Source organism: Nicotiana tabacum, chromosome 16 (genome assembly GCF_000715075.1).
Source record: "Nicotiana tabacum cultivar K326 chromosome 16, ASM71507v2, whole genome shotgun sequence".
Lineage (NCBI taxonomy): Eukaryota > Viridiplantae > Streptophyta > Magnoliopsida > Solanales > Solanaceae > Nicotiana > Nicotiana tabacum.
Genome location: NC_134095.1, coordinates 165,025,667 through 165,169,845, shown reverse-complemented (window position 1 = coordinate 165,169,845; position 144,179 = coordinate 165,025,667). Strand labels below are relative to the sequence as shown.

General features: G+C 39.4%; 1 protein-coding gene across 1 annotated transcript; it reads right to left on the bottom strand.

Moving 5' to 3' along the window:
• Positions 1–30,775: 30,775 nt before the first annotated feature.
• Positions 30,776–138,641, bottom strand: LOC107775719 (glutamine synthetase cytosolic isozyme 1-2-like). Its single transcript, XM_075232429.1, has 9 exons — positions 138,552–138,641; positions 129,791–129,903; positions 125,632–125,704; positions 125,471–125,524; positions 125,139–125,176; positions 124,908–125,044; positions 111,306–111,318; positions 85,187–85,195; positions 30,776–30,947 (listed from the first exon to the last, which is right to left on the bottom strand). The coding sequence occupies exons 1-9, from the start codon at positions 138,639–138,641 to the stop codon at positions 30,776–30,778; spliced, it is 699 nt and encodes a 232-aa protein (XP_075088530.1).
• Between the last annotated feature and the right edge of the window lie 5,538 nt (positions 138,642–144,179).

Here is a 144,179-nt window from a genome sequence, read left to right as displayed (position 1 = left end):
AGCTCCTCGTCCTTAATGCAAAGTTGCTCCTCGATTTCGCTCTTGCTGCGGATGGTCTGCATCAATTCCTATTCCCCTTTCTCCAACTCCTCACCAAGAGCCCGATTACGGGGATCTGTCCTCAGCCGCTCATGTTTCCCGCGACATCTGTCACGGTAGCGACGATATTTCTCCAGTATCTTCAAGAAATCCCTTTCCCGGATGTTGGCCCTATGAATGCTTTCCACTTCCACCATGTATGTTTGGAAAGCAGAAAGACGGGGTTAAACTCGTACTTTCGAAAAAGGAGAAAGCATAAAGCAACGTACCCTTAAGCCCATGACGGCCACCTCATACCTCAACTCACCATCAGGGACATCCCGAAGGGACTCGTTCTCTGCTTCAGAGCATAACAGGCTGAATTGCGGTACCATATCTTCCCTTTCCGCCAAGAGATTAACGCTGAAAAGGATCTGAAGGATATGGGCCGAGCCCCCCGCACTAACCACCGAATGAGTGAGACCCTCCTCGAACATCCTAACATCGTCGAGGTCTAGGTCTGACTCAAACTAATAGTCATCAACCACCATGCCTTTTCCCCTTTCTGCTGCTGAAGAGGAAGCACGACCCGCTGTAGAAGATGAGGGCACGCCCGAAGTCACAATAGTGGCCCTAGAGGTTTGGTTCTCTACCACAACAAGGTGTTGATCATCAATAATGGCAGGGACTTCTGATTGAGCCAAAACAGTGGCAGAGGTTTCTGATTGCTGATCGCGGGCACCAACAAATTCAACGGTTTGCTCCGCTCCTATAGGGGGAGCCATAGTAACATCCCCTCCGGAGCCCATTAGGGGAGAGTTGTCCAGATGAATTACTGTTGGGGGAGCCACCTCAAACTCTACTCTCTGTCTCTTCGATGACCCCTTTTCTTCTCCAGTAGACGGTGACTCATCCGTTGGGCGAACGACATTGTTCGGGACCTCGTACTGGGAAGCGGCCCTCACTGGAGTAATCAAGGCCGCAGATTCAACCGAAGCAGCCCTCGACGAAGGTCGTGTAGTGGATACTACGATAGGGCAAGCATATGCAGCAGGATGACGAAAAGCTAGCTAAGGGGCCCTTGATCTCCACACCCTCCCTGGCAACGACGAATGATGCATAAGAGGATAAACAAAAAAGGAGCACGGTAGATAAAGGCGTCATCTCACTTGTAAGGGGCCTGCATCCAAACCTCTCATGATAGGTCGACCCTGTGCGAACTCCCACTATATGGGGAAGAATGGACTCCACCCATTCATGAATCCCTTCGACAGGCGGCGGGGGAAATCTCTCGGCTGCAAAAACGAGACAATTTAGTACTCACAAAAAACGGTCGAATATTTTACTAACTAAAGATGCAAACTTAAGTGCGAAGTTCCATCTCTCGGGGAATCCCATTGGGTCCGCCACAATATGTTCGGTCCGCACATAAAAGTAGTTCTTGTAGAAATGATGGTTGGTCCTGTCATCAATCTTCACCACCAGGCTCCTCGACCCCCGAGGACGCATGTGAATCATCGAACCGCGAATTAGTTGAGGAGCAAAAATGTTGAGCATATGGTCCAAAGTGACCTCACAACCGACGAGTTCCGCATACTTGAGCAACATGAGGAATAACTTGTACAAATAAGGCGAGAGCTGGGGGGCCCACTTTGTAGAAACGGCAAAAATTCACCACCAACATGGGAAGAGGAAGTGTGTACGCTACAATGAAGGGGTAGGCGTAGAACACGCAGTACCCGGGATGGTCGAAGTAAACTATGTCGTCCCCCTCCACCGGTCGTATATCGATGTAATCGGGGATTCCCCACTGTTCTTTCAATTCTACAATCCCCCTTTCCCTTATGACGGAGGGGACACGTTCCGGCTCCGCTCCTCCGCTAAAACTAAGTCAGACGCCTCTCTCCCGGGGCGAGGCAAGATCTCAACCACTAAGGGAACCTCCTCATCCTCCACCACATCCGCCCCTCCGGTGACCTGAACAGAACTCTCCAGTACCACATTAGCGGTAGGAAGATTGTCGCGAGGAGAATCACCAGCCATTTTTAGCATAAAACGCGCCAAAAGAAGTAATAAGAATAAGAGATGAAAGATTTCAGTGAGTAAGAAGGTAAGTAGAAATTCGAGGTATCAGAAAAAGATATATCTGAAGAACTCTCTCAAGCAAAAGATGAAGTGAATCAATCAAATGACAAGTTTTCTTTATTTATAAGAGACATACATTTCCCGAGCATGAAACCCAAAAGTCGCCATTCGAATCTGATAGGGCACGAAATGTTTTAGTCTCCCAAAAATGTGTGTCATAATGGTGGCAACCACGAACCAACGCTTCAGTGCCAACCAACGTTTCGATTCCGAAACTGCCGCAACGGTCCACGAGGATCGAAAAGGCACCACCACTCCGTCGAAAACCCACAGAATGTGACTAAGGAATGAAAAGTTGTAGGCCAGATTTCTCTCGACTTCGTAACGAACATGATCCGTCTACCGAGTCCGACATAGGACAACCCCGACAGACGGAGGGACTAACTGTATTGGTCAAAATCTGACCACCACGACCAGGTTGGCCGATACCCCGCCTTAGCAACTGGGTAGTGAAAGTCAATAGAACCCACTTCATTTCTCCTTTGAGACATCCGACGAATCGAGAAGAGTAATGTCTAAAATCACGACCAGGATACATTAGTGACCACAAAGTGTCAAGTCAAGCAAAGGGTAAAGGGACTTCGACTATATATAGCCAAAAAAGGCTCTCAATTTGGGGGGGGGGGGGGTTCTCCATTCTCTCAACAAAAAGGAAGACAAAAAGCTCCCTTCTGGTATTCTAGAAAACGAGGAAATGACTTCGAAGAATATTTGTAAATCTACTTTCTCATCGATTGAGGAGAAAAACAATGCTGAATCTAAATAAGATCAATCATGCCTTTTTCGTCTTATATGTGATCATTATTGTTAACTTTTCAATCCGGAATTAATTATGTTTGACTAAGATTTACCCTTTCATCTTTGATTGATTTGTTCAAAAAGATTTTAATATCTTTTGAGTCAAATATGAGAGAAAATACTTTAAATGAAAAAAAAAGTTGAAATGAAAATGTTAGAAAATAGAAGAAATTGAGCAACATCTGCTACGTATAAGTTATGTGTTGGGAGAGAAAATCAGGTAACAAGAGTTTACTCATAACTTTATAATCCACAAAACTATATTACATATTACTGAAATGTTAAGGGAAAAAAAAGGCTAACAGTTAAAAAAAAAGAAGGTAAAATATAGATGAGATTAGGTGGAGCACGTCCAAGAATCGACGTGTAATTCTAGAACTTCTTTTGGGTGTAGTTTTCTATAACTTTACGAGTCACAACTTTTGTTGACTTTGGGTATACATTATTTTCTAATTAACTTGAATTAAATACTATTTTTATTGTGATTACTCGCGTAACAGTTCAAAACATCACAATCATTTAGATATGGACGAATTTATTTAGTCCAAATGAGATACGCGCTTAACCCCAAAAAACATCGGTAATTCTTTTTGTCCTAAATGAATTGTTTTCGTATTTTTTTACCACTGTTATGTCACGTCCTTAGTTGTTAACTAAGTACACGTGCGACACTTGACAACTCGCTCACGATCTTGCACAACTTGCTCACGTTCTTGTTATGTCAAGTCAGACTTACTACACTCAAGATCGCTAAGAGAATGAAAGAAAGAACACAAGAGAATTGTTAATCAGTGAAGTATTGGGGCTTACCAAATATGCCACCTTCATGCCCGCCTCACCAGGTTGCACAACCAAGGAAGCCGCCAAGTTATTCTTTAAGAACGTGGTGAAGTATTGGGGCTTACCAAGGCATATAATCAGTGATCGAGACCCTCGCTTATTCACCTTCATGCCAAATCGATCTTGAGTGTAGTAAGGCTGACTTGACATAGCAAGAACGTGAGCAAGTTGTGCAAGATCGTGAGCGAGTTGTCAAGTATCGCACGTGTACTTAGTTAACAACTAAGGACGTGACAACGTGGTATCAGAGCGAAGGTTTCAACTAAGGGAATGGCGAACGACGGAGAAATTAACGCTGCCAACACCCAAGCCAACGTCATCCAGGATATTGTTGGCAAGAGTGGCCGTAGCAAAAAGAGGAATGCCACCAACAAGAGCCAGGAGGTGCCACCTGAGGTTGTGTCAAACGAAGTGCTTACATCCCAAGAACCATCTGCCACTGAGGCGAGCGAGGATGAAGTGGAGGTCCTTCCAGAGGACGTCACGCTCGGTAAAGAGTGGGTGATGAAGATGAATGCGGGGATGGACGCCGTGGAGATCTTTGGCTAACGCTTGGGGAAGGTGGAAGGCACCCTTAACGTTCTTGAGGGGTACACTGTTGAAGAGATTGAGAGTATCCGAAATGACTTGGAGGGACGTACACAGACTGAGATGGAACAAAGGCAAACCATCATTGCCTTAGAGTGCAGACTCATGGAGGCTTTGAGTACTATCGATGCTATGAAGGCAAAGATAGAGTCACTCGAGGAGCATGTCAATGCTGGCGTGACCGAGGTAGCCAGCAATGTTGTGGTGACGAGGGAGGCCAAGATCGAGGCTCCCAAATCCCCGGTGTTCAAAGATGTTCGTGATGCACAAGAAGTGGAAAACTTCCTTTGGCACTTGGAGAACTACTTCAGGCACGGCAAAGTGTGGGACGACGAGGCCAAGATCAACACTGCGGTATTGTACCTCTCAGAGACTGCCATGCTATGGTGGAGAAGGAAGATAGCCGACGTAGATAAAGGTCTATGTACTATTATCACATGTGATAAGTTCAAAGCGGAGTTCAAGCGATATTTCTTTCCAAACAATGTCTTGTACGAGGCAAGGCACAAGCTTAGGGAATTGAAGCAAACAGGGAGAATACGTAACTATGGCAAGGAGTTCACTACCCTTATGCTTCAAATCCCCAACCTGACCAATGATGACTTGTTGTTCCACTTCATGGACGGGTTGCAAAATTGGGCTAAGTAGGAGTTGCAACACCGACAAGTCATTGATATAGACCAAGCCATAGTGGAGGCCGAATCATTAATGGATTTCAGGCATGACAAGCACGACAAAGGCAATGTCAAGGAGTCAATGGTTAACAATGACAAAGGTGGGGGAGACCGTGGCAAAGTCAAGGAGATACAACAACAATACTCCAAGACTCAAGATTTCAAAAAGTCGAGTGGTCGTCAGGGCTACGCCGAGAAGAAGACACACGTCGAGAAGAAAGGATGCTATATATGCGGAGGGCCACATGGCTTCAGGAATTGTCCTGACCTCCAGAGCCTTAGTGCCATGGTACGCGAGCGAAAGGAGCAGCCACAAGGAGAGAGTCCAGGAACCGCAAAGTTGGGTATGATCGGATTATGTGGTGCTATCACGAAGCAAGCTATCCAACCTACCGAGAATGGCAGTCAGTACATGGATCTCACCATCAACAACAAGCCCGCTCGTGCAATGGTGGATACTGGAGCAACTCATAATTTCGTGATTGAGGCTGCCGCAAAGAGACTAGAATTGAAGCTTCCTCCAACCAACTCTCGTGTCAAGACCGTGAATGCCGAGATACAGAATGCTCGTGGGGTAGCTAATAGAGTTGGTGTCAAATTGGGAACTTGGAAAGATATGACAAACTTTACCGTAATCGCTATGGATATTTTTGACATCATATTGGGGCAAGAGTTCTTTAGACATTGTCATACTTTAATCGACCCCTGCCTTCAACGTCTCTTGGTTATGGAGCGAGAAGGAGCTTACATGGTACCTACAATGACTATGCCACACGGACAGATCCAAGCACAACTCTCAGCTATGCAGGTTGTCAAGGGGATCAAGAAGGGGGAGCCGACGTTCGTGGAAACCATTGCAAGTCTAGAGGAAGACAAAAATTTTCAAGAGACAGTGCCGCCTTTCATAAAGAAGTTGCTTAAGGAAAACAAAGATGTCATGCCCGAGGAGTTGCCTAAGCACTTGCCGCCCAGGCAAGAGGTGTATCACAAGATTGAGTTGGATCGAGGGGCTAAGTCACCCGCATTTGCCCCATATCGGATGTCACCTCCCGAGCTAGAAGAGCTCAGGAAACAATTGAAAGAGCTGCTAGATGCTGGCCACATTCGCCCATCAAAGGCACCTTTTGGCGCATCAGTATTGTTCCATAAGAAGAAGGATGTATCATTGCGTTTGTTCATAGACTACCGAGCACTTAATAAGGTCACCGTAAAGAATAAGTAGCCAATCCCACTCATTGCTGACTTGTTTGATAGACTTAGGCAAGCCAAGTACTTTACCAAGGTGGATCTTCGAAAGGGCTATTACCAGCTTCACATTGCGGAAGGGGATGAGCCAAAGACAAAATGTGTGACGAGATATGGAGCCTTTAAGTGGTTGGTGATGACCTTTGGCTTAACCAATGCACCGACCACATTTTGCACCCTTATGAACAAGATTTTTCATCCCTACCTTGATCAGTTCATGGTAGTCTACCTAGATGACATAGTCATCTACAACAACACCTTGGAGGAACGCATGGAGAACTTAAGGAAGGTTTTCCAAGTCTTGTAGGAGAACGAGCTATACATCAAAAGTGAAAAGTGCGAGTTTGCACAATCAAAGGTGCACTTCATGGGCCATGTCATTAGCAATGGCGAGCTACGCATGGACGAGGCTAAGGTACGTGCTATCCAGGAGTGGGAGGCACCCATAATGGTAACTGAGTTGAGATCCTTCCTTGGCCTTGTTAACTACTATCATCGGTTCATCGGTGGATACTCAGCAAAGGCCGCACCATTGACTGAGTTTCTAAAGAAGAACAATCCATGGGTTTGGACGGAGCATTGTCAAAAGGCGTTTGAAGGCCTTAAGGTAGCTGTAATAGAGGAGCCAGTCTTGGCATTACCTGACTTTGCCAAGACTATTGAGGTGCACACAGATGCATCAGACTTTTCCATTGGTGTGTCCTGATGCAGGATAAACATCCCATAGCATTTGAGAGCCACAAGTTAAATGAGACGGAGTGGAGTTACACGGTACAAGAGAAGGAAATGACTGCCATTGTGCATTGCCTTCGTACATGGAGACATTATCTGCTCGGGTCGAGGTTCGTGGTCAAGACTGATAATGTGGCTACTAGCTACTTTCAGACACAGAAGAAACTCACACCAAAGCAGGCTAGGTGGTAGGATTTCTTGGCCGAGTTTGATTATGCGCTGGAGTATAAGCCGGGCAAAGGTAACGTTGTAGCCAATGCCTTGAGCCAGAAAGCTGAGCTTGCTGCAATCACTTCAACGAGATGGGATATTCGAGAGGCTATAAAAGAAGGCATGCAACATGGTCCAGCATCCAAACAACTTATCGAGTTAGCCACCCAGGGCAAGACAAGACGTTTTTGGGTAGAAGAAGGCATATTGCTTACCACGGGTCGGCGGGTCTACGTGCCTAAGTTTGGAGACATTAGATGGTGGATCATAAGGAAGAGTCATGATACAATGTGGGTTGGTCATCCAGGACAACATCGCACCAGGGCCTTGGTTGAGTCAGTCTACTATTGGCCAGGCATGCGAGATGATATATAATGTTATGTGCAGACTTGTCTTGTATGTCAATAGGACAAGGTTGAGAAACAACAACCTGGAAAACTTTTGGAGACACTACCAGTTGCAGAGCGCCCATGGGAGAGCGCAACTATGGACTTTATCACTTGTCTACCAAGGTCCTACGGTTATGGTACTATTATGGTGGTCGTGGATAGATTTTCCAAATATGCCACCTTCATGCCCGCCTCACCAGGTTGCACAGCCAAGGAAGCCGCCAAGCTATTCTTTAAGAACGTGGTGAAGTATTGGGGCTTACCAAGGCATATAATCAGTGATCGAGACCCACGCTTTACTGGAAACCTTTGGAGAGAGTTGTTTGACATACTTGGTACGGAGCTGCACTTTTCTACTAGTTTCTACCCACAGATGAATGGACAAACGGAATGAGTCAATGCCTTATTAGAATGCTACTTGAGGCATTATGTAAGTGCGCATCAGAAAGATTGGGCAAGGCTCATAGACATCGCCCAATTCTCTTATAACTTGCAACATAGTGAGTCCACGGGACAGATACCATTTGAGCTAGCCACAAGCTAACAACCACAAACTCCACATTCCTTACCAGCCGCATTCGAGGGAAAGAGTTTGAGGGCTTATCATATGGCCAAAGGATGGGAGGAGCAGTTCGACACTGCTAAGTCCTACTTGGATAAGGCAACTAAGAAGATGAAGAAGTTTGCGGACCATAAGCGGCCTCCCACATACTATAGAGTTGGGGACATAGTCATGGTGAAGTTTATCACAAGACAGTTCAAGGCACTACGGGGCATGCATCAGAATCTGATTCGCAAGTATGAGGGGCCATTTAAGATCGTCGCCAAGGTAGGCAAGATCTCATAAAGCTTGACATGCTATTGTATCTTAAGATCTACCCTGTCTTCTATACCAGCATGCTTAAGCCATATCATGAAGATAAGGATGATCCGAGTAGGGGCCAATCGAGTCGGGCGCCAATAACTATCACCACCTCGCATGATCGAGATATTGAGGCTATCATAGATTACCAGTCCAGGCGAAAACAAGGGAAAAAAGACACCACTATGTTCCTCGTCCATTGGACAGGGCAATCACTGGAGGAGGCCCCGTGGGAACGATATGAAGACTTGTGGCAATTCAAAGATAAGATCCGAGAGTTTATGCAGCAGCATTGCACCGCGGTCATTGCAATATTGGGTGGGGGAGAGTATGATGACCCGCCATGTCATCATGACACATAGGCGGGATTTGGCATATGAGAATCTGATTCGCAAGTATGAGGGGCCATTTAAGATCGTCGCCAAGGTAGGCAAGATCTCATACAAGCTTGACATGCTATCATATATTAAGATCTACCCTGTCTTCTATGCCAGCATGCTTAAGCCATATCATGAAGATAAGGATGATCCGAGTAGGGGCCAATCGAGTCGGGTGCCAATAACTATCACCACCTCGCATGATCGAGAGATTGAGGCTATCATAGATTACCAGGCCAGGCGAAAACAAGGGAAAAAAGACACCACTATGTTCCTCGTCCATTGGACAAGGCAATCACTGGAGGAGTCCACGTGGGAACGATATGAAGACTTATGGCAATTCAAAGATAAGATCCAAGAGTTTATGCAGCAGCATTGCACCGCGGTCATTGCAATATTGGGTGGGGAAGCTTACATGAGAAGAAGGCTAGCATTTGTGAGAAGATTCTAGAGAGGTATGGACATTTCCTTAGGAAGAACCTAGATCCTTATGGATTTGCTAGGAAAGTCCTTGGAATCTTCTAGGCTTATAGAGAATTCTAGAAAAAGTCCTTATCTTGTAAATATCAAGGACTTGTGTAATAGTTAATATTTACACACTAGCCCCTAGGAGACTAGTATATAAAGGGGGTCATTCATTTGTAATTCATCAAGCAAACAATTCAAGTTCTCCCTAATACAAAGCTTCCTTTAACAATTCTCTTTTGTTCTTTCTTCCATTCTCTTAGCGATCTTGAGTGTAGTAAGGCTGACTTAACATAGCAAGAACGTGAGTAAGTTATGCAAGATCGTGAGCGAGTTGTCAAGTGTTGCACGTGTACTCAGTTAACAACTAAGGATGTGACAATTAACTTTCTTTCTTCTTCTCATTTTTCTTACTGCTACGTGTAGACTAAATTACGTCAAGAAAATAAAATCAAGGCTGAAAAATATTGCAACAATCGTAGTATTTGATTTCAAATAATATGAATGTACAATCTCTATGAATCCTCTGATTCTTCTTTTCAATAGTAAATAAATTCAAGTGCCTTTGAGCTTGATCTTGAATCTATGTTTGTTGTTGCCAAGAATGATGATCTTGAATCAACTAGCACAAACATTGATTAGAACTCGTATTTCTTGAACCTTGATTTGTTCTTCGTTTTGAGCTTGAACTTGATTTGTTCTTCGTTCTTGAGCTTGAACTTGATTTGTTCTTCGTTCTTGAGCTTGAACTTAATTTCTTGAACTTGAACTTGATTGCTTGTGTTAACAACCATGACAATGGCGGTTACAGCTCAGCTACAGTTGAGCAATTATGGTCGTGAAGAAGAGAGGAGAAAAGAGAATGAAGCCACCGACTCTGTGAAACTAAGAAAATGAAATCTTATATTCACTTCAATGAGAATACAGAGATTATATACACAGCTACAATATTAACAACCTTCTTAACTAACATTTAACCACCTAAAAAACTTCTTACTAACTCTACTCATTTAACTTAACTCTAGTATAGTCAGCTTGCTTAACCATAGTCAACAACTTGAAACTTATGGAGGAGTTTACAACATTTGATCCACGAGCTCTCTCTTGCTTCATGTTATAATTTCTGGTGTCTTTTTCTAGGTTATGAAGACCCCTATTTATAGTGTTGGGAGGGAAGAGTTATGATAAGAATAAACTTTTTCTGACCAATCAAATTGAAGTGTTACAAGGCCACATTTGATTGGGCAAAACATGTCACTTGCACACCTGACGCGATTTCATTAGCCTTTTAATGTGATTTGGCATGCCTTGTCATTTTGACACATGACACAATCTTATTGGCTCTTCTGCTTGACTTGACATTCCATGTCATTTGACACGTGGCACCAAACGGGGCCTCTAGGAAGATGGCATCTTGGGCTTAACGAAGTGGGCTCATCATCTGTAGCCCAACTAAATGGGCTAGCCCAATGGATTAAGACTTTTTTAATTTAATCAATATATATTTGGATTTATATAATTAATCTAATTATATTAGTCCACAATATTTAGTTGGATTAGCATATTTAACATGTAGTCCAAATTATTTTATTGAATTTAAATCTAATAAATTTTGTAAGCCTACACTACGAAGAAAAGTAGTAGAATTTTGTACCGACCTAATTTTGTGCTGCTTTTTCCTCTCTTTTTATTTATTTATGCACTTACAATAGTTGACGACTTTTTGTCACGAAGAAGAAAATATCAAGCATAAATTGGACCAAATCCAAAGCTTTTTGTCACGACCCAAAATCTAACCATAATCATGATGGCGCCTATCGTGTTACAAGGCAAGCATATTTCCCACAATATTACTACTAATTAATTTTTAAGGATTTAATAAAACAATACCAATATTTAAATTTCTCATAAACTAAATCAATTCTAAATATAATTAATATTAAAATACGGAAGCTAGCCCCAAACATCGGGGTGCCACTAAGTCATGAGCGTCTAAAACTATAAACTAAGATATATAAACTGTCTAACTGTACAAAAGAAGAAATGACAAGAGTAGTAACAAGGTCCTGCGGACGCTGGCAGCTACCTTGCAATCTCCACAGATAGACGGCCTGAAATCAAGGACCGCCGCGCTCTAACTCACCTGGATCTGCACATAAAGTGCAGGGTGTAGTATGAGTACAACCGACTAGTAGTAACAGAAATAACTAAGGAACTGAGCAGTAGTGACGAGCTAACCAAAACAGTCCAATTATTTATTTTTAACAATTTTAAAAATAACAGGAATAAACAGGTAAATTCCATATCTTAGTAAATGCCACAAAGAAAATTAACAAATAAATGTAGCAACCACAAAAGTAAATGCAACCTCACAACAATGTCACTCTATCACTGAGCACTCGCACTGAGCACTCAACACTCAAAACACTCAACACTATGCGATCACTGGGGGTGTGTACAGACTCCGGAGGGGCTACCAAAGCCCAAGAGCTAAGCACGGACAACTCACGTGCTACACGAATAACTCACGCGCTATGGTATCAATATCTGGACCCACATGGTCAACTCACGTACTACGCGGAACAACTCACGCGCTATGGTATTAATATCCTCACAACCAGGCCCTCGGCCTTACTCAATCATGTACCTCACTAGCCTTACCATCATTAACAAATAAGGGAACACAACCCACATCAAGTATCATAGCATATTAGCAAATAATAGAGACTTAGGTAAACATATACAATAATTTCTATGACTGAGTACAAATAATGTGAGCATGAATAAAACCTAAACATGATATCTAACATGAAGGCAAACAAGTTCAACAACAAGTAAACACATAACTACATGTAATAGCCATTAGGCCTCACAGCCTCATGGGACGGACCAAGTCTCAATCTCTTGCGGTTCACACCCACACACCCGTCACCTAGCGTGGGTATCATCACCAAACAATCACATGATATCAATTTCTCCGGGATTATACCCTCAAAGCTAGAGTTAAAACTGTTACTTACCTCAACAGCGTAAAATCCTATTCCCGGATGTCCTCGTCCCTCGACTCGGTCTCCAAAAGCTCCGAATCTAACAATAATCAAAATAATATTATCAACATGGCTAGAGAATCAAATTCCACAATAAAAAAAATTCGAAACCGGCCAAAATCCGGCCCCCGGGTCCACGTCTCGAAACCAATCAAAAATGGAAGAATAATAAATCTTGTCCTCTCTCGGGTCTAACCATATAAAATTTACCAAAATCGGACTCCGTTTGGTCCCTCAAATCCCTACCTAAAACTCTCCAAAACTCAACCCTAACTCCCTCAATTTTACTTTGAAATCATCAATCAAATCCCAAAAAACAAAGATGGATTTATGAAATATATCCAAAATTGAGTAGAGAACACTTACCCCAGTCCCTATGGTGAAAATCTCCCAAATCCGAGCTCCCCAACTCAAAATATGACCGAATGAACAAACCCTTATTTTATATATTTTTCTCCCAGCTATTCTGCCTTGTTTCTCGTACCAAATGATCCCGAAACTCATATTTTATGCCTCAAATGGATTACTTGTGAAATTCTAGTCAAGTTAGGCTTTTGAATCACTCAATTTGACCTTATAATGAATGAGATATGTTGAATTCAATATTTGCAAATAATGCAGATCTTTAAATACGTCATCAGTGACAATTTCGTAATTAATCTGAAAAATCTAGCAACCTAATTCTTAGTAAAATGACCATAAAATCCTCATACGATGTCCAAATTCGACGATTCTTTTTTGCTACGTGTCCGTAATTATGATACAGATCTAATGTTTCAATTAAGAAAAAATCGGAGCTCATTTGTACAATATGATATCATTTATGCTTGAAGAAATGTCGTCGAAACATAAGAAAAATGAGCGCAATACAACTCAAACCTATCAGAAACTCACCCGAGGCCCTCGGGACTTCAACCAATAATTCCAATAAGTCATATATCACTACCCGAACTTAGTCGAACCTTCGGAACATCCAAAACAATACCAAAAAACCAAATAAACCTCGAATTCAAGCCTAAGAACTTCTAAACTTAACTTTCGCCAATTCAAGCATAATTCTACCACAGATCTTCAAATTATATTCCGGACACACTTCTAAGTCTAAAATCACCCAACAAAGCTAATCGAATCATAAAAATCCAAATCCGAATTCGTTTACTCATAAGTCAACTTCCGGTTGACTTTTCTAACTTAGCTTTCTAACTAAGAGACTAAGTGTTCATTTCACTCCAAAACTACTCCGAACCCAAACCTACCAACTCGATACAACTCTACACAACTGAACAATACATAAATAAGTATAGATGGGGGAAATGGGACTATAACTCTCAGAACCAACGATCAGGTCGTTACATTCTATTCCTCTTAAACAAATGTTCGTCCTCGAACGAGTCTAAAAACATACCTGGAATCTGAAATAGGTGAAACCTTCAGCAATACCTTCTCGTCACATTCAAATTATATGAACTCATCTCGCGGTCACATCATACTCATCATGTATCCATCTAGCCACCATTTCCACTAATAGGGACACTACCGGACATATAGGGCTCAATCTACAGTCAAGATCGGGCCTCAAGTCCTCCAGACTGGCGCAACATCAACTTACAAAAATCACATCTCGCACCACATCCAGGAAATCACAATCCGTCGATGCACAACTGATACCGAGCGCTCATGTGCGCATACGAATGCGTGGAAAGAATTTAAAGAGTTACACTTCAAGCTGAATCAATACCGCATGATAAGAATTCAAGAATGTGAAATTTTTCTAAAGGTTCTGCAGCCTCTCGAAGATAAGTACAGACGCCTCCGTACCGATCCGCAAGACTCTACTAAACCCGCTCATGACTCGTGAGACCTATGTAACCTAGGCTCTGATACCAACTTGTCACGACCCAAAATCTAACCATGGTCGTGATGACGCCTATCGTGTTACAAGTCAAGCCTATTTCCCACAATATTATTGCTAATTAATTATTAAGGATTTAATAAAACAATACCAATATTTAAATTTCTCATAAACTAAATCAATTCTAAATCTAATTAATATTAAAATATGGAAGCTAGCCCCAAACATCGGGGTGTCACTAAGTCATGAAAGTCTAAAACTATAAATTGAGATAAATAAATTATCTAACTGTCCAAAAGAAAGAATGACAAGAGGAGTAACAAGGTCCTGCGGACGCTGGCATCTACCTTGCAATCTCCACAGATAGATGGCCCGAAATCTACGATCACCGCGCTCTAACTAACCTGGATCTGCACATAAAGTACAGGGTATAGTATGAGTACAACCGACTCAGTAGTAACAGAAATAACTAAGGAACTGAGCAATAGTGACGAGCTAAGCAAAACAGTCCAATTATTTATTTTTCACAATTTTAAAAATAACAGGAATAAACAGGTAAATTCCATAACTCAGTAAATGCCACAAAGAAAATTAACAGATAAATGCAGCAACAACAAAAGTAGATGCAACCTCACAGCAATGTCACTCCATCACTCAGCACTCAACACTCAACACTCAATACACTCAACACACAACACTCAACACTCTGCGCTCACAGACTCCAGAGGGGCTCCCAAAGCCCAGTCGCTAAGCACGGACAACTCACGTTCCATCATATCAATACCTGGATCCGCACGGTCAACTCACATGCTACACGGATAACTCACGTGCTATGGTATCAATACCTAGACCCGCACGGTCAACTCAAGTGCTGTACGGACAACTTACGCGCTATGGTATTAATATACTCACAACCAGGCCCTCGTCCTTACAAAATCATGTACTTTACTAGCCTCACCATCATCAACAAATAAGGGAACACATCTCACATCAAGTATCACATCATATTAGCAAATAATAGAGACTTAGGTAAACATGTACATTAATTTCTATGACTGAGTACAAATAATGTGAGTATGAATAAAGCCTAAACATGATCTCTAACATGAAGGCAAACAAGTTCAACAATAAGTAAACACATAACTACAGATAATAGCCATTAGGCTTCACAACCTCACGGGACGGACCAAGTCTCAATCTCTCGCGATGCACACCCACCCGCCCGTCACCTAGCGTGGGTATCACCACCAAACAATCACATAATATCAATTTTTCCGGGTTTATATCCTCAAAGCCAGAGTTAAAACTGTTACTTACCTCAACAGTGTAAAATCCTACTTCGGGATGTCCTCGTCCCTCGATTCGGTCTCCAAAGGCTCCGAATTTAAACATAATCAGAATAATATTATCAACATGGCTAGAGAATCAAATTCCAGAATAAAAACTACAAAAATAGGCCAAAAATCCGAAACCGACCAAAACCCGGCCCTAGGGCCCACGTCTTGAAACCAGTAAAAAATGCCAGAATAATAAACCTCGGGACCTCAACCAATAATTCTAACAGGTCATATATCACTACCCCAACTTAGTCGAACCTTCGAAACACCCAAAACAATACCAAAATACCAAATCAACCTCGAATTTAAGCCTAAGAACTTCTAAACTTCCAATTTTCGCCAATTCAAGCATAATTCTACCACGGACCTATAAATTATATTCCGGACACACTCCTAAGTCTAAAATCACCCAAAGAAGCTAATCGAATTATAAAAATCCAAATCCGAATTTGTTTAGTCATAAGTCAACTTCCAGTTGACTTTTCTAACTTAGTTTTCTAACTAAGAGACTAAGTGTTCATTTTACTCCAAAATTACTCTGAACCCAAACCTACCAACTCGATACAACTCAACACAGCTGAACAACACATAAATAAGCATAGATAGGGGAAATGAGGCTATAACTCTCAAAACGAATGATCGGGTCGTTACATCCTCCCCTTCCTAAACAAACGTTCGTCCTCGAACAAGTCTAAAAACATACCTGGAGTCTCAAATAGGTGAAACCTTCAGCCATACCTTCTCGTCACATTCAAATTATATGAACTCATCTCGCGGTCACATCATGCTCATCATGTATCCATACATCTACCATTTCCTCTAGATTGGTATTTTTCCTAGTTTTTGATATATGCATCAATGTTTTTACACTTCTCTAATACAACCATAGGATATCTACCGCAAATTATTATTTTTAACCAAAGGTCTAAGGTTCGAGCCCTGGGTATAGAACCATCTTTGTTAGGAAGTGATTAACCCCTTATGTGAAAATTTGCAACACGAATTCATATATAATTAAACTTCAATGCAGATACCAAACACTAGGAGATATATATATATATATATATATATATATATATATATATTGTTGCGATTGTGCGGGAACAAAGTTCACATGAAAAGTGAAAAAGAGATATATTTCTTAAAGTGGATAGTAAGCTGTCTGCCCCATCAACTTAAAATTTATTATGTTATGTTGATAACGATATTAATAATCTTTAAGAAATATAATAATTAATCGATATGAACGAGTAAAGACTGGCTGAGAATTTTGGATTGAGATCAAGTTTAACTATTATAATTTTTTTTGTTTATTAATTATAATTTTTTGTGATTTTCTATGATTGTTTAATTCAGTTTAAATCTCCTTAATTTTAAAGTGTGATAAAAATCTCGTAAGCATTGCATGGAGAAAATATGAGATTTATCTTCTTGATTTTTGGGGACTTATAATTTTATCTAATTCTACGGGTGTGATTCCTTGATTAAAATGTTAATTCAGTTTGTTTCTTGATATAAGAGAAGTAATTTTCATACTTACAAATAAAAAACTTATTACGTTAATCACCTGAATAAACTCGAACGCGACCAATCTGAACTGAATATAATATACGTTTCTAATAAACTCTATAATCAATACAGAGTGTACATTAAAAAAAATGTAACACTCAGTCATCTTCAAATAATCCGCCTTTGAACGGCAATTTTCAATTCCCTTATAAGTCCTCTGGCCTGGTGAAAGATACTTATAAGGAAAACTTTATCCACTCAATTATTTTTGACGAGTTGAAATTTAACTATATATGAAAATTCAAAACATTTTATAGGCTAAAGTGGTATATTATGTGTTACTCATCTCAAGGCGGAATATTATGTTACTCATCTCAAATTCAAATAAAGTATCAGGGGAATTTATGACGAATCATCTAAATATAAATAATGTAAATTAACCGTCAACTACAACATTAAATTAATAACAACAAGCATTACTAATTTAATTGTCATTTGTTTGTTCTTGAAGTCAATTCTTGTTTATTTTCATTCATGATTACTATCCTATAGAAATTGGACCATAAATAAACTTTTGCTACCTACGATAATTTTCTACCTATGAAAAAAGAAAGTTTCTTAATTCGCTTTATAAAATTATTCATGTTACGAGCCAAATTAATGTTTTTTACTTTAATCTCCATTGCATCATTTAGCACATTATTTTTGTTATTTTTATTTCATTTATTTCTTTAATTACTTAATTTCTTCTTCCGCTTCTTTTTTTGCTTCTTCGCCTACTCCGCCACATAAAAGGGAGGAAATAAGAGGAATATTTCGTAAAATCTATTTTTATCATATAATTAAGCATTAAATTGACGCCACCACTATCTAATGTTCTAGTTTTGTTGTCTGTCTCAAAAGATATGCCAATGGACACAGACTGACAATTTATGATATGGAAAAGTTTTTTGTTTTTGTGTTTTGGTTCTCCATCCGATGTTAATCGTATTTGGTGCCCGACAAATTTGAATTTGCGCCTAAAAATTTCACTTTGGGAGAGGTAAGCATTCCTACCAAAATAGACCTCATACCTGACTCGAGACCTCTGATTAAAGATAGAAGAATACTTACCACCCCTCACAATTTTTAGCGATAGATTATAAAAGAGAATAACTTGATATATATATATATATATATATATATATATATATATATATATATATATATATATATATGATGAAAAATATGACTTGTGCCAAGTGTCTATCAGAAACAACCTCTCTACCTCTACAAGGTAAGATAAAGGTAAGGTTCGCGTATATATTACCCTCCACAGATCCCACACTATAAAAGTATACTGGGTATTTGTTGTATATGATGAAAAGTCTACTGCTAATTTAATAGTTGAAAAAACTGCGAGCTTTTTTCACTTTTAGCTCACGCCAAAAACTATTTACATTCAGTAGCCAAAAAAGTATATAAAATTTGTATATTTTTTTGTATATAACATATAGAATGATATATATACAAAAAAAATATTTTTTGAATATTTTTTTAGAGCGGCTATACAGTGCCATTATCCCAAAAACTGCCGTCCAGACTTAAATTGGATATGGGCTTAACTTGTGCTTATATAAGGTCCAAAGGAAAAAGTTGGGAGCAATTCAAAAAATAACCAGATTTACATGTGGTCATTCAAAAATAGCCACCATTTCGAAAGTAATCGAAATTTAGCCATTTTTCATGTAAAGATAAATCTAACGAAAATACTATTCAAAATCCGGAAAAATACTCTAGTATAATATACTGGAACTCCAGTATAATATACCAGTCCAGCATAATATACTGAAACTTTCTGCGTGTTGGAGTTCCAGTATAATATGCTGGAAGTTCATACACAGGTGCACCGATCTCCAGTATATTGTGCTGGAACTTTCCGTGTTGCAACAAATAATGGCTATTTTTCAGTGACTTTGTAAATGCTGGCTATTTTTGAATGACCAGTTCAAAAACTGGCTAGCCCGTGCTATTTTTACGAAAAAGTTTGGACTCAATCAAGTAAAGACTTTGAAAATCAAAGCTCCTTCGCGAGTCATGACTTTCCAAGTCAAAATTGACCCATAATATTGATCCAGTTTTAAAAGGCTTTTTTGCTGTGACCTGGTCCATAATTTGACCCATTCTCTTTTTGTAGAATTTCTAACATAATATACTTAAAATTTGTTCTTTCTTTTATCTTTTCTACAGCATTTGTCACATAAGAATTAGTATTACATCATTAAAAGGTAGAATAAACACCATCTTTGTTGCATAACTTGACTGTCTCAGATTATTAAATAAGGTTTTATAGAACAAACTTCTCAGTCGTTTTTTATTGTTTTTTATATTTTAAGTAATAAATCCAAGTACCCTTTTCAATTCAAAATTGAGCAAGAAAACAAGGTCTAATATATTTTTATAATAGAATCTTATTAAAACTGCTACTATTTGGCAAACTCTGCTCTGGACTTGGTTCTTTCATCAACAAGTTGACTTCTGCTTATGTAGGTTCGGAGGTGACACTTGATACATCAGGAGCTAGTGGCGAGAGATAAGTTAAGACAAAGGATATATCCCAAGAGGGATTATTCAGAATATATATATATATATGAGAATGGACCAACGAGTAATTAGTAGTTGATTCAGGAAGAGCCCAGTTATGGCTGGACAAGAGTTGTTTAAGGGAAGTCAATCATCACCCCATCGTCGAAAAATTACAGTGTATATAGATTATTTTGTTTATGTATATCGAATTTCCTTAACTTTTTCGTGTATTTACTTCTTTATATATTGAATCACCTTAGTTAAAATCTTGGCTCAGCCATTGCTTAACATACGGGACATTTTAGCATGCTGTCTTAAAGCATTTCATAACAAACTTATTATAATATTGTCCAAAGTGATTTTAGATTCAATATATATACTCTATCTATTCTATTTTGTGGGGCACTTTTTTTTACTATTACATTCTTAAAATGAATATCATCTTTCTATATATTTAAAATAATTTAACCTAGAACTTTTCCCGCCACAAATGTCTATGACGTGTTCAAAAGCACAAATACCAAAAGTATTTTTTGTAATTCTTAAATTTTGTATTCGGTCCAATATCGTCGCTATATTTCTAATGAAGTGATATATATATATATATATATATATATATATATATATATATATATAAAATCTGAACTCGAAGGCAGTGGATGCTCAACTGCAAGTATTGTTGATTGTCATCGATTAACCGATGCAATTACCCACTAGGCATCAATGAAACAAGAAATTTTTTCAAGGGTGATCAAACTTGAAAGAAGTAAAAAAAATCCGACAAAGGGTGTTCGATATATGTTATGTACCTTTAAAATATGATATTTTACCTATATACGTAGTGTAATTTTCTGATTGACCACCCTTTAATTTGCCAAAGTGTAGCTTCGCCCCTTCTAGGCACGAGGCTGTGCTGCCTCGGTCAGCGGGAAGGGAACGTCACCACCGCCGCCGCCGGCCGGTGCATGTTTCTCCGGCAGCCATGGATTGCCGAGAACTTTACCACACTCCACCACAATGTCTTGTCTTGAGCTGCACATCCTAATGCTATGTCTAAACCACCCTAATTTTGATGATTTTTTGATTATCCTTTTCTTATCACCACCCTTCAATTTCTCACTTGCACTAGTAATTTTTATATAATGATTTAGTTCCTTTGAGATTCTTTCAATCTCATATTTATCAAGAATCTCACTCTTGCTTGGACTTAAATGAATTGGAACAACAACATTTGGTGAAGACTGCATTTCTTGATAGAAAGCAAAAACTGGATTTTTGTTTTGGAAATGTGGGATTAAGTTCGACGCCTTGGCTTATATAAGGAAAATGGTTGCTTTTAGCATGATGGATTTTGTAAATTAAAAAGATGAGGAAAGATTTAATAAGCTTTAATATAATTGTTTTAGTGTACACTATTGTTATTACTTAATTATTACCCCATCCGTTTCAGTTTATGCGAACATATTTTCTCTTTGGTCTGTTTCAAAAAAATGTTCCCTTTGTAAATTTGTAAATAAATTAATTTAACTTCCAATTCTACCGGTAAGAAGTTTTTATAGCCATACAAATACTCTTGTATGTTTAACACCACAAGTAGTGGTAGAGCTACATACATCCAAGGGGTGACTGACACCCCTTCACCGAAAAATTATACTGTGTAAATACGTTAAAAAAATTATTTATATATATGTGTTAAACCTCCTTAATTTTGTGTATATTTACTCTTTTTTTTCTTTAATATTTTGACACCCCTTGGTAAAAATTCTAGTTCTGCCATTGGCCACAAGTTTCAAAAGAATTATAGCCACAAACATGTTATGGCTTATGTAGGTCTACAAATTTAAAAAATCTTCATTTCTGTTTTTAAATTCCGTGACCAATTATATAGATTCACATAAATTAAAAAGGAGGGAATATTATTATTGCGTAGATTCCATATCAGTATCGGTTAATTGATTAAGATAGAAGTGTAAGTGTTCTTTTTAATAATGTAAAAGACGCTCAAATACTTGGTACAGTATGTTGTCTTATTTGCCTATTTGTTTGTTGGATTCCTTTGAAGAATGTGGTATTTGTTACTAACAAATAATACTATCATATAAATAACCAAACAGAAGGGTGTTTTGGCGTAATTGGTAAAAGTTGCTATCATTTGATCAGTAGGTCACGGGTTCGAACAGTGAAAACAGTTTTTTGCAGAAATATAAGGTGAGACTGCGTACAATAGTTTTGCAGAAATGTAAGGTGAGACTGCGTACAATAGATCCTCGTGGTCCGGCTGTTCCTCGGATCCCGCACATTAATAACCAAACAATTTGGTGTGACTGTGGTCGGCGGCTTGTTGTTTAGTCTTTAACTTTTGTGCAGCGAACACTAGTAGTGGGTGTAATGAAGTCATTTACCATTATTAAACAAACAAAAAGATAATATAATAAAAGTCATTAGTCGTAACCCTACAATAAAATCGATAAAAATGACACCGAAAGAAAAGAATGAATAATTAGAGAATACATACTGTTCCGATCATTACTCAGTAATTATTAATCAATAGAACTATTATCTCTAACAATTCATAAAATTTTATTGTTTTGCGTTCTCCTTTTATTTCTGAAACTTAAAGGAATTGACGGAAGGGCACTACCAGAAATAGAGCCTGCGGCTTAATTTGACTCAACACGGGAAAACTTACCAGGTCCAAACATAGTAAGGATTGACAGACTGAGAGCTCTTTCTTGATTTTATGGGTGATGGTGCATGGCCGTTCTCAGTTGGTGGAGCGATTTGTCTGGTTAATTCCGTTAACGAACGAGACCTCAGTCTGCTAACTAGCTATGCGGAGGTATCCCTTCGCGGCCAGCTTCTTAGAGGGACTACGGTATTTTAGGCCGCGGAAGTTTGAGGCAATAACAGGTCTGTGATGCCCTTAGATGTTTTGGGCCGCACGCACGCTACACTGATGTATTCAATGAGTTTATAGCCTTGACCGACAGGCCCGTGTAATCTTTGAAATTTCATCGTGATGGGGATAGATCATTGCAATTGTTGGTCTTCAACGAGGAATTCCTAGTAAGCGCGAGTTATCAGATCGCGTTGACTACGTCCCTGCCCTTTGTACACACTGCCCGTTGCTCCTACCGATTGAATGATCCATTGAAATTTTCGGATAGCGGCGACGTAGGCGGTTCACTGCCCGCGACGTCACGAGAAGTCCATTGAACCTCATCATTTAGAGGAAGGAGAAGTCGTAACAAGGTTTCTGTAGGTGAACCTGCGGAAGGATCATTGTCGAAACCTGCAAAGCAGAACGACCCGCGAACTTGTTTAAAGTTTAAACACTAGGGAACGGCGTGGCCGGGGTGCTTCGGCCTTCATCCGCGCGGCTCCCTCCTATCCCCGACACGCACGCTCGCACTCGCGTGCATGCCGGGTGACGAACCTCGGCGCGAAAAGCGCGAATGAAAAAAAATATGTAATATAGCTATTCTATGGCAGGTTGTATGCTAAAATTGTTCTCTATCTTTCTATTATTCTATGGTAGGTGTTACATGGCCAATTTTTCACACTATTGACACTGCACGGCAGTAGCCCATCACACAGCCACTCAGCCTTACTTTTTCGCACACACACACAGCCTGACACTTAGATTTATTCAGACTTACCCAATCTTAACAACACACAGTATTACGGGTAAAATCACCCAACCTTTATTATTCTCGCAGAATACAAAAAGGACTCACGTTAGGAAAGGCACACAATATGCTACTTGCCTTCTTCCCAAAACGAAATACACATACAAAAAGGGCCTGCCTATGCCAGTTTTACAAAGGGGCAGTTGGGGCAGTTAAAACAATGTGCCATGCACATGACATTCCTACAAACAAGCATAACCAATCTGTTTGAATTCAAATTCAAACACTTCCCACGAAATTGGACTTGTCTTCAGTATTTGAGTCAGCTGCACATGTGCTTTGCACGTGTCTTTAACTTTCAAAGCACATGCCTTGCACACCTCTTCCGTCACATGCTTTTGCACACTTGTCTTCCAGCTTTTGCCCATACTTAGACTTCTGCCTTGCACTATTTTGGACCATGCCTCGCCCATAGTTCATAGCCATGCCTTGCCATAAACTTAATCGTCCCACCGATCCACGCATGCCTTTATCAAGTGCCATGCGCCTTCGTTGCCTTTGCCGATGCCCACGAACCAAGGCTGCCTTGCCAACACTCAAGGTGCCTTGCCTAGATGACTTGTCTAAGTCTATCACCAACTTAGACACACACCCAGCTTTGCACATTGCTTGCCAACATTTCCGCAAACCCATGTCAAGGGGCAATGTACAAGCCCTTGACACGAATTCTGCCCAGCAGTCGTCAAGTCTCATTATTAGGGGCTAACAAACCACCCCCACTTGTTGAACTTGACGCCCTCGTCGAGGTTGATTTCAAATAGTCCTCAATTTGATCTTGGAATTGCCATAATGAATTACCCTTCTCCCAAGTTGCATCAGCCTCGGGCTTGCCTTTCCATTGAATTAAAAATTCTGTCCGCCTATTCTTTTTGTGCATCCCAAGTACTCGGTGGTCTAGAATCTTTTCAATCTCATCCTCAATCTGATTGCGCACTTCAGGAGGAGCTTTCTTGATTTTATGCCTATCCGGATCTTCAGGATCTTCCACATAAGGCCTCAAATAACTCACATGGAAAGTTGGGTGTATTTTCATTCTTTCCGGCAGCTTCAAACGGTAAGCAACTTCACCCACCTTTTCAATAACTTCAAAGGGACCTTCATATCTTGAAACCAATGCTCTATGCCTTACCCTACTATCAATCTTCTTCCAGATTTGAGGAGTAAGCTTCAACAACACTTTGTCGCCCACTTTGAACTCCAATGGACGCCTGTTCTGATCAGCATATTTTTTCATGCGTTTCTGAGCCACTTTCAAACAGTCTGCTGCTTCATCCATCATAGTCTGCCTATCAAACCCATAATGGTATGCAGCTGGACATTTCCCACTAGTCTTCTGTTACACCATCTTCATTGGTAGCCTTGGCTGCTTTCCCAAAACGATCTCAAATGGACTCTTCTCTGTAGCTGAAGACTTGTGCAAATTGTAAGAGAATTGTGCACAGTCTAACAAATCAGTCCAATTCCATTGACTCGCAGTCACAAAATGCCTCAAGTATTCTTCTAGCAGGTGGTTGATTCTTTCGGTTTGGCCATCAATTTGGGGATGGTTCGCCGTTGAAAACTTCAAGTTTGTGCCCAGCAAATTGAACAAGTAAGTCCAGAATTTGCCTGTGAACCGTGAATCCCTATCACTAACAACATCCTCTGGCATCCCAAAATGCTTCACCACATTTTTGAAGAATAATTCTGCAGCGACTTTAGAGGGACATTCCGTTGGAGCAGCAATAAAAACAGCATATTTGGAGAATCTGTCAACTACTACCATAACCGAATCCAACCCATTGACTTTAGAGAATCCACTGATAAAATCCATTGAAACAGATTGCCATGTTTCTTCAGGAATCGGCAGAGGTTGCAACAAACCTGCCTCTTTCTTTCGTTCGGTTTTATCAAGTTGACATATAAGACAACTTTTCACATAAGCTTCTACATCTTGTTCCATCTTTGGCCAGAAATAATATCGCGACAACAGCGCCATCATCCTCTCAATGCCTGGATGACCAGCCCAAAGCGTATCATGCGTATCCTGTAGTAATTCATGACGCAGTCCATTACCAAGTGGTACAACGATTCTCCCCCCTTTGAAATGGAGAAGATCGTCCTCGATCCAGTACCTCCTCACAGTACCTTCTTTCACATGATTCATTATTTTTATGTACAATGGATCATTCACAGCAACTGACTTGATCTTATCAAGAAAATCAAACTCAAGTCGTGTAATGGAATAAACAGCAGCAAAGACTTCCTTTCGACTTAATGCATCCGCAACTTGGTTGTGCTTTCCTGGCTTATGCTCCCACACAAAATCATATTCTGCTAGAAATTCCTGCCAACGTGCTTGTTTTGGACTCAACTTTTTCTATGTTTTGAAAAAGGTATTAGCCACATTGTCCGTCCTCACGACAAATTTTGTTCCTAGCAAGTAAACACGCCAGATTTGCAAGCAATGAACAACAACAACCATCTCCTTTTCATGAGTCGAATATCTCTGCTCCGCTTCATTCAATTTTCTGCTTTCAAAGGCCACAGGATGACCTTCTTGAACCAACACGCCTCCGAAAGCCTTGTCGGATGCATCAATATGAACTTCAAAGGGTAACTCAAAATCAGCAAGCCGCAAGATAGGTTCTGAGGCAATGGCTTCTTTCAACACATCAAACGCAACATTGCATTTTTCTGACCAATCCCACCTAACATTCTTCTTCAACAAATCCGTCAAAGGAGCAGCTTTCTTTGAGTAACCAGCAATGAATTTCCTGTAATAGTTAGCCAACCCGAGGAAAGATCTCAATTCTTTCACAGAATTAGGTGCTTGCCACTCCACAATGACCTGCACCTTGTTCGGGTCCATTCGCACTTGATTTTTGCTGTCCAAGTGCCCAAGAAATTTGATCTCCTGTTTTGCAAATTCACATTTTTCCATCTTCACATAAAGTTTGTACTCCCTCAAACGAGACAATACCTTTATCAAGTGAAACATGTGTTCATCCAATGTCCGACTATAGATAACAATGTCGTCTAAATAGACTACGACAAAGTCATCTAAGTATTCATATAGCACATCATTCATCAGGTTGCAAAACGTAGCAGGGGCATTTGTCAATCCGAACGGCATAACAAGGAATTCATATGAGCCATACCTCGTAACACAAGTAGTTTTAGACTCATCACCTTCAGCTATCCGTACCTACCAATAACCAGACCGTAAATCAAGCTTTGTGAACCAACAAGCCTTGCTCAATCTGTCCATTAAGTCTTGCACCAATGGAACCGGATATTTGTTCTTCACAGTCACCTTGTTCAATGCCCAATAATCAACACACATCCTAAGCGTCCCATCCTGTTTCTTTTGAAATAAAACAGGTGCACCAAATGGAGCTTTTGATGGCTGAATCAGTCCCGCATCAGGTAACTCGTTCAATTGTTTCCGCAATTCAGCTAGCTCTTTTGGCGCCATACGATAAGGAGGTTGAGTAGGAGGCATCGAACCCGACATCAGCTCCATCTTGTGATCAATATTTCTCCGTGGTGGCAGATTTTTAGGCAACTCCGATGGCATCATATCAGCAAAGTCACTCAAAATTTGAGCAACGCAGTCCGACATTTCAACCTTCATATCTGGCTTCACCTCAACCATAGCAGCAAGGAAAGTATCATCTCCCCTTTTCAACCCTTTTTTGACCATCATGGCAGAAATTAATGAAGCCTTCCGTTGAGTTTCTTCTCTTCCATAAGGATGAACAACCTTCACAAAACCAGGAGACATTTCATTCATGATCATCACCCCGTCCAAGTGAGGCATTGGAATAAAGCAATGTTTTCGCATAAAGTCAATCCCGAGGATCATCTCAAATTCTTCGAGATGAATTACCATCAGATTAACTTTCCCTTTCCAGTTCCCAACAGACATAGGAACATCGTAAGCCATACCCACAATGGCTTGTGCTTTGGCATTCACAGTCTTCATGTAAGAGGGGCATTTAGTCACCTTCAATCTGTACTTATGCACCAAATTAGCTGAACCAAAGGTGTGAGTAGCGCCAGTATCTACAATAGCTATCACACTTTTGTAGCCAATTCTCATTTCGATGTGAATCAGCAAGGAATGAGGATTAGTCTCGTTGCTTGTGGCATTCACCAACGAGATAACATTCAACAATTGCAAAGGATTTACTAAGGCAGCAGCAACTTCTTGACCTTCTCCATCCCGATTATTTTCTTTAGCAAGCAATGCATTGACCCTTTCTCGATTCGGACAGTTTTTGGCAAGATGAGGTCCTTCGCACATTCAGCACCCATCGCTCTTTTTGTTTGCGATGCCTTTGTTTCTAGCAGGTCCTTCAATAGCCTTGCCCTTTTCCACAACTTCTTTTCGAACTTCCTTCCTCCATTCCCCTTTCTTCTCCACCCTTTTCTTAGGTTTCGAAGTAGAAGGAATTTCAGAAAGACTGCGGGTACTGCGATAATCCACCAAAGAATCTACTGCAACAATCGCACTTGGGAGATCTTTCACATTCTGTCTCCTAAGTTCATTCTGCGCCCATGCTTGCATTCCAGAAATAAAGTTGTGCAATTTATCATCCTCCGACATATTCTGAATATCCAACATTAAGGAAGTAAATTCCTAAATATAGTCACGAATTGATCCTGTTTGCCGCAAGCGTTTCAAGCGATCCCTAGCAAGCCAAGATGCGTTGCTAGGCAAGAACTGGTCTTTCATTTCCTTTCGGAGTTTTAACCATGTATCTATCTTGGGTCTGCCCGTACTTTCATCATCAGCCATGCGAGTTCTCCACCACAATTTAGCATCTCCCGTTAGGTACATGCTTGTAATTGTGACTTTCTCTCCGTCCGGAACTTTGGCAGCAATAAAGTATTGCTCCATATCCCACAGAAAGTTTTCCAATTCCTTAGCACTGCGCGCTCCACCAAACGCTTTTGGGTCAGGGATCTTAACTTTTGAACGTTCTTCATTGCCTTGGCCTGGAGCAGCCAACGCCCTTCAAAGAACAGTTATTTCAGTGTTCAAATTTTCGATCTCCTTCTTCAGATCTTCAACTTGAACATTCGTAGCCTCGTAGGTTTGCTGGATACCATCACGAAACTGGTCCATGCCATCCTTTAAACAGTAAATCTCAGTAATAAGATCTGCCAAGTCTAAAGGATCATCAGTAACACCGATCAGCGCCTGTAGCCTTTGCACTCGATCACGCAAATCAGACGTTGATCCACCAGCCATGGCCACAAATCACGACCAAAGCTCTGATACCAGTTGTTACAGGGCCAATTTTTCACACTATTGACACTGCACGGCAGTAGCCAATCACACAGCCACTCAGCCTTACTTTTTCACACACACACACAGCCTGACACTTAGATTTATTCAGACTTAGCCAATCTTAACAACACACAGTATTACGGGTAAAATCACCTAACCTTTATTATTCTCGCAGAATACAAAAAGGACTCGCGTTAGGAAAGGCTCACAATATGCTACTTGCCTTCTTCCCAAAACGAAATACACATACAAAAAGGGCCTGCCTATGCCAGTTTTACAAAGGGGTAGTTGGGGCAGTTAAAACAATGTGCCATGCACATGACATTTCTACAAACAAGCATAACCAATCTGTTTGAATTCAAATTCAAACTCTTCCTACGAAATTGGACTTGTCTTCAGTATTTGAGTCAGCTGCACATGTGCTTTGCACATGTCTTTAACTTTCAAAGCACATGCCTTGCACACCTCTTCCGTCACATGCTTTTGCACACTTGTCTTCCAGCTTTTGCCCATACTTAGACTTCTGCCTTGCACTATTTTGGACCATGCCTCGCCCATAGTTCATAGCCACGCCTTGCCATAAACTTAATCGTCCCATTGATCCACGCATGCCTTTGTCAAGTGCCATGCGCCTTCATTGCCTTTGCCGATGCCCTGGAACCAAGGCTGCCTTGCCAACACTCAAGGTGCCTTGCCTAGCTGACTTGTCTAAGTCCATCACCAATTTAGACACACACCCAGCTGTGCACATTGCTTGCCAACATTTCCACAAACCCATGTCAAGGGGCAATGTACAAGCCCTTGACACGAATTCTGCCCAGCAGTCGTCAAGTCTCATTATTAGGGGCTAACAGTAGGTCAGCTCCGTCTTCTGTTCTCTTTCTTATACTTGCCTTTCCGTGTTAGATTCAAAAATTTAAACTCAATCTTTCTATTCTCATTGCTAAACTCATTTCACTACTGCAATTATGGGTTTGGACTAAATATTTATTAAAACTTTAGTGATTTTTCTAAGTCTAACTTGGAGAAACCCGATTCACGGGCTTCAGGGGCCCAATACACAAAGCTAAGTTCAGAGGCCCTGGATCATCAAGCATGAAATATGTGCTTGCATATTCATCCATAGCTAGGACAAATTAAATATATAATTATTAGAATAAATTGTTGAAGACTCAAATGATGGATATGCATGCAAGCATGATAACGTATATGTTGTTCTATATCTCCATAATATTTAGGAACTTTTGCTTGCATGGTATTATTTGGTTTAATACTGGAAGTGATAACATTCGAGATTACGTAGGATTATACACCAAAGATCTTTTTGTGGTTCTCTCTCTTCAGCCCTATATCTTTTATCCTTAGGAGGTGTTCCTCTTCAGGTTTTTCGAAGATATTTATTCTGGAGTTAGGAACCAAATTTAATGACTTATTTAGGGAAAGCCGAAGTAAGATCATGCTATTCGAGACGTTGCAACATATGTTGGGAAGGCCTTTAATTTGTTATATGAATTAGCGGTATTTGATCCTTCTGATCCTGTTTTTGATCCAATGTGAAGGCATAATATGTTCGTTATGCGCAGATTTTGCCGGTGCCAAAAATAAAGAGCTAAGTTTTTCTCTTCTTTCAATCGTGCATGTTCGCCATTTAGCATTTCTTTTCTCAAAGTAGGAATAGGAGAAAGGAAGCACACTTGATCAGTTACCATGGCGTATGGTAAGATAGAAAATTCCCATTCATTGTAAAAAAAGAAGAAGAAAGAATTAGGGGTTATTATGACTAAAGCAAAAACTTATTTTGTTAAAAACAAGCAATACATTGTTTGCACAATTGGATTAAGGAATTTTCTCTATGACCTATTTTGGAGGATCATGTGAAGGAATCCTTATAAACAAGAACAGATGAAAACAGAAAATATGCATCTTTGAGCAGCAGACTAAGTTAAACCCTTCCATATTATTATTAATAATAAAATATGCAAATCACAGGCAATGAACTCAGCCTTGCTGAGTACAATACAAATTGGAAACCAGGAAAACAACAGAATATAACAAGATAACTAACTATACCCTAAGAACATGTAAGGAAAGGGTTGTTCCGAAATTCAATTCTTTCTCCAAATTTTCCACCCGAGAATTAATACTCATCAAATCCTCAAAAGACGACTACACACTCAGGCTTGAACAGGATTGTGGTCTCAGCAATCATGGAAGTAACGACGTATGGATCCATGTTTGAAGCAGGCCTCCTAACCTCGAAATATCCCTTCCCTTCCTTCTCCGTGTCTCTTCCCACACGAATAGATGCACCACGGTTTGCAACTCCCCTGAAAAATCCACACGCATCAACATAAACGAGATACACGACATTTAACTTATATACATTGATAATATAAGGAATTTTTACGCTATCAGTATATAAAAAACTACATTATTACGTACACATTTGAATGTGTTGATGTCTGCTGTTTCTGTTGGGGTATATATACTATTAACCATGAGTTTGGTTTAGATATAGTATTTATTATGAAACAACTGTTTATTCAGTTTTAATAAAATTTTATATAGATCATATGTTAGTCTGCGTGGTCATCCCTTGTGTCACAAGTAATTTCTGTGTTCTGAGGCCTTAAAAACCTCTCTTTGTCTCACCTCGATTTGCATGCGCAGTCTGGGCGCGTTTCCAGAAAGCTTTTATGTGAAAACTAAGTAAAATAAGGAAATTGGCTTTTAAAATTGAATAAAGTTGACTTTGGCCAATATTCTTGGTAAACGGACCTGGATCCATGATCCGATGGTCTCGTAGGGTCCGTAGTAAAATTTGGGACTTGGACGTATACTCGAAATCAAATTCTGAGGTCAAAAGCCCGAGAAATGAATTTTTAAAGAAAATTATTTTCTGGAAAAATATAAAGATTTTTAGAAGTGAATTGATGTATTTTCTTGATGGTATCGGGCCCATATCTTGGTTCCGGATCCCAGTATACGTTTGAAATAATTATTAAGTTGAATCTGTAAAATTTGGTAAAGATCGGAGTTGGTTTGGTATAATACGGACCTATAGTTGAGAAATTGTAATTTTGATGTTCTTGAGTGATTTCATGAATTTGAGGTTTAATTCATAGTTGTTGATGTTACTTTGATGGTTTGATCACACGAGCAAGTCTGTATGATGTTTTTGGACTTGCGTGCATGTTTGGTTTGGAGCCCCGAGGGCTCGGGTGAGTTTTGGATAGGCCATGGAGTGAAATTGGACTTAGGAGCAAGTGCTGGTATCTGGTATTTTTGCCCCAGCCTCTGATCTCGCAATTGCAAGATCTGGCTTCGCAATTGCGAAGTGGACAGGCTTGGTAAATGCGACCCCAGTGTCGCAAATGCGAACACTGGGTGGGAATTGCAAAGCCCTCCCAATCGCAAATGCGATGTTTCCTTTGCAATAAAGAAGGTGACAGGATTTTCCCATGGTCGCAAATGCAACAGATTCTTTGCGTTTGTGAAGACAACAGGTCCTGAAGGGGTTCTCAATTGCGAACCTTGGTCGCAATTGCGACATCTGCGACCAGTTAATTTGGACTTAGATGCATTTTCTTCATTTTTCAAACTCTCTCAAAACCTAAGCTCTCTTGGGCGATTTTCTAAAGAAAAGTGCTTCTCCAAATCAATTGTAAGACGTTTCTAACTCATTTTCTTTAATCTAACATCTTTTCACATGATTTCAATTAAAAATCAAAGGTTTTTATGGGGAAAATTGGGTGTTTTGGGTAGAACTTAGGATTTTCAAATTTTGGGGATTTGGACCTCGATTTGAGGTCCGATTTCGAAACGAATTATATACTTGAGTTCATGGGTGAATGAGTAATCAGGTTTTGGTTCAAACCTCGGGTTTTGACCATGTGGGACCGGGGTCGATTTTTGACTTTTTTGGAAAATCTTTAGAAAACCTATTTTCATGCATTAGAATTGATTCATTTAGCATTTATTGATATCGTTAAGTAAATTGTGGCTAGATACAAGCGAATTGGTGGTGAAAATAAGAGGTAAAGCGATAGTTGAGGCTTGAATTGTGTTCATGGCATTGAGGTAAATGGTTGGTCTAACCTTAGCTTGAGGGATTAGGAGTTGTGTCTTATTTGCTATGTATTAACTGTTGAATACGACGTATAGGCGTGGTGACAAGTATCTATATTTCGGTGTCTAGCATGTCCGTGAGTCTTATACTATGATTAATGTGACTCCGTTTCGTATTGTTCATGCTTTATATGATGAATTCTATTGTTGAACAAGGCTTGTGGAAGTATTATTGGTAATTGAACATTGTGGAGCGTTGGCTCAAGTTGAGAATTGAGTTGTGAAGTAATTGTGGAAAAGAGAAGAGGTTTATGATATTGTCTCCATGCCGGGATATTATTGCTTTTGAAATTATCTCCCTTGCCGGGATGTTATTATTCATGATATTGTTTCCCTTGTCGGGATATTATTGTTATGCTATTGTTCCCTTACCAGGATTTTATTGTGATATTGTTGATTCCCTTGCCCAAACTGCTTGTGATTGTTGCTTGGGTGAGTAAGAGTGTAAAGCACGAAGGGTGATGTCGTGTATGATTTTGAGAGTATTGATGCACGAAGGGTGATGCCGTACCGATATTGTGAGGTAAAAGCATGAAGGGTGATGCCGTGCCGCACGATGTACAATGTCGTTCCATGATATGAGTCACGAAGGATAATTCTGTGCCATGATTATGTGAGGTAAAAGCACAAAGGGTGATGTCGTGCCGATTATAACAGTTATTTTAAGCTCGAATTCATAAATCCTGAACCAGTGGTTCTGGGTTACAGTTTTCACCAATTCCCCAGCAGAGTCGTCAGAGCTGTCGCACCTCCTTTTTTCCGCGCCCGCGGGGGCGCGTGGGGAGTTTTCTCCAATTAAAGGACAGTCGAAACGGGATTTGTTTATTTGTTTCAGAGTCGCCACCTGGGAATTTTAAGGCGTCCCAAGTCACCGGTTTTAATCCCTGAATCGAGGAGAATATGACTCTGTTTGTTATTCTGCGAACCAGAAATCCTGAGTAAGGAATTCTGTTAATCCGGAAGAAGGTGTTAGGCATTTCCGAATTCCATGGTTCTAGCATGGTCGCTCAACTGTTTTTATTCTTGGCTTAATTAATTTGATTTTACTAAATACATTTTTTATTGCATGATTTTGTTACCGCTTTTATTTAGATTGTTTACAATTATATAAACGAATTACGCGTACGTATACTCGTATTATATACCTTTTATAATCATAAAGAATCATGTCACGCATACGTGTAATAAAAAGGTTGATAATATTTTTTATATTTTTATTATAAAAAAATCATACGTTCGAAGTTAGAAATAAAATTAAGAACATCGTCGCCCTTGTATGATTAAACAGTGAACTGCACATTTCGGGTTATATGAAATTATTTTAACATCCTTGGAGAAATCCCTTTTATTAAATATTCGCTCGAAGTTGCGCGAACGCATAATCCGAATTTGCTTTTAAAAATATAATCAGGTTACGCGAACGCATCCCTAATCGCGCAAAATATTCGTAATGGTATTATGGATTTTCCACAAATTGTTTATTATATCCATACATTTTTATGTGAAAATCATGAGAAATTCCCGTTTTTGAGATGCCCTTAAATTCTTTGAAAAGAATTCACAGTTTATTAAATGTTGACCGCTGATTATATTTTTCGCGTATGAATTACATTCCTCCAAACTATTCAAATTTAAAGATAAGAACAAACATATAATTAACACTATTTTTTAGTAAATACAACATATGTATACTAAAAATGTGAATAGCGTATGAAACTAAAAAATCAATTCTTGAAAGGAAATGATATTTTCGGAGAATTCTCATTATTCTTTTTGCAACGAATGCTATTTTTGCACTCTTAAAATTGTTACACGTCATAAATCTAATCTACTTCTACATCGCTTGTTCTTAATCTGATATGCATGATTATTTTAGTTAATTCTGCTTATGATTGAGTTTGGGATATACATAATCGAAACGATTTCTATTCTCAACCTATGCGAACTATTGGAAAACGCTAACTTTCGCATTGTAAAATTCCTAGGCCATTTGTTATTAAGAAAGAGAACAAATCTACCTGTTGACTTAATAAAATGATATTGCATACAACATTATTCGCCATATTTTGACATTGTGAACATAGCGGATTTTACTAATGCAACTTTCAACTATTGATTGTAAACATAACCATTGTTATGCCATAATATAGCAAAATGCAACCAACATCACCTAGCTTTAAACAACAACTAACTAACTAACAAAATAAACAAATAATGTATTTTTTCCTTGATATTTCCATATTATGCTGTACCTAACTAACAATACCATAAAGTTTAAATAATGGCCAACTTTCTGCCATGTTCCTTATTTTGACAGTTCAAATATAACTAAATTAATGAGATTTCGAAATGGATAACATTATTACAAAGCTTTTATACGAATTTCAAAATAAGACAATTAACTTATAGCCATCGTGTCGAACTCACTACTAGTTAACCAACATGAAGCAAAGCTGAAATTTAAACTAATGAACTTAGACGAATGGAAAACAGAATTATAATTTCCAAGCTTCATTTATTTGTCATGTTGAAGCTCTTCACAATATGAGTTTAAAAGATATGTACCTGGAAATGAAAGTAGAAGGAGTAAATTTCAGCAGTAATAGCAGCAACAAAACACCGGCAGAATATACCAATAACACAGCAAGTCTGAACAAGACCCGTTAACTCGAATGAACAGTGACAGAAATTTGAGGAAAATTTCAGATTTAAACCGAACAATATCCACAAACAAACAACGGATAGATTCTAGAAAGGTAACACTTCGGATTTCAGTTTCTTTCTTCTATCTGTTTCGGATTCCTATTTCTGATTTTTCTGTTCAGTTTTCCTCTCTTCATTTATGATCTCTTTTTTTTTTAAATCTGAGTTCTTTTCTTTTCTTCAAAATCTGAGTATTAAAATCAGTCTTAAAATCAGTCCTCTTTCTTAAAAATCTGCTTCCTGTATTTATACAGGTCTGCCCCCCTTCTCTTAAGTGCTGCCTGGACCCCTTCTTCTATTAAAACCAGAAAATCATATCCAAAATCTGCTTTTACCTACTTTAAATCCCATTAAGTGAACTTTTCCTGATTTCCAGCATTCCATTACCCTTTGTTTCCCATTATCCCATTAAATTAAAAGCCATTAACATTCCACTTTCAGCCCACTATTATTATTATTATTATATTACCCTCACTGTTTTATCCCAGAAATACCCCAGAAATCCTACTGTAATTACTGTTATTACTGCCTTTAAACTAAAATTCAGAATCTGATACAAAACAGATTTTAAAATCTGTCCAGGCTTAATTATCCTTCTGATTTAAACAGCTAGAACCAATCCTAATCAACTTCCTAACACAGTTGTATCTACCCAACCCCTGTAAACTTGAATTCAAACCCAACATCACAACAACATTATACTGAATTCAACATAACAAGTTAAACTGAATTTCAGCATTGAACTGAGATTAAACAAATACAGGAGCATTGTCAATATACTGACAATGCCCTGAAACCAACTGGTTCAGAAATCAACACACAAATTGACAAACTTTTTGACTTATTAAACGAGAGTTAACTAATTGGGAAGAACTAATTAACTGACTTTAATGATAATAATCAATCCAAAACAAATAAGCATGCTATTACAATTATCATTAACGGAAACTAGAATTTACAAAACAACTAATCAACGAACTTAATCGAGCCGATTATACACATTATAAACAATCACAACAAACAGAAACATTGCTATAATTCTGATCAAATAGACGGGTATGAGACAGAATCACGGAATCAACTAAACAAATATGAAAACTTACACCAGCTACTGAAACAGGCAACAATATATACATAGAATATAAAAAGAAATAGGAAAAAATACCTTTGAATTTTTAAAATCACACGGACACAAGGTCGACTCGGACTTGGACCTTTTGAGGCTGAACAGACTTTATTCGAAGTATTCTCAACTGAGAATACCTCGATTAAAGTCTCTTAGACCTCAATCCTTCACTTGAATTAGACAAATTCCATGACTGGAAATTTTTAGGGTTTCAGATTTTTTGATTTCAAATCCGAACATTTCTAGGTATATTCGAATCAAACCAATGGTATTCTAGGCACGAGGGAGATCAGGTGGGTAACTGGTGTGAGTTTGAGGTAGGTTGGGATAGGGTCAGGTTTCACTCGAATCTTCAAATGAAGATTCGAGCAGTTCCAGTAGGAGTCGAGCCATGCAACTAACAGATCCGTGGTGAGGGTATTTAGGGGAAGCTGTGGTGTTATTTTGGAGGCCATTGGAGAAGATAAGGTTTTCAGGCCAACCTTCGATTTAAGATTCGAAGGGTTGGGGCCTGATTCGAAGGAAACTAAGGCCAGATCCGTGAAGAGGAGGTTGTGAAGAGTCTGGGGTGTTAAGGTGGTGACCGGCGGCGTTGTTGCCGCCGGGTTTCAGGCGGTGGGGAATGAGGGCGGCTAGGGTTAGGGGTATATTTTTTGGAGACGATGATGAATAGTGGAGAGGGGGGGGGGTGTTTAGTTAGGGGGCCGAGGTATGGGTTTAGGATTTATATAGGGAAGGGGTGGATGAATATTGACCGTTAGATCAAGCAGAATGGATGGCTAGGATCTATTCACTTAACCAAACGATGTCGTTTGGTTTAGGTTGGGGAGACGGGTTAAACCGGGTACTGGATCGGGTAAGGATCACGGGTTAGGTTTGTAAGATCTCAGCCGTTGGATGGATTTGATCCAACGTCCCTTGATAAAACATGACCAAACGTCGTCGTTTGGTTTTGGTTGCATTGGACCGGACATGGGTATTTGGATTGGGCTGTGAGGGGATTAATTGGTTTGGGCCTGGATTTTAATCCAGGTCCGATTTTTTTATATTTTTTTTTCAACCTATTTTCCATTTCCTAAATTTATCCCTAATTATTAAAATCCTAATTAAAATTATAAAAACAAAATTACCCTTACAAAGATATTAATTACCTTTTTAACAATTATTAACACATAGACAAAACATTAATCACACATTGGAACATTTAAAATAGAACAAATGCATATTTTTTGTGATTTTATTTTTAAATCAATTATTAAGTGCATAATTAAATCCTAGATATGCATGAAACATGTATTTTTATTTTAATTTTATTTATTTATAAAAAAAACATTTACGGACAACACAAATAATTAACAAACACCACACAAATTCTAAAAATTGCACACTAACAGAGATTTGTTTTATTTATTTTTTGATTTATTTTGGAGTTGTTTTCGTGAGGCAAAAATCACGTGCTCACAGCTGCCCCTCTTTGCGCGGAAACTCGAAGAGTTTTCGTGCAAAGATAAAGTGAGCGGATACGAGCGATTTTTGCCCGTTCAAATACTCCGTGGGAAGCATTTTTTGAAAAATTTGACCGAACCTCTACTTCAAAGGTTTCCTACATATCCTTGGCTATAAAGGAATCAGGTCAATGTAGTTCGGGAAGTTTTGGGTAGCTAGGACTACCATGGGATTGTGATGCTACTGCTGTTTCGTGCTGCTTTTACTGCTTACTGACCTCCTTATTACACCTTGCTTCAAAGGTAATACAAAAAGCTAAACTAGACTATGGTACATGAATTATAAAATCTTATCTAGACCATGCCCTTGCGTTTCTTGTTGTCTTGATATCTTGGTGACTCTTGGGCATTTGGCTTATTCCGCATTCCCTTTCATTGTGTCCCGTATTTTCTTTCTCTGTTTGGGACTCTTGTTGTTTCCTGCTGGGGACTTTGTTGGACTCCTCTGCTTTATTAACTCTAAGTGTGCTCCTTTCTCATACGAGCGGGCTTTTGATTTCAATACTTCAATTATATTCCCTTGTTCTCCAGGTGGGCGCCTGATTTCTGCTGCTTCAGTTGTATTCCCTTATTCTCCAGGTGGGCGCCTGACTTCTGCTTCCTTTTTCATCCTTCCTTTGTCCTTGTTCTCCAGGTGGACGCCTGATTTCCTCCTTTCTTTGTTCTTGTTCTCCAGGTGGACGCCTGACTTCTTCTTTAATTTTTCATCCTCATTCTCCAGGTGGACGCCTGATTTCTTCTTAAATTCTTCATCCTCATTCTCCAGGTGGACGCCTGACTTCTTCTTAAATTTTTCATCCTCATTCTCCAGGTGGACGCCTGATTTCTTCAATTCTTCATCCTCATTCTCCAGGTGGACGCCTGATTTCTTCTTAAATTCTTCATCCTCATTCTCCAGGTGGACGCCTGATTTCTTCTTAAATTCTTCATCCTCATTCTCCAGGTGGACGCCTGACTTCTTCTTAAATTTTTCATCCTCATTCTCCAGGTGGACGCCTGATTTCTTCTTAAATTCTTCATCCTCATTCTCCAGGTGGACGCCTGATTTCTTCTTAAATTCTTCATCCTCATTCTCCAGGTGGACGCCTGACTTCTTCTTAAATTTTTCATCCTCATTCTCCAGGTGGACGCCTGATTTCATCAATTCTTCATCCTTATTTTCCAGGTGGACGCCTGACTTCTTCTTAAATTCTTTATCCTCATTCTCCAGGTGGACGCCTGACTTCTTCTTAAATTCTTCATCCTCATTCTCCCGGTGGACGCCTGACTTCTTCTTAAATTCTTTATCCTCATTCTCCAGGTGGACGCCTGACTTCTTCTTAAATTCTTTATCCTCATTCTCCAGGTGGACGCCTGACTTCTTCTTTAATTCTTCATCCTCATTCTCCAGGTGGACGCCTGACTTCTTCAATTCTTCATCCTCATTTTCCAGGTGGACGCCTGACTTCTTCTTAAATTCTTTATCCTCATTCTCCAGGTGGACGCCTGACTTCTTCTTAAATTCTTTATCCTCATTCTCCAGGTGGACGCCTGACTTCTTCTTTAATTCTTCATCCTCATTCTCCAGGTGGACGCCTGACTTCTTCTTAAATTCTTTATCCTCATTCTCCAGGTGGACGCCTGATTTCTTCTTTAATTCTTCATCCTCATTCTCCAGGTGGACGCCTGACTTCTTCTTAAATTCTTCATCCTCATTCTCCAGGTGGACGCCTGACTTCTTCTTAAATTCTTTATCCTCATTCTCCAGGTGGACGCCTGACTTCTTCTTTAATTCTTCATCCTCATTCTCCAGGTGGACGCCTAACTTCTTCTTAAATTCTTCATCCTCATTCTCCAGGTGGACGCCTGACTTCTTCCTTAATTCTTTCTCCGGGTGTTTCCTGACACAAATGTTGTTTTTGCCCCTATTTTAAATCAAAGAAAACTTTGTTAGTTTTAAAACAGGATGGTTAACTGGGGCATTCTTGCCGACGGTGGGGCTTCTCTTCGTCTTGTTTTGTTGCCTTGGAATGGTTGAAAAGACTGTTTGTCCTTGTAATTGACCCTTAACTATAGGATCCCCATCTGTATGTTTTCCTTCAAACCCTTTTAACCGTAATCATATGTTCTCCTGACATTGCTGATCCGTTTTTGATTTTTCTTACACCCATATCTTATTATTTTTTATTACCTCCTGCCCATCATGGCCGTATTTTTGTCCTATGCTACCTTGAATCTTGGTAGTATACCTTGACATTCTTTCTTATTTGTTTGGAACAAAACTCATCTCAAAAGCTTTAGAAGAGTAAGATTATTAGTGACGAAAACATGATGATTTCGACAATCTAAAAAGAAAAATCCAATGGATGATTGTTGGAGAAGGAATAAAGGACTTATCTGATTGGAGTCACTGGCGCCAATGATCATGGTATGCAATTTGGATTAATCAACCCAGTCTTTTAATCAATCTCCTTTTGATTGTCTCATTTTGTTTTCCCCAAAATTTTCATAACCCAACTTCATTTTTCATTTTACAGACATGTTTGACTTGCAATATCTCAAAGAGTTTTCACCGACAAACCTTCCTCATTTGTTCATTTCTTACTTCCTTTTTTCCTTATGGTGCCTGCGAAGGTTTTCACCTATAAGACTCTCTCATTTTTACTTTCTTTTCTTGTTTGTACCAGAGTGTTATGAACCATCTTCATTTGCTTGACCCAGCATTTTTCTAAGATTGATCGAAAGGTCTTTTTTGGTATGTGGTTGGAAATGGAAAGGTATCAAAAGTTAAACAGTTTTGATATGGGTTTAAAAATTACAACTCTTGTAATCTTTTCTTATTACCAATACAATTCCTGCTCCAGTTTCTTGATTGGGGTCTCTTGATGTTTCTTTTTGCGCACATTATGCATATCGTGCACCCTATGACCGAGCCATGAGGCACCTACGTATCCTTCTTTGAGGAATCAGGTCAAACGTAGTTCACTAAATGATAGTGATTTTCTTTCCCTTTTATTTATTTAATAGTGATGTTTTTTTTATATTTTATTTTCATTGATTCCAAGAGAGGGTAGGAAAGAAACAAATATGGCTCGAAGGGGAAGCAAATGGTATAGTGTTTGGATAGCAGAATAAATTGCCTTTGTCATTCCAATCTTCGAAATAATGCTAAATACAAACATTCAAAAAGTTATGCATAATATCTCTTTACCGCGTCAGAATTGATCGCCATGTCTATGCATTTGCCTTCAATATCTGTTAAGCATAGTGCACCATTCGATAATACTCTGGTCACAATGAATGGTCCTTGCCAATTCGGGGCAAATTTGCCTTTTGCCTCAACCTGATGAGGAAGAATACGTTTCAGCACATGTTGACCCACTTCAAACTTCCGTGGACGCACCTTTTTGTTGTATGCTCTTGCTATTCTTCTTTGATACAATTGACCATGACATACTGCGGCCAATCGTTTTTCATCAATCAAGTTTAACTGTTCCAGACGGGTTTTGACCCATTCATCATCATCAATCTTTGCTTCGGCGATGATCCGAAGGGAAGGAATCTCAACTTCTGCAGGAATTACTGCTTCAGTGTCATATACCAACAAATAAGGAGTTGCTCCTACTGAAGTGCGAACAGCAGTGCGATATCCCAATAACGCAAATGGTAGTTTTTCATGCCATTGTCTTGAACCTTCTACCATTTTCCGAAGTATCTTCTTTATGTTTTTGTTGGCTGCCTCGACTGCTCCATTCGCCTTGGGCCGATATGGGGTAGAGTTGCGATGTGTAATCTTAAACTGTTGACACACTTCTTTCATTAAGTTACTGTTAAGATTAGCACCGTTATCTGTGATGATCACCTTTGGGATTCCGAATCGACATATGATATTTGAGTGGACAAAATCGACCACAACTTTCTTGGTTACTGATTTGAATGTTTTGGCCTCAACCCATCTGGTAAAATAATCAATAGCTACCAGAATGAACCTGTGCCCATTGGATGCTGCCCGCTCAATTGGTCCAATCACATCCATGCCCCAGGCAACGAAGGGCCATGGTGCCGACATTGTGTGCAACTCGGATGGTGGAGAATGAATCAAATCTCCATGTATTTGGCATTGATGACACTTGCGCACAAAACTGATACAATCTCGCTCCATGGTAAGCCAATAATAACCAGCTCGAAGGATTTTCTTTGCCAACACATATCCGCTCATGTGGGGTCCACAAACTCCCGAATGTACTTCAGACATAACAGCCGTAGCTTGCCTGGCATCTATGCATCTTAATAATCCAAGATCTGGTGTTCTTTTATACAAAACTCCTCCGCTTAAGAAGAATCCATTTGTCAATCGCCTAATGGTCCTCTTTTGATCTCCTGTGGCTTGTGCGGGATATATCCCCATCCTGATATACTCCTTGATGTCGTGGAACCATGGTTCACCATCAAATTCTTCTTCAACCATATTGCAATAAGTGTGCTGATCGTGGACTTGAATATGTAGTGGATCCACATAAGCTTTGTCTGGATGGTGCAACATTGATGCCAAGGTAGCCAATGCATCGGCAACCTCATTATGGATTCTTGGAATATGCCGGAACTCCACTGATTGAAACCGCTGACAAAGATCATGTAGACATTGTCGGTATGGTATGAGCTTCAAATCTCGGGTTTCCCATTCTCCTTGAATTTGATGTACTAGAAGATCCGAATCTCCCATGACTAAGATTTCTTGGATACCCATGTCTGCGGCTAGCCTTAACCCCAAAATACAAGCTTCATATTCAGCCATATTATTGGTGCAATAAAATCGCAATTGAGCCGTAACAGGATAGTGATGCCCTATTTCAGAAATGATTACAGCTCCTATCCCGACTCCTTTCATGTTAGCGGCCCCATCAAAGAAAAGTTTCCAGCCAGGTATTTCAATTCGCTCGATCTCATCGATATGCATTATTTCTTCATCGGGAAAATAGGTTTTCAATGGCTCGTACTCCTCGTCGACCGGGTTTTCGGCTAAATGATCGGCCAATGCTTGGGCTTTCATTGCAGTCCGAGTCACATAGATGATGTCAAATTCTGTGAGCAATATCTGCCACTTTGCAAGTCTCCCTGTTGGCATCGGCTTTTGAAAAATATATTTCAATGGATCCAGACGCGAAATGAGGTAAGTAGTGTAGGATGACAAATAGTGTTTCAATTTCTGAGCTACCCAAGTTAGGGTGCAACACGTCCTTTCCAGATGAGTATACTTAACCTCATAAGGTAGTAGATGGCCTGTTCTTTTCTGCCGGTGAGGTCATGTTGCCCCAATACACAACCAAATGAATTTTCCAAAACCGTTAAGTAAAGAATTAGAGGTCTTCCTGGTTCTGGCGGGACCAACACGGGTGGGTTTGACAGGTATCCTTTTATCTTATCAAACGCCTCCTGACACTCATCAGTCCATTTGACCGCAACATCCTTTTTCAACAATTTGAAAATAGGCTCACAGGTTGTCGTAAGCTGAGCAATAAACCTGCTGATATAATTTAACCTTCCCAACAAACTCATTACTTCAGTTTTGTTCCTTGGAGGTGGCAATTCTTGGATGGCTTTGATTTTTGATGGGTCTAGCTCGATGCCTCGCCGACTGACTATGAATCCCAGCAACTTTCCAGATGGAACTCCAAATGCACATTTGGCAGGGTTAAGCTTGAGGTTGTACCTGCGAAGTCTTAAGAAGAATTTCCTCAAATCCCTAACGTGGTTGGCCTGATGCTTTGATTTTATGATCACATCGTCCACGTATACCTCAATCTCCTTGTGTATCATATCATGAAACACTGTGTTCATCGCTCTCATGTAGGTTGCTCCGGCGTTCTTCAAACCAAATGGCATTATCCGGTAGCAATAAGTTCCCCATAGTGTGATGAATGCTGTCTTTTTTGCATCTTCCTCATCCATCAGAATTTGATGATACCCGGCATAACAATCCACGAAAGATCCTATCTCATGCTTGGCGCAATTATCGATCAAAATATGGATATTGGGTAATGGGAAATTATCCTTTGGACTTGCTTTGTTGAGATTGCGGTAGTCGACGCATACTCTAATTTTGCCGTCTTTCTTTGGTACGGGAACGATATTAGCTAACCAAACAGGATATCGAGTGACTCGAATGACCTTTGCTTCCAACTGTTTGGTGATTTCTTCCTTAATTCTCATACTCATATCAGGTTTGAATTTTCTCAGCCTCTGCTTAACAGGAGGCACCATTGGATCGGTGGGCAATTTGAACCACTAAATCAGTGCTCAAACCTGGCATGTTGTCATATGACCATGCAAAAACATCTTTGAATTCTATGAGTGCTTTAATTAACTCCTCCCGTATTTCTGGTTCAAGGTGGACACTTATTTTAGTCTCTTGGATTTTATCCGTGTCCCCTATATTGATGTCTTCGGTATCACCCAAGTTAGGTTTAGTTTTTTCTTCAAAATGAATTAACTCTTTACTAATCTCTTCGAAAGCCTCATCCTCATCATATTTTGATTCATAATCACAATATATTTCTTGAATTATTATTTCGGAACCAGATTGATTTTTAAGACTGGGCTGAGGATTCCTCATGCATGCCATATCACTAGAGCCAGCGTAAAAAGAACTGTACAGGAAAGAAGAAAAAGAAAAGAAAACTATCAGGAATGATAATAAAAAGGAAACTGCTTTTTATTGGATGATGAAAGATAACAAGGTTTGCACACTTCAAACAAACTGTAAGATAGACATTGGGGTTACAACCCTGAAGTAACCCAAACAAACTGAAGGAAAATCAAAATAAACTACCAAGACCCCTTTCGAACGGGGAGAGGAGTGGTTTTCCAATTATTGAGCCTTGTCTCTGGCCTGACGAATTGCACTTCTGTGTTGCTAGAACTTTCACTGCTTTCCACCATATTCGCATCGTCGAACAATTTCTCGAATCTTTCAATTAATTCCTCCTCAGGCTTTATCAAGGATTTAGGAATTGTTGTTATCGGGCGATTTTTAGCACCGGTCTTGACAAAAGACTTTGATAGATGTGGGACTGGTTTTGGAAGAACCCATGCCTTTTGTTTCAGCTTTCTGGCCTTTCTCACGTCGGTGACAGTGGGTATGAATCCCAAACCAAATGTTCCCCAGTTCTCGGGGAGAGATACTGGTTGTATGATTCCTTGCAAAGATGAACCCAGACCTTTGCCGGGTATAAAACCATTTTTTAACATTTCATAGGCTACCATGACTGATGCAGAGGTTATCTTTGGATTCGGAATGTACTTCCCCTCTGGAATTTTCTCTACCGACACTGTATCGGACACTTGGTATACCCATGGTCCCTGGTCATTTTCTATTCCCTTGACCGGTACAATGGCACTGCTGTGAGCATTTAAACTTTCTTCACTATGCACAACTATTTCTTGATGATCCCATTCAAACTTGACCGCCTGGTGTAGTGTTGACGGGACTGCTTTAGCAGCATGGATCCATGGTCGACCCAACAACAGATTATAAGAAACAGTTATGTCCAGTACTTGAAACTCCATCGTGAATTCAACTGGCCCTATTGTTAGTTCCAACACTATGTCGCCAAATGAATCTCTGCTTCCACCGTCAAACCCCCGTACGCAAATGCTATTCTTCTGGATCCTCTCCTCTTTGATTTTCAATTTGCTTAAAGTGGAGAGAGGGCAGATGTTTGCACTTGACCCGTTGTCAACCAATACCCGGGTTACTACGGAGTTTTCACATTTCACGGTGAGGTAAAGAGCTCTGTTGTGCTCAGTCCCTTCCCCAGGCAATTCATCATCAGAAAATGTAATTCTGTTCGCCTCAAAGATTCTGTTGGCTATTCTTCCCAAATGATTTACAGAGATTTTATCGGGAACATGAGCCTCATTCAGGAGTTTCATCAAAGCCAGATGGTGCTCCTCTGAATGGATCAGTAATGACAATAACGAGATTTGAGCGGGCGTCTTCTTTAGTTGATCCACAACAGAATAGTCATGGAGCTTCATTTTTCTTAAAAACTCTTCCGCTTCTTCTTCCGTCACAGCTCTCTTTATTGGTGCTGGATTATTTTTAGTTTTTCTTAACTCTTCGGGAGTAAAACATCTTCCCGAGCGAGTCAAGCCTTGCACCTCACAGACTTCTTCCTTAACTTCTTTTCCCTTGTACATTACAGTCACCCATTCATAGTTCCATGGAATGGCCTTGTTGTTGATCACTGGTAGCTGGGTTACATGTTTGATAATAACTCGATCTATACGGGCTCCTTCCACGAATACAATGGGTTTGCTGGCAACCCCCGGAACTATCACTTTCGGCCTTTCTTGCTTTGTGGCTACTTTGCTCAAAGATCCCTTCTCGACTACCACAGATGGTTCATCACCATTTCTGTTCTGCTTAGGTACCAACTTCTCCTCTGTTAACTGCTTATCCGGCTTGGCTTCATGAGACCTGATCATCATGACAGTTTGTGACGGCTTCTTTGTCTCCCCATCTACCTGTACTATTTCTATCATATTGGCCTCCTGATGTGCTGGCATTGGATTTCTATTGATATTGGGAGCTTCGGGGGTTTGAACCTCGATTTTATTGGTATCAATCATCTCTTGTATTGCATTTTTTAAATGCCAACATTTTTCCGTATCATGGCCTGGTGTACCGGAACAATACTCGCAGCTAATGGTGTAGTCCAGATTCTTTGGAGGAGGATTGGGTAGCTTGGATTGTATTGGTCTTAGCATGTCCAGCTGTCTCAGCCTGTGGAACAGACTGGTGTAGGACTCTCCCAATGGGGTGTAGGTTTTCTTTTTCTGTTCCTTTTCTCCCCTGAATGCTGGCCTAGGCCTGAAACCTGGTCCGGGATAGGCTCGTGGGTAAGTACCTGGTATGACAGGAGCACGCCAGTTAGCGTGTGCCGGTGGATGATTGTATGCTTGTGTATGATTGATGGAAAAATGAGGTTCTGAAGGGTGATAGTAGTGTTGAGATGAATTGTGGTGGTGAGTTGATTGGTGAGGTCGATGTTGATTATAGTAAGGAGGTGAACCTCTCGATCCCAACCAAGTTCCTGAATCAACTACCGCTGCTTCTTCCCTTTTCTTCCTTCCGATTCCTCCTACCCCGCCTTGAATAGCTTGAGTAGTCGCTTTGATGGCCGAATAGCTCATGATTTTATTCGTCTTGAGGCCTTCTTCCACCATACCTCCCATCTTTACTACTTCGTTGAATGATTTTCCTACCGCTGAAACCAAATGGGCATAGTAAGTTGGTTCCAAGGCTTGAAGGAAGTAGTCTACCATTTCACTCTCTTTCATAGGAGGATCCACTCTGGCTGCCTGTTCTCTCCACCGGAAGCCATACTCTCTGAAACTTTCATTGTGTTTCTTCTCAAATTTTGTCAAAGATAGTCGATCTGGGATGATTTCCAGATTGTATTGGAAATGGTATGCAAATGCCTGTGCCAGGTCATCCCAGGTGTACCATCTCCCATGGTCCTGGCGTGTATACCACTCCAAAGCTGATCCGCTTAAACATTGACTGAAGTAAGCCATCAATAATTCGTCCTTTCCCCCAGCTCCTTGCATCTTGCTGCAGAAACCCCTTAAGTGGGATACTGGGTCGCCGTGCCCATTGTATAGGTCAAATTTGGGCAACTTGAAGCCAACTGGCAATTGCACATTTGGGAATAAGCATAAATTTTTGTAGGCCACACTGACCTGTCCTCCTAACCCTCGCATGTCTCGGAACTATTGTTCTAGGCTTTTGACCTTTCTGAACATCTCTTTTTGTTCAGTATTTTTAACTGGTTTGTCAATTTCGGTTGGGAGGTCAAAACGAGGAGTAGTTGGATGGATTTCGGAGGCCTTGAAGGTGGGCTCCGGGGGGTAGTATTGATTGTCCTGGGCCTGGAATATGGGCTCACTAGGAGATTTGTGGAATGTAGCCGGGGGAGGTGCTACGAAAACAGGAGTCACAGGTGGAGGAAAGTATGGAACTGGTTTCGGAGGTGGAGACTGCGGTGTCTGAGAGGTGGTGCCTCGGTAGTGTTGGTAGATGGGGAAATTTGGGGATAATTCAGGGGTAAGATTATCCTGAGTTTGGGCCATCGATGGAGCAGGGTTAGTTGGGTAAGATAGGGGTAACTGCCCTGTAGACCAAGCCTGGTACATTTCAGCCATTTGCTGTTTGAGTTTAAACATCTCTTCTTTCATTTTCCCGACATCCATCTCCTCTAGCTCAATACCTGTGTCAACATCTGGGATAGACATACTTTCGGGTATTGGTCCTTTTGATCTCGTGTGATAATGATAATATGCCAGTATACTCTTTAGAAACTAACTGCTTGAATTCTGGAAATGAACAAACTTGTTAGTTTTGAGAGTTTAACACATATATAATTACACGTTGAGATGCAATGCTCCTAGACAAATAACCCATTTCTATTATGCATTTGCTCAGCTGCTTGCGTCATCCCAGCTTTTCTTGGTCTTTTATTGTTGTTCACTCTTATTTTATTTTCTTATATACATTTTTATTGTATTATGGTCGAATCTTATAGAGATTGCCTACGTATCATGCCCCCGCATGAATCAGACCTTGCATAGTTCGGACGTAAGGCAAACACTTTTATTCATTATACAAAGATGGAACAGACATTACATTTGAAAACTTTATAAGAAAATGGTTTGAAACACACACACTTAAATCAAAATAAAAGATACAACTCTTAACATCTCACAACATGCCCCACTTTCCACTTTTGTTATCAATCATTGGATTATCTGCTCAATGTGGGGCTTGACCCGGATGACCTCCCAGCGTACGATACATCCTTTCCAATTCCATTGCTAGATGACGGGCAAAAATGGGTGCATGCTCTGTAAACCTTTCATAATCCATTCCTTGGCAGTTTGCATAACTTTGAGAGGTGTAGACCGTCAGGTCGTGGATTTGTGCCCTGAAATCTTGGAGACGTTGGTCTCGGTTCTGCAATTGCTGCTGGCGAGTGGTGGCTATATCTCTGACACGGTCTTCACGATCTAAAGCTGACTCTAACTGAGCTCGGAGTCTGGCCACATCGAGTCTTGCCTGTGCTCTTTCTCTGTCGATGTCTGTTGATGTTCTCTGTTGTATCTTCTCGCCTCTTCCAGTTGTGTACGAAGTTGGTCTTCTGAACGTATCCAATGGTCTTTTTCCTTTTTGAATTGTGCCCTGTCTTCTTCGGATTGCCTTACTTGACGTTCCTTATTAGATCTGGCTTCTTCGTTTAATTGTTGGATTCTTTCTTTTGCTTTGCTCAACGCCTTTTCGTTTTTAGCAATAATGGAATCATAATCTTGCATTCTTTCAAAAAGATTGGCAATGGTTTTTTGATCCTTCCAACTCCTCATTGGTGTTTCAGAAGCTTTTTTCATTTTTTGAAATCGAGCGTGAAGATTTTCATTCTCACAAGCTAGATTCTTCTTCTCGCCTTCGGCTTCTTGTGCTTGCAAATCTTTCTCCAGACTAAGGCTCCTCAGATTTTCCTTTAGGGCATGGATAGTTGCTTTGTACCCTTTTTTCTTTTCTCCCCAAATCAACCGCTCTTGGATTTTATCATTAAAGTTTTGAAAATGGGGTCTTTTTGTTGGCCTACTTAGCTCGGGTTCTGGTACATCATCCACGCGAGACCGTTTCTCAAACCACCTTGCATACCCAGGATTTATTTCACCCCTTGTAGTGTCTAGGACTTGAGTATCACTTTTCAAGTATCGACATCCATTCCACATCTGCTGAATTAGAGCCTCGGGAATAGTGGCTTTAGGGTGTAATTCGATTACTTGCATACTCAAATCTTCATCATCAGGAACTACTTGGTATCTCCCTAGTTGTCTTAGGACTCTTAGTGGCGCATATGGCTGGATGCTTCTCAATCCCAATAGTAGCAAATAACTATTTGAGGTTGACATGTGTATCACCTCCCTCATCGGGAGTGTCACACCTCCTTTTTGCGCGCCCTGCCCCGAAGGGTTAAATGCGCGGGTGGAGTTTTTCCAATTTAAGTGACAATATTCGAAATTGGATTATTTAGTTAATTCAGAGTCGCCACTTGGGAAAGGTTTGGCTTTTGGTGTCCCAAGTCACCGGTTTATCTTGAATCCCAAATCGAGAAAATTTTCGACTTTTCCAAATGAAGTCTGCGAACTAGAAATTCTAAGTAAGGAATTCTGTTGACCCGAGGGAAGGTGTTAGGCACCCTCGAATCCCGTGGTTCTAGCACGGTCGCTTAAATTGTTATAATGGCTAGATATCTAATTTAAATATATGTTATGACTTACGTGCTTTTATTAAGTTTAAACCGCTTTTATTATTATCATTTATTTTTATAGAATTGCAACGTCATGAAAATGCATCTCGAACTACGTCACAATCAATGCACCCGTGGTCGTCGACATATTCTGACTCCGTTGAGATTTGGATTTGGGTCACATCAATGCGCACCCAAATTTAAGAATATAATTTACTTAAACCGTGCCTAAAGAGTCTAACACGTTATTATATGGTGGAAAGCCATGAGATTCACTAAACGGCCTAGCCTGAATTCTAAATATTACGATTATTTATTGAGGGCCCCGCAATTTGCATTTTTATTTGGCGAGGCTCGTCTCTATTTTAGAAAGGATATCCTAAAGTGGCTACATTTCTAATGCATTTGTCCCTAAAACTAAAAGAAAAGGGACATGCTAATTTAACTATATGCTTTTGCCTAATCCGGATTCTTATCAATTTCTGATTAATTATTTACAAAGTGGAGGGATGTCATAACTTGTGAAACATACTTTAATTGGATAAAGAAATTACATTCGAGATTGACCCAATGTTATACTTGCGTCCAAATGTTTCTTGAATTGAATTTAACTAGACTTATTGAGGCTGAATTTAAGGGAATTAACTACTATGTCTCATTACTTGCGGGGATTCGAACGCGCTTCTATATGCTGCCTAGCGGGTTATGATAAAGGAAAACTAAAAATAAACAAGGAACATTTGTGTAAGGTGGAAATATTCTATTCTATGCATGTCATTAGTTAAACGGGAATCCAGTCAAAAAAATCTATACCAATTCTCCATGCCTTCTATATATTGTACCATTACATCTTGTGCTGGCAAACAACTATAAACTAAGATGCAAGAGGCTAAAACTTGATTAAGTATTATCTAACTAATCTTTCATTACTGAATCACACTAATCAATTTATACAACAGAAGTCAATATACCACAAGCATTACAAAACAGACATCTAAATTTTCTTCAAGAACTCCTTTCATTTCATGCTTTTGAACTGTTACAGTTAACACCAAAGTGGGATTTGAAATGTGTACCTGGAAACACTGAAAATGCAAAGGAGAAGAGGAAGAAGAAGGGGAAATCTGCAGCAGCAGGAAACAGAATTAACAGTAGCAGCAGGACATAGAATAGCAGCAGCAACAGGGACAGAATAGCAGCAGCAACAAACACACGAAATAATTGAAGTGGGATCAAGACCTCAACTGGGAATACTCAACTAGACCAAGTCTTCGAGTAAAACAACAACAATCAAGCAGACTCAGCTGGGATTTGGAAGAAATCAATGTTGCACAAACAGGTCAAGACTAGTGAAATCAAGACAGCAATCAAAAGATGTAATTTCTGATCCTGCCTGTCTGTGTTATCAAAGAGAATTCTTTTCCAGTTTTCTGTTTTCCTCACTTTAATTCTCAAAATGTTCTCTCCTCAAATCACTCTGTTCTTGTCAATGTCTGTTTCTATGTGTGTGTGTGTATATCTCTCAATGTGTATCACCCTCTCTTTCTTTCAAATTATTCCTCATCGTGTGCCTCTCTCTCTGTCTGTATGTATATATCTGTATGTATTTTCCAGCCCCTTCCCCAAAAATTCCTCACAGTCCTCCCGTCCCCCTTTATCTCTGTATGTCCCCCTTTTTATAAGCCTTCCATTACCCCTTTTACAGCCTGATAAGTTAAAAGAAAATCCTTCCCATGTGCCCATCTTCGTTTTAGTTCTACTTTAGCTATTTAAGTATTAAACCCCATCATTCCCTGGCAGTTCTACCCTTTAAAGGTTTAATATTTCTTAAACTAAAGCAAAGTATGGGCAGTAGAATATATCTGACAGCATATGCTGTCAAACCATTTTTAAATCAAAAGCTCTTTTATGGAGGAACCAGGCTGTGCACAATGCACATGCTGTGCACAAGTGCACATGCCATCAACTCAGATTTCAATTACAGACCAAGCCTTAGGTTTCTGAAATCATATTAACAACTATAAGTAACTGAACTTGGTTCTTAATTGATTCAGGCAATGTTCAACAGAAGCAAATCGATTTATTTTCGTTCAGACAGTTGAAACTAATTGACGACACATGTCGACTCGACTATATTAGTTATAACACATACAATCGTAGCCAAAAATCCGGCATTTAACAGTATCACACAAGGTTCGCATTATATTGACTGAGCAGAATTGTGCTTCGAGGAATCAGTTAATCAGTACAAATTTGGAATTCAACTAATTGCACAACAAATACATACATACACACTATCAGGACAAGTAGAAAAAGACACTCAATCAAACAACAAAGGTTCAGGCAAAGTGGACAGGACACAGTTAATAGGAACTCAAAACAAAACAGACTTCAACAATCATGAACAGCTTTTAAAACAAATCACACGGACTAAAACAAGTAAAGGAAAGAAAGCAAACTCACCTTAAAACTCGAAAAATCAAAAGTCTTGAACTCGGATTTGGACAGACCTTTCTTAAGGCTGAACGGGCTTTAATCGAAGTGTTTCTCAGGTGAGAAACACTTCGATTAAGGTCCATTAGACCTTAATCCTTTGGTTTGAACAAAACAACGGACCAGTGACGAGGAACCCTAAGGTTCGAAAACTAGATCCGGGATTCATGCTTCCCTGGTCAGATTCGGACCAAACCAAGTATGGTTTGGTCACGAGGGGGGTCTGGGGAGTGTCTGGTATGAATTTAAGGCAGATCGGTGTAGATTAGGTTCCGACTCGAATCTTCAAATGAAGATTCGAGAAGGTGGGATAGGATTCGAGGTGTGTGGTTGGTAGATTTGGGTTCAGGACGGCACAGGGGTTCTATGGTGTTAAGGGCGAGGTCACCGGCATCCGTGCCGCCCGTTTTCATGGTGAAGGATACAAGGGCGGCTCTAGGGTTTGATGAGGAAGATGGTGAAGACGGGAGCCGGGGTATCAGATGGGGGGGCAGGGTAAGGTTAAAGGGCTTATATATGGAATGGGTGGGTTGATCTCAGCCGTTGGATCAACTAAAATCAATGGCTTGGATCTAAGGGCTTAGGGGAAACGGTGTCGTTTCAACTAAAGGGGGTTTGGGTTGGTCCGAGTGGAACGGGTCGGGTTTTGTTCGTGGGTATGGGAAATGTGATCTTGGCCGTTGATCAATCTGAGATCAACGACCCAGATCAGGCTGGATTAAAACGGCGTCGTTTGGACACCCTGGGTATCAACTCGGACTGGACCGGGCAGGCCTGGTTTGGGCATTGTTTGTTCGGGCCAATTTTAACAAGTTGGCCCAAATCCGGAAAAAGGAAAGGCCTCTTTTTTTTTCTTTTTTTTATTATAAAAATACAAAACTAAGTAAAAATCAAATTAAAATAAACACTTAATACAATTATTTGCACACACATTAAAATAATTCAAAATAGGTAAAAATCAAACAAAACAAAATCACGGACAAAGATGCCTGTTTATGCTTTTCTATTTAACAACCATGTTATGGTTCAGATTATGCATGACACGTACATTTTTTGTATTTTGTTTTAATAAAGTAAAAATGGGCCAAAGTCATAAACAATTAACGAAGTGCCATGTAAAAATCCCAAAATTTGTACAACGGGATCAATTGTTGTTATTTTTTATTTCTTTTGGAGCGATGGTCTCGTGAAGCAAAAATCACGTGCTCACAGGGAGCCATCCCAAAGTCCACTTAATTTGATTTGCCGTTAAAGCCCTTAGATGAGATACCCATGCTTCTATTCCTTCTGGGGACTTATAATCTTTTGTTCTTTCCTCATAACTCTCGATGCAATTATCATTGCTTGGCCCATACTGTATGATCTTGGGTTGTTGTTGGAGATGTTCAATCACCCACATTTGCAACAAAATTTTGCATCCTTCGAAGACTTTTGCTCCTGATTTACATAAAGTCAACGCCCGATAAGTGTCTGAGAGAATGATTGGGACAAGGGTGTGATTTTCCTTGGTGGTGAGGGCCTGCACAACTTTCGCGGTGCGAATATCAATTGTTCGCTCTTTGTTTGGGAAGACCATGATTCCTAGAAAAGCCACTATGAAGGCGAAGCGACGGTGAATCTGCCAGGTGTCTTTGTTTTGCTTGTTAGTAAGTCCTTTCTCGTGAATTTCAAATCCATCTGGCTTTCTGAACCTTGAATACAAGAAGTTGAAAGAACAACATCCGTTGATGACATTGCTTTTCCTGATTTGATTACTGATGTTCAGAAGACCGAAGAATCGATGTACCGAGGGAGCCTTTGTAAATATCAGGCTTTGATTTCTTAGACTTCCGTCAAAACCAGCATATCCAGCTATCTCCTCTAATGTAGGAGTAAGCTCGAAATCAGAGAAATGAAAGACATTGTGAACAAGGTCCCAAAAAGTTACTAACGCCGCAATCAGATCATCACGGGGTTTAACTTTCATAATATCCGTGAGATTTCCCAAATGCTTGACGACCCATTTTTGACCACTTCGCCTAATTCATACCACCACATTTGAAGCTGAAATAGAAACTCGTCTGTATTCGTGGATGGGGGATTTTGTGTTGTGCTCATTTTGTATCTGAAATTTAAATTTAATAAAATCAAGACTCATTTTGAAAATATGCACAACAAAAAAAATCATTTTCAAATTTTTTATTTATTAAACACCTTTATTTTAAGATTTAAAACTATTTTTTTTTCTAAAAATAACCCATTTTATTCCTCGGTTCTCACAATGATTTCGATTAAGCTGGTCAACAAGCATATTCGAGGCAAATGAATGCACAGGTAGCAAGTAAAATGCATCAGAATGGTCTTTTATTTCGGGTTCACCTGTCCTAGACAGACCCAACCCTTGTGTTGAGTCTCCAAGGCCAAATGTACATGATGCAAATAGACGTTCCTACTAGGGATCCGGTACATGGCTGAGTTATTCTAGGTGAAAAACCTGAGGCATATTGTTCTAAACCTGGCTTACCCAAACGGACAGTTTGAGCCGAAGTGGGGGCAACGTACCGGGAGCACGAAAGTCTACCCGGCCTAGTTACTTGTCCCGACTTCGTCTTATTTGGTGTGACTTTAACAGAAAGGTGGGCCACGCGCACGTGTACACGATAAATTCAGAAGACTCAGAAAGAAGGGGGTTTCGTAGCAGTTGTATATATTCATAATTCAAATAATATTAAAGCGGTAAAAAGCAACATTTAGCACATTTGGCATATATCATGTAAAAAAATCAGATAATAAATAAAGCCAAATATAACAGTTATTTAAAGCTCGAATTCTTTAAACCCTGAACCAGTGGTTCTGGGTTACGGTTTTCAACTTTGGTCCCCAGCAGAGTCGCCAGAGCTGTCGCACCTCCTTTTTCCGCGCCCGCGAGGGTGCGTAGGGAGTTTTCTCCAATTAAAGGACAGTCGAAACGGGATTGGTTTATTTGTTCCAAACGGCGTCGTTTGGACACCCTGGGTATCAACTCGGACTGGACCGGGCAGGCCTGGTTTGGGCATTGTTTGTTTGGGCCAATTTTAACAAGTTGGCCCAAATCCGGAAAAAGGAAAGGCCTCTTTTTTTTTCTTTTTTTTTTATTATAAAAATACAAAACTAAGTAAAAATCAAATTAAAATAAACACTTAATACAATTATTTGCACACACATTAAAATAATTCAAAACAGGTAAAAATCAAACAAAACAAAATCACGGACGAAGATGCCTGTTTATGCTTTTCTATTTAACAACCATGTTATGGTTCAGATTATGCATGACACGTACATTTTTTGTATTTTGTTTTAATAAAGTAAAAATGGGCCAAAGTCATAAACAATTAACGAAGTGCCATGTAAAAATCCCAAAATTTGTACAACGGGATCAATTGTTGTTATTTTTTATTTCTTTTGGAGCGATGGTCTCGTGAAGCAAAAATCACGTGCTCACAGCTGCCCCTCTTTGTTCGGAAACACGAAGAGTTTTCGTGCAAAGATAAAGTGAGCGTGTATGAGCGATTTTTTTTTGCCTATGGACTACTCCGTGTGAAACACATTTTTTGAAAGATCTGACCGAATCTTGCTTCAAAGATTTCCTACATATCCTGGGCTAAACAGGAATCATGTCAATGTAGTTCGAGAAGTTTTGGTAGCTGGGACTACCATGGGATTGCAATGCTTGCTGCTACTACTGTTGCTGTTGTCACTGCTGTGTCACTGACCGCCTTATTACAACCAAACGAAAATTGGAAACTGAACTAACTACTTATATGCATGTCAACTGCTAGTTACAAGATTCCTATCTATGATTCTTTTACGACTTGATCTTGGGTCTTAGCTGATTCTGCTTGTAGACTCCGATCTGAATCTTGATGCTTGCGAGTTACGGCGACCTGTTTAATCTCTGGGATACTGAGTGAGACGCGATTGGCAGGGTTCAGGACCTTAACTAAATGTTGGAGTCAATTTGCCTTCCATTTACTCCGATATCTCGGGACATCTTCTCTCTTTTTCTTCTTTTTCTTTGTTGATTCCGAACCGGGACTCATCTCGTGGGTCATTTCGATCCTTGTGGCTCGAGGTTAGACCTGCGGGAGAAAACAAACAAACGAACGAAATTTTCTGCCCCAGTTTCACTAGGAAAATTTCGTTAATTATTCGCCAGGAAGTTCATAAAATTGATGAAGGAAGATAAAATGTTCAGTTCAGGGTTGGAGCCCTAATACCGACTAGCTGGGGAAAGGTTCAGCTTAGGGTTTAAAACCCTAAAGCCGAACAAAGGAAAAATTCAGTTTAGGGTTTCAAAACCCTAATGCTGATTGCATGGAAAAGCTCAGTTTAGGGTTTAAAACTCTAATGCTGGCTGAATGGAAAAGGTTCAGTTTAGGGTTTAAAACCCTAATGCTGACTAAAAGGAAAATTCAGTTTAGGGTTTAAAACCCTAATGCTGATTGCATGAAAAAGCTCAGTTTAGGGTTTAAAACCCTAATGCTGGCTGAATGGAAAAAGTTCAGTTTAGGGTTTAAAACCCTAATGCTGATTGCATGAAAAAGCTCAGTTTAGGGTTTTAAACCCTAATGCTGGCTGAATGGAAAAAGTTCAGTTTAGGGTTTAAAACCCTAATGCTGACTAAATGGAAAAAGTTCAGTTTAGGGTTTAAAACACTAATGCTGACTAAAGGAAAAATTCAGTTTAGGGTTTAAAATCCTAATGCTGATTGCATGAAAAAGCTCAGTTTAGGGTTTAAAACCCTAATGCTGGCTGAATGGAAAAAGTTTAGTTTATGGTTTAAAACCCTAATGCTGACTAAATGGAAAAAGTTCAGTTTAGGGTTTAAAACCCTAATGCTGACTAAAGGAAAAATTCAGTTTAGGGTTTAAAACCCTAATGCTGATTGCATGAAAAAGCTCAGTTTAGGGTTTAAAACCCTAATGCTGGCTGAATGAAAAAAGTTCAGTTTAGGGTTTAAAACCTTAATGCTGACTAAAGGAAAATTCAGTTTAGGGTTTAAAAGCCTAATGCTGATAGCATGGAAAAGCTCAGTTTAGGGTTTAAAACCCTAATGCTGGCTGAAAGGAAAAAGTTCAGTTTAGGGTTTAAAACCCCCAATGATGACTAAAAGGAAAATTCAGTTTAGGGTTTAAAACCCTAATGCTGATTGCATGAAAAAGCTCAGTTTAGGGTTTAAAACCCTAATGCTGGCTGAAAGGAAAAGATTCAGTTTAGGGTTTAAAACCCTAATGCTGATTGCATGAAAAAGCTCAGTTTAGGGTTTTAAACCCTAATGCTGGCTGAATGGAAAAAGTTCAGTTTAGGGTTTAAAACCCTAATGCTGACTAAATGGAAAAAGTTCAGTTTAGGGTTTAAAACACTAATGCTGACTAAAGGAAAAATTCAGTTTAGGGTTTAAAATCCTAATGCTGATTGCATGAAAAAGCTCAGTTTAGGGTTTAAAACCCTAATGCTGGCTGAATGGAAAAAGTTTAGTTTATGGTTTAAAACCCTAATGCTGACTAAATGGAAAAAGTTCAGTTTAGGGTTTAAAATCCTAATGCTGATTGCATGAAAAAGCTCAGTTTAGGGTTTAAAACCCTAATGCTGGCTGAATGGAAAAGGTTTAGTTTATGGTTTAAAACCCTAATGCTGACTAAATGGAAAAAGTTCAGTTTAGGGTTTAAAACCCTAATGCTGACTAAAGGAAAAATTCAGTTTAGGGTTTAAAACCCTAATGCTGATTGCATGAAAAAGCTCAGTTTAGGGTTTAAAACCCTAATGCTGGCTGAATGAAAAAAGTTCAGTTTAGGGTTTAAAACCTTAATGCTGACTAAAGGAAAATTCAGTTTAGGGTTTAAAAGCCTAATGCTGATAGCATGGAAAAGCTCAGTTTAGGGTTTAAAACCCTAATGCTGGCTGAAAGGAAAAAGTTCAGTTTAGGGTTTAAAACCCCCAATGCTGACTAAAAGGAAAATTCAGTTTAGGGTTTAAAACCCTAATGCTGATTGCATGAAAAAGCTCAGTTTAGGGTTTAAAACCCTAATGCTGGCTGAAAGTAAAAGATTCAGTTTAGGGTTTAAAACCCTAATGCTGATTGCATGAAAAAGCTTAGTTTAGGGTTTTAAACCCTAATGCTGGCTGAATGGAAAAAGTTCAGTTTAGGGTTTAAAACCCTAATGCTGACTAAATGGAAAAAGTTCAGTTTAGGGTTTAAAACACTAATGCTGACTAAAGGAAAAATTTAGTTTAGGGTTTAAAATCCTAATGCTGATTGCATGAAAAAGCTCAGTATAGGATTTAAAACCCTAATGCTGGCTGAATGGAAAAAGTTTAGTTTATGGTTTAAAACCCTAATGCTAACTAAATGGAAAAAGTTCAGTTTAGGGTTTAAAACCCTAATGCTGACTAAAGGAAAAATTCAGTTTAGGGTTTAAAACCCTAATGCTGATTGCATGAAAAAGCTCAGTTTAGGGTTTAAAACCCTAATGCTGGCTGAATGAAAAAAGTTCAGTTTAGGGTTTAAAACCTTAATGCTGACTAAAGGAAAATTCAGTTTAGGGTTTAAAAGCCTAATGCTGATAGCATGGAAAAGCTCAGTTTAGGGTTTAAAACCCTAATGCTGGCTGAAAGGAAAAAGTTCAGTTTAGGGTTTAAAACCCCCAATGCTGACTAAAAGGAAAATTTAGTTTAGGGTTTAAAACCCTAATGCTGATTGCATGAAAAAGCTCAGTTTAGGGTTTAAAACCCTAATGCTGGCTGAAAGGAAAAAGTTCAGTTTAGGGTTTAAAACCCTAATGCTGACTAAAGGAAAATTCAGTTTAGGGTTTAAAACCCTAATGCTGATAGCATGGAAAAGCTCAGTTTAGGGTTTAAAACCCTAATGCTGGCTGAAAGAAAAATTCAGTTTAGGGTTTAAAACCCTAACGCTGATTGCATGGAAAAGCTCAGTTTAGGGTTTAAAACCCTAATGCTGGCTGAATGGAAAAAGTTCAGTTTAGGGTTTAAAACCCCAATGCTGACTAAAAGGACAATTCAGTTTAGGGTTTAAAACCCTAATGCTGATTGCATGAAAAAGCTCAGTTTAGGGTTTAAAACCCTAATGCTGATTGCATGAAAAAGCTCAGTTTAGGGTTTAAAACCTTAATGCTGACTAAAGGAAAAATTCAGTTTAGGGTTTAAAACCCTAACGCTGATTAAAGGAAAAATTCAGTTTAGGGTTTAAAACCCTAATGCTGATGGCTGGGGACAAAATTCGAGAACAACCACTGACTTCTTTTTTTTTTGAATTTTCTTATTTTAGTAAAAGAACAAAAGGGAGTTTTGCGGGAACTTACCTTTTGAGTGAATTCCTTATTGCCAAAATGTTTCTTGTACCCGTGTACCTTCTTCTTTGGGCGACACCTGCTTCTGCCTGGTTGTCTTGGATTAAACCTATTTGAACTTTTCAGACAAAGAACAATTGTTAGTTCGGAAATGACGGTCGGTTTAGTGACCTTGATCGTTCCCGGTTGCTTTGTTGCGTCTTCATTTCTGTTGCGAAGTCCCGTCATTGATTTGATTCATATGTCGGAACTTTTTAGACTGCTCAGGCTTGCATTTCCAGATTCTGTGATGATTTGCCTTGTAAGGCTCCTTTCTTTCCTTTTTTTTTGTGTCCCGTTTTTGCTTGGAGGTTCTCAACGGGGATTTTATTGGAGGTAATCTGTGGGAATTTGTACAAAAGGAAGCTCTGCGGGGGGAATATTTACAAAGTGGATTCTTCGTGCGGATTTTGTACAATGCTGGTATTTGTTTCAAAACGAGTTTCCCAGGGTTCGTTGGGGTAAGCTTGTTGGAGAGTATTTACAAAGGGACTCGCTGGGGATGTGCTGAGGAGATTCCAACGGGGATTTTTTTTTTATTATATTGGGGAGACTCTGTGGGATATTGTACAAAGGGAGACTCTGTGGGGATTTGTACAGAGGGAGACTCTATGGGGATTTGTCCGAAGCGGACTCGCTGGGGAAGATTTCTCTCTTTCCTCTTTACCATCAAACGTCATGATTCATCAGGCTTGGGCAATCGTACCAACGAAATGAGGCGTTTTCCCTCATGAGACGGGATTCCGTGCAAACAAACCTGCCACCTGCCCTTTCCGGTGTATCCTGAACTTGGGGTTAAAACACAAAAGGGATTCGAAGAGAAATAAAGAAAGGAGAAAACGAATTTTAGAAAAGGAGTGCCCCCTTCGGGACGAGGAAGACTTATCTGAGGAAGATAATGCTGGCTTTAAATGACATGACACGCTCTTTGGACTGGACGCCTGACTTTCCCTGAGCCTGCGTTTCCCTCAACCAGAACGGATCTGTGATTCCAAACCTGGTGGAACTTTGCCGAAACCTCCTTGGTGTGGAGTCATTCTTTTTCGGCCAACAGCGCCCTTTGCGGGTTTTCGCTGGCTGACCTCTCTCATATCTCTTCCTGTCATCGCTTGATAGCACTCTTTGTGAGTTTTTACTAAACAAGGTCTCTCATTTTGGTTTCTCTTCTCCCGTCGCCTCGTGGTGCCCAAAGGTTTTCACCGCCGAGACTCTCTCATTTTATTTCTCTCAACTCAGAGTGTGCCAGTTTCCATTTGTGATGTTTATTGGTTTCCCACTATCTTTGGTAATTGATTTGAAGGCTTGTACTTGGTGAAGCGAGGTAGCTGATACTAACTTCTAAACTGCTCGACGTGCCCCGGTTTCAATTTCAGGGTGAATGGGATTTTATTCTTGGTGTGACTGAACCTCAAGGAGAGGCTGCCTACGTATCCTTTCGGAATCAAGTCAAACGTAGTTCAGGCCTCAATCAATTTTTTTTTAGAGAGGATTGGGTAGTGTTTGAGAGTAGTGGGGGATAAAACCTTCACCATTTTCAAATGTGTCAGGACCACTGGAGTATGATCTAGACATAGTATCTCTTGACTGCATCTGCATTTACTGCTGTGTCGGGGTCATTTCCTTCGATATCACCTAAATACAATGCTCCTCTCGGCAATATCTTCCTTACAATGTATGGGCCTTTCCAATTTGGGGCAAACTTTCCTTTTGCTTCTTCATGATGTGGCAGAATACGCCTCAGTACCAGCTGACCTACTTCGAAATTCCGGGGTCGGACTTTCTTGTTGTAAGCACGGCCCATCCTTCGTTGGTATAACTGTCCATGACAAACTGCGGCCATTCGCTTTTCATCAATCAACGTCAATTGCTCCAGTCGAGCCTTGACCCACTCGCTGTCTTCGATTTCTACTTCGACAATGATTCGAAGAGAAGGAATTTCTACCTCTGCCGGTATTACAGCCTCGGTCCCATAAACTAAAAGATAAGGAGTCGCTCCCACCGACGTGCGTACCGTAGTGCGGTACCCCAATAATGCAAAAGGTAACTGCTCATGCCACTGTCGGGAACTTTGGATCGTTTTCCTCAAAATCTTCTTGATGTTTTTATTTGCAGCTTCCACAGCACCATTGGCTTTCGGCCGATAAGGAGTAGAATTCCTATGCGTTATCTTGAACTGCTCGCATACATCTCCCATCAAATGACTGTTCAAGTTTGCCGCATTATCTGTAATGATAGTCGCAGGAATACCGAAACGACAGATAAGATTTGAATGTACAAAATCCACCACAGCTTTCTTAGTGACTGACTTGAGAGTGACAACTTCTACCCATTTTGTGAAGTAATCGATGGCAACCAGTATAAACCTGTGTCCATTCGAAGCCTTCGGTTCGATTGGTCCAATGACGTCCATGCCCCAGGCGACAAATGGCCAAGGTGCAGACATGGGGTGCAGCTCCGTGGGAGGGGCATGAATCAAATCACCGTGCACCTGACACTGATGACACTTCCGAACAAAGCTAAAGCAATCCTTTTCCATGGTCATCCAGTAATAACCTGCTCGAAGGATTTTCTTCGCTAAGACATACCCGTTCATGTGAGGTCCGCACACACCCGCGTGTACTTCGTGCATGATCTTTCTTGCCTCCTCGATATCGACACATCTTAGAAGATTGAGGTCCGGGGTCCTCTTATACAACAATTCACCACTCAGAAAGAAGCCACTTGCATGTCGCCTAATGGTCCTCTTTTGATCTCCAGTAGCATGCTCGGGGTATTCTTGCGTCTTCAGGAACCTCTTGATGTCATGGTACCAAGGCTGCATATTCGATCCCGCCTCGATTACACTGCAGTAACCGTGTCTTTCCTTGATTTGGATTTCCAAAGGATCGACGTGGACGTTGCCCGGGTAGGGTAGCATTGAAGCCAAAGTAGCAAGTGCATCTGCCAGTTCATTGTGACACCTCGGGATATACCTGAACTCTATTGATGTAAAGCGCTTGCTGAGGTCCTACACATGTTGTCGGTAAGGGATAAGTTTGACATCCCGAGTTTCCCATTCACCTTGAGCTTGTCGGATAATCAGGTCAGAATCTCCCATAATCAGTAAGTCTTCGACATCCTGATCGATTGCCATATGCATGCCCATAATGCAGGCTTCATACTCAGCTGTATTATTTGTGCAAAAGAAACGCAGTCTAGCTGTGGCGGGATAATGTTGACCAGAAGGCGAGATCAAAATTGCCACCAATCCCTACACCCTTGGCGTTCACGGCTCCATCAAAGAACATCTTCCAAACATGAGCTTCCTCCGAGACCACTTCTGCGGTGTTTACTTCTTCATCTGGAAAGTAGGTATCCAATGGCTGGTATTCCTCATCGACCGGATTTTCGGCCAAATGATCTGCTAACGCCTGGGCTTTCATTGCCGTGCGAGTGACATAGACTATGTCGAATTCCGTAAGCAAGATTTGCCATTTAGCCAGTCTCCCAGTAGGCATTGGTTTCTGAAATATATACTTCAAAGGATCCAACCTGCTTATGAGGAACGTAGTGTGGGTTTGGAGATAATGTCTCAGCTTTTGAGCAACCCATGTGAGAGCGCAACATGTCCTTTCCAATAGCGTGTATTTGGTCTCGTAGCCGGTGAATTTCTTGCTCAAGTAGTAGATTGCTTGCTCCTTCTTTCCGGTTACGTCGTGTTGCCCGAGGACGCAGCCAAAAGAGTTCTCCAAGACTGTTAGATATAAGAAAAGTGGCCTTCCCGGTTCTGGAGGGACCAAGACCGGGGGATTCAAAAGGTATTCTTTGACTTTATCAAAGGCTTCTTGACACTCAGTTGTCCATTTAATCGCCGCATCTTTCCTCAACAGCTTGAATATGGGCTCACACGTGCTTGTCAGCTGGGCAATAAACCGACTGATGTAATTCAACCTACCCAACAGACTCATCACGTCTTTCTTTGTTCTCGGGGGAGGTAGATCTCTGATGGATTTTATCTTAGTTGGATCTAGCTCGATTCCTCTCCTGCTTACGATGAAGCCCAAAAGTTTGCCCGACGGAACTGCGAAAGCACATTTGGCTGGGTTTAGCTTCAAGTCATACTTCCTTAGCCTCTCGAAGAATTTCCTCAAGTCTTGGATGTGATTATCCTGTGTCCTGGACTTGACTATCACGTCATCCACGTACACCTCTATTTCCTGATGCATCATGTCATGGAAAATAGCAGTCATGGCCCTCATGTAAGTAGCCCCAGCATTCTTCAAACCAAATAGCATGACCCGGTAACAGTAGGTTCCCCAAGGCGTGGCGAAGGCAGTTTTCTCGGCGTCCTCTTCATCCATCAATACCTGATGATACCCAGCATAACAATCTACAAAAGACTGTATCTCGTGTTTGGCGCAATTATCAACGAGGATGTGGATGTTGGGCAGTGGGAAATTATCTTTAGGACTTGCTCTGTTCAGATCTCGGTAATCTACACATACCCGAGTTTTCCCGTCCTTTTTCGGTACTGGAACCACATTTGCCAACCAAGTTGTATACTGGACTACCCGAATCACTCCCGTTTTCAATTGTTTGGTGATCTCCTCTTTAATCTTGTCACTGACCTCAGTTTTGAACTTTCGTTGCTTTTGTTGAACTAGAGGACAATCAGGATGAATCGGCAATTTATGAACCACTAGATCAACACCTAGACCCGGCATGTCATCATATGACCAAGCAAACACGTCTTTAAATTCAAAAAGAAGTTGAATTATCGCCTCTCGCATTTTCTTGTCCGTGTGAATGCTTATTTTGGTCTCCCGGATTTCTTCCGGGGTTCCCAAATTTACCGGTTCAGTGTCATTCAGATTTGGCTTAGGTTTATTCTCGAAATATTTCAACTCTCGGTTTATTTCCCTAAAAGCCTCTTCCGCATCATATTCTGGTTCTAGGTTCATTAATTCGCAGTTAAATAGCTCATTGTGATCTGGGCGTGAAGTCCGCAAGCATGTCATATTTAAAGCCGCATTATTAGGACTGAAAAGAAAGATAAAAGGCAAAATAACAAAAAATTAGAACAAAAGAAAGAATGGGAAAGCAATGATGATTTTTTTTATTTTCTTTGGAAAGTTGGAAGACAACAATGTTTACAACTAGGGATTCAAAACAACAAAAAGAAGAAAACATTCAAGTTATGTCCTGGAGATAACTTGTGACACAGGAAAGGTGGCAGGACAGGTCTAACCCGGACTTCCGTCTAGTCGGGAATGGCGTGGCCTCCCAGTTTTGGAGTTTGGCGTTTGGCCCCATGTACATCATCTTAGCAGTGCTTGTGCCTTCACCTGGTTGAACCATGTGGACCTCGTAGAGCATTTCCCTCATTGCCCCACATATCTCCTCGATTTCCTCAGCTGTGAAGACCTCATCATCTTCTTCTTCAACGTACCTTGGCCTGATGAAAGTTGCATATAAATCCGGCAGTGGTTGAGGTAACTTCCAACCCTCATTTCTCCTTTTCTTTGCCCACTCTTCGTCTGCTGGAGTAGGTTTGAAACTTAGTCCAAAAGGTTTCTTGATGACTGGCAAAGTAATGGGTTCTGTTATTCCCTGAAGGGTTCGTCCAAGTCCCTTCCCTGGCCTAAATCCATGCCGGATCATCTCTTTGGCCACCATGACCGAGGCGTTAGACAAGAAAGGCTGGGGGCAGGGTATTCCCTCTTCGTGCCGCTCCGCCCGTACAATCTTAAAAGCTTGATAGACCGTGTGTTCGCTTCCTTCTCTCGGTTTAAGATACGGGATGGATGGGTCCCGATAAATGGCATGCTCATCTTCCCCATGGACCACGATCTCTCGGTCTTCGTACTCGAACTTCACCATCTGGTGAAGAGTGGAAGGCACGGCTCCTGCCGCATGAATCCAAGGTCTGCCAAGGAGAAAATTGTAGGATGTATCCATGTCGATCACCTGGAAGGTTACTTGAAATTCGACTGGCCCTATGACCAACAACAGGTCTATTTCTCCCATGGTATCTCTCTTGATGCCGTCGAAAGCTCTTACGCAGACATTGTTGGGTCGGATTCTTCCGGTCCCAATTTCCATCCTTTGTAGCGTGGAAAGCGGGCAAATGTCAACACCTGATCCCCCATCCAACATTACCCGCTTGACATAGTAGCCCTCGCATTTAACTGTTAAATGCAAAGCCTTGTTGTGTGCTGCTCCTTCCGGGGGTAAATCATTCTTGCTGAAAGAGATTTGGTTAACGGCGAAGAATCTTTCTGTCATCCGCTCTAGTTGTTCCACCGAGGTTTCAACCGGTACATATGCTTCATTCAGGGTTTTCAGTAGGATCTTTTGATGCTCGGTCGACCTCATCAATAATGACAGCATGGATACTTGCTTCAGGGTACTTGCGCAGCTGATCTATCACTTCGTAATCCGGCATTTTCATTTGTTGGAAGAACACTTCCGCTTCTTCAACACTCACGGGCTTCTTTGGCGGGAAGCGCCTTTGTGTGGCGTTGTTCAGTTCTTGGGTATTTGAATACCTTCTGATGAAAGTATTTTCTGGAAGTTCTCCCATGACCTCTTTACCTTTGTACATTACCAAAGTCTTTTGATAATTCCACGGCACTGTGGACGGGTTGGTCATTGGCTTTTGTGGCACGCGTCCGATAACTACTGGCTCATTCAGCCGAGGTGGTTGAATCGTCCCCCGGACCACATAGGCCCCTTTTGGCACGTACATAGGTTTTGTCTTTTTGATCCCGAAGTTCTGCGCCTTCTCAGCTCGACCTCGTGGTATGTAAAGAACTTCATTTTTTACAGGTACCACTTTCTTCTCTACCTTCTTTTCAGGCTTGTTCTTTATAGCCTTAACCTCTTCCCCCTTTTCTGGTTTATGGTCCATTTCGGGCCTCTTCCCCGTGTCGACAATGGAAATTATAGCTTTCAAAGCAGGATCGAACTCTTTATCTTCACAAATCATTCCGATCAGCGGCCCATTATTGTGAGCAGGTAATGGATTGTTAGTTACGTTCGGGATTTCCTCGTCCCTTAGCACTATTTTCCCTTGTTCTATCAAATTTTCGACCACTCTTTTCAACGACCAGCAGTCATTTGTATCATGTCCCTCGGCCCCTGAATGATAGGCGCATCTGACTCCGGCTTTGTAAGAAGGTGATGTTGGGTTTTGCTTCGTTTGAGGGATTGGTTGTAAGAAACCCAACTGGACTAGCTTCGGGAACAAAGTAGAGTATTGTTCACCGATGTGCATGAAAGTTCGCCTTCGAGGTGGCTCCTGAGGGCGAAAGTTATTCTGTGGGGGTTGTGGGTTATGGTGGTTGCGGTAAGGAGGCTGATTTCTGGGAGGTGGAGCTGGGCCTCGGTTGGCTTGTTGTGGTGGATGGTTATAAGGTTGGGCATTCATGACCATATAAGGTTGATGAGCATATGCCAAATTTGAGTGGGGGTAGTAGTGTTGTGGGGCTCTTTCTGGAAAATGGGGCCTGGGATGACGATACTCCCTTGCTTCAGAGGCTGCCATAGTCGTTTCTTCCTTCTTCTTCCCCCTTGTCGTTCCTCCGGACCCGCTTTGGACAGCCTGGGAGGTCGCCCTTATGGCTGCTTGACTCAGAATCCTACCTGTTTTCAAACCATTTTCCACCATCTCTCCAATCTTGATTGCTTCCGCGAATGGCTTACCCATGTCTGACATCATGTTTTGGAAATAGTCAGACTCTTGAGCCTGGAGAAAGGTAGTGACCATTTCCACTTCATCCATGGGATGTTTCACTCTCGACGCCTGTTCACGCCACTTAATAGCATACTCTCTAAAGCTTTCCGAAGGCTTCTTCTTCAAATTCGACAGAGAGTTTCGGTCTGGCGCAATGTCGATGTTATACTGGAATAGTTTTACAAAATCTCTGGCGAGATCATCCCATATATGCCATCGGGACATTTCCTGATCCATATACCATTCCGAGCTATCCCTACTAGACTTTCCCCAAAATATGCCATTAGCAGTTCTTCTTTTCCGCTGGCTCCCCGCAATTGGTTGCAGTATTTCTTAAGATGTGCAATGGGGTCACCGTGCCCATCGTATTTCTCGAATTTGGGGGTCTTGAAACCCGTTGGCAGGTGCACGTGAGGGAACATGCACAGGTCGGCGTAAGAGACGCTCTTTTGTCCGCTCAATCCTTGCATATTCTTCAAACTTTGTTCAAGGCTTCTCATTCTCTTGGAAATCTCATTTTGTTCTGCAATTCTGGGGTTCTGATCCTGTCCTGGTGCAAGCTCGCACTGAGGCGGTAGAGGATTAGTACTGGTAGGGAACCTAGTTGTTTCCATTGAGAACGATGGTGCTTGGAATGTAAAAGAGGATGAGTCAAAGCTTGGTTTGTACGTGGTAGGCTGTGCTGTAATCGGGCAAGGCGATGCAGTAAAGATGTTCATGCTTGCATCAGTGGATGACATTCGGGGATGAGGCTCAGAAGGCGATCCAGCAGAGAAGGCTGAGGTGGCTGGGTACCCAAATGGGGTAGCAGGATAATTTATGGGGACATTAGACGTTCCACTTGACCTGGAGAATAATTCCGGGAATCCGGGGACGACACTTGGCGGCTCTTTCCCATTATTCCAGTCGTCTAGCATTTCCAACATGCGGAGCCGTAGGATTCTATTTTCCTCCGCAGTTGCGGATTCAGGTGTGAGGACGGCTGAGATTGAGCTCTCCTCAGAAACAGGGATCGTTTGAAATGGGATTTCTGAAGACATTCCCACACTTCCTTTTGACCTGGTGAAGTAAGTGTGAGTACCGCTTCTGGCCTTAACAACAGGTAGTTGAACGCTTCTCCTTGACCTCGTGAAATATGAGTGCGAGGCCAGACTTTCACCAAACCAACCGTCTTTTCAAAAACCCTGGAAATACTCAACGACAAACGCACGGTTAATTTGTAGCAAATAACAGATAGTTAATCTCACGTTGGGCATGATGCACCTATACAGTTAAGTGGATTACTATATGTTTGCTACGAGAGCATGCGTCATTCCGGCATTTTATTAGTTTTTTTTTCTTTTCTTTTTCTTTTTCTCTTTTGTTTTTCTTTTATGTTTTTTTTTATTTTGCAGTAAAAGAAATGCGACCGGATTCGATGAGGATTGCCTACGTATCACGATGCCTACGTGAATCAGATCATTACGTAGTTCGAAAAACACAAATGATCGTAAAAGAAACAACCTCTTTATTGTTGAAAATGTTCTATTACAAACTACATTTTGCAAAAGAAAAAGCGAACTTTGAAAATAAACCTAGATTCAAAAATAGACTAAAAATCACCCTGATGGGAAAAACGAGCAGAAGATGCTAAGATACAGATTTGACCTATGAACGCATTATGGTTTTGAAAATTGGTGTCCGCGGGGCATCGTTCAGCCTCACCGCGGTCCTAGGTGTGAGATCCCTCTCAAGTTGCTCCAGCTCATGCATAGTCTGCTTAACATAACCCATTACTGCCGAGAGGACGGTAATGCTGGACATGTTCTCACATCGTAGACATCGTCTGGTGATGGCATGGGCAATGGCCTTGATCCTATTTCTGGTTTGCTTCTTCTCTACGAGTAGGCGTTTTATCTGATCGCTGCATATCTTGAAGACTTGAACATCTTGTTCATGCTGATGCTTCAGTCGCCGTACTTCCAACTTCATCTGGGCTATTGAGTCGTACCAGTATCTGCTCTCAATTTGGAAATCCTTGGCCTGACTAGCTGCTTTGATCTCAAGTGTAGCCATCTCTCTCTTTATCTTAGCAACAGTTTTCTCGTAGTCGCCTTCTAATTGATTCAGGTATCGACGATGCTTATTTGCTCTTGTATCCCACTGTGCCCTGAGCTCTGCTATGATGTTTTCAGATTTCTCCAAACCATCTTGCCATTCCCTGATTTCACCTTTTAGCCTTTTTATCAGCTGCTCGTTTGATCGACGCCTTGGTTGTCTATCCACATCCACCCTTATCTGTTTGATCTGGGCTTTGAGCATTTCATTTTCTTGAATTAACCCGTTCCGCTTTCCCAGATCGGTAGCAATTTGCACGTTGTGCTCGTATTTCATACTTTCCACTTGCTGCTTCAACCTGCTGATTTCGGCGCAATAGCCTCTATCCTTTGCTAACCAATCCCACTGTCTTTGCGATGATTCGGTGAAATTCCGGATGTGGGGTCTCTTAGCCGGCCTTTCATGCTCAAGTTCTCTTCTATACCATGCAAGGTAACCTGGCGCCATCTCTCCTTTGGCTCGATCCCGCACGCAAGTATCTGATTTCAAATATTGACACTCACTCCAGATTTGGTGAATCTTTGCTTCTGGGAATTGTCCGTTAGGACTTATCTCGATTGCTTGAGTGCTAAGATCTTCCTCATGAGGTACTGTTTGGCATCTTCCGAACTGTCTCAAAACTCGGCAGGGTGCGTAAGGTTGAATGCTCTTAAGCCCCATTAGTAAGAAATGAGTTTTAGTTGCAGACATATATAGGATCTCATCAACAGGCAACCATCCCAACGTCCATTGTATTTGGCTGGCAGTAAGAGCTTGAAAGAACGAGGTCCATGCCAGGACTCCTTTGGGCAAATTGATCTCTTTGGTTCTCGTGTAAGATTCTTCTATGCAGGTCTTTTCCGGGGAACCATGGCTCAAAATCTCGGAATGATGGCAGAGGTGCTCGATCATCCATAGCTGTAGGAGCAAGTTACAACCTTCGAAGAAATTTCCCCCAGCTTTACAAGCTGTAAGAGCTCGAAAGATGTCGGATACCACCATTGGCGCGAGAGTACTGTCACTTTGCGTGAGTAAAGTGCTGACGACCCCGGATATCTTCAGATCAATGTTTCCGTCTTTCCTTGGAAATACCAGAAGGCCTAGGAACATCATCATGAAAGCTACCCGTCTGTGCTCGTCCCACTTCTGACGAACTCCTTTGCTACACAGTTTGTTGATTGGATTATTGAATCCCCCCTCATGACCGTACCTATCATATATGAAGCATGGAGTACAAAATACGGCTGCCAGATCCGGGTTGTGGACTGTTCTAGGTATCTTCAATGAATCTAGGAACCGATGTACCGTGACGACTCTTGGGGCGACCAAGTATTTTTCCTTCAAAAGAAGTTCAGTATTCCCGTTGTATCCGGCCATTTCTTCCAAAGTCGGGGTGAGTTCAAAATCAGAGAAATGGAAAACATTGTGCGCCGGGTCCCAATAGGTAACCAAAGCTCTTATGATATCCCCCGAGGCTGGATTTCCAATAAACCCACGAGACCTTTCAGGTATTTCTTAACCTCATTTTGTCCTTCAACACCTAGATCATTCCACCATAGCCGTAACTTGACAGGGATTTTGGTCATTATTGAAAAATGTTCATTTCGCATCGTGCTCATCCTGCACATTTATTAAGGTGATTTTAACAAAACGAACTGACTCAATTTTTTTTTATTTTACAGAGGGGATCGAGTTTTAAACACGGCCTTTAAACACTTCGGGGACGAAGATTTTAAGGCTGTGTGGGTCTACTGGATAAAAGTGCTAAACAAGACCCAAAGGTGGCTATTTATGCAAAGTCAGCCTTCCGGCGTCCCTTTCGGGAACATTCGGCTATTTATGACAAAACAGCGTCACCCGATTTTTTTACGACTTTTTTTTAAAAAAAAAAAAAAAATTTGAAACGCATTTTTTATTTATTTAATGATTTTGGCTATTTTAGCAAAAACGGGGTTGAACCCGACGAGGGTTGCCTACGTATCTCACATCCGGTGAGAATCAAACCGGCGTAGTTCGGGCATATCATGAATAGAGAAAATCAAATAAACCTAGAAATCAAGAATAAGTATTTTTATTATTTTTGAAAAGAGATAAAGACTAAAGAAAATATTTATTATTATTTTTTTAGGCAATATTTGGACTATTAGTCTGAATTTATAAAAGGGGTACTACAAAAGAAACAACACATTTTTTTTTGAATTATGAATTTTCCGTTTTTTTTTACTTTTAAATAAATACCTTCTTTTTTTTTTGATTTTGGACATGAAAGATTTTTTTTTTTTTGTATATTTTTTTTTTAATAATTCAAACTAAGAAGACAAATTTTGTTTTTATTCCTTTTTTTTTTAGAAAAATTCCGGTGAGGTTTTGACGATACTTTAACATTGGTTTTATTTTTCCAAAATAAGTAATTATCTCCCTACGCTGCTATTTTCCCTTTTTTAGAAACCGGTCAGCATGCGGAACCGAAGCAAATAAATGCATAAAACAAATAGGATGCAACAGAGTGTTCTTTTTCATTTCAGGTTGCCTGTCCTAGACGGGCCCAACCCCTGTGTTGAGCCCCCTAAGTCAGATGCAACATGATGCAGATAAACGTTCCTACTAGGGATCCGACATGAAGTTTCGTTATACTAGGTTTATAACCTGGGCATTTGTTCTAGACTGTGTACCCGAGCGGACAACTCGAGTCGAGGAGGGGGCTATGTACCGGGGACCCGCGAGATCGTCCGGCTTTGTAACTTGTCCGACCTCTTTCTTATTTCAGGTATAGACACTAACAGAATAGGGAGTCTCGAACAGCGAGCTTCTCCCCGGAGGTAAGGAAAGAAAGGTTTCGGCACAGTTTATATACAGTTCAGATAATATCAAAGCGGTAAAAGACAACATTTAGCACGTTACCAAAAAACATGTAATAAATATCAGATAATAAAGCCAAATATAACAATTATTCTAAGCTCGAATTCTTGAACCCTGAACCAGTGGTTCTGGGTTTAAATCCCCAGCAGAGTCGCCAGAGCTGTCACACCTCCTTTTTGCGCGCCCATGCCCCGAAGGGTTAAATGCGCGGGTGGAGTTTTTCCAATTTAAGTGACAATATTCGAAATGGGATTATTTAGTTAATTCAGAGTCGCCACTTGGGAAAGGTTTGGCTTTTGGTGTCCCAAGTGACCGGTTTATCTTGAATCGCAAATAGAGGAAATTTTCGACTTTTCCAAATGAAGTCTGCGAACCAGAAATTCTAAGTAAGGAATTCTGTTGACCCGAGGGAAGGTGTTAGGCACCCTCGAATCCCGTGGTTCTAGCACGGTCGCTTAAATTGTTATAATGGCTAGATATCTAATTTAAATATATGTTATGACTTACGTGCTTTTATTAAGTTTAAAACGCTTTTATTATTATCATTTATTTTTATAGAATTGCAACGTCATGAAAATGCATCTCGAACTACGTCACAATCAATGCACCCGTGGTCGTCGACACATTCTGACTCCGTTGAGATTTGGATTTGGGTCACATCAATGCGCACCCGAATTTAAGAATATAATTTACTTAAACCGTGCCTAAAGAGTCTAACGCGTTATTATATGGTGGAAAGCCATGAGATTCACTAAACGGCCTAGCCTGAATTCTAAATATTACGATTATTTATTGAGGGCCCCACAATTTGCATTTTTATTTGGCGAGGCTCGTCTCTATTTTAGAAAGGATATCCTAAAGTGGCTACATTTCTAATGCATTTGTCCCTAAAACTAAAAGAAAAGGGACATGCTAATTTAACTATATGCTTTTGCCTAATCCGGATTCTTATCAATTTCTGATTAATTATTTACAAAGTGGAGGGATGTCATAACTTGTGAAACATACTTTAATTGGATAAAGAAATTACATTCGAGATTGACCCAATGTTATACTTGCGTCCAAACGTTTCTTGAATTGAATTTAACTAGACTTATTGAGGCTGAATTTAAGGGAATTAACTACTATGTCTCATTACTTGCGGGGATTCGAACGCGCTTCTATATGCTGCCTAGCGGGTTATGATAAAGGAAAACTAAAAATAAACAAGGAACATTTGTGTAAGGTGGAAATATTCTATTCTATGCATGTCATTAGTTAAACGGGAATCCAGTCAAAAAAATCTATACCAATTCTCCATGCCTTCTATATATTGTACCATTACATCTTGTGCTGGCAAACAACTATAAACTAAGATGCAAGAGGCTAAAACTTGATTAAGTATTATCTAACTAATCTTTCATTACTGAATCACACTAATCAATTTATACAACAGAAGTCAATATACCACAAGCATTACAAAACAGACATCTAAATTTTCTTCAAGAACTCCTTTCATTTCATGCTTTTGAACTGTTACAGTTAACACCAAAGTGGGATTTGAAATGTGTACCTGGAAACACTGAAAATGCAAAGGAGAAGAGGAAGAAGATGGGGAAATCAGCAGCAGCAGGAAACAGAATTAACAGTAGCAGCAGGATATAGAATAGCAGCAGCAACAGGGACAGAATAGCAGCAGCAACAAACACACGAAATAATTGAAGTGGGATCAAGACCTCAACTGGGAATACTCAACTAGACCAAGTCTTCGAGTAAAACAACAACAATCAAGCAGACTCAGCTGGGATTTGGAAGAAATCAATGTTGCACAAACAGGTCAAGACTAGTGAAATCAAGACAGCAATCAAAAGATGTAATTTCTGATCCTGCCTGTCTGTGTCATCAAAGAGAATTCTTTTCCAGTTTTCTGTTTTCCTCACTTTAATTCTCAAAATGTTCTCTCCTCAAATCACTCTGTTCTTGTCAATGTCTGTTTCTATGTGTGTGTGTGTATATCTCTCAATGTGTATCACCCTCTCTTTCTTTCAAATTATTCCTCACCGTGTGCCTCTCTCTCTGTCTGTATGTATATATCTGTATGTATTTTCCAGCTCTTTCCCCAGAAATTCCTCACATTCCTCCAGTCTCCTCTTTATCTCTGTATGTCCCCCTTTTTATAAGCCTTCCATTACCCCTTTTACAGCCTGATAAGTTAAAAGAAAACCCTTCCCATGTGCCCATCTTCTTTTTAGTTCTACTTTAGCTATTTAAGTATTAAACCCCATCATTCCCTGGCAGTTCTACCCTTTAAAGGTTTAATATTTCTTAAACTAAAGCAAAGTATGGGCAGTAGAATATATCTGACAGCATATGCTGTCAAACCATTTTTAAATCAAAAGCTCTTTTATGCAGGAACCAGGCTGTGCACAATGCACATGCTGTGCACATGCCATCAACTCAGATTTCAATTACAGACCAAGCCTTAGGTTTCTGAAATCATATTAACAACTATAAGTAACTGAACTTGGTTCTTAATTGATTCAGGCAATGTTCAACAGAAGCAAATCGATTTATTTTCGTTCAGACAGTTGAAACTAATTGACGACACATGTCGACTCGACTATATTAGTTATAACACATACAATCGTAGCCAAAAATCCGGCATTTAACAGTATCACACAAGGTTCGCATTATATTGACTGAGCAGAATTGTGCTTCGAGGAATCAGTTAATCAGTACAAATTTGGAATTCAACTAATTGCACAACAAATACATACATACACACTATCAGGACAAGTAGAAAAAGACACTCAATCAAACAACAAAGGTTCAGGCAAAGTGGACAGGACACAGTTAATAGGAACTCAAAACAAAACAGACTTCAACAATCATGAACAGCTTTTAAAACAAATCACACGGACTAAAACAAGTAAAGGAAAGAAAGCAAACTCACCTTAAAACTCGAAAAATCAAAAGTCTTGAACTCGGATTTGGACAGACCTTTCTTAAGGCTGAACGGGCTTTAATCGAAGTGTTTCTCAGGTGAGAAACACTTCGATTAAGGTCCATTAGACCTTAATCCTTTGGTTTGAACAAAACAACGGACCAGTGACGAGGAACCCTAAGGTTCGAAAACTAGATCCGGGATTCATGCTTCCCTGGTCAGATTCGGACCAAACCAAGTATGGTTTGGTCACGAGGGGGGTCTGGGGAGTGTCTGGTATGAATTTAAGGCAGATCGGTGTAGATTAGGTTCCGACTCGAATCTTCAAATGAAGATTCGAGAAGGTGGGATAGGATTCGAGGTGTGTGGTTGGTAGATTTGGGTTCAGGACGGCACAGGGGTTCTATGGTGTTAAGGGCGAGGTCACCGGCATCCGTGCCGCCCGTTTTCATGGTGAAGGATACAAGGGCGGCTCTAGGGTTTGATGAGGAAGATGGTGAAGACGGGAGCCGGGGTATCAGATGGGGGGCAGGGTAAGGTTAAAGGGCTTATATATGGAATGGGTGGGTTGATCTCAGCCGTTGGATCAACTAAAATCAATGGCTTGGATCTAAGGGCTTAGGGGAAACGGTGTCGTTTCAACTAAAGGGGGTTTGGGTTGGTCCGAGTGGAACGGGTCGGGTTTTGTTCGTGGGTATGGGAAATGTGATCTTGGCCGTTGATCAATCTGAGATCAACGACCCAGATCAGGCTGGATTAAAACGGCGTCGTTTGGACACCCTGGGTATCAACTCGGACTGGACCGGGCAGGCCTGGTTTGGGCATTGTTTGTTCGGGCCAATTTTAACAAGTTGGCCCAAATCCGGAAAAAGGAAAGGCCTCTTTTTTTTCTTTTTTTTTATTATAAAAATACAAAACTAAGTAAAAATCAAATTAAAATAAACACTTAATACAATTATTTGCACACACATTAAAATAATTCAAAATAGGTAAAAATCAAACAAAACAAAATCACGGACAAAGATGCCTGTTTATGCTTTTCTATTTAACAACCATGTTACGGTTCAGATTATGCATGACACGTACATTTTTTGTATTTTGTTTTAATAAAGTAAAAATGGGCCAAAGTCATAAACAATTAACGAAGTGCCATGTAAAAATCCCAAAATTTGTACAACGGGATCAATTGTTGTTATTTTTTATTTCTTTTGGAGCGATGGTCTCGTGAAGCAAAAATCACGTGCTCACAGGGAGCCATCCCAAAGTCCACTTAATTTGATTTGCCGTTAAAGCCCTTAGATGAGATACCCATGCTTCTATTCCTTCTGGGGACTTATAATCTTTTGTTCTTTCCTCATAACTCTCGATGCAATTATCATTGCTTGGCCCATACTGTATGATCTTGGGTTGTTGTTGGAGATGTTCAATCACCCACATTTGCAACAAAATTTTGCATCCTTCGAAGACTTTTGCTCCTGATTTACATAAAGTCAACGCCCGATAAGTGTCTGAGAGAATGATTGGGACAAGGGTGTGATTTTCCTTGGTGGTGAGGGCCTGCACAACTTTCGCGGTGCGAATATCAATTGTTCGCTCTTTGTTTGGGAAGACCATGATTCCTAGAAAAGCCACTATGAAGGCGAAGCGACGGTGAATCTGCCAGGTGTCTTTGTTTTGCTTGTTAGTAAGTCCTTTCTCGTGAATTTCAAATCCATCTGGCTTTCTGAACCTTGAATACAAGAAGTTGAAAGAACAACATCCGTTGATGACATTGCTTTTCCTGATTTGATTACTGATGTTCAGAAGACCGAAGAATCGATGTACCGAGGGAGCCTTTGTAAATATCAGGCTTTGATTTCTTAGACTTCCGTCAAAACCAGCATATCCAGCTATCTCCTCTAATGTAGGAGTAAGCTCGAAATCAGAGAAATGAAAGACATTGTGAACAAGGTCCCAAAAAGTTACTAACGCCGCAATCAGATCATCACGGGGTTTAACTTTCATAATATCCGTGAGATTTCCCAAATGCTTGACGACCCATTTTTGACCACTTCGCCTAATTCATACCACCACATTTGAAGCTGAAATAGAAACTCGTCTGTATTCGTGGATGGGGGATTTTGTGTTGTGCTCATTTTGTATCTGAAATTTAAATTTAATAAAATCAAGACTCATTTTGAAAATATGCACAACAAAAAAAATCATTTTCAAATTTTTTATTTATTAAACACCTTTATTTTAAGATTTAAAACTATTTTTTTTTCTAAAAATAACCCATTTTATTCCTCGGTTCTCACAATGATTTCGATTAAGCTGGTCAACAAGCATATTCGAGGCAAATGAATGCACAGGTAGCAAGTAAAATGCATCAGAATGGTCTTTTATTTCGGGTTCACCTGTCCTAGACAGACCCAACCCTTGTGTTGAGTCTCCAAGGCCAAATGTACATGATGCAAATAGACGTTCCTACTAGGGATCCGGTACATGGCTGAGTTATTCTAGGTGAAAAACCTGAGGCATATTGTTCTAAACCTGGCTTACCCAAACGGACAGTTTGAGCCGAAGTGGGGGCAACGTACCGGGAGCACGAAAGTCTACCCGGCCTAGTTACTTGTCCCGACTTCGTCTTATTTGGTGTGACTTTAACAGAAAGGTGGGCCACGCGCACGTGTACACGATAAATTCAGAAGACTCAGAAAGAAGGGGGTTTCGTAGCAGTTGTATATATTCATAATTCAAATAATATTAAAGCGGTAAAAAGCAACATTTAGCACATTTGGCATATATCATGTAAAAAAATCAGATAATAAATAAAGCCAAATATAACAGTTATTTAAAGCTCGAATTCTTTAAACCCTGAACCAGTGGTTCTGGGTTACGGTTTTCAACTTTGGTCCCCAGCAGAGTCGCCAGAGCTGTCGCACCTCCTTTTTCCGCGCCCGCGAGGGTGCGTAGGGAGTTTTCTCCAATTAAAGGACAGTCGAAACGGGATTGGTTTATTTGTTTCAGAGTCGCCACCCGGGAATTTTAAGGCGCCCCAAGTCACCGGTTTTAATCCCAGAATCGAGGAGAATATGACTCTGTTTGTTATTCTGCGAACCAGAAATCCTGAGTAAGGAATTCTGTTAATCCGGAAGAAGGTGTTAGGCATTTCCGAATTCCATGGTTCTAGCATGGTCGCTCAACTGTTTTTATTCTTGGCTTAATTATCTTGATTTTACTAAATACATTTTTTATTGCATGATTTTGTTACCGCTTTTATTTAGATTGTTTACAATTATATAAACGAATTACGCGTACGTATACTCGTATTATATACCTTTTATAATCATAAAGAATCATGCCACGCATACGTGTACATAAAAAGGTTGATAATATTTTTTATATTTTTATTATAAAAAAAAATCATACGTTCGAAGTTAGAAATAAAATTAAGAACATCGTCGCCCTTGTATGATTAAACAGTGAACTGCACATTTCGGGTTATATGAAATTATTTTAACATCCTTGGAGAAATCCCTTTTATTAAATATTCGCTCGAAGTTGCGCGAACGCATAATCCGAATTTGCTTTTAAAAATATAATCAGGTTACGCGAACGCATCCCTAATCGCGCAAAATATTCGTAATGGTATTATGGATTTTCCACAAATTGTTTATTATATCCATACATTTTTATGTGAAAATCATGAGAAATTCCCATTTTTGAGATGCCCTTAAATTCTTTGAAAAGAATTCACAGTTTATTAAATGTTGACCGCTGATTATATTTTTCGCGTATGAATTACATTCCTCCAAACTATTCAAATTTAAAGATAAGAACAAACATATAATTAACACTATTTTTTAGTAAATACAACATATGTATACTAAAAATGTGAATAGCGTATGAAACTAAAAAATCAATTCTTGAAAGGAAATGATATTTTCGGAGAATTCTCATTATTCTTTTTGCAACGAATGCTATTTTTGCACTCTTAAAATTGTTACACGTCATAAATCTAATCTACTTCTACATCGCTTGTTCTTAATCTGATATGCATGGTTATTTTAGTTAATTCTGCTTATGATTGAGTTTGGGATATACATAATCGAAACGATTTCTATTCTCAACCTATGCGAACTATTGGAAAACGCTAACTTTCGCATTGTAAAATTCCTAGGCCATTTGTTATTAAGAAAGAGAACAAATCTACCTGTTGACTTAATAAAATGATATTGCATACAACATTATTCGCCATATTTTGACATTGTGAACATAGCGGATTTTACTAATGCAACTTTCAACTATTGATTGTAAACATAACCATTGTTATGCCATAATATAGCAAAATGCAACCAACATCACCTAGCTTTAAACAACAACTAACTAACTAACAAAATAAACAAATAATGTATTTTTTCCTTGATATTTCCATATTATGCTGTACCTAACTAACAATACCATAAAGTTTAAATAATGGCCAACTTTCTGCCATGTTCCTTATTTTGACAGTTCAAATATAACTAAACTAATGAGATTTCGAAATGGATAACATTATTACAAAGCTTTTATACGAATTTCAAAATAAGACAATTAACTTATAGCCATCGTGTCGAACTCACTACTAGTTAACCAACATGAAGCAAAACTGAAATTTAAACTAATGAACTTAGACGAATGGAAAACAGAATTATAATTTCCAAGCTTCATTTATTTGTCATGTTGAAGCTCTTCACAATATGAGTTTAAAAGATATGTACCTGGAAATGAAAGTAGAAGGAGTAAATTTCAGCAGTAATAGCAGCAACAAAACACCGGCAGAATATACCAATAACACAGCAAGTCTGAACAAGACCCGTTAACTCGAATGAACAGTGACAGAAATTTGAGGAAAATTTCAGATTTAAACCGAACAATATCCACAAACAAACAACGGATAGATTCTAGAAAGGTAACACTTCGGATTTCAGTTTCTTTCTTCTATCTGTTTCGGATTCCTATTTCTGATTTTTCTGTTCAGTTTTCCTCTCTTAATTTATGATCTCTTTTTTTTTTAAATCTGAGTTCTTTTCTTTTCTTCAAAATCTGAGTATTAAAATCAGTCTTAAAATCAGTCCTCTTTCTTAAAAATCTGCTTCCTGTATTTATACAGGTCTGCCCCCCTTCTCTTAAGTGCTGCCTGGACCCCTTCTTCTATTAAAACTAGAAAATCATATCCAAAATCTGCTTTTACCTACTTTAAATCCCATTAAGTGAACTTTTCCTGATTTCCAGCATTCCATTACCCTTTGGTTCCCATTATCCCATTAAATTAAAAGCCATTAACATTCCACTTTCAGCCCACTATTATTATTATATTACCCTCACTGTTTTATCCCAGAAATACCCCAGAAATCCTACTGTAATTACTGTTATTACTGCCTTTAAACTAAAATTCAGAATCTGATACAAAACAGATTTTAAAATCTGTCCAGGCTTAATTATCCTTCTGATTTAAACAGCTAGAACCAATCCTAATCAACTTCCTAACACAGTTGTATCTACCCAACCCCTGTAAACTTGAATTCAAACCCAACATCACAACAACATTATACTGAATTCAACATAACAAGTTAAACTGAATTTCAGCATTGAACTGAGATTAAACAAATACAGGAGCATTGTCAATATACTGACAATGCCCTGAAACCAACTGGTTCAGAAATTAACACACAAATTGACAAACTTTCTGACTTATTAAACGAGAGTTAACTAATTGGGAAGAACTAATTAACTGACTTCAATGATAATAATCAATCCAAAACAAATAAGCGTGCTATTACAATTATCATTAACGGAAACTAGAATTTACAAAACAACTAATCAACGAACTTAATCGAGCCGATTATACACATTATAAACAATCACAACAAACAGAAACATTGCTATAATTCTGATCAAATAGACGGGTATGAGACAGAATCACGGAATCAACTAAACAAATATGAAAACTTACACCAGCTACTGAAACAGGCAACAATATATACATAGAATATAAAAAGAAATAGGAAAAAATACCTTTGAATTTTTAAAATCACACGGACACAGGGTCGACTCGGACTTGGACCTTTTGAGGCTGAACAGACTTTATTCGAAGTATTCTCAACTGAGAATACCTCGATTAAAGTCTCTTAGACCTCAATCCTTCACTTGAATTAGACAAATTCCATGACTGGAAATTTTTAGGGTTTCAGATTTTTTGATTTCAAATCCGAACATTTCTAAGTATATTCGAATCAAACCAATGGTATTCTAGGCACGAGGGAGATCAGGTGGGTAACTGGTGTGAGTTTGAGGTAGGTTGGGATAGGGTCAGGTTTCACTCGAATCTTCAAATGAAGATTCGAGCAGTTCCAGTAGGAGTCGAGCCATGCAACTAACGGATCCGTGGTGAGGGTATTTAGGGGAAGCTGTGGTGTTATTTTGGAGGCCATTGGAGAAGATAAGGTTTTCAGGCCAACCTTCGATTTAAGATTCGAAGGGTTGGGGCCTGATTCGAAGGAAATTAAGGCCAGATCCGTGAAGAGGAGGTTGTGAAGAGTCTGGGGTGTTAAGGTGGTGACCGGCGGCGTTGTTGCCGCCGGGTTTCAGGCGGTGGGGAATGAGGGCGGCTAGGGTTAGGGGTATATTTTTTGGAGACGATGATGAATAGTGGAGAGGGGGGGGTGTTTAGTTAGGGGGCCGAGGTATGGGTTTAGGATTTATATAGGGAAGGGGTGGATGGATATTGACCGTTAGATCAAGCAGAATGGATGGCTAGGATCTATTCACTTTACCAAACGATGTCGTTTGGTTTAGGTTGGGGAGACGGGTTAAACCGGGTACTGGATCGGGTAAGGATCACGTGTTAGGTTTGTAAGATCTCAGCCGTTGGATGGATTTGATCCAACGTCCCTTGATAAAACATGACCAAACGTCGTCGTTTGGTTTTGGTTGCATTGGACCGGACATGGGTATTTGGATTGGGCTGTGAGGGGATTAATTGGTTTGGGCCTGGATTTTAATCCAGGTCCGATTTTTTTATATTTTTTTTTCAACCTATTTTCCATTTCCTAAATTTATCCCTAATTATTAAAATCCTAATTAAAATTATAAAAACAAAATTACCCTTACAAAGATATTAATTACCTTTTTAACAATTATTAACACATAGACAAAACATTAATCACACATTGGAACATTTAAAATAGAACAAATGCATATTTTTTGTGATTTTATTTTTAAATCAATTATTAAGTGCATAATTAAATCCTAGATATGCATGAAACATGTATTTTTATTTTAATTTTGTTTATTTATAAAAAAAACATTTACGGACAACACAAATAATTAACAAACACCACACAAATTCTAAAAATTGCACACTAACAGAGATTTGTTTTATTTATTTTTTGATTTATTTTGGAGTTGTTTTCGTGAGGCAAAAATCACGTGCTCACACCTTTCACTTCTTTACTGAGATATGATATAACTGCACAGGTTTATTTGGTAGTCTTGTCCTAGCCTCATCACTACTTCGCCGAGGTTAAGCTAGGCACTTACCAGTACATGGGGTTGGTTGTGCTGATACTACACTCTGCACTGTGTGCAGATCCAGGAGCAGCTTTCGGACAGTAGTTGGAGTGCTTCCTTCAGTCCACCCGGCGACCCAAGGTAGTCCTGCAGGCATCCGCAGGCCTTGGCGTCTCCTTCTATCTTTCCATATTGTTTTTTATGTATTTCAGAAACAACTTTGTATTTATCTTTCAGACCCCTATTTGTCGTATCTCTAGACAGTCTGTGAGATTGTGACACCAGTTCTGGGTAGCTTTTTTTTATGGATTTGTGTCGGTATTAATTTAAATTGTTACATTTCGTTCTTCCGCTTTATTATTTCCGCTATTTATAAAATATTAATTCACAATTGTTACGGGATTTAAAATGAAAAGTGTTAAATAATTGTAATGATTGGTTTGCCTAGCTTTCACTAGTAGGCGCCATCACGACTCCCGAGGGTGCGAAATCCGTGTTGTAACAAGTGTATAGAGTTTAGCTTATACACAGAAGATTAAATCATTAGTTCTTATAAGTATAAAGTTTGAGTTCACAATCTAATGATGGAATTGAACAAACCATCAGGAATGATTGTAGCACAAGATTAAATATAATTTATCTTGATTATGGGAATGGTTTAATTCGAACTTCTTGTGCTAGTATATTTTGTATGTATTGAACGGACCAAGTAGAGATAAGTATTTTATACTGACTTAATAAAATAAACTCTCTAGCTATTAAATGTACTTATACTTTTAATCTTGATATAATTATTATTAGTTGTGTGCATTATTGTTATTTTGATTTATTAAAAGGCGAGATTCTTTCATGGGTTAATATGCCTGGTAAATTGGATAATAATAATGTACATTGGCGAAATAATAGTTAGTTGATGGAATCCATGTCTCGGTTTAGAGATTGGTGATTCACCTTGATGAAAGCTTATAAGTTTTCATGTATAAACCCGGCCGGTGAATTTTGTATCCGACACATGAAATACGTTAAGCGAAAGTCTAAAGGAAATAGTCAATAAATTAAATCATCAGTAATTTAAGTTAATTGATTAGTATCTGACTCTTAACATAGGGAGTTAAATAAGATTTAATGGATGAATTTCAAAATTGAATAAGGAGTGCAATTACGAATTTTTAGTAGAATAATTCGTAATTAATTATGGTGGATATTAATTTCGAAAATTACAAATTAATTCCATAATTGGAAGCCTTGTTAATTAAATTTTGTGGTCACTACTGTGCCTAAATAATAGCAAATAAAGGAATCTTTGTCACGACCCGGATTTTTCACTCTCGGGAGTCGTGATGGCGCCTACTCGTGAAAACTAGGCAAGCTGCGTATTGTGAATTACTAACTCAGTTATTAGCCTTTTTTAACAATTTAAACTAACTTGTGATCAACAGTGAAACATTAACGATAAATAAATACGAGCGGAAGACTTAATTTGATAAATGAACCATAAATAGTACGACAATGCCAACATACATCTCTACCTAGAATCCGGTGTCACAATATCACGAACTGTCTATAAATACTACATATAAATGTCTGAAAGAAAAGTACTATCTATCTCGAAAGTAGATGAAAACAGAATACATATAAAGATAGAAGAGAACGTCGGGCATGCAGACGCCTGTAGGACTACCTCGGGATCTCTAGCTGGACTGAAGGCAGCCACCCAAAGCTATAGTCCAAAAGCTGCTCCGGGATCTGCACATAGTGCAAAGTGTAGTATCAGCACAACCGACTCCATGTGCTGGTAAGTGTCTGGCCTAATCCCGGCGAAATAGTGACGAGGCTAGGACCAGACTACCAAATAAACCTGTGCAGATATATACTATGCAGCAAAAAATAAAATAGGAATAAACAAGTAAAGATGGGAGGGGGTACATGCTATGGGAGAATATCAATACCAACAGTAAATTAAGAGAAAGGCATAAGGACAGTTTAGAATTTGCAGCAAAACAATAATGAACTCGCATTCAGTCTATAAACAATCCGTATTATCTATTGTTGTGGCATGCAACCCGATCCAAAACATAATAACACTGTTGTGGTGTGAAACTTGATCCATATCATCTATTACTATTGCGGCGTGCAACCTGATCCAATTATATTACTATTGCGGAGTGCAACCCGATCCAATTATATTACTATTGCGGCGTGCAACCCGATCCAATTATATTACTGTTGCGGCGTGTAACCTGATCCACATATACAGTACAATACCACTTCAAAAATAGGGTCTCGGCAAGGGATCAATAAAGAAATAATACTATCCCGGCAAGGGAATCGACAGTATAAGTAAATACATCCCGGCAAGGGAACATCAGCTATAACCAAACTAGTTCCAACACCTAACAACCGCAACTAACACCAATACTCAATCATAAGTAAATTCCATGAGAATAATCATAATCCTTGCTCAACACAGAGAATCATCAACTTAGGCACCCGTAGTATTTATTAAGAACACAACAATTTCAATTTAGGACCCACGGTCATGCTTGACACCAACTTATATATACTCGTCACCATGCCTATACGTCATACTCAACGAATAACATGTATCAAATATGACACAACTCCTAATCCCTCAAACTAAGGTTAGACCGAACACTTACCTCGAACTTCCACGACCAACTCAAGCCTCAAACATAGCTTTTCCTTTTAAATTTGGCTCCAAATCAATTGTGTCTAGATATAATCGACTTAATAACATCAATAAACGCTAAACAATTCGATCCCAATGCTTAATTATAGATTTCCTATCATTCTTCCCAAAAAGTCAAAAATTGACCCCGGGCCCACTTGGTCAAAATACGAGGTTCGGACCAAAACCCGATCACCCATTCACCCACGAGCCCGAATATATTAGTTCCAAAATTCGACCCCAAAACGAGGTCAAAATCCCAACTATACAAAAAGCCCTAACTCTACCCAAATCCCTAATTTTCTACCCTTAAGAACATGATTTATGCCTAAAAATCTAATGGGTTTTAATGAAAATTGAAGAAAATGAGTCTAAGATTACATATCTATGGATTTGTAGTGAAATTCCTTTTCAAAAATCGCCCAATTTGGAATTTGGAAGAAGAAGTTATGAAATTTTGGTTAAGTGCCGTTTTGCTTCTATTTTAAAATCACTGGACAGGCCTTCATCGCGTTTGCAATAGGCCTGTCGCGTTCGCAATGAGTCAAGCTTAGGTGACCTTCGCGTTCGCGATCTCAGGCTCGCGTTCGCAGACCTTTGACTCCTCGAGCCTTCGCATTCGCGGGCCAGTGGCCGCGTTCGCGTAGAACAAAAATGTGAACCCCTCCCCCAAGGCCAGTAGCCTACGTGTTCGCGAGTGACTGGACGTGTTCGCTAAGGGTACTCCCCCCACAGCCTCGCATTCGTGTCCCAAGATCCGCGTTTGCGAAGAGTAAATTGGCACCTGAGGAAATAGCCTTGCGCGTTCGCGAGTGGGACCACGCGAACGCGAAGCACAAAATCTCTGTGCACTGAGAGAAGCAAAAACCTGCAACTTTTTCCAAGTCCAAAACTTTCCGAAACTCACCCGAGCCCTCGGGGCTCCAAACCAAACATACGTACTAACTCAAAAACATCATATGAACTTATCCGTGCAATCAAATCGCCAAAATAACCTCTTAAACAACGAATTTAGCATAGATATCTAAGAAAAATCTCAAAACTTTCAAAGTAGGAATTTTCACAACTACGGGTCCGAATCACCTCAAACGACTTCCGTTTCTTACCAAATTTCACAAACCCATCTTATTTCATATATAAGACCTGTACCGGGTTCCGGAACTAGAATACGGGTCTGATACCATCAAATTCTAAATGCATTTCATTTCCAAAACTCATAAAAATTTCCAGAAAATAATTTTCTTTAAAAATTCATTTCTCGAGCCTGGGACCTTGGAATTCGATTCTGGGCATACGCCCAAGTCCCATATTTTTCCACGGACCCTACGAGACCATCAAATCATGGTTCCAGGACCGTTTACCTAAAATGTTGATCGAAGTCAATTTAAATCCATTTTAAAGTCAAAATTTATCATTTTTAACAGATTTTCATAAAATGGCTTTCCGGCTACGTACCCGGATTATGCACGAAGATCGAGGTGATGTCGAAAGAGGTTATTAAGGCCTCGGAACGTAGAATTCATTTTTTAAAAACAAGTGATGACCTTTTTGGTCATCATATTCTCCACCTCTAAAATAACTGTTCGTCCTCGAACGGATAGAAGTAGGAAGTACTTGAGTAGGGGAAAAGATAGGGATAACGGCTCCGCATATCGGACTCGGACTCCCAGGTCGATGCCTCAGCGCACTGACCTCTCCACTGAACACGAACAGAAGGAAAACTCTTCAATGTCAACTGACAAACCTGCCTGTCTAGAATAGCTACCGGTTCCTCCTCATAAGACAAGTCTTTGTCAAACTGGACAGTGCTGAAATCTAACACATGGGATGGATCGTCGTGATATTTCCGAAGCATGTACACATGAAACACTGGATGCACGACTGATAATCTCGGCAACAATGCAAGTCTATAAGCCACCTCTCCCACTCGATCAAGAATCTCAAACGGGCCAATGAACCTAGGGCTAAGCTTGCCCTTCTTCCCAAATCTCATCACGCCCTTCATAGGTGACACTCGAAGCAATACCCACTCACTGACCATGAAAGACAAATCTCGAACCTTGCGGTCGGCATAACTCTTTTGCCTGGACTGAGCTATACGAAGCCTATCCTGAATAATTCTAACCTTTCTCAAGGCATCCTGAACCAGATCCATACCCAACAACCGAGCTTCTCCCGGCTCAAACTATCCAACCGGAGACCGACACCACCTACCATATAAAGCCTCATACGGAGCCATCTGAATACTCGACTGGTAGCTGTTGTTGTAGGAAAAATCTGCTAAAGGCAAAAACTGATCCCACGAGCCTCCAAAGTCGATGACACAAGCTTGGAGCATATCCTCCAAAATCTGAATAGTCCGCTAGGACTGTCCGTCCGTCTGAGGATGAAATGTTGTGCTCAACTCAACCCATGTGCCCAACTCTCGATGAACTGCTCTCAAAAAATGTGAGGTAAATTGCGTACCTCAGTCTGAAATAATAGACACGGGCATACCATGAAGATGAACAATCTCCCGGATATAGATCTCAGCTAACCTCTCGGAAGAATAGAAGAATGCCACAGGAATCAAATGCGCTGACTTGGTCAGCCTATCAACAATAACTCACACTGCATCGAATATCCTCTAAGTCCGTGGGAGTCTGACAATGAAGTCCATAGTGATACGCTCCCACTTTCACTCAGGAATCTCAATCTTTAGGAACAAACTACCAGGCCTCTGATGCTTGTACTTAACCCGCTGACAATTCAAATACCGAGCCACATATGCAACGATATCCTTCTTCATTCTCCGCCACCAATAATGTTTCCATAAATCCTGATACATCTTCACGGCGCCCGGATAAATAGAGTACCGGGAGCTATGGGCCTCATGTAAAATCAACTCTCAGAGTCCATCCACATTAGGCACACAAACTCGACCCTGAAATCTCAAAACTCCATCACCTCCTAAGTTAACTTGCTTTCCACCTCCATGTTGCACCGTGTCTCTAAGGATACACAAATGGAGATCATCATACTACCAATCTCGGATATGCTCTAATAAAAAAGAACGAGCGACTATGCAAGCTAACACACGGCTGGGGTTTACGAACTGATTGGCCAAAGCCTGAACATCCAAAGCAAGCGGCCTCTCACCGACCGGAATATAAGCAAGACTACCCATACTGGCTGACTTCCTACTCAAAGCATTGGCCACCACATTGGCCTTTCCTGGATGATATAAGATGGTGATATCATAGTCCTTTAATATCTCCAACCACCTTTTCTGCCTCAAATTCAACTCTTTCTGCTTGATCAAGTACTGCAGACTCTTGTGCTCCATGAACACCTCACATGCCACGCCATATAGATAATGCCTCCAAATCTTCAACGCGTGAACAATGGATGCTAACTCCAAATCATGAACCGGATAGTTCTTCTCATGAATCTTCACCTGCCGCGAAGCATAAACAATGACCTTGCCATCCTGCATCAACACCACACCAAGTCCAATATGAGATGCATCACAATAAACTGTATATGGCCTTGAACCTATGGGCAAAACCAATACCGATGTTGTAGTCAAAGCTATCTTGAGCTTCTGAAAGATAGCCTCACACTCGTCTGACCACCTGAACTGGGCACCCTTCTGGGTCAACTTGGTCATCGGGGCTACGATAGATGAAAACCCCTCCACAAACTGACGATAGTAGCCTGCCAATCCCAAGAAACTCCGGATCTCTGTAGTTGATGCTAGTCTAGGCTAGTTCTTGACTGCCTCGATCTTCTTCGGATCATCTTGAATACCCTATACAACATGACCCAGGAATGCAACTGAACTCAACCAAAACTCACACTTCGAAAACTTAGCAAACAACTGACTATCCCTCAGAGTCTGAAGAACCACTCTAAGATGCTGCTCATACTCTTCCCGAATGCGGGAGTATATCAAAATATCATCAATGAAGACTATCACGAACAAATCCAAGTAAGGCTTGAACACTCGTTTCATCAAATCCATAAAAGCCGTTGGGGCATTTGTCAACCCGAATGACATCACCAAGAACTCATAATGCTTGTACCGAGTGCGAAAAGTTGTCTTAGGGACATCGGATGCCCTAATCCTCAACTGATGGTAGCCAGATCTCAAGTCAATCTTCGAAAATACCTTGGCACCCTGAAGCAGATCAAACAAATCATCAATCCTCAGCACCGGATACTTATTCTTGATTGTAACTTTATTCAACTACCGGTAATCAATACACATTCTCACCGATCCATCCTTATTCTTAACAAACAACACTGGCGCACCCTAAGGCGAAACACTAAGTCTAATGAAACCCTTTTCAAGCAAGTTTTGCAACTGCTCCTTCAATGCTTTCAACTCAGGCGAGGCTATATGATACGGCGAAATAGAAATGGGCTGGGTGGCCAGAGACAAATCAATGCAGAAGTCAATATCCCTATTAGGTGGCATACCCGGCAGGTCTGAAGGGAATACCTCAGGGAACTCACGAACAATAGGCACAAAATCAATAGAAGGAACCTCGACACTAGAATCACGAACATATGCCAAATAGGCCAAACACCCCTTCTTGACCATATGTCGAGCCTTCACATAAGAGATAACACTACGGGTAGAATGACTAGTAGTCCCCCTCCACTCTAAATAAGGTAAGCCCGACAAGGATAAGGTCATAATCTTGGCATAACAGTACAAGATAGCATAGTAAGATGATAACCAGTCCATCCTCAATATGATATCAAAATCAACCATGTCCAGAAGTAACAATTCTACATGGGTCTCAAGACCCTCAATCACAACTATACAAGAACGATGGACTCGATCTACCATAACAGAATCACCTACCGGTGTAGACACATATACAAGGACACTCAAGTAATCACTAGGCATGACCAGATATGGTGCAGAATAGGATGACACATAGGAGTATGTAGACATTAAATCAAATAAAACTGAAGCATCTATGCCACAAACCAGAACAATACCTATGATAACTGCATCGGAAGCCTCAACCTCAGCCTTGGCTGGAAGAGCATAATATCGGGACTAGGCCCCATCACACTGGACTACATATCTAGGATGGCCTGCAGCTGGCTAGCCTCCACCTCCAGCAGTTTGAGCTCCACCTCTAACACCTCTACCTCCACCTCTAGCACCTCTACCCCAACCCCTAGCTGGCGGAGTGGGCGCTGGAACACCTGGTGCTTGAACCATAGCACGGGAACCCTGCTGTTGCGACTGAGTACCCACTAATCTCGGACAAGCCCTTCGGATGTGACCATACTCATCACACTCAAAACATCCACCTAAATGATGTGGCCGAAAAAACTGAGACTGACCTTGGCGACCTGAATGACCACTCCGAAAACATTGGAGCGGCGGTGCACTAATATGAGCTAGTGGTGCATTGTAGGGATACTAATCAGAATACTGCATGTGAGAACCACGACCACCTAAAGCACCATGAGAAACCTGAAGTGCTGATTGAAAGGGCCTAGGAGGATGGCCTGTACCATACAAATCCCTGCCTCTAGACGAGGCACCACTGAATCTTTCTGAATGATGAGGCCGCTTGTCCGACCCATGACCACCTCCCTGCGACAGAACCATCTCCACTCTCCTGGCCACATTGGCCGCCTCTTGGAAAGAAATCTCACTCCTTGTCTCTCTAGCCATCTGAAGACGAATCGGTTGAATAAATCCCTCAATGAACTTCCTTACCCTCTCTCTCTCTCTCTCTCTCGGTGGGAAGTATGATAAGAGCATGATGAGCCAAGTCAATGAATCTAGTCTCATACTGGGTAACAGTCATAGAACCCTACTAGAGACGCTCAAACTGCCTCTAATATGCCTCTCTCTGAGTAATGGGGAGGAACTTCTCCAGAAATAGCTGAGTAAACTACTCCAAAGTTAAAGCTGGTGATCCAACTGGTCTAACCAAACAATAGTCTCTCCACCAAGTCTTGGCAGATCACGATAAGCGAAAAGTAGCAAAATCAACCCCATTGGTCTCTACTATCCCCATGTTCCTGAGAACCTCATGACAGCTGTCTAAATAATCCTGGGGATCCTCAGAAGATGCATCGCTGAAAGTAGTAGTGAAGAGCTTGGTGAACCTGTCCAATCTCCACAAAGCATCGACAAACATAGCTTCTCTATCACCAATCTAAGCTACCACACCCGGCTGAACTGTTTCAACTGGCTGAGCTGCTAGAGTCTGAAACTGGGGAGCAATCTGTAGACATGTGATTTTTGACCCTCCCCAAGATTTTTTATATTTTAGCGTAAAATATTTAATTTAGGCCTAATATAGCTATTTCAACTAGTTTTTACTCCTTTACTTTATTTTATTACAAGAAAAATGAAAATCACAAAAATATTTTTAGTTTATGTATTTTTCATAATTTGTTTTTTAAAAAAATATATATAAAAATGATACCTTATTTTTATCTTTATATAATTTCGAAAACACAAAAATAGTTTCATGTTTAGTTTAATTAATTAGGATTAGCTTTGGATTGTGTAGTATTTTTATCTTATTTTAAAAGGAGTCAATTAAGGTGTTGGATCACAATTTTAAGAATTTTAGAGCCCAGTTCTTGGCCCAATTTGGATTAATCCATTAAGCTTAGGGACCCTTCTAAACTCTTCTTTGGAGCAAAAACAAATAAAAAAGACCTAGGGACTAATGGGAAAAAAACACAAAAATACACCTAAACCTAGACTCTACCTATAAAGTAAGGCTTAAAAAAAGGAAGGGGCATACACACAAAAGCTGCGCAGCAAATACAGGACCCCTCCCTCCCTCGGATCGTCTTCTCCGACCCCCCCTCGCCTGTTCATTTTCTTCAGCAACAGCAATACAAGAACGACCCCTTCATCTAACCCTCATTCCTGTTTACCCAAAAGAGAACACGAAAGAAAGAAACCTTTTGCTTTTACACTCCATCGACAACCAGCCTTCAACTTGTGATTTTCCTTCTCATATCAAAATTCATGGAGGTGAGCTGCTCGACCTTGTTTTGAAGTCGAGCATTCCAGTCCAAAGTCCAAGAAATCGAGCTGAGGTGTCCGTCGTAGCCGAGTTCGAAGAAGTTTGTTCGAGTTTCATTGAGGCTCCGGCGAAGCATTCCGTTTTCCTATTCGAGGTTCTCATTCGTCGCCGATCGAAATTGTTCAACGTCGATTCCGATTCGAACCCTACTACTGCTCGAGGTTAGAGTCTGAGTTCCAGGCTGGCTTCGTCGAGGTTCGGATTAGTAATTCGTTTGTTTTGATTTGCTATTCTTGAGATCTTGTTTCACTGTTCATGGAGGAAAATACGCCTCAATAAAGGTTCATTTTCCTTTCTTATATTGTTCTTCTTTCTAATGTTTTGGATCATTTCATATTTGATTTAATTTGTATGATTCAGATGATTTTTGTTTATTAGTTTTCTGTGTTGGGACATTACTCTGATTTTACGTTGAATTTTCCTTTAACTTCGGATTTTCATCACTACTTTATTGTTAAAGTTCTGTTGAATATGTGATTTCACAATTAATGGTAGCCTTGTAGTGTCGAAGTTAGCTAATAAAATAGGGCTGTCAAAAATTGAGTGAATCTTTCTAAATGATCATAAAGTCTATTTAATCCAAAAGCAAGGCTTCCCGACAGTTTTTTTTTGAAAAGAAAGATTAAACATAAAATCGGAAGGCGAAACTTTGGTACTTAATGAGAGAATATGGCATCATAAATAGTTGTATGCAACCTGTTAGAAACTGCCTTGGCCATGTGGTGGAATTCCTTATTCATTGCAGATTCATTTAGCAAGCTTGAAGGCTTGTTCTGCTTCTCGGTTTTCTTTGTAGCAAGCAACACAGATTGATCTTTGCCTCTAGTTGGATAGTCACAGTTTCGTTGTAGTTTCGAATTTTCCCGCTTAGTTATTTGCTCGTATGTTTACACGAATTGGTTATAGCTGAACATGATTTCGTTACGGTATAGAAATTGGATTGCTAACTACGTCAAATTACATTTAAGGGACTCGGGTGTGCATTTCATGTGACCCAAATCAAAATCTTAAAACGTTGACTAAAATGTATTTAGGATTGCGGGTGCATTTCATGTGGCGCGATCCAAAGGCACGTTTTAAATGACGTTCAATCTTCTTCACAAATTAATTAAAAGCGGTTAAAAGTTAAAATTTGCACATAGGTTCATAATTGCTTAAGATCAGATAATTAAGCCAGATATAACAGTTGAGCGACCGTGCTAGAACCACGAAACTCGGGAATGCCTAACACCTTCTCCCGGGTTAACAGAATTCCTTACCCAAATTTCTGTGCTCACAGACTGTAAAACAGAGTCAATCTTTCCTCGATTCGGGATTTAACCGGTGACTTGGGACACAATGAACTTTCCCAAGTGGCGACTCTAAATTTTAATAAAATAATCCTGTTTCGATTGTCATTTCAAGTGGAAAAACTCCCTTATATACCACCCTCTCAGGGTGTAGGTAAAAAGGAGGTGTGACAGCTCTGGCGACTCTGCTGGGGATCGAACCTAGAATCTCTGGTTCAGGGTTCAGAATTCGAGCTTAGATGAATTGTTATATTTGGCTTTATCTGTTATATGATTTTATTACATGTTTGGGCCTAATGTGCTAAATGTGCTTTTACCGTTTTGATATTATCTGAATTATATATAAACTGCTACGAAACCCTTCTCTTCTCATCTTCAGGGATGTGCTCGCTGGTCGAGACTCCCGATTATGTTAGTGTCATACCTTGAAATAAGAAAGAGGCTCGGACAAGTTACTAAGCCGGATGACCTTTTGGTTCCCAGTACATAGCCCCCTCCTCGGCTCGAGTTGTCCGCTCGGGTACACAGTCTAGAACATATACTCAGGTTTTGAACCTAGAATAACTCATCCTTATGCCGGATCCCTAGTAAGAATATTTGTTTGCATCATGCGCATTCAACTTTGGGGACTTAACACAGGGGTTGGGTCCATCTAGGACATGTATACCCCAAAAAATAAAAGACCATCTAATGCATCTTATGTGCTACATGTTGCATTTATTCAAGGGTAAAAGGGTCATTTGGCAAACCAATGATAGCTGAGGGTAAATGAAAAAATAAAAAAAAACAATGAAAAAAGAAAGAAGAAAAAAAAAGAGAAAAAACGAGGGTGTTCTGTTACATTTTGTTAAGAAAAAAAGAGAGCTTGAAAAATTCAAAGGATTTTTGTACTTTTTCATCATTTTTCAAAAATCAAAAATCAAAAAAACAAGGAGGGAAATAAAGAAAATAAAAAAAAGAAGAGTTTACATGTTTCATCATTTTTCAAAAAAAAAAGAAAGAAAAGAAGAAAAAAAAATATTTTCTCTAAATTAGTTGTTATTTTTATTTCTCGCCTGTATCCATTTTGTCCGAACTACGCATACCTAATTCTCGTCTTTCGAGCCGTGATACGTAGGCAACCCACATAGAGTCCGGTCTTCCTAGTAAATCTTAGGTTCTTGGCTTTGCAGGGTCTTAGCCAAATTTTGCACTTCTAACCACTTTTTGGCTAAATAAGTTATTTTGCAAAAATAGCCTCAATTACGTCTTGCATGTGTCTAATAGGGAGTGTTATTATCTCACATAGTGTTGGTTAAAGTTTTCTCATACAGGTGTGGGTCTACCTACTGGAGTCTGAGCATGACATACACCCCGGGACCATTCAGTCAGGATCACTACATTCAGGAGCTGCTTGAGGAGCCTTTTTATGTTTTTGAGTCAATTGTTTTTGTTTTATTTTCTAGTCTTGTATGGTAGTATTTAGTCTTTTAGGTGATGTTAGAGTTTGTATTGTCTAGTTAAGTTTGCATAGTCTTTTGTTATTGCATTTCTTATTTTGCATTTGGAAATGTGTTACAAGTCAAAAATCCAAAAAAAAAAGAAGGGGAAGAGTTCCATCACTCATAATCCAATTACCTTTCCCAAAAATTGCCCTCCGATCTTATCCACCATCCCCAACAATGAACACCCACTCAAAGCTAATGATGCCCAATATTAACCCTCAGAGGTTGCCCGCAAGGTTTCCAACTCATACAAGCAGGATCCGAGGGATGGGCCTCATGTTGTAAATGAAGAGTTCACAGGAAGAAAAGGGCGAGATGGGATACCCAGGAGGCTGAAAGGCATAGAACAATCCTTAAAGAACAAACAAGGAAGGGGAGACCAGGGTAGCATGCCTTACAAAGAACTGTTTGTGCCCCCTGACGTTCGCCTGCCCGGGGGATTCAAAGTGCCAAGATTTAACTTGTATGATGGGTGTGGAGATCCGGTAGCCCATTTGAGAGATTATTGCAGTGAAATGAGAGGTGTTGGAAAGAAAGATGACTTGTTGATGGCCTATTTCAGTAAGAGCTTGACTGGGGCAGCTTTGGAATGGCATAATCGTCAAGATGCTGCTAAGTGGCCTACATTGGGTGACATGGCTCAAGATTTTGTTCGATACTTTCAATATAGATCAGGTGTTGCCCCAGACTGCTCCTCCCTATCTAAAATGGAAAAGAAGCCGGAGGAAAGTTTTAGGGAGTTTGGGCTCAGATGGAGGGAGCAAGCTGTTCAAGTCAGTACCCCGATTGGTGAAGAAGAAATGGTTAAGCTTTTCCTACAAGCCCAGGGGCCCACCTACTTCAGTCATTTGATCACGACCTTGGGAAAGACTTTCAATGATGTGTTAAAAATGGGGGAGCTAGTAGAAGAGGGAATCAAGTCAGGCAAAATCATGAGTTGTTCAAAAGACATTCAGAACATCCCAGTAAGCTTGGGTGGAAGAAAGAAAAACAGAAAAGATGATCCGATGGGCCTTCCTGCTCAATACTTCCAACCTCGACATCGTCCCCATGGATATCCTTGTGCACCAAATGTCCCTCCTCAATGCTACTTCTCTCCACATAACTCCCAAAGTCGTACATCACTTTCCCAGTACCCAGCTCCACAAAATGCCTATCCACCCCCACAAGCCTAGCAAAACCCTCCTGGATCAGGTTTTCGACCCAATCAAGCATTTAAGAATGAGAGGTTGCGGAAGAAGAAAACCTTCACTCCATTAGGAGAGTCATACACCAGTTTATTCCAGAGGCTAAGGAAATTGGACATGTTGAGGCCGATCCAGTTAAAAATGCCAAACCCTCTTCCAAAGAAGTTTGATTTTTCTCAAAGGTGTGTGTATTGCTCAGATGTCCCAGGGCATGACATAGAGAAGTGTTGGCACCTAAAAAATGCAATTCAGAAGCTTATTGATGCAGGTGACATTGTCATACAAAATCCAGATGCAGCAGACACTGTAATGAGACGCATATGGTGAGAATGATTTATTTTGAAAAGGAATATGAGAATTCTTCTGAGATCCTCGAAGGTCCACGCGCTGCAAAGTTTTTAGCGCTATCAGAGATTGATCTTAAGAACGAGCCAGCAAAGGGAACCCAAAAGCAAGTTGTTAAGAACAATATGATGAAAACTTGTGAGGGTCCTAGTATTGTTGATGCGAAATTCAGTGGCTAAGATGTTGAGATTGGTGATTGGAAAGATGCTCCTTTCTTGGTTAGCCAGGGAGGAGTCGTGGTAGTTTATTTTGTTGTCATTTCTGTTGTCTGGGTTATTCCAGGGTTGTAATCCAGATATTGTCTTGTGACTCAAACCCTTCATTCCTTTTATTTTGCCTAGTTTGTTTAGTCATAGTAGCCCGTTTAGTGTTGTCTAGGTTTGTTCTAGGTTTGTAACCCCAGTTTGGTTTGTTTGTTTTGTTGTCCCAACCCTTTCACCATCTGTCTAATGTAATTTTCTGTTTTCTGTAATTTCTAGTCATTTTCGTTTAGTTCTCTTTCTTTTCAAAGTTCTTTTCCTGTTAACTCTAATGACATGACATGCACGCGTAATTCTCAGCCTAGTTTTAAAAGTCAGTTTAGTCATGAAGTAATGAAACAATGTTGAAGATGTAGGGATATTGGAGGGAAATAAGTGAAGGCATTTTGAGATCATTCCAAGCCCGAATTGTGTGAAATTGGGGCAGGTAGAAAATAAAAATACACTGTTGAAATGCATCATGCTGCATCAAGTGAAGATAATGGCAAGTTTGTCCCAAATTTGTAGGGGGTCGTTCGTGGTAATGAGAGTGAGGGTGTTGTCCAATGGGGCTTGGTAATTAACAGATGTAGAAAGCGAATGTGTGGATATGGTTATAGGGTCTTGTACAAGCAAAAGATGTTGCAAATGTTTTCCTTGGTCTGTTTAATTGTGTAGTTTGCACTTGGCATGTTTTGGAGATTGGAATGACGAAGGCATTTTGTTCTGCTATCTAAACACTTTATCCTTTGTTACCCCTTTGAGCCTTATTTATTTTCTTTCATACCCTTTTTCGGAATCAGTAGCAAATATCAGAAACGCAAGCGTGAAAGATGAGTAGAGGAAAAAGAGAAAAGAAAAAGAATGAAAAGAGAGAAGAAAAAGAAGAAGAAGGACAAAAGAAAAAAGAAAAAAAAGCAAGAAAGAGAAAAAGAAGAAAAAAAAAGAAAAAAGAGAGAAGAAAAACAACAACAAAAAGGAAAAGAAGGAAAGAAGAGAAAAGAAAAAGAAAAGAAAAATCATAACAAACAAAGTAATTCCTATAACATGAACTACGTTCGACCTGATTCCTTTTAAGGATACGTAGGTAGCCTCACGGTTCGGTCCCAACAAAATAAAAATTCAAAAGTCCCCAAGCAAGAAACTAGGGCAGAAGCTGTGGTTGTTGTAAGAAATCTGATTCTGAAAGTTGTAATTTTGAACTCATGTGAATTGTTTTGAGCCTTTGATATCCTTTCTTTCTAACCCTATCCAAAAGCCCACATTACGGTCCAAAGAAAGACCTTCCGATCAGTCTTCGAGAAATGTCAGGTCAAACAATGAGAGGTAATGCATATCAGGGGCAACACTTTGGTCCAAGCAGGGAAATGTTAAAAATGAGAGAGTATTATTGGTGAAAACCCTCACGGGCACCGTAAGGCGATGGAAAGGTGAGAGAAATAAAAAATGAGAGAGTCGTATTGGTGAAAACCTTCACGGGCACCTTGAGGCGACGGTAAGTTGAGAGAAAGAACAAATGAGAGAGGCTTGATGGTGAAAACTCTTCGGGCGCTACAAGTCGAATAAGGATTGTGAATCAGATTGGATAATCGGAGCATTGAAGCCCAGTTTCACGGTTTAAAGGTACAACAAGAGTCGAACATCAGGCTTACTTGACATAATAGGCCACAGGTGCATGTCATGGTCATTAGAGTTGGTATCCACAACTGATAGGTTTCTACTTTGTAGTTTTATCGTTAGGAATCATCTTTTTCCATTGTCCTTCCCTCTGTTCTTTTGTCTTGTTCACTTCGTCTTCCTGAGTTTGTGTGGTTAGAACAAGTGAGAAATGACTTAAAAATTAGCCACCAGCTGTCCAATTGCACAAAACGGGGCCTGACTAACACATCAAAATGTCATAAGTCAGAAAAGAACAACAAGCGCATTGAGCTGGTAATAATCAACATGCTTTGGGGTCCATGAGAAATACAAAGGTTTGGTATATTTCAATTGCGGGAGAAATAGACCTCAAGGCCAAGGCTAGTGATTTAAATCAGGAAAGAATAGAATGCATACTGAGTGGATGGTAATTGACGTGCTTTGGGATTCATGAGAAACACAAAGGTTCGGTACATGTCAGCACAAGAGCATGATGCAACAGATGGAGGGTGTTAGGTGGACGGATCAAAGATATTTTTGGTGAAACACAAAGGTTGGTAAATGTCAGTTCATGAGCAATACAAAAGATAGAGGGAATTGCGACTGAACGGAGAAGGGGTATTTTTTGTGATAAGGACGACAGAGAAAGTGGTTAGTCCATAAACAAGCAAGGTCCTCGAGTGGAAATCAGTTATCATGGGAAGTGAAGGAGAAATCGCCCTCAAAGTCAAGGCCACAAACCAACCACCATATTTTAAACTAACAAGATTTTTCTTTGATTGAAACAGCGCAGGAAATTTCGGTTGTTCCGGAGAAACCCTTCGTGGAGAAAGGCAGGCACCAAACAGGTTTGATTTTGATTTTTAGGACCCTCCTGAAAAATGTGGCCTAGTTTAAAATTCAAAACAACCATGAGTAGCATAATCCAGCATAAATGTACTACAAAGGAATATAAGTTGGTTTCAAAGTTTGCATGTTTAAGATATGATACAATTAGGAGTTTTCAGGACCCTCCTGAAAAGTGTGACCTAGTTTAAAAATCGAAACAATCATAAGTAGCATAAATGTACCCCAAGGAATATAAGTTGGTTTCAAAGTTTGCATGTTTAAGATAGGATGTAATTAGGAGTTTTCAGGACCCCCCTGGATAATGAGATGTATCTTTAAGACCCTCTTAGATAACAAGATTTAGCGGAAGTCACACCTTTAGAAGATATAACTTAGATTTAAAATTGTCGTTTAGGTAAGAATTGTCAGGACCTCCTGGATAATGGGACCTAGATTTTAAATTCTTAGTAATATTTGGTATGATGATTTAGTTTTACACTCACATCTGTGCCCAACCACCAAACTGGGGCAGAAAATTTTTCTCTGTTTTTGTCTATTTTGTTGAAGTCAGGAGCCCGCCTGGAGAGCAGGGAATACATTTCAAGTCAGCAGTCAGGAGCCCGCCTGGAGAGAAGGGAATACATTCAAATTTAGCAGTCAGGAGCCCGCCTAGAGAGTAGGGAATACATTTCAAGTCAGCAGTCAGGAGCCCGCCTGGAGAGCAGGGAATACATTTCAAGTCAGCAATCAGGAGCCCACCTGGAGAACAAAGGAGTACAATTCAAGTTTTAGCTTTCAAGTTCTTATCGATATTTGGTAACGTGATTCGTTTTACACTTACATATGTTCCCAGATACCCAAACTGGGGCAGAAAAATTTTCTCTGTTTTTGTCTATTTTATTGAAGTCAGGATCCCACATGGAGAGCAGGGAATACATTTCAAGTTAACAGTCAGGAGCCCGCCTGGAGAGCAAGGAATACATTCGAGTTCAGTAGTCAGGAGCCCGCCTGGAGAGCAGGGAATACATTTCAAGTCAGCAGTCAGGAGCCCATCTGAAGAGCAGGGAATACATTTCATGTCAGCAATTAGGAGCCCACCTGGAGAAAAAGGGAGTATAACTCAAGTTTTAGCTTTCAAGTTCTTATTGATATTTGGTAATGTGGTTCATTTTACATTTATATATGTGTCCAGATACCCAAACTGGGGCAGAAAAAAATTCTTTGTTTTGTCTATTTTGTTGAAGTCAGGCGCCCACTTGGAGAGCAAGGGAATACAATTCAAGTTCATGCAATCAGGCGTCCACCTGGAGAGCAAGGGAATACATTCAAGTTCAGCAGTCAGGAGCCTACCTGGAGAGCAAGGGAATACAGTTCGAGTTCAACAATCAGGCGTCCACCTGAAGAAAAGGAAAAGTATCTCAGATTGCAATTCAAGTCAGCAACCAAAGAAGCTCGCGGCAAGAATGGGAGTCAACAGTCTGAGGCGATCAACAAAAGTTAGTCACAATAAAGAAAAAAAGAGAGAAAGGCAAGAAGTGAATCCAAATGCAGAAGTTGATGGAAGATGTGAACTGCTTAAGACATGGTGGAAGTCACAAACACTACATGTCCGGTCTTGATCCAAAAGTTGTAGAAGAACGAGCTAGCACATGCAGCTAACAAGCGCCAAGGTTCAAATCTAAAGTCTACATGAAGAACCATTCAAGAGTCAAGATCAAGCTTCAGAAGACTTATAAATAGGAATCTTGTAACTCGTAGTTGATAGGTTTAGCTAGTCTTTTTCATGTTTTGATTTTTTATGTAACATCAAGACCGCGGACCGGAACCTCGGCGAAACGGCACCTCGACCGGCTCTCCACCTCGGCATACTCCATCATCTCACTCACCTCTGAACTACACGTGACCTTATTCCTTTATAGCCAAGGATATGTAGGCAGCTCAGATACCAGGGCTCGGTCACATTCCCCCTTTTCTTCATTTTAGTCCCTCCAAATAAGGGTCGGGTCAAAAAACCTGTCTAGTCATACTTTGTCTGAAAACTCTTTGCGTTTCCAGTCAAAGAGGGGCAGTTGTAGACAAGTTATTTTTGACCCTCCCCAAGTTTTTTTATATTTTAGGTAAAATATTTAATTTAGGCATAATATAGCTATTTCAACTATTTTTTACTCCTTTACTTTATTTTATTACAAGAAAAATGAAAATCACAAAAATATTTTTAGTTTATGTATTTTTCATTAAAAAAAATTTTTAAAAATATATAAAAATGGTACCTTATTTTTATCTTTATATAATTTCGAAAACACAAAAATAGTTTCATGTTTAGTTTAATTAATTAGAGCTTTGGATTGTGTAGTATTTTTATTTTATTTTAAAAGGAGTCAATTAAGGTGTTGGATCACAATTTTAAGAGTTTTAGAGCCCAGTTCTTGGCCTAATTTGGATTAATCCATTAAGCTTAGGGACCCTTCTAGACTCTTCTTTGGAGCAAAAACAAATAAAAAAGACCTAGGGACTAATGGGAAAAATACACAAAAATACACCTAAACCTAGACTCTACCTATAAAGTAAGCCTTAAAAAAGAGGAAGGGGCATACACACAAAAGCTGCGCAGCAAATACAGGACCCCTCCCTCCCTCGGATCGTCTTCTCCGACCCCCCCTCGCCTGTTCATTTTCTTCAGCAACAGCAATACAAGAACGACCCCTTCATCTAACCCTCGTTCCTGTTTACCCAAAAGAGAACACGAAAGAAAGAAACCCTTCTACTTCTACACTCCATCGACAACCAGCCCTCAACCTGTGATTTTCCTTCTCATATCGGAATTCATGGAGGCGAGCTTCTCGACCTTGTTTTAAAGTCGAGCATTCCAGTCCAAAGTCCAAGAAATCAAGTCGAGGTGTCCGTCGTAGCCGAGATCGAAGAGGTTTGGTCGAGTTTCGTTGAGGCTCCGGCGAAGTATTCTATTTTTCTGTTCGAGGTTCTCATTCGTCGCCGATCGAGATTGTTTGACGTCGTTTCCGATTCGAACCCTACTACTGCTCGAGGTTAGAGTCTGAGTTCCAGGTTGGCTTCGTCAAGGTTCGGATTAGTAATTCATTTGTTTTGATTTGCTGTTTCTGAGATCTTGTTTCACTGTTCATGGAGGAAAATACGCCACAATAAAGGTTTATTTTCCTTTCCGATATTGTTCTTCTCGCTAATCTTTTGGATCGTTTCATATTTGATTTAATTTGTATGATTCAGATGATTTTTGTTTATTAGTTTTCTGTGTTGGGACATTACTCTGATTATTACGTTGAATTTTCCTTTAACTTCGGATTTTCATCACTACTTTATTGTTAAAGTTCTGTTGAATATGTGATTTCACAATTAATGGTAGCCTTGTAGTGTCAAAATTAGCTAATAAAATAGGGCTGTCACAAATTGAGTGAATCTTTCTAAATGATCATAAAGTCTATTTAATCCAAAAGCAAGGCTTCCCGACAATTCTTTTTGAAAAGAAAGATTAAAACATAAAATCGGAAGGCAAAACTTTGGTACTTAATGAGAGAATATGGCATCACAAATAGTTGTCTGCAACCTGTTAGAAACGGCCTTGGCCATGTGGTGGAATTCCTTATTCATTGCAGATTCATTTAGCAAGCTTGAAGGCTTTTTCTGCTTCTCGGTTTTCTTTGTAGCAAGCAACACAGATTGATCTTTGCCTCTAGTTGGATAGTCACAGTTTCGTTGTAGTTTCGAATTTGCCTGCTTAGTTATTTTCTCGTATGTTTACTCGAATTAGTTATAGTTGAACATGATTTCGTTACGGTATAGAAATTGGATTGCTGAACTACGTCAAATTACATTTAAGGGACTCGGGTGTGCATTTCATGTGACCAAAATCAAAATCTTAAAACGTTGACTAAAATGTATTTAGGATTGCGGGTGCATTTCAAGTGGTGCGATCCAAAGGCACGTTTTAAATGACGTTCAATCTTCTTCACAAATTAATTAAAAGTGGTTAAAAATAAAAATTTGCACATCGGTTCATAATTGCTTAAGATTAGATAATTAAGCCGGATATAATAGTTGAGCGACCGTGCTAGAACCACGGAACTTGGGAATGCCTAACACCTTCTCCCGGGTTAACAGAATTCCTTACCCGAATTTCTATGCTCGCGGACTGTAAAACATAGTCAATCTCTCCTCGATTCGGGATTTAACCGGTGACTTGGGACACCATGAACTATCCCAAGTGGCGCCTCTGAATTTTATTAAAATAATCCTGTTTTGATTGTCACTTCAAGTGGATAAACTCCCTTATATACCACCCTCTCAGGGTGTAGGTAAAAAGGAGGTATGACAGCTCTGGCGACTCTGCTGGGGATCGAACCTAGAATCTCTGGTCCAGGGTTCAGAATTCGAGCTTAGATGAATTGTTGTATTTGGCTTTATCTGTTATCTGATTTTATTACATGTTTGGGCCTAATGTGCTAAATGTGCTTTTTCCATTTTGATATTATCTGAATTGTATATAAACTGCTACGAAACCCTTCTCTTCTCATCTTCGGGGATGTGCTCGCTAGTCGAGACTCCCTATTCTGTTAGTGTCATACCTTGAAATAAGAAAGAGGCTCGGACAAGTTACTAAGCCGGATGGCCTTTTGGTTCCCTGTACGTAGCCCCCTCCTCGGCTCGAGTTGTCCGCTCGGGTACACAGTCTAGAACAAATACCCAGGTTTTGAACCTAGAATAACTCAGCCTTATGCCGGATCCCTTGTAGGAACGTTTGTTTGCATCATGTGCATTCAACTTTGGGGACTCAACACAGGGGTTGGGTCCGTCTGGGACAGGTATACCCCAAAAAATAAAAGACCATATGATGCATCTTATGTGCTACATGTTGCATTTATTCAAGGGTAAAAGGGTCATTTGGCAGACCAATGATAGCTGAGGGTAAATGAAGAAATGAAAAAAAACAATGAAAAAAAGAAAGAAGAAAAAAAGAGAAAAAGAGAGGGTGAAGTGTGAAGATAAAGCGACTGTGGCCTAATTATGTTTTCTGTTACATTTTGTTAAGAAAAAAAGAGAGCTTGAAAAATTCAAAGGATTTTTGTACTTTTTCATCATTTTTCAAAAATCAAAAATCAAAAAAAAGGTGGGAAAAAAAAGAAAATAAAAAAAGAAGAGTTTACATGTTTCATCATTTTTCAAAAAACAAGAAAGAAAAAAAGAAAAAAAAATATTTTCTCTAAATTAGTTGTTATTTTTATTTCTCGCCTGTATCCAATTTGCCCGAACTATGCATACCTGATTCTCGTCTTTCGGGCCGTGATATGTAGGCAACCCACATAGGGTCCGGTCTTCCTAGTAAGTCTTAGGTCCTTGGCTTTGCGGGGTCTTAGTTAAATTTTGCACTTATTAATCACTTTTTGGCCAAATAAGTCATTTTGCAAAAATATCCCCAATTACGTCTTGCATGTATATAATAGGGAGTGTTATTATTTCACATAGTGTTGGTTAAAGTTTTCTCATACAGGTGTGGGTCTACTTACTGGAGTTTGAGCATGACATACACTCCGGGACGATACCCCAGGATCACTGCATTCAAGAGCTGCTTGAGCAGCTATTTTATGTTTTTGAGTCAATTGTTTTTGTTTTATTTTCTAGTCCTGTATAGTAGTATTTAGTCTTTTAGGTGATGTTAGAGTTTGTATTGTCTAGTTAAGTTTGCATAGTCTTTTGTTATTGCATTTCTTATTTTGCATTTGGAAATGTGTTACAAGTCAAAAATCCAAAAAAAAAAGGGAATTATGCGTTTTTATATTTTCGTTATAAGTTTTCTTTAGAACACTAATTCTAGAAATAAAAAAAAATCCTTTGAGATTGTTTTTACTTTAGGCAATTAATATCAAAATAAAAATTGTTTTATATTTCCTTTACTATATTGGGACCAAAATTCAAAAAAAAAGAGAATTTTCTTTTAGTACCTCTTTAAAAGTTTTCTTTAAGATATTAATTCTAAAATCCAAAAAGATTGTCTTTGAGGCGTTTCTTTGGGAAATTAGTGAAAAATGGAAAAACAATTTCTTTTATTTTCATTAGAACTTTAGGATATTGTACATAAAAAAAAAACATACTTTGTCTTTTGTCTATCATTAGAATTTTTCCTTTAGGCAATCAAAATTAAAATCCAAAAATATTTTGTTTTATTTTGTTTATTGCTTGTTTCGAAATCTTGCATCAGGATATCAAATGAAAATTCAAATACTTTTCTGTGGTTTGTTCTTTAGATTTTCTTCATAAAAAGATGAATAAAAAAGGGGGGGGGGGGAGGGGTTTCTCTTCTAGGATTTTCTTTAATAGAGCATTTGTTTAAAAAAAATGCTCATTAAGCTTGAGTTTAGAATAGGTTATAGAGCATTCAGTCTAGAAAATTCAAAAAAAAAAGATTTGCCTCTTTTATTTCTCTTTTCTCATCGGATTAGTCACTAAGGTAAAAAGAAAAAAGGAAGAAGAAGAAATGAAAAAGAAAATGTCAGTTTATGTGTGTTACTCTCGGTCTTCCAGAATACGCAAAGATCTGATTCATGCGGGGTCATGATACGTAGGCAACCTACATAGGGTTCGATCGAATCATTTTTTTATTATTGCAAGAAAAAGAAAAAAAGGAAAAAAAGAAGGAAACAAAAAAAAACTGAAATTGTGGGATGCGAGATATGAGAGAAAGAAAAGAGTGATGATTAAAAAAAAGAGAAATGAAGGAAAATGGGCAAGCCAAGAGGTGCTAGAAAAGCAACGAAAGAAAGGATTGAAATGAACAAATTGGGATGATGCCAACTGACCGTTGTACCCTCGAAGTCATTCTAGAACCATTAATTGTTGCTAGGTGCATTGCACACAATATGATATTTTTGCTGTTAAATGCCCTAACGTTAACGGGATGACCCCATTTTGTTCCTTTTGATATCTTCATAGCAGAAAGGTGGTTGGTTTGTGGTTCTCAAAGTAGTAACTCTTCTCTACAACATAAGGTCAAAAGGTAATGGCAGACAACAACAAAACTGAGTTGGTTGATACCGGTGCCCGGAAGCAATTGGTTGAACAGGAAAATGGGTTGGTTGAAGAGGTAAAGATGTTAAGACAACACATGGCGGACATGTATCAGGCTTGGATGACTGGGAAGGCACCACCCCCGCCACCACCTAGCTTCCTAAATACTATTCTTACCCAAACACCGGTCACAGTGCCAGATGATCCCCCATACTTTCCAGATCCACCTGCTTATCATGGCTTTCCCAACCACTCTAGTAGCTCCATCACTCATCTTCCAATTACCTTTCCCAAAAATTGTCCTCTGATCTTATCCACCATCCCCAACAATGAACACCCACTCAAAGCTCATGATGCCTAATATTACCCCTCAAAGATTCCTCACAAGGTTCCCAACTCATACAAGCAGGGTCCGCGAGATGGGCCTCATGTTGTAAATGAAGAGTTCACAGGAAGAAAAGGGCGAGATGGACCCGAATATATAATTAGTTCCAAAATTCGACCCCAAAACGAGGTCTAAATCCCAACTATACCAAAAAACCGTAACTCTACCCAAATCCCTAATATTTTACCTTTAAGAACATGATTTAAGACTAGAAATCTAATGGGTCTAAAATTACATACCTATGGATTTGTAGTGAAATTCCCTTTCAAAAATCGCCCAATTTGGAGTTTGGAAGAAGAAGTTATGAAATTTTGGTTAAGTCCCGTTTTGCTTCTGTTTTAAAATCACTGGACAGGCCTTTATCGCGTTCGCGATGAGTCATCTTATTTCTCATATAAGACCTATATCAGGCTCCGAAACCAGAATACGGGCCTGATACCATCAAATTCTAAATGCATTTCATTTCCAAAACTCATAAAAAATGCAAGAAAACAATTTTCTTTAAAAATTCATTTCTCGGACTTGGGACCTCAGAATTCGATTCCGGGCATACGCCCAAGTCCCTTATTTTTTCACGGACCCTTTGGGACCTTCAAATCATGGATCTGGATCCGTTTACCCAAAATGTTAACCGAAGTCAACTTAAATCCATTTTAAAGTCAAAATTTATCATTTTTCATAGATTTTCACAAAATGACTTTCCATCTACGCGCCCGGACTGTGCCCGCAGATTGGGGTGATGTCGAAAGAGGTCTTTAAGGCCACGAAACGCAGAATTTATTTTTTAAAAATAAATGATGACCTTTTGGGTCATCACAATCTTTTTTTCTAGTGGAAAATAAAACCCAACAGGTTTTGGAAAAGGGTTTTAACCCTTAAAACTTGTGCTATAAATACATATGGTTTTCCACCTAGCGGAAGGAGCATATGGTGGCCGAATTTCAGCCTCCTTTCCTTAATAAATTACGCCCACACGAAATTGCTATTTCCGAGTATTATTTGGGTAACACAATAGAAGACCGTGGAGCGTTCGGAGATCGTGATCGTACGGGTGGTGGAGAATTCATTGAGTTGTTCTGGAATTTAAAGCTCACGTGATAGAGGAGATTTATTCACGCTTCAAGAGGTAACCCATGAAATCCCGTTTATGCTAGTTGTCTAGATTACATGTGATTTTGATACTGGGATTGCTTTCGCTGCTTATAATAATCCATCAATTGGTATCAGAGCCCACTCATATCTAATTAGATAACTAAGTTTTTCATGAAACAAGGATATCGTATTTATGTGTGTTTTTGAATTACATGTATATGTGATTTTCTGAAAAATTGCACTATTGTTTCGTGTATTAACTGTGCAAATTTTTTTTAATTATTCTTATAATCATGAGATATCTATTTTTATTGATATTTTATTGGGATGATCTGGATAGCTTTTTGGTGACCCTAGAAAAACGCAAAACTTGTTTTTGATCGAATTGCCGGTATTTTCGGAGGTCAGCCAAGTTGACGGACTCCGATTGAGCTGCAATTTGGTAGGTCTATCGAAAACGATGTGGTGAGAAAAACTCACTGCAAAAGCAGTGACTCATGATGTTTTTCGGCGTTGTGAGGCCGTTTAGACTGTGTTTTGGACGTTTTTCTATTTTTTGAAAATTATTTCTTAATAATTTTAATTCGTTTTTAATTCATTGGTGATGGAGGTGACTCCCCATAGTTTCCATGATTAAATACTGGTGATTTAATAGGTTTACACATTGGCTATTAGTAAATAGACGTGTTGTTGTATTAAATTCAATAATAGAGCTGTAGGATTTTATTGACTAAGTCTTACAAGGTATAATTGATATAATTATTTTGTAAGAAAGTGAAATCATCTGTTTGATATCCTGGATGACTAATGATTGGAGCATTTGGCATATTTGTGCATACAAAAAATCTCAAATTTTAGTTTATGTTTTCATGCCTTGCGTGATTACTAGTCTGGGATTTTCGATGAAATATTTTGTTCTATGGTTGGAGGTTATAATTAAGTGAAATATGACGGTATTTTATGAGTTTTATATTACTGGCATGACTTTTAAGTTGTGGTCCATAATCTGTCATAAAATAATTTATGAACTACATGTATCTTCACTCGTAAATTGAGAATTTTGTGAGTAATAAATAGTTACCACTAAAGTGGTTTGTTTATTAGAACTCATGAAAAATTCTTAATAAATTTGTACATGTAAATTGTGTCTATTCATGGATTGAGCATTATGATTAATAAGTAGGATCCACAAAATGGTCTATTTATTTGAGTCATTAAAATCTGCTTAATGTACCATGTGAAATTATCCTTGATAAATCTACATTAGTGATGGAGGTTCTTAACTAGAAAAAGAGTTTTATCTTTGGGTACTAGTGATACCAACTCCACCCATGAGAGGAGATATTAAGTTTTTTCGCCGAACAGGAAAAAATATAATATCTTAGGTTCTTGTGTATTTAATAAAAGGATAATTTATTGCAAAAGGAGATATTATGTATCCTAGGAATAGGAAGAACATAATATATGCCTTGAGCTTATAGTATAATTATAAGGAGAATGGAAATCAATATCATATTTATTTTAATTCATGAAACTACTTAAAACGGTTGTTCTTCGAGTTTGGTTACAGGCTGGTGGTCATGAATTTGACGGACTCCGATTGACCTGAAACTTGTTAGGTTCATCGAAAACGATCTAGTGAAAAAAACTCACTACTATGCAGTGAATCATGTTGTTTGTCGGCTTTTTAGATTGTTTAGATGGTTTTTCAAGCAGTTTATTAAATTGAATTTGTTATAAATATGAAAAATTATTCTTTATATATCGGCTATATTTGTGTTAAATCTGAAACATGATGATTTAACTTGATATGATATATATCAAGAATGCAAGTCACATGGATTTAATCCTAACTATGCCAAAAATAATTTATTCTAATTTGGTCAAGTTTTTGGCGATCGTAAGTTTCACGATCTCCGGATGACCTGAAATTCGGTAGGATCATCGGAAACGACCAGTTAAGAAGAAATCACTGCTATGCAATGTATCACAACGTATTTTGACGATTCGAGATCGTTTAGATGAGTTTTTTGGAGGTTTGACGGATTAAAATGTGATTTACATAAGAAAAGTAATTATTTCTATCATTTTATTTATGTCTAATATGTAACATAATAACACATGCTGATTTGACAAGAATTGATATATGATAAGAATGTAGGTCATATTTTAAATTCTTTAAAAAATGCTTAAAATGGTAATTTTTCAAATTTGATTGCAATTTTTGGAAATTGTGATTTTAACGATCTCTGATTGATCTAAAATTTGGTAGGTTTATCGGAAATAGACCAATGAACAATACTCACTGCTATGTAGTAAAAAACATTAATTTTAGCATTTTAAGACTATTTAAATTTGGTACTAAGCATTCTTTTCAATTATGAAACTTAATCCTCAGAGAAAAGTTCATGGTTGTGAAAAAATGGTGATAGGAATTAACTCCAATAGTCTCCATTTTTTTATTTATTGTGAAATAATAAATTTACGCGTTGACATTAGGTCTTCCTCCAGATCGGATAAATTTATTATGAATTCACTGGATGTAGTTACTAGTTATTGATAACCTGTGTTAACTCTCTATCTGAGTTTAAAGGGTTGAATCAATTTTGTAACTCAAATATAATCATGATTAAGTGGTGATAGAAATATATTTCTATGGTCTTCCACTATTAATTTCAAGTGAGTAATAAATTTACGTGTTGACTTTAGGTCTTTCTCTATATCGGATAAATTTATTGTACGCTCACTATGTGAAATACTAGTAATTGATATCGTGTACTTACTCTCCATCTGAGTATACATGTTGGATCAATGGAACTAGAGCTATTAATTATGATGTTCACTTGACTTAAATTAACAGTATACTATCCATCTGATTGGATTTGCTTTAATTATTGGAGTGAATAATCTGGCATTACATATGTTAGTTGCATGAGTAGTTCTTTTTTCATCGAAATTTATATTCAAGATGCATGACATATAGGTGTAGTGTGTTTACAATTTTTGTACTAAAAGGTTATATACAATTGACTAAAAGTAATATTATACTCTCCATCTCAGGTGGTTCTATTTATTTTTGGATTGTATAATTCTTACATTATATAATATACTTTGCATGAATGATTCTTTTTCCATCAAAATTTATTATTCGAGATGCATGTATATATATAAATATTGAATGCAGTCTGAATTTTAATATTCAGTGTTTTGACTTATTATGATTTATTTAATGTTTTTATCTCAAATCTATGAGGACTTTATGCAATTTGTCGTATTACTTGTTAAAATTTTTTTTAGTGATAAGACATTAATTTAAAGGATGCAATATATGTACTTTTTGTTAGAAGGAATTTAATTTCGGTTTCTGGGCAAAATAAGAGATGGATATTTGTTTTATTTTTCGAATAACTCTTGAGTTATTGAGCTTGATAAACATTTTAACTCTTGTGATACATGAATGCATGACCTTGTTATTGTATATTAATGCCTCTCCTGAACAGAATAATATTAGTCTACCTCATAAGAGAATATGTTCTTCAAAATTGAGTAAAAACTTATATGTGCACTTTCGTCTAAGTCATATTAATCTGGATAGGATTTCAAGTTGGTCAAGGATGGACCTTAAGGTTCATTGAAAGTAGAGACACTATCAACTTGTATATCCTCTTTAGAAGGAAATTTGACTAAAGGTTGTTTCTCTTCAAAAGGAAATAAAGCTAGTGATAAGTTAGAATGAGTCTCTTCTGATTTGTATGGTTAAATGAACATACTGGTAAGAGATAGTTTTGAGTATTTTTGTGACCTTCATAAATGATTACTCAAAATATTAATATATTTATTTGATGCACCGTAAGTCTTAATGAATTAAGTAATTCAAGATTTTAAGACTTGAAACGGAGAAGCACCAAGTAAATATATTAAGTTACTGCAATATTGTCACGACCCGAAATCCACTAAGGATCGTGATGGCGCCGGATACCACTGTCAGGCAAGCCAAACATAAATACTTAATTAAATTCTCATTTAAACAATTTTGAAAAACTTTGATTTTACTTCAATTTTTACTAGTAAAAGATACTCAGTTCAATTAAATATACATGTTAAGAAGTCAATATGAAATACCCCATAACTTTTCCAGAACCCGGTGTCACAAGTGCATGAGCTATTTCTAGGAAGTTATATAATAAGATAGCTGTCCGAAATACAAATTGGACAGAAAATAAATATAGTAATCTGAAAGAGACTTACTGGATGCGGGTCGTCTCGGGAAATGCAGCTCACCTAAGTTTCCGTATCAACCATGCTGCTACACTCACTAGGCCACTAGAGATGCATGTGCTTGTGCAACAAAAATGCACAGAAGTCTAGTATGAGTATGAAAACAACGTGTACCCAATGAGTATCTCGTCTAATCTCGAAGAAGTGGAGACGAGAGGTCAACTTCAACACTTACTAGTGGTCCAATAATGATATATTATAAATGCGAATAATCATGGATTTATTAAGAATGACAGTAATTTTAAATAAGTCACGAATAGGTAAAAGTTTCTTTTTATATTAAAGGTCTCCGGATTCATAATCCATTAGTTTTCAATTATCTCAAGTCGGGGAGAGCAAATATCAATATCAATAAATCTCAAGGCAAGCAATACAAGCATGCGCAAATTATGCCGAGGTCGTACGACCCGATCCAATAATATTTAAACTGTGCATTGCCGAGGGTCGAACGGTACTAACCATAGATGCATCTATTACCCCGCTCGCGAATCATACATGCGATGCAGTCAAATATAAATAGACACAACATTCAGTCATTCGAGAATTCATCAAGGAACAATTATCCAAGGAAAACCCAATTCTCTTTTAACAATTCAAGAAAATGAAGTTTAATCTTTATAGAAATTCATTTACTAATTCGATGTGATTTAAACAAATCAAACTGTCAATAAGATTACAGATATTCCAAATATAGCATGCTTTTGGGTTCTAAACTACCCAGACTTAAACATAATTGTAGCTACGCACGGACTCTCCTCACATCGTGCGTATGTATCCCCCACAAATAGGAGCACATAATCAATTAACTCACCTATGTGGACAATTCCTTCTTACAAGGTTAGAAAGAAGACTCGCCTCGCTCCGAAGATCCATAACCGGCATTCCACGCCCTTCTGAAGACTCAAATTGATGCACAACGCTCCAACACTAGCCAATAATTATGCAAATCCATTAATGTATGCTCAAATACTCATTACAATCCAATTTATAACAATTCCTAACCCCGATCGAAAAGTTGACAAAATTGCCCTCAGGCTTACGTGCCCTGATTCCGAATTTTTTCGGAGATAAGGTTTACCCATGAGCTCATGAACTCAAATATATGATTTTCTCTTAATTCCATACCTAAAATCGTGGTCAGAATCCAAGATTATCAATTTTCTAGGTTTTCCCCAAACCTCCAAATTTCTACCCATTTACATGTTAAAATCCACACAAAATCGATATATTTAACTCAATATAGGTGGCGTTATCTTACTTTATTGTTGATGAAGAAAATCCTCTCTTGAAGCTCTCCAAAATCGCCCATACCAAATGAAAAATGGAAGAAAAATGACCATCTCCTGATGTTTTAAAAGAACTCACTGCCTCAGCGATTTTCGCATATGCGAGAAGATGATCGCATATGCGAAATGGGGAGAGAAGGCCGGGACCGCTTCTGCGGTCTGGAGGCCGCATTTACGGAGCCGCATCTGCGGTTTGGGAGACGCTTCTGCGGTTCCTGGCCTGGCTGCTTGGGCCGCTTCTGCGATGCAAGGACCGCTTCTACGTTCTTGCACCTGCGGTCCACCAACCGCTAGTGCGGTTATGACAGAAGCAGCAACCTTCAGCTCTTCTTAAAAATTCCATTTTCGATCCGTTAACCACTCAGAATCCACCCAAGGCCCTCGGGACCCCAACTAATCATACCTACCAGTCCCAAAACACATTACGAACTTGCTCGAGGCCTCAAATCATATCAAATAACACTAAAATCATGAATCGACCTCCAATCCAAGCTTTATAAACTTTAGAATCTCAAACTTCTACTTTCGATGTTTAAACCTATCAAATTACGTCCGATTGACTTCAAATTTTGCACGCAAGTCATATTCGACATTACAGACCTACTCCAACTTTCGGAATCAGATTCCGACCCCGATATCAAAAAGTCCACTTACGGTCAAACTTCTCAAAAATCTTCAAATTTCTATCTTTAGCCAAATGACTACAGAATGACCCACGGACCTCTGAATTCACTTTCAATCGCGCTCCCGACTCCAGACTCACCATACAGAGCTACCCCCATACTCGGAATCCCAAACGGACATCGATTACACCGAAATGCAATTCAACCCAAACTTATGAAATTTCTTCCAAAATGCTAACTTCCACAATAGGCGCCAAATCGCTCTTGGGGATAATCCAAACCCGATCCGGACATACGCCCAAGTCCGAAATCATCATACGAACTTGTTGGAACCTTCGAATCCCTATTCCGAGGTTGTTTACTCAAAAATCCAATCTTAGCTAATTCTTTCAACTTAAAGCTTCCGAAATGAGAATTCTCTTTCCAAATCAACTCAGAACTTCCTGGAATTCAATTGCGACCATGCGCACAAGTCATAATACCGGAAATGAAGCTGCTCATGGCCTCAAACCGTTGAACGACTCACTAGAACTCAAAATGACCAGTTGGGTTGTTACATTCTCTCCCACTTAAATATATGTTCGTCCTCAAACGTGCTACGAACTGCACTTGAGTTGTCCGAAATCACTGTTTAACACCTCGTGCACTTACCCGTGCTACTACAACCCAATTGAGCACATTAGCTCGATCAATTTTGAAGATATCCCCTTTTATTCAAGCAAATAAGCCTTGGAGCCCAATTCCAACATCTGGAATTCTATGCCAGACCTATTTCCAACGTACGCTCACCATATCAATAACTACACGCAACACTAAGACATGACTGCGTACCTTAGTTGAATTCACACCTAGCACCATTTTACTTATAGGACCACAATAACATTCTCTGATCAATTTAGTTGAAATTCCATGACTCTGATGCTCCCATTGTACCTCTTGACATACACAGGTCTTGCTCTACGCTCACAATACCGCCACGATGAAAGAGATGTGTAGAAATTCATAACCACTGCCGAATTAACAATTCATTGGGTCTATACTCCCGATAAGAACCATCACCTCATTCTGAACCAAATATTAGTCTTAGCTCCTTAATATACTTCATATAATCAGATTGTACCGATCCTAAATCCAATGATCTCGTCTCACCCAGTACGAACTGCTCAGGCAATAAGCCACCCCTGACATGATCAAAAGTCTCATATGTTGCCTCAATGCGTCAATAGGCCACCAATTCGAACGGGATACAAAGGGAAACGAACCCTAGAAGGAACTACTCAACTTGCGCAACTAATATGAACTTTCCTCAGAAAATGGGAAACAAACACACATAAGACGAAGTTTGAAACTGTATTCAACATCACACTATTGTGGCGCACAACTCGATCAAATAACATGCCCATGGTGGCGTGCCACCCGATCCACACATAACACTCACCTAAGGAGGTGCACATCGAGCAAAATTGCTCGTTACAACAAAACACCGAATATCGATCACAAGCACGCTAAGTGCATAATACCTTCCCTGAGGGGACATATAGCGCTATAAGCTACAAAACTCAAGCACAACTGAGGTGCGATCTACGATCTGAATCTCAAGAGCCATTTTGCTCATATTACCTTGTCTCTACGCGGAACCTCAATGCATAAGCAATTCTCCAAGTCGTCTCACAACTCACACGGCGCATTATATCATTGCATGAAATAACTGGCGACGAAATAACACCATGACTACTCTCCCATAAGGAGCGCATTACTGAAATGAACACATCTGGCCTAATATAGAGCCCATATTCACATTTGAATCCATCCACAGACTTCAAGCTGATTCTGATCGCACAGGACTAGACTAATAACCTTTCAGAGGTCCATAATCACCCCCGTCTTACTCATAACACACAAGGACAACCACCATAACCGGAGTAATCCTCCACAGTCCATAACCCAATAAACTGAGTGCCCTCCAGGCACAAATTCTCAATTTAACGACATCACTACAATCTTCATACTTGGTTTAACTCTTCAATCAATCAAGAGGCTACCTGCCACACTTATACAACCTTCCCGTGCTCCCACAACCTTCTATAACAGATAACAGGTCTGTATATCCAAACCACCGGCCGCACTAACGCTGAAAAGCGATCAAGGATCCTTAACCAGGATGCAAAGCCTTTTCCCAAAACACCAATCTCAGGTGACGCTGAAGACAATACCAACTTAATTTAAACATCGAAACTCCTTACCTGCTCACCCGAGCTCGTGACATCCTTGTCAACACCGAACTGCAGCCTTGATCCTCACTTCAAATTCCATGCCACTTACTGCATCTAACAAGCCAATATACGATAGTACAAGAATTTCATCATAACTCTTAAACCACTATTAGGGTAAACACTTCATCACATAGAAAATTTTTATTTAACTCATTCCAAGAGGACCATAGCTACGCGCGAGTGAATTCTCATAACCGTAGGACATTCAAATCCTCAAGTAGTGGTCTAAACCACCACGACCCTTCCGGGATCCGCCTACACATAACAAGGACATAATACTTGAATACTTCCAAATAAAATCAATTACGACGGCCGTTAAGCCTCGCACGTACCGCCACAAATCACAGGCATAACTTGATCATGCTAAAGGAACTGATCACTACCAGCAGTATGCAAATTCAACTATGGCTAACCGACTTATCTTCATTCCAATTTATCCTTGATTGCCTTAGAAATTATACTAACTCTATTCAACACATAACACACTCTATCTGCACTCATCCTGAGTGACCTTGAATCACGAGACCATGCTGTCTCAAATTCCCCGAACCATTTCATACCTCCCAAACGCTACACCGCAAGTCAAAACATCATAGAACATTTTGGGCACCTTCTCATAAGCTGCTACAAAGCTTGATTTTTTAATTGTACCTATAGGCTCGAAATCATTAGGCACCATACTTTACCCTTCGAATTTATTAGGATCGTTGTTGAGAGCCACCCGCTTTGATTGGGCCCCGAATATAATCAACTCCATGATTTTTCTAGCACATGCATACCCACTCAACGAAGCACCCTGCAGAATCACGTCCCCTAAAACCCGCACTTATACAAGGCATAACTCCTGAATCCTTCCCCAAGTCTAAGCATGAGTCAATAAGGCCAACCATAGCACCCCTTTAACAATTCTTTTGCCCAAATTAACACTTATGCCCTTTTCCCATAGCTGAAATAAGTCATCAATATGCTAATAACCAGAAATCGCGCAAGCAGTTAACCATACAACCCAATCATAGGTGGTGGGACTCTCCCACTTAGCTTGAAGCCACTATTACACAACTCTGTAATTCACCAGGATTTCTTATCTCATCTTGACATAACTATGCACAATCGACCGTAAATATTCTTCTTGGTTTTTTCTGTAAAACCCCCTTTTTATACTATGAATCATCAACCACATTCGCATGACTGATCTCTTTGCTGTATACCCCAGAGAATTCTTTGCAGAAGCCTCGTCAACCACGCGACCACTAACCTGCTCACAGGGAATAACCCACCTGTAGAAATCACTTCCCGACATCTTCCAACGCTGTTGCACGAGGTATATTCACTATGACATCAATAACCCATCCTGAGTCTGAGCTCACCCTCTGGCTGCACAAGTTCATTTACCCATCGTGGACATCAATTAAATGTTCAGCAACATCCTTCCAATTCAAAGTTATGTTGTATCCTTCTTCATTTCAAGCATTTCTTTCCCGTTATATCAAATCTTCCACCACATAAGGGCCCAATGCTTCAAATTAAATCTATAGACCCAACCATCGACCGCTAAAATCCCAAATCATTCAAAACTTTTCCTTAAGGTGTGTTGTCATCCTATCACAAAACCCATACGCAACTCTGCCACTCTCCCACTTTGGCGGAACTCACTCCTTTAATCAACTACTCGACCTTCGCTTCTTATACCTGGCCTTCTAGAAATTTTAACCACCGCCTGACACTTCCCACAGGTTCTTTCTTATCTTTTGCTGCTCAGTTGTTGCCTAAATAAAATCTATCTTCGTAGCACTTGAACCCACAAATCGCTACTAATTTTAAACCTTTCTGGAGATCATCTTTCTCGAGCCGTCAACATTAAGAACACCGATTTAATCCCGAACCACCGCACCCCGCGATATCTAACAGTCGTCTCTCCAATACCATTTCACAATATTCTACCCCCAAGGGCGAATTGTAGAAGTTCACAACACCGGTGAACCTAGTACATTTAATAAGGACAACGACACCTCATCATAGAAAGAAAAACTCCACCACGCTCGCAAATACCAAGTCTCGTTACTCCATCAACCCAAATTGGAACGTTCTTAGTTTGATTTCCTTTCCCTGCCGAGAATAAAATACTGAATCTCTAGATCGTGCACTGAGTAAACCTCCCTTCAAGTCATTCACTTGCCCGACACGTAGGCAGGCATCCTACCATCATGTCAATACTGCGGAACAATCGTTCATAGCATCATGGCATCTTGTGCTTAGCCTCAGAGCTCTTAGAAGTACCGCTACTGAGCTAAAACGACAGAATATCCTTCCACAAGGCGACGATAATAGCTCAAACAACCCTGCAGGGAGAAACGCCCCCGCACCACATTCGTGGTACCATTACACTCCTTCTATTCTCGACTTATAACCATCGGTTCGTGTCGCGTAAGATTGAGTAGGAAGTAAACAAGGGCATAAGCCTCAAGGAATCAAATCGCACGATGAGGAATCAAGAAGGGAAGTACTTCTAACAGCCTGTAGCTTCCCGAAGATAAGTACAGACGTCTCCGTACCGATCTGCGAGACTCTACTAGACTTGCTCATGACTTGTGAAACTTAAGGGAACCTAGTGCTCTGATACCATGTTGTCACGACCTGAAATCCACTAAGGGTCGTGATGGTGCCGGACACCACTGTCAGGAAAGCCAACCATAAATACTTAATTAAATTCTTATTTAAACAATTGTGAAAAAATTTGATTTTACTTCAATTTTTACTAGTAAAAGATACTCAGTTCAATTAAATATACATGTCAAGAAATCAATACGAAATACCCCATAACTTTCCCAGAACCCGGTGTCATAAGTGCATGAGCTATTTCTAGGAAGCAATATAATACAACAGCTGTCCGAAATACAAATAAGATAGAAAATAAATACAGTAATCTGAAAGAGACTTGTTGGCTGCGGGTCATCTCGGGAAATGCAGCTCACCTAAGTCTACGCATCAACCATGCTGTTACGCTCACTAAGCCACTAGAGATGCATGTGACTGTGCAACAAAAATGCATAGAAGTGTAGTATGAGTACGAAAACAACGTGTACCAGTGAGTATCCCATCTAATCTCGAAGAAGTAGAGATGAGAGGTCGACTTCGACACTTACTAGTGGTCCAATAATGATATATTATAAATGCGAATAATTATAGATTTATTAAGAATGACAGTAATTTCAAATAAGTCACGAACAGGTAAAAGTTCCTTTTTATATTAAAGGTTTCCGGATTCATAATCCATTAGTTTTTAATTATCTCAAGTCGGGGAGAGCAAATATCAATATTAAATCTCAAGGCAAGCAATACAAACATGCTCAAATTATGCCGAGGTCGTACGACCTGATCCAATAATATTTAAACTGTGCACTGCCGAGGGTCGAACGGCACAAACTATAGATGCATCTATTACCCCGCTCGCGAATCATACATGCGACGCGGTCAAATATAAATAAACACAACAATCAGTCAATCAAGAATTCATCAAGGAACAGTTATTCAAGGAAAAGCCAATTCTCTTTTAACATTTCAAGAAAATGAAGTTTAATCTTTTTAGAAATTCATTTACTAATTCCATGTGATTTAAGCAAATCAAACTGTCAATAAGATTACAGATATTCCAAATATAGCATGCTTTTGGGTCCTAAACTACCCGAACTTAAACATAATAGTAGCTATGCACGGACTCTCATTACCTCGTGCGTACCCCCACAAATAGGAGCACATAACCAATTAACTCACCTATGGGGACAATTCCCTCTTACAAGGTTAGAAAGGAGACTCACCTCGATCCGAAGATCCATAACCGGCATTTCACGCCCTTCCGAAGACTCAAATTGATGCACAACGCTCCAACACTAGCTAATAATTATGCAAATCCATTAATATATGCTCAACTACTCATTACAATCCAATTTATAACAATTCCTAATTCCGATCGAAAAGTTGACAAAATTGCTCTTAGACCCACGTGCCCGGATTCCGAAATTTTTCGAAGATAAGGTTTACCCATGAGCTCGCGAACTCAAATATATGATTTTCTCTTAATTCCATACCCAAAATCGTAGTCAAAATCCAAGATTATCAATTTTCTAGGTTTTCCTCAAACCTCCAAATTTCTACCCATTTACATGCGAAAATCCACACAAAATCGATATATTTAACTCAATATAGGTGGGGTTAGCTTACCTTATCGTTGATGAAGAAAATCCCCTCTTGAAGCTCTCCAAAATCGCCCATACCAAATGAAAAATGGAAGAAAAATGATCATCTCCCAATTTTTTAAAAGAACTCACTACCTCAGCGATTTCCGCATCTCCGAGAAGATGACCGCATTTGCGAAATGGGGAGAGAAGGTTGGGACTGCTTCTGCGGTCTGGAGGCCGCATTTGCGGATGGGAGCAGCTTCTGCGGTTCCTGGCCTGGCTTGCTTGGGCCGCTTCTGCGATGCAAGGACCGCTTCTGCGGTCTCTCACCTGCGGTCCACCAACCGCAGGTGCGGTTATGACAGAAGTAGCAACCTTCAGCTCTTCTCAAAATTCCCATTTTCGATCCGTTAACCACCCGGAATCCACTCGAGGCCCTTGGGACCCGAACCAATCATACCTACCAGTCCCAAAACACATTATGGACTTGCTCTAGGCCTCAAATCATATCAAACAACACTAAAATCATGAATTGACCTCCAACCCAAGCTTTATGAACTTTAGAATTTCAAACTTCTACTTTCGATGTTTAAACCTATCAAACCACGTCCGATTGACTTTAAATTTTGCACACAAGTCATATTCGACATTATGGACCTACTCCAACTTTCGAAATTGGATTCCGGCCTCGATATCAAAAAGTCCACTTCCGGTCAAACTTCTCAAAAATCTTCAAATTTCTATCTTTAGCCAAATGACTACAAAATGACCCGCGGACCTCTGAATTCACTTCCAATCGCGCTCCCAATTCCAGAATCACCATACGGAGCTACCCCCAGGCTCGGAATCCCAAACGTACATCGATTACACCGAAATGCCCTTCAACCCAAACTTATGAAATTTCTTCCAAAATGCTAACTTCCACAATAGGCGCCAAATCGTTCCCGGGTCATCCAAAAATAGATCCGGACATACGCCCAAGTTCGAAATCATCATACGAACTTGTTGGAACCTTCAAATCCCGATTCCGAGGTCGTTTACTCAAAAATCCAATCTTAGTTAATTCTTTCAACTTAAAGCTTCCGAAATGAAAATTCTCTTTCCAAATCAACTCTGAACTTTTCGGAATTCAATTCCGACCGTGCGCAGAAGTCATAATACCAGAAGTGAAGCTGCTCATGGCCTCAAACCGCTGAACAACTCACTAGAGCTCAAAACGACAGGTTGGGTCGTTACAAATATGATTGTAGTGGCGAGTACCTCTCTAAAGAGTTCTTTTGTTACTTAACAGAATAAAGGATTACATCTCAATTGACTACACCGTAAACTCCATAATAGAGTGGTGTAGTAGAAAGAAGAATTAAGTCTCTTTTGGACATGGAAAGATTAATGACGTATTATTCAGATTTGCCTTATTTGTTGTTGGAATATTTCTTGGAAACTGCAAATTACATTCTGAATTTAGTTCCTTCTAAGTTAGTACCTGGGACATTTATAAAACAGTGGACTGAATGTAAGCTCAGTCTGTGGCATGTTCAGATATAGGATTGTCCCGCATATGTGCTGAAAGGGAAAGCGGATATGTAAGTTGGAAATAAGAATGGATAGGTGCATGTATCCAAGAGAACGAATGGAGTTTTATTTTATTGTCCAAAAGAAAATAAGGCAATTGTTAAAACAAATGCATTTTTCTAGATAAAGATTGTTTAATAAAATATGTTCCTAGAAGTAAACTATTTTTATAGAAAGTGGACAAAGAAATAACTAGATGCTCAAGAACATCAAAACCCATACGTTGGAATTGACGTTCAGTGGGGGAATGTTAATAAACATGATATTCCTTTATTGAGTGGGAGTGATGTTTGAACAGTGAACACTATAGTAGAAATCACTAATATTTCAATGTCGTAAGGCAATAAAGGTAATATTAGTAGTACTTCGTCGTATTGGGAGAATGCTAAAGAAAATCATAGCTCGGTGCACACTCTTGGGATAGTTTCGATAACAGGATCCCTGAAGAGTTTAATACCAAACTAGATAGTTACGACAAAGTACTACTGGACAAATATTGCATCAGATATAACTTGACAAGATTCTTTAATAAAACCTTATTTGGTGAAGATTTTTAATAGTCATGTAAAAGAATGTCTGAGAAAGTTGTAGATGCATGGTGAGTTTAAGTGGGAGATTATTGGGGCATATAATAACCATGCACTTGGATATAGTATATTCTAATAATTATCATGGTTAAAATCTAAGTGGGAGAATGTTGGGATATATACTATTAACCATGAGTTTGGTTTAAATATAGTATTTATTGTGAAATAATTGTTTATTCAGTTTTAATAAAAATTTAAATAGATCATATATTAGTCTGTGTCCTTTGCTTATATAATAGATGATTTAGTGTATAGAGTTTAGCTTATACATGGAAGATTAAACCATCGGTTCTTATAAGTATAAAGTTTGAGTTCACAATCTAATGATGGAATTGGACAAACCATCAGGAATGATTGTAGCACAAGATTAAATATAATTTATCTTGATTATGGGAATGGTTTAATTCTAACTTCTTGTGCTAGTATATTTTGTATGTAATGAACGGACCAAGTAGAGATATGTATTTTATACTAACTTAATAAAATAAACTCTTTAGCCATTAAATGTACTTATACTCTTAATCTTGATATAATTATTATTAGCTGTGTACATTATTATTATTTTGATTTATTAAAAGGCGAGATTCTTTCGTGGGTCAATATGCCTGGTAAATTGGATAATAATAATAATAATAATAATAATAATAATAATAATAATAATAATAATAATAATAATAATAATAATAATAATAATAATGATGATGATGATGATGATGATGATGATGATGATGATGATGATGATGATGAGATTGATGATACACCTTTATGAAAGCTTATAAGTTTTCATGTGTAAACCCTGCCGATGGATTTTGAATCCGACACATGAAATAAGTTAAGCGAAAGTCTAAAGGAAATAAACAATAAATTAAATCGTCAGTAATTTAATTTAATTGATTAATATTTGAATCTTAACATGGGGAGTTAAATAAGATTTAATGGATGAATTTCAAAATTTAATAAGGAGTGCAATTACGAATTTTTAGTGAAATAATTCGTAATTAATTATGGTGGATATTAATTTTGAAAATTACAAATTAATTCCATAATTGAAAGCCTTGTTAATTAAATTTTGTGGTCTCTATTGTGCCTAAATAATAGGAAATAAAGGAATCCTTTTTTCTGGTGGAAAAGAAAACCCAACAGATTTTGGAAAAAGGTTTTAACCCTTAAAACTTGTGTTATAAATACATAAGGTTCTCCACCTAGCGGAAGGAGCACATGGTGGCCGAATTTCAGCCCTCTTTCCTTAGAAAATTTCGCACACACGAAATTGCTATTTTCGGATATTATTTGGGTAACACAGTAGAAGACCGTGGAACGTTCAGAGACCGTGATCGTGCGGGTGGTGGAGAATTCATTGAGTTGTTGTGGAATTAAAAGCTCACGTAATAAAGGAGCTTTATTCACGCTTCAAGAGGTAACCCGTGAAATCCCGTTTATACTAGTTATCTAGATTACATGTGTTTTAATACTGGGATTGCTTTCGCTGCTTATAATAATCCATCAGTTTCGTGTCTTCTAGTGAGACGACGCTCGTTGCCTTCACCATATGCTGCAATATACTCCTTGTGCCTCAGTCCAAGCTTCTCAATTGCCTTCTTAATGACTTCATAGCCTCCTTCATTCCTCATAGACTTTGTGCTGAAAAAATACATTCCAAATTTTCAATCACTTAGAAATTGAGAAAAATATTAAAAATGAGTTGAATATGAAATGTTATTATTTATTGCTCTACCTGTAGTTTGTATGAGCTCCAGCACCATCCCAATCACCCTGGAAGGGGAAAAGAAAAGAGTATTTGAGGTTAGGATTTAGGCAATTGGACATGATTTGGTCGAAATTTGAAGGGGAAAAAATACAAGTATTTGAAGTTGAAATTGAAAAGGATGTTTGTTCCCTAGGTCATGGGTTCGAGCCATGGAAACAGCCTCTTGCAGAAATGCAGGGTAAGGCTGCATACAATAAACTCTTGTAGTCCGTCCCTTCCTCCAACCTTATGCATAGTGGGAGCTTAGTGCACGAAAATGCATTACTTTGTTCTCTACGTATACAAAATAGTGAGCTTACCGGAATAGGTTTGGGGTCAAATGACACTACAACTCCAGTAATCTCAGTAATCCTCTATTTAAACAACAAAAATCAATAAGTAAATTTAAGTTAAAATCCACATAGTAAGAGAAATGAATTTGAAAGTGAGGCTAAAACTATCGACAACTTAGCTACATTACCTCAAGAATGTAACGAGCTGCCCAATATTCATCTGCTGCTGAAATGCCAACCGAAGGTGCAACAGAATAGTAGCTATATAAAGTAATTATGTATACGGTAGCTATATGGAATTAATAGCCACTAAACAATAGTAATTTCTGAAAATCCCTCTAAAAATATATCGAGTATGTAGTTGCATATGATAAAAAAGTATACTGCTAATTTAATACTTAGTTGAAAAATTGATAAAAATAGCACGGTATAGCCAGTTTTCGGATTGATCATTCAAAAATAGCCAGCGTTTACCAAGCCAATAAAAAATAGCCACTATTTTGCTACAACAGAGACCGATCCAGCATAATATACTGGAGTTCGGTGCACCTATGTATGAACTCCAGCATATTATGCTGGAGCGGTATACTTTGTTAACTCCAGTATATTATACTGGACAATTATACTTGCTGGAACTCCAGTATATTATGCTGGAGTTCTAATGTACTTATGCTGGAACTCCATCATATTATGCTGGAGTTCCAGCATACTTATCCTGGAACTCCAGTATAATATGTTGGAGTTCAAGCATACTTATGCTGGAACTCCAGTATAATATACTGGCGTATTTTCCGGGTTTTGAATAGTGTTTTCGCTCAGATTTATCTTTACATGAAAAGTGGCTAAATTTCGATTACTTTTAAAACTGACTTATTTTTTATCGACCAATTGTAAATCTGGCTATTTTTGAATTTCTCCCAAAAAATTGACGTCCAGAGTTAAATTGGATATGGGCTCAACTTGTGCTTATATAAGGTCCAAAGGAAAAAATTTGGGCTCAATCAGGTAAAGTAATATGTAGAGACTGTTTCCAATAGACACTCGGCTTAAGAAGCCATTCACCCAACCATTTAAACTAAAAATAGCCGGTTGAGGTATAATATATGCATAATTTATGTATTATATATGTATAATTATATATAATCAATGTATAAACTATGTATATGGCTAGAAAAAATAAATAAATATGAACGCTATTTGTGTAAAGATCCCAATAATCTATGGAGAACCCAATAAGTAAAATGGTTGACTTTCCAAGTCAATATTGACCCATAATATTAATCCAGTTATAAAAGGCTTTTTTTTTAGCTGTGACCTGGTCCACAATTTGGCCTTTTTTTAGGGTTAGATTTTCTCACATAATATACTTCAAATTTCTTCTTCCTTTTTTCTTTTCTAGAGCTTTTGTCACATAACCTTCCAGATAACATTGGATTCGGCTTTAATGTTTGCTCATATAATTTTTAGTTTGTTCGTAAAATATTACATTGTGGTCTAACGTTTGTAATAACTTACAAAATTTATATCGCGATCCAACATCTCAATAAGATTTTTTATTTGCTCAAAAAGAATCTTTAAACCGTGGTCTAAAAAGTCCATCTGTTGTAACAGAAATAAAAAGATAGCTATTTATTAAACAGTTGATAAGGGACAATCACAAAATTTCACGTCAAACATCTGCCACAAGGTGACCCAATTCAGGCTAGGTTACTAGTGACTCAGCCCACAATAAGCCCATTTATGAATATTCTTATTCTGCTATCCCGTCTTCTTTACTCACTAGCTCACTCGTTTGTTTTAAGAGTTAATAGGTAAAGAGGTTTAGCCAGAGGTTTCGGGTTGAGTCCTGGTATAAAGTCATCTTTATTGGATTCTCTTTACCTTCTAATATGGGGTTTTTCGGTGTGATTTTAGACTTAATCAAGCCTTAATGTGGGCACCGAACAAGGCGAAAAACAAAAAGAAAAAGGGAAAGAGGTCCAATTTTAGGCTAATATAGTGTTACATCATTCTCCTAATAGTGTTACCGTCAGGCAGAGAAGCAGTAACACAAGTAACTAACAAAGGTTGCAAATATAACAGTTTGACTTGAAAATTCATATAGTAACACTGCTAGAAAATGGCTATTTTTCGATTGTAAAAGCGGTTAGAAAATGCTAGTTTCCGACTACATTCAGACCAAAAAATCGAAGCTGCAAAATAGCTGGTCTGAAATATTTTGCGACCGAATCCGTCCGTAATTTGTGATTACAACCGTCGGAAAGTCAAAATAGAAAAACGACTAATAAATGTGGTCAATTTTCCGACTGACGCGGTCGCAAACAATTTAAATTAAATTTTAATTGAATTTATATTAACTTTCCCACTACTTCGGTTGCAAACGGTATGCATAATTATAATATTATCTGTGTATTAATACCTTACATATTCTCGTATTTCCTATATCTCTTATATTGCTGTTACTTTGTTTTTATGGTATTTATGTTATGTTATGGATTTTATGGTATTTTATGTTGTTTTATTATGATTCTATTGATAGTACTAATATAGTGTCTCTTGTTGCCTCTTTGAGCCGAGGGTCTCCTGGAAACAGCCTCTCTACCCCTCGGGGTAGAGGTAAGGTCTGCGTACATATTACCCTCCCCAGACTCCACTTGTGGGATTACACTGGGTTGTTGTTGTTGTTGTTGTTGAGTTTTCCTACTACCTTGATCGCAAATCTAATTTAAAATTATTTATTTATTTATGTTTCCGACTACTGTAGTCGCAAACCTAATTTAATATTTTCTTATATTTAATTTTTCCACTACAGTAGTCGCAGATGTTCCTGAATCTAGAATATATTGAAGCATTTTGCGACTATTATGGTCGGAAATCAGTCGGAAAACTGAGAATTTTTTGTCAGATTCCAGCTTTTTAAAGAAGCTCCACCTGCCAATTTAAATATACAACAACTAACCAATTAATCCACCATGCCAACTATCACACCTCCTTTTTGCGCGCCCGCCCCGAAGGGTAAATGCGCGAGGGAGTTTTTCCCAATTTAAGTGACAATATTCGAAATGGGATTATTTATTTTAATTCAGAGTCGCCACTTGGGAAAGGTTTGGCTTTTGGTGTCCCAAGTCACCGGTTTATCTTGAATCCCAAATCGAAGAAATTTTCGACTTTTCCAAATGAAGTCTGCGAACCAGAAATTCTAAGTAAGGAATTCTGTTGACCCGAGGGAAGGTGTTAGGCACCCTCGAATCCCGTGGTTCTAGCACGGTCTCTTAAATTGTTATAATGGCTAGATCTCTGATTTAAATACATGTTGTGACTTATGTGCTTTTATTAAGTTTAAACCGCTTTCATTATTACCATTTTTTATAGAATTGCAACGTTGTGAAAATGCATCTCGAACCACGTCACAATCAATGCACCCGTGATTGTCGACACATTTGACTCCGTTGAGATTTGGATTTGGGTCACATCAATGTGCACCCGAATTAAGAATGTAATTTAATTAAGCCGCGCCTAAAGGGTCTAACGTGTTATTATCTTTGGGGAAGAAGTGAACTTTTCTAGACAGTCCATCCCAAACCTATGTGTTTATTATGATCAATTATTGAGGGCCCCGCAATGTGTATCTTTGTTTGACGAGGCTCGTCTCATTACTTTTTTCTTTTAAAAAAACGTCCTAAAGTGACTACATTTCTATTATGCTCGTCTCTAGTAAAAGAAAGAAAAATGTATGTTGATTAAGTGGTCTGCTTAATTAATCCTGGCCTCTTATTAATAATCTGATTGATTATTTACAAAATGAAGGATATTAGACTTCATGGAACATACTTTATTTTGATGAAAATTACATACAAGATTGATGAAACGCTACAACTACTACAAACGCTCCTTGAATTAAATTTAACTCATTTAAAACAGGATTAATCAAGACCACTTATTAAAGGATGCTACTAATGATATTTGGAACTCGTCCTATGAACTGCCTAATGAAGTTGAAACTCGATAATCTAGAATGGTATTGTATTTTTGCGAAATTAAAGAGAAACGTCCACCTTACATAAAAAATTGCTAAAAATGAATTAATAATTATACTAGATGATAGCGCATTCCATAAATTATACGGCTATATCATGTGTACTGCTAAACCAACCATATCGCAATTTTAGACCAGAATAGTTTCAATTGAGTACAAACTTACTAATGTTTTTCTATTAGGCTACATATTAAAGAATTTATACAACTTTAACAATATTTGCAAAGCTGTAAACAAAGCAACAAACTATTAAAATCCTTCAGATATTTCAATTCATGCCTTTCATGGTTACATCAATAGGAAATGTGTACCTGGATGTTGAATATAATAGAAGAAGAGGAGAAGTCAGTGGAGTAACAATGGCGACAGAAACAGCAGCAGTAACAGCAGATAACAATAGAACAAATCCCAGTGCAAGATGCAACTATAGCCGATGGAACAAGCAGTAACAAAATAACAGCAGCAAACATTGCAGTAGAAACAAAGCTCCAAGACAGACCAAATCCAGGAGAACAACCAATGCAAACCAACCAATAACTTAGTTGAGACTTGGAAGAAATCAGAATTGATTGAACAGGTTGAACAAATGAAAACCAAATAATAGTAGGAAGAAACAGTTTCTGATTTTTGTATGTTTTTCTCTCTTGTTTATGTGTCTGTATATAGCTAACAATCAAGTCTCGAAAAATCTGAGTCCAATTTTCAGTCTAAAAAAATCTGTCTGCCTTTTTCTTTTCAAAATTCAGTCCCCTCTCTAATGGAAGTTCTGCTTCCTTTTTATATCCTAAACTCAAACTATTCACAGTCTGTTAAGCAATCAGAAACCCCTCCCATGTGGTCTGTGCTCTTTCCAGTTTCCACTCAACTATTTAAATATAAACCCTCCCATGGTATTCCCTGACAAACCCTTTTAATCACCTTATTAAACTAAAAGCAAACGTGGGCAGCAGGAATATAACCTGACAGCACATGCTGTCAAGTTATTCTTCATCTCAAAAGGGCCTTTATGCACATGTTGTGCACAAATGCGCTTGCCACCAATTCAGATTGCAGCTAACAATCCAATCTTTTCATTTTCAGATTCAAATACAGCAACTATAAGTAGCTATACTCGATTCTTAATTTGATTCAGACAAATGCTTAACAGAAACAGATCAAATTGTTATTATTCAAACAGCTGAAACTATTCGACGATACGTATCGAATCGACTATACTAATTATAACATGTACAATCGAAAACCATGATCAGACATCTAACAGTATCAAACACATGATTCGAATTGTACTAACTAAGCAAAATTGTACTGAGGAATCAATTAATCAGTCAAATTTAAAGTTCAATTGATTACACAGCACATATACATATACACATTATCAGTGAATAGAAGAAAGACTCGATCAAACACAGAGGTTCAGGCAAGGCGGACAGGACACAGTCTACCAACAATTCAGAAATAAAATCAACTAACATTTTGGGGCAATAAATAAACATTCAATTACAACAAGACTCATGAACTGATAGAAAAGAACACAAAAATACCTGAAATCTTGAAAAATCAGCAAACCCTAGCTCGGATTCAAATTGATCTTTTTTAGGGTTGAACGGACTTTAATCGAAGTGTTCTCAAATGAGAAACACTTCGATTAAGGTCCATTAGACCCTAATCACTTGGCTCAAACAGACACAGATCAGTCACGAGGAACCCTAGGGCTCCTAAAAGCAGATCTGGGATTTATGTTTCCCTGGTTAGGTTCGGACCAAACCAAGCATGGTTTGGTCACAAGGGAGGTCTGGGGACTGTCTAGTATGAAACTGGGATCAATCGGTGTAAGTCAGGTTCCGACTCGAATCTTCAAATGAAGATTCGAGAAGGTGGGAGAGGATTCGAGCTAAGTGGTTGGTGGATTTGGGTTCAGGATGGTGAGGTGCATCTATGGTGTTAAGGAGGGGGTCACGGGCGTCCATGCCGCCGGGTTTTTGGTGAGGGGAAAGGGGGGCGGCTCTAGGGTTCCGGGGTTGGGGTCTGTGAAGGGGACGACCTAAGGTAGGGGGGTTTGGTTTAGGCGCGGGGTAAAGGGGGAAGGGTTTATATACGGGGGTGAGTAATTGGATGTTGGCCGTTGGATTGCTGATGATCAACGGCTGTGATCTATCTACTAAAGGGAAACGGTGTCGTTTCGAATGCACGGGGCTGGGTTGGACCAAGGTTGAATGGGTCGTGTTTGTTTGTGGATATGGGGAATGTGATCTTGGCCGTTGATCATTCTGAGATCAATGGCCCAGATCAGGCCAGATCAAAACTACGTCGTTTGGGCGCCCCTAGGGTTAGCTGGTTTGGACCGGGCAAAACACAGGTTTTGGGCTTGATTTGGTTCAGTTTTGGGCCTGTTTTTGTTTTAAATTGGAATGGCCTGATCCGAAAATCCTTCTCTTTTTTTTTCTTTTAATTTCTTAAATTAATTTGCCGAATAATACTATATAAAACATAGAACAACAGTTATCACACAATTAACATTTAATTACACTAACATCACTTAATGAAAAATAGAATAAAAGATGCATTTTTTTTATTTTCTTTTAATAAACGGATCACGGTCCACACGACATATTTTTTTTTATTTGTTTGAATAAAACAAACACGGGCAAGATCACAAATAACTAACAAAATGCCACTTAAAAATCCAAAAATTGTACAACAAGACCATTTGTTATTATTTTTATTTCTTTTGGAGTGATTGTCGCGTAAAACAAAAATCACGTGCTCACAGCTGCTCCTCTTTTTTCGGAAACACGAAAAGTTTTCGTTCAAAGATAAAGTGAGCGGATATGAGCGATTTTTGCCTATCGGAAAACTCCGTGTGAAGCACTTTTTGAAAGATTTGACCGAATCTTTGCTTCAAAGATTTCCTACATATCCTGGGCTAAACAGGAATCAGGTCAATGTAGTTCGGGAAATTTTGGCAGCTGGGACTACCATGGGATTGCAATGCTTGTTGTTACTGCTGTTGCTGTTGTCATTGTTGCTTTACTGACCGCCTTATTACACCCAAAGAAAAAATGAAACTGAACTAAATACTTATATGCATGTCAACTGCTAGTTACAAGATTCCTATCTATGATTCTTTTGCGACTTGATCTTGGGTCTTAGCTGATTTTGCTTGGAGACTTCGATCCGAATCTTGATGCTTGCGAGTTGTAGGTGCTTGTTTAATCTTTGGGATACTAAGTGAGACGTGATTGGCAGAGTTCGGGACCTTGATCAAGTCTTGGAGCGATCCGCCTTCCATTTTCTCCGGTATCTCGGGACATCTTTTTTTTTTGTCTTTTTATTCTTTGATTCTGAGTTGAGACTCATCTCGTGGGTCGTTTCGATCCGTGTGGCTCGAGGTCAGACCTGCGAGGAAAAACAAACGAACGAAATTTTTTGCCCCAGTTTTACTAGGAAAAATTTCGTGAGTTAGTTGCCAGGAAGTTTATAGAGTTGGTGAAAGGATTGAAAAATTTCAGTTTCCAAAATGCCAACTCCGGGATTGGATCAACGATATGGCCACAAGGTATGAATGCTCAGTTTAGGGTTGGAGCCCTAAGGCTGGCGGAATGGAAATAGTTTAGTTCAGGGTTGGAGCCCTAATGCCGACTAGCTGGGGAGAAGATCAGTTTAGAGTTGAAACTCTAATGCTGACCAACTGGGGAAGAGTTCAGTTTAGGGTTGGGGCCCTAATGCTGACTGAATGGACAGAAGTTCAGTTTAGGGTTTTAAAACCCTAATGTTGATTAGAGGAAAAAAGTTCAGTTTAGGGTTTAAAACCCTAATGCTGACTGAAGGAAAAGAGTTCAGTTTAGGGTTTAAAACCCTAATGCTGACTGAAGGAAAAGAGTTTAGTTTAGGGTTTAAATCCCTAATGTTGACTGAAGGAAAAGAGTTCAGTTTAGGGTTTAAAACCCTAATGCTGACTGAAAGGAAAAAGTTTAGTTTAGGGTTTAAAACCCTAATGCTGACTAAATGGAAAAAGTTCAGTTTAGGGTTTAAAACCCTAATGCTGACTAAAGGGAAAGTTCAGTTTAGGGTTTAAAACCCTAATGCTGACTAAAGGAAAGAGTTCAGTTTAGGGTTTAAAACCCTAATGCTGACTGAATGGAAAGAGTTCAGTTTAGGGTTTAAAACCCTAATGCTGACTGAATGGAAAAAGTTTAGTTTAGGGTTTAAAACCCTAATGCTGACTAAAGGAAAGAGTTCAGTTTAGGGTTTAAAACCCTAATGCTGACTAAAGGAAAGAGTTCAGTTTAGGGTTTTAAAACCCTAATGCTAACTGAATGGAAAGAGTTCAGTTTAGGGTTTAAAACCCTAATGCTGACTAAATGGAAAAAGTTCAGTTTAGGGGTTAAAACCCTAATGCTGACTAAAGGAAAGAGTTTAGTTTAGGGTTTTAAAACCCTAATGCTGACTAAAGGAAAAGAGTTCAGTTTAGGGTTTAAAACCCTAATGCTGACTGAAGGAAAAGAGTTCAGTTTAGGGTTTTAAAACCCTAATGCTGACTGAATGAAAAAAGTTCAGTTTTGGGTTTAAAACCCTAATGCTGACTAAATGGAAAAAGTTCAGTTTAGGGTTTAAAACCCTAATGCTGACTAAAGGAAAAGTTCAGTTTAGGGTTTAAAACCCTAATGCTGACTAAAGGAAAAGTTCAGTTTAGGGTTTAAAACCCTAATACTGACTAAAGGAAAAGTTCAATTTAGGGTTTAAAACCCTAATGCTGACTAAAGGAAAGAGTTCAGTTTAGGGTTTTAAACCCTAATGCTGACTAAAGGAAAGAGTTCAGTTTAGGGTTTTAAAACCCTAATGCTGACTGAATGGAAAGAGTTTAATTTAGGATTTAAAACCCTAATGCTGACTGAAGGAAAAGAGTTCAGTTTAGGGTTTTAAAACCCTAATGCTGACTGAATGAAAAAAGTTTAGTTTAGGGTTTAAAACCCTAATGCTGACTAAATGGAAAAAGTTAAGTTTAGGGTTTAAAACCCTAATGCTGACTAAAGGAAAAGTTCAGTTTAGGGTTTAAAACCCTAATGCTGACTAAAGGAAAAGTTCAGTTTAGGGTTTAAAACCCTAATGTTGACCGAATGGAAAAAGTTCAGTTTAGGGTTTAAAAACCCTAATGCTGACTGAATAAAAAAAATTTCAGTTTAGGGTTTAAAACCCTAATGCTGACTAAAGGAAAAAAGTTCAGTTTAGGGTTTTAAAACCCTAATGCTGACTAAAGGAAAAGTTCAGTTTAGGGTTTAAAACCCTAATGCTGACTAAAGGAAAAGTTCAGTTTAGGGTTTAAAACCCTAATACTGACTAAAGGAAAAGTTCAGTTTAGGGTTTAAAACCCTAATGTTGACTAAAGGAAAAGTTCAGTTTAGGGTTTAAAACACTAATGCTGACTGAATGGAAAAAAGTTCAGTTTAGGGTTTAAAAACCCTAATGCCGACTGAATGAAAAAAAGTTCAGTTTAGGGTTTAAAACCATAATGCTGACTAAAGGAAAAGAGTTCAGTTTAGGGTTTTAAAACCCTAATGCTGACTAAAGGAAAAGTTCAGTTTAGGGTTTACAACCCTAATGCTGCTGAAGGAAAAGAGTTCAGTTTAGGGTTTAAAACCCTAATGCTGACTGAATGGAAAAAGTTCAGTTTAGGGTTTAAAACCCTAATGCTGACTAAATGGAAAAAGTTCAGTTTAGGGTTTAAAACCCTAATGCTGACTAAAGGAAAAAGTTCAGTTTAGGGTTTAAAACCCTAATGCTGACTAAAGGAAAGAGTTCAGTTTAGGTGTTTAAAACCCTAATGCTGACTGAATGGAAAGAGTTCAGTTTAGGGTTTAAAACCCTAATGCTGACTAAATGGAAAAAGTTCAGTTTAGGGTTTAAAACCCTAATGCTGACTAAAGGAAAGAGTTCAGTTTAGGGTTTAAAACCCTAATGCTGACTGAATGGAAAAAGTTCAGTTTAGGGTTTTAAAACCCTAATGCTGACTAAAGGAAAAGAGTTCAGTTTAGGGTTTAAAACCCTAATGCTGACTGAAGGAAAAGAGTTCAGTTTAGGGTTTTAAAACCCTAATGCTGACTGAATGAAAAAAGTTCAGTTTTGGGTTTAAAACCCTAATGCTGACTAAATGGAAAAAGTTCAGTTTAGGGTTTAAAACCCTAATGCTGACTAAAGGAAAAGTTCAGTTTAGGGTTTAAAACCCTAATGCTGACTAAAGGAAAAGTTCAGTTTAGGGTTTAAAACCCTAATACTGACTAAAGGAAAAGTTCAATTTAGGGTTTAAAACCCTAATGCTGACTAAAGGAAAGAGTTCAGTTTAGGGTTTTAAACCCTAATGCTGACTAAAGGAAAGAGTTCAGTTTAGGGTTTTAAAACCCTAATGCTGACTGAATGGAAAGAGTTTAATTTAGGATTTAAAACCCTAATGCTGACTGAAGGAAAAGAGTTCAGTTTAGGGTTTTAAAACCCTAATGCTGACTGAATGAAAAAAGTTTAGTTTAGGGTTTAAAACCCTAATGCTGACTAATTGGAAAAAATTAAGTTTAGGGTTTAAAACCCTAATGCTGACTAAATGGAAAAAGTTAAGTTTAGGGTTTAAAACCCTAATGCTGACTAAAGGAAAAGTTCAGTTTAGGGTTTAAAACCCTAATGCTGACTAAAGGAAAAGTTCAGTTTAGGGTTTAAAACCCTAATGTTGACCGAATGGAAAAAGTTCAGTTTAGGGTTTAAAAACCCTAATGCTGACTGAATAAAAAAAGTTCAGTTTAGGGTTTAAAACCCTAATGCTGACTAAAGGAAAAAAGTTCAGTTTAGGGTTTTAAAACCCTAATGCTGACTAAAGGAAAAGTTCAGTTTAGGGTTTAAAACCCTAATGCTGACTAAAGGAAAAGTTCAGTTTAGGGTTTAAAACCCTAATACTGACTAAAGGAAAAGTTCAGTTTAGGGTTTAAAACCCTAATGTTGACTAAAGGAAAAGTTCAGTTTAGGGTTTAAAACCCTAATGCTGACTGAATGGAAAAAAGTTCAGTTTAGGGTTTAAAAACCCTAATGCCGACTGAATGAAAAAAAGTTCAGTTTAGGGTTTAAAACCATAATGCTGACTAAAGGAAAAGAGTTCAGTTTAGGGTTTTAAAACCCTAATGCTGACTAAAGGAAAAGTTCAGTTTAGGGTTTACAACCCTAATGCTGCTGAAGGAAAAGAGTTCAGTTTAGGGTTTAAAACCCTAATGCTGACTGAATGGAAAAAGTTCAGTTTAGGGTTTAAAACCCTAATGCTGACTAAATGGAAAAAGTTCAGTTTAGGGTTTAAAACCCTAATGCTGACTAAAGGAAAGAGTTCAGTTTAGGGTTTAAAACCCTAATGCTGACTAAAGGAAAGAGTTCAGTTTAGGGTTTAAAACCCTAATGCTGACTGAATGGAAAAGAGTTCAGTTTAGGGTTTAAAACCCTAATGCTGACTAAATGGAAAAAGTTCAGTTTAGGGTTTAAAACCCTAATGCTGACTAAAGGAAAGAGTTCAGTTTAGGGTTTAAAACCCTAATGCTGACTGAATGGAAAGAGTTCAGTTTAGGGTTTAAAACCCTAATGCTGACTGAATGGAAAAAGTTCAGTTTAGGGTTTTAAAACCCTAATACTGACCGGCTGGAAAGAGTTCAGTTTAGGGTTCAAAACCCTAATGCTGACTGAATGGAAAAAAGTTCAGTTTAGGGTTTAAAACCCTAATGCTGACTAAATGGAAAAAGTTCAGTTTAGGGTTTAAAACCCTAATGCTGACTAAAGGAAAAGTTCAGTTTAGGGTTTAAAACCCTAATGCTGACTGAATGGAAAAAGTTCAGTTTAGGGTTTAAAAACCCTAATGCTGACTGAATGAAAAAACGTTTAGTTTAGAGTTTAAAACCCTTAATGCTGACTAAGGAAAAGTTCAGTTTAGGGTTTAAAACCCTAATGCTGACTAAAGGAAAAGTTCAGTTTAGGGTTTAAAACCCTAATGCTGACTAAAGGAAAAGTTTAGTTTAGGGTTTAAAACCCTAATGCTGACTAAAGGAAAAGTTCAGTTTAGGGTTTAAAACCCTAATGCTGACTAAAGGAAAAAGTTCAGTTTAGGGTTTTAAAACCCTAATGCTGACTGGCTGGGGACAAAGTTCGAGGATACTAACTAACCTCTTTTTTTTTTTGAATTTTCTTGTTTTAGTAGAAGATAATAGGGAATCTCGTGGAAACTTACCTTTCGAGTAAATTCCTTATTGCTAAAACTGTTTCTTGTACCCACGTACCTTCTTCTTTGGGTGACACCTGCTTCTTGCACGGTTGTCTTGGATTATACCTGTTTTAACTTTTTAAACAAAGAACAATTTTTAGTTCGGAAATGGCAGTTGGTTCGGTGACCTTGATTGTTCCAGTTGCTTTGTTGCGTCCTTATTTCTGTTGCGAAGTCCTGCCATTGATTGGATTCAAATGGCGAAACCCTTTTAGACTGCTCAGGCTTGTATTTCCAGATTCTGTGATGATTTGCCTCGTAAGGCTCTTTTTTTTTTGTGTCTCGTTTTGCTTGGGGATTCTCAACGGGGATTTTATTGGGGGTACACTGTGGGGATTTGTACAAGGCAGACTTGTCGGGGATTTGTTGCAAAGCGGACTTGCCAGGATTTGTTGGGAAAGCTCGCTGGGGAATTTTTACAAAGGGAGGCTCTGTGGGGATTTGTACAAAGGGAAGTTCTGTGGGGGATTTGTACAAGGCGGACTTGCTGGGGATTTTTTTTTATTTTTAAATGCAGTCAAACATCATGATCCATCAGATTTGGACAAACGTACCAACGAAACGGGGCATTTCCTTTGCGAAACGGAATTCCGTGAAACCAAACCTGCCACCTGTCCTTTCCGGTATATCTGGAGACTTAGGGTTAAAAATGAAAGGCATTTAAAGAAAAACAAAGAAAGGAGAAAGCAAACTTCAGAAAAGAAGTGTCCCTTTCAGGACGAAAAAGACTTATCTGAGGAAAACAATGCTGACTTTAAATGGACATAACATGTTCTTTGGACTGGACGCCTGACCTTCAATGAACTTGCATTTCCCCCTGAACCAAAATGGATCTGCATTTTCAAAACGGTGGGACATGCCAAAATCTCTTGAGGTGGAGTCATCTTTTCGGCCAACAGCGCCCTTTGCGGGTTTTCTCTAGTCGACCACTCTCATTTCTCTTCTTGTCGTCGCTTGATAGCACTCTTTGCGAGTTTTTACTAAACAAGCTCTCTCATTTTGGTTTCTCTACTCCCATCGCCTCGCGGTGCCCGTAGGTTTTCACCGTCGAGACTCTCTCATTTTATTTCTCTCAATTCAGAGTGTGCCGGTCTCCATTCGTGATGCTTCTTGGCTTCCCGCTACCTTTGGTAATTGATCTGAAGGGTTGTGCTTGGTAAATAGAGGTAGATGATACTACGACTTTTAAACCGTTTGACATACCCCGGTTTCAATTTCAGGGTAAATGGGATTTTATTGTTGGTGTGACTGAACCTCAGGGAGAGGCTGCCTACGTATCCTTTCGTAATCAAGTCAGACGTAGTTCAGGCCTCGATCAATGTTTTTTATTTGTTTGTTTTTGTTTGTTTAAAACTTTTTTTTTTTAAAATGTAACCGGCTCAAAGGCTTATAGAGAGAGTTGATAGCGGGAATAAAACCTTCAGCATTTCAAATGTGTCAGGACCGCTGGGGTGTCATTCAGACGTAGTATCTCTTGACTGCATCTGCATTTACTGCTGTTTTGGGGTCATTTCCTTCGATATCACCTAGATACAATGCTCCTCTCGGCAATATCTTCCTTATGATGTATGGGCCTTTCCAATTTGGAGCAAATTTCCCTTTTGTTTCCTGGTGATGTGGCAGAATACGCCTCAATACCAGCTGACCTACTTCGAAATTCCTGGGTCGGACTTTCTTGTTGTAAGCACGAGCCATTCTTCGTTGGTACAACTGTCCGTGACAAACTGCGGCCATTCGCTTCTCATCGATCAAAGTCAATTGCTCTAATCGAGTCTTGACCCACTCGCTGTCTTCGATTTCTGCTTCGACAATGGTTCGAAGCGAAGGAATTTCTACCTCTGCCGGTATTACAGCCTCGGTCCCATAAACCAAAAGATAAGGAGTTGCTCCTACTGACGTGCGTACCGTAGTGCGATACCCCAACAATGCAAATGGTAACTGCTCATGCCACTATCGGGAACTTTGGATCGTTTTCTTCAAAATCTTCTTGATGTTTTTGTTTGCTGCTTCTACAGCGCCATTGGCCTTTGGCCGATAAGGAGTAGAATTCCTATGCGTTATTTTGAATTGCTCGCATACATCTCCCATCAAGTGACTGTTCAGTTTTGCTGCGTTATCTGTGATGATAGTCACAGGAATACCAAAACGACAGATAAGATTTGAGTGTACAAAATCCACTACAACTTTTTTAGTGACCGACTTGAGAGTGACAGCCTCTACCCATTTTGTGAAGTAGTCGATGGCAACTAGTATAAATCTATGTCCATTTGAGGCTTTCGGCTCGATCGGACCGATGACGTCCATGCCCTAGGCGACAAATGGCCAAGGTGCAGACATGGGATGCAATTCCGTAGGAGGTGCATGGATCAAATCACCGTGCACCTGACACTGGTGACACTTCCGAACAAAACTAAAGCAGTCCTTTTCCATGGTTATCCAATAATAACTTGCTCGAAGGATTTTCTTTGCCAAGACGTATCCGTTCATGTGGGGTCCGCACACTCCTGCGTGTACTTCGTGCATGATCTTTCTTGCCTCCTCGGCGTCAACACATCTTAGTAGGTTGAGGTCCGGGGTCCTTTTGTACAACAATTCACCGCTCAAAAAGAAACCACTTGCATGCCGCCTAATGGTTCTCTTTTGATCTCCAGTGGCATGCTCGGGGTATTCTTATGTCTTCAAGAACCTCTTGATATCATGGTACCATGGTTGTATACTTGATTCTGCCTCGATTACGTTACAGTAACCGTGCCTCTCCCTGATTTGGATTTCCAAGGGATCGACGTGGGCGTTGCCTGGGTAAGGTAACATTGAAGCCAAAGTAGCGAGTGCATCTGCTAGTTCATTGTGACACCGGGATATACCTGAACTCTATTGATTTAAAGCGCTTGCTGAGGTCCTCCACGTGCTGTCGATAAGGAATAAGCTTGACATCCCGAGTTTCCCATTCACCTTGGGCTTGCCGGATAATCAGGTCAGAATCTCCCATGATCAGTAAGTCTTCGACATCCTGATCGATCGCCATATGCATGCCTATGATGCAGGCTTCATACTCAGATGTATTGTTTGTGCAAAAGAAACGCAGTCTAGCTGTGGCTGGATAATGCTGACCGGAGGGCGAGATAAAAATTGCCCCAATCCCTACACCTTTGGCGTTTACGGCTCCATCAAAGAACATCTTCCAAACATGAGCGTTTTCCGATACCACTTCTACAGTGTTTATTTCTTCATCCGAAAAGTAGGTACTCAATGGCTGGTATTCCTCATCGACTGGATTTTTGGCCAAATGATCTGCTAGCGCCTGGGCTTTCATTGTCGTGCGAGTGACATAGACTATGTCGAATTCAGTAAGCAAGATTTTTCACTTGGCCAATCGGTTTCTGAAATATATACTTCAAAGGATCCATCCTGCTTATGAGGAAAGTAGTGTGGGCTTGGAGGTAATGTCTCAGTTTCTGAGCCACCCACGTTAAAGCGCAACACGTTCTTTCCAACAGAGTATATTTGGCCTCGTAGCCGGTGAACTTCTTGCTCAAGTAGTAGATTGCTTGCTCCTTCTTTCCGGTTATGTCATGTTGCCCGAGGACGCAACCGAAAGATTTTTCCAAGACCGTCAGATACAAGAACAGTGGTCTCCCTGGCTCTGGCGGGACCAAAACTGGGGGGTTTGAAAGATATTCCTTGACTTTGTCAAAAGCTTCCTGACATTCAGCCGTCCATTTGATCGCCGCATCTTTCCTCAACAGCTTAAATATGGGCTCACACGTGCTTGTCAGCTGGGCAATAAATCGACTGATATAGTTTAATCTGCCCAACAGACTCATCACGTCTTTCTTCGTTCTTGGGGGAGGTAGATCCCTGATAGATTTTATCTTTGTTGGATCTAATTCGATACCTCTCCTGCTCACTATAAAGCCCAAAAGCTTGCCCGATGGAACTCCGAAAGCACATTTGGCTGGGTTCAGCTTCAAGTCATACTTCCTCAGTCTCTCGAAGAACTTCCTCAAGTCTTGGATGTGATTATCCTGCGTCCTGGACTTGACTATCACGTCGTCCACGTACACCTCTATTTCCTGATGCATCATGTCATGAAAAATGGCAGTCATGGCCCTCATGTAAGTAGGCCCCAGCATTCTTCAGACCAAATGGCATGACCCGATAACAGTAGGTGCCCCAAGGCGTGGTGAAGGCGGTTTTCTCGGTGTCTTCTTCATCCATCAATACCTGATGATATCTAGCGTAACAATCTACGAAAGACTGTATCTCGTGTTTAGCGCAATTATCAACGAGGATGTGGATGTTGGGCAGTGGGAAATTATCTTTGGGACTTGCTCTATTCAAATCTCGGTAATCTACACATACCCGAGATTTCCCATCTTTTTTCGGCACTGGAACCACATTTGCCAACCATGTTGTATATTGGACCACCCGAATCACTCCCGTTTTCAGTTGTTTGGTGATCTCCTCTTTAATCTTGTCACTGACCTTAGTTTTGAACTTTCGCTGCTTTTGTTGAACTGGAGGACAATCAGGGTGAATTAGCAATTTATGAACCACTAGATCAACACCTAATCCTGGCATGTCATCGTATGACCAAGCAAACACATCTTTAAATTCAAAAAGAAGTTGAATTATCGCGTCTCGCGTTTTCTTGTCCATGTGAATGCTTATTTTGGTCTCCCGGATTTCTTCAGGAGTTCCTAAATTAACCGGTTCGGTGTCATTCAGATTTAGCTTAGGTTTATTCTCAAAATGTTCCAACTCTCGGTTTATTTCCCTAAAAGCCTCTTCCTCATCATATTCTGGTTCTGGGTTCATTATTTCACAATTAAATAGCTCACTGTGATCTGGGCGTGAAGTCCGCGAGCATGTCATATTTAAAGCCGCATTATTATAACTGAAAGAAAAGATAAAGGAAAAATAACAAAATCAGAACAAAGGAAAAATGGTAAAACAATGATGATTTTTTTCTTCTTGAAATTTGGAAGACAACAATGTTTACAAACTCAGGAATTCAAAACGACAATTAAAAGAATAAAAACATCCAAGTTATATCCTGGAGATAACTTGTGATGCAGGAAAGGTGGCAGGACAGGTCTACCCGGACTTCCGTCTAGTCGGGAATGGCGTGTCCTCCCAGTTTCGGAGTTTGGCATTTTGCCCTATATATAGTATTTCGGCGGTGCTGGTGCCTTCTCCTGGTTGAACCATGTGAGACTCGTAAAGCATTTCTCTCATTGCCCCACATATCTCCTCGATTTTCTCAGCCGTGAAAACCTCGTCGCCTTCTTCTTCAGTGTATCTTGGTCCGACGAAAGTTTCATATAAAGCCGGCAGTGGCCGAGGGAATTTCCACCCCTTATTCTTCCTTTTCTTTGCCCATTCTTCATCTTCTGGGGTCGGTTGAAAACCTATCCCAAAAAGTTTTTTGGCGGAAGGCAGGGTGATGGGTTCCGTTATTCCCTGCAATGTTCGTCCGAGCCCTTTTCCTGGCCTGAATCCATGCCGGATCATCTCTTTAGCCACCATAACCGAGGCGTTAGACAAGAAAGGTTGGGGGCAAGGTCTTCCCTCTTCATGCTGCTCTGCTAACACAATCTCGAAAGCTTGATAGACCGTGTGTTCGCTCCCTTCTCTTGGTTCAAGATATGGGATGGATGGGTCCCGATAAATAGCATGCTCGTCTTCTCCATGGACCACGATCTCTCGGTCTTCGTACTCAAACTTCACCATCTGATGAAAAGTGGAAGGCACAGCTCCTGCCGCATGAATCCAAGGTCTGCCAAGGAGGAAATTGTAGGATGTATCCATGTCAAGCACTTGGAAAGTTACCTCAAACTCTACTGGCCCTATGGTCAAAGCCAAGTCTATTTCTCCTAGGGTGTCTCTTTTGATGCCGTCAAAAGCCCTCACGCAGACATTATTGGGGCGGATTCTTCCGGTCCCAATTTCCATTCTCTGTAGCATGGAGAGCGGACAAATGTCAACACCTGAACCCCCATCCAACATTACCCGCTTGACGTAGTAGCCTTCGCATTTAACTGTTAGATGCAGGGCTTTGTTGTGTGCCGCTCCCTCCAGGGGTAGATCATTCTTGCTGAAAGAGACTTGGTTGATGGCAAAGAACCTCTCTGTCATCCGTTCCAGTTGTTCAACTGAGGTTTCAGCTGGTACATATGCTTCATTCAGGGTCTTGAGTAATATATTTTGATGCTCGGTTGACCTCATTAGCAGAGATAGCATGGACACTTGCTCAGGGCACTTGCGCAGTTGATCTACTACTTCGTAGTCTGGCATTTTCATTTGTTGGAAGAGAAATTCCGCTTCTTCAACGCTTATAGGCTTCTTTGGTGGGAAGCGTCTCCGTGTGGCGTTGTTCAGCTCTTGGGTGTTTAAATACCTTCCAATGAAAGTACTTTCCG

Coding starts and splice junctions, on each gene's coding strand:
- LOC107775719 (XM_075232429.1), bottom strand. CDS start 138,641: ATGACTCCACCTCAAGAGATTTTGGCATGTCCCACCGTTTTGAAAATG. Junction 129,904..138,551: donor GAAATGCAAGTTCATTGAAG/GTCAGGCGTCCA, acceptor CATCGGCTATAG/TTGCATCTTGCACTGGGATT. Junction 125,045..125,138: donor GGAGCTCATACAAACTACAG/GTAGAGCAATAA, acceptor GTATTTTTTCAG/CACAAAGTCTATGAGGAATG.